Source organism: Oreochromis niloticus, linkage group LG3 (assembly GCF_001858045.2).
Source record: "Oreochromis niloticus isolate F11D_XX linkage group LG3, O_niloticus_UMD_NMBU, whole genome shotgun sequence".
NCBI lineage: Eukaryota > Metazoa > Chordata > Actinopteri > Cichliformes > Cichlidae > Oreochromis > Oreochromis niloticus.
Window position 1 is genome coordinate 67,217,150 of NC_031967.2, and position 133,188 is coordinate 67,350,337.

Below are 133,188 nucleotides of genomic sequence, written 5' to 3' on the forward strand. Positions count from 1 at the left end.
TACAACTATTTATCTAAAAATGCAGCCAATACACCTGTCGTTTTTTTTTTTTCATTTTGTACAACCATTTAAAAATATTACTAAATCTAAAATGAGAGAACAATCAGGTGTTGCAATAAGATGCCCCACAAATGATGTGTGCCAGTAAAAAAAAAAAGTTTGTCCACCAAAAGACAGAGGAGAACAGCACAGGGATAAACCTGCAGGCCTGACAACAGGAGGTGTATCACTCCGCTGGTTTTCTACTTAGTGACAGTGTTTACATTACAAATGTGCCTTTGTGACATTCATTAGTGCCCTCACTGACACACACAAAACAAAACGACTACACAACAGAACAACTACACAAGACAACACAACACACCAAGTATACACTCCACACTAAACGTCACAAATCTCCCACATCTAAAAACTCTCTCTCTCACTCGCTCGCTCTGTCTCGCTGCTGTTACCGTCACTCCCAAAACTCTCCCCTCTTCCTAAACAACCAAATCCCACGTATTGACTTTTTTTTTTAATTAGTCGACATGGTGCATTTTTCCACCGATAGGAAAGAGGTGGCTTTTTTTCCTTTCTTTACTGTTTTCGCGCTGTCCTTAGAAAACGCTTAAAACCCCCACACACAAAAACATGACGACAGTATTTAGTAAAAAGCGTGGCTTATATATATTATCATAACTCTGGATTTACTGGCCTGTAATTAAAATTTAAAAACTTTGAACTCCGAACTTTCAATATGGGCTGAAATAGAGACTCAGCGTGGCTGCAGCTTGTTGCTATGTCAGCTTAAAACAGCCATGTGATTTGGAGGTGCAGCGTGTCAGTGGACCACAGAGGGTTAATAACACTCACCTTCCTTCCATTTCCAGAGTGTAACATCCAACCACCTGTGTAAAATCCGAAATTCCCATGGTGTTGTTCAAAATGTGCTCTGGCACAATCATAAGCATCGCTTGCTACTGAAAACGAGAAAAAAGCCGTCCTGCTATAGGCTGAACCATTTGTTAATGGTGGAGGGGGGGAACACTATGCAATATATTCAGTTTTAGCAATTATATTCACTGTTGACTGTAACTACGCTCAAACTGTTAATGCTATCTTATTTTAATAAACAACACTGTCATATGCAAAACTGGGGTGGCACTTGGGGTGGCAAGGGATCATTTTAGGGTGGCAGTTGCCACCCCATGCCACCCTTCTAGATCCGCCCCTGGGACTGACTGACCTTCAGTTCTTAAAGTAATGATGGACTGTGGTTTCTTTTTACTTAGCTGATTGGTTCTTGCCAATGAATTCTAACAGTTGTCAAATAGGGCTGTCAGCTGTGTACCAACCTTGCTTCAGCACAACACAACTGATGGTTCCAACCCCAATATGAAGGCAAGAAATTCCACAAATGAACCATAACAAGGCACTGGTGTGAAGTGAAAACCATTTCAGGTGACAACATCATGAAGCTCATTGAGAGAAGGCCAAGGGTTTGCAGCACTGTCAACAAAGCAAAAGGTGGCTACTTTGAGGAATCTAAAATATAAAACACATTTGGAGTTATTTATCATTTTTTCTTTGCTACACATTTCCATGTATGTTCTTTCACATATTTGATGTCTTCAGTTTCTATCTACAATGTAGAAAGTAGTAAAAAAATAAAGCCCATCAAATAAGACGGTGTGTCCAAACTTTTGACTGGTAGTGTAAATGAATGTGCTGCTTTTCAGAAGGTTAGAATAACATTGGTAATGATAAAATAACATGAATGTTACTGTTTTTTCAATGCACAGTATTTATGTCCTTGTCAATTCTGTTCATCCCACTTTATTGCTGTTCAGCATTTAAGTAAAATGTAACCTTAACCTACAGCGAATTGCTGATGGTCTACTGGTTGATGTCAACATGTTTAACAGCTACCATGAAGCAGCAGCTCTGGTAATAACCTGTTTGACCACAAGGTGGCAGCAGACTTTAAAATGGGATTCATGGTTGTTTCAAGCTTCTCTGTGCTGGTTCAGGAGATGAACTCTTGGTCACATGTTCATCAGTTTGTCTTTTATCACCAATTACTCAGCTGCCCTTGTCTAATGTTTTTGCTAAAGCACAGCTAAAAAGTATTGCTAACTTTATTAAATTCACATTTTTAGTTGATATTAATTACAAAAATATGGATAGATGCAAGGATTCACATTAAGGAAGCAGCTAGAAAGTTCTCTTCTGATTCTTTTTTCTACCTAAAATTAAGAAAAATTAAATTAATTTTTTACAATGAGAGTTTTTGCCTTATCAGTCAATTTCTGTGTGACTGACGAAATAAAGGCGTGAAATCTCTTCACACAGTCTCAGTACTAACCCTTTCTTTGCAGGTAACATTCACTGAATGTTGCTGCTGTTCCGGTTTAATGCTTGTTCTTTGTTTTCTGCAGAGAAATGAGGCATGCATTGGTTAGCCACAACCAAACTGGAAGAAGACAAATTTTCCAACTGCAACTTGGTGAAACCCACAGAACCACACGAGGAAAAGAAATGAGAACAAAGGTTTATTAATCTGACATAGGAACCAGATCACTACCATGGGAACAATAGCACCATTACTGTAGCTTTAAAACATACGAACCTATTAATATTATTGTTGTTGACTTTAAGTACATAGATAGATAGATAGATAGATAGATAGATAGATAGATAGATAGATAGATAGATAGATAGATAGATGGATAAAAACCCTAGTTAAAATAGGATGTAATTTTTAAATCACATGAGGCTAAATAATTTTTTTAGAAAAATAGAAAATGCATAACACATATACTTCTTTGTAACATTTGGATGTCCTCTAGTCTGAGGTGCTGGGGGGACCAGTTAGAGACCAGCACCTGGACATCAGTGCTTGGACTGGTGGACTACTTCAGTGAAGAGTAGACGATGTCTGGCTCTGGTTTAAAGTCTGAACACAAACAAAAACAGATCAAACAACAGGAAACACTATTATAAGCTATGTAGTTCAATCAAGACCTCCAATCTCCACCTCTCTGCATCACACACAGTCCCAGTTCAGACTTTACTGGGAACCAGCTCACATACAAATCACAGAGCTTCCATTGCATCCAAACTTGAATTGTTTAAATAAATTTCACACTCAACTCAAACCTGAAACAGATAGATCTTTAGCAATAAAAAGAGATATAATTTCTGCTTCTAGCTTCTCTCTCTCTTTTTCTCCCTGCTGTGTTCACTTGGTCAGCAGGTGGTGAGGCTTGAGACTGTAATGGTGAACATTGGTGTAGCAGTGAAATGAGATGTGGGTGTTTAACATTTGACCAAGTGACTTGTAAACAGAAAATAAAAGAGGACCTAAAATTGAACCTTGTGGTACACCACAAGTAATGTGAGCCGCAGATGGTGAGATATTATCTGTGATGACCACAATAGATCCTTGTAGGAGTTGTGCATAAAAAATCCCAACTGCTTTTAAACCCATTTTTTTAAAATCAGTCATTTTGATTGATTGTCTAAAAAGCTGGGTTGTAATAAAAAGAAAATCAAGAAAATGATAGAGAGGAGGAGGGTTATTCAATCAGGAAGAGCAGAGGATCAGTGATGAGGATGTGAGGGCAACTATTAATAACATGAAGAGTGGAAAAGTGGTTGGCACAGAGGAAATACCTATAGCAGTATGGAGGTGCCTATGTCGGTGTATGAACTTTTAACTGATCTAATTTTTTAAAATTAATGTTTGACTTGAACATTCACAAGTATAACAAGTAGTAAGCAGAAGTTGGTGCCCATTTAACAAAAATTAATCATTTGTATTTATTTATTTATTACTCAAACAAACATTTATTTACTAAAGTAAAAATGGACAGCTTTAAGTTACCTTTAAACAAAATGGCAGATATATCTCAAAACAAATGTGAAACTCCTACATTCCTTTTTTTATTAACTTACAAGGAATTTTTTAAAATAGCAAAAAAACGGTCACTTTTCTGAGAGATGAACAGTTTGATATCCTGAATTAAGTTGAGATTAGCTTAGCAAAGATAGCAAAGGTAAAGAGCAGCTGTACCTCTGGTCCTCTTTGGTGTGATGCCCATTTCTCCATAACTGATGGCTTCTGTTCTCTTTGCTGAGTAGACTGCAAGTGAATCTGAAACATACAGAAATAATTGCATGTACAATGGTACTGTTTTAGTATTACACTACAGCTGTGGCAGCACATTGTTATTTTGATTATTCAGATATTAAGTGTTAACCTTTATACACAGGTGTGGGTTTTCACTGTTTTTTTTTTCCACCTCTGCTGAAAAACATTTGACCAGAATGAACCGGTGGGTGTTTCTGTGAACATGGCAGGCAGACGACCACAACACTGCCATCTTCTTTTAATACAGACTGAGACGCTTCACCACAGTGCACAAAGCAAACTTGTTCTCACAACATGAACACTTCTGTTAGCCAAACCAGGACACACTGTGGTAAGAGGTCTCATCATTCTTAGTCTACAGTTAACGGGTGTCAACAACAGGAAGTTGCTTCTGTGGTTTTGCATGCAGAAAGAAGTCAAAATAATTCATTGTATCAAAGTGGGTTAAGTGTCAAGAGTTTGTCTCCTTAAACATCTCAAGATATTGAATTACTCCTGCTAACAAGTTGTTTACTAAGTCACAATCAACACTGGTGTGGCACTTAACACTCAGTTATAGTCCTGCCAAAAAGTCACAAAACGCCTGAAATTTTGTCCAGGTAAGGTGCACTTGAAGCTGAGAGTACACCATTAGTCACTGCAAAATGTGGTCCCAAAACCCGTAGACCTGCCACATGTGAACCAAACAATTCAGAGATATTTGATTTCTCCTAAAACATCACTGACAGCTGAACACATCCTTCATGGTCATGCTGTAATCAGTTTTAATTGTTCACAATCATTGTGGCACAAGTGCTCAGCACAACAATGAATAAATAAATATGGTTATGCATCCAATGCTTGTAGTGCCACAGGGGCAGCTGTGGACTTTATCTTCCACATCTGCTCCAATTGTGTTATTAGCCCTTGGTGTGCATCTATTTTCTCATGGTCCTTCTTCCCGATGTTTCTGTCCACTGGGATTGCCACATTTATCACATCTATGGTCTTCTGATCATTGTCAACCATCACTATGCCTGGTTGGTTGGAATCAGATCTTATAGGATCTTAGCCCTGTTGTTCTCAACCACCTTTAGTGGCGTTCCTTCTAGTTCCTCTATATTGTCCAAGCAAGTTGGTTGTGCCTCTCAGTGTACCATCTCCCAGCTTGCGTTTTACATCCTGCTGCTATGTGCTGGATAATCTCTGGGGCATGTTTGGTAGACTCGCTGGCGGAGACCTCTGTGCAGTTTTTGTGTCTTACATTTGTGGGAACCATCTCCTCTTGTGGACTGCTTGTTATTCCAGCTGGTTTTCTGACGATGAGCAGGACCTATTTAGGACTTATTTCTACCCCTCAGCTTGCTTCTCAATACTTGTCTTATCTTCTGGAAATATTTGGCTCTGGGTGATCTCTTTATCATGGCTCCTGTTGGACAGTGGATATGCATTTAGTTGTAGCTATTCTGTTTTTCTCTTTGTCTGTATGCCTTCTGGCAACTCTACTCTTCAATCCAGATCACCCTCCCTCTCTTGGAAAACATTTGGTAATGGTAAACGGACTGGTTCTTACATAGCACTTTTCTACTCTGAGTATTTTTTCAAAAGTTGCCTCATTCGCCCATTCAAACAAACATATTTTTTCAATGCTTTTCTACATAAATACTTTCTACCCAACATTCACACACATTTATACTCTGATGGATGCGTCAGAGAGCATTCCATATCCACTCTTAGTGGCTAAATTAGGGAGTTGAGGATAATACATGAGCTTGCTGTATTCTGCACTTAATGATGAAATATACAACTGCCCAGGAGTTTCCCAGCGGTTTCTACAGTCACATTCTAAAGTTCCTGTTATGTTATATACGCACATTACACAGTGCCAAACACTCCAGTACCCATGTGTACAGAAGTGTTGAGATTGTTCTGTCTGGTGCTAGAGTCTGCTCTGTCTGGTCTTAGGTGTACAGTTCTGTCTACTGGTAGTTGATGGTTTGACCCTTTAATGCTATCTACATTGAATGTCTGAGGCGTTCATGTGTTTATGTGCCTACTTAGTTTGGTTGCCTTGAAGCCTGAGAGGAGCTTCCATGTTTCTCAAGCTTCTGGATGTTGTTCATCTGTCTCGGTGAACATGCCTCTGCAACATTGCTCAAAAGTCGGACACAATGGCTTTTTGATTAGGGTGGTCCTTCCACGCCCACGGTGTGTTTTAGTTTAACCAGGAACACACTTCTCAGCCTCTAAAAGATGTCTGCAACAGGATCCCTGAAAGTCTACTTATTGATCAAGCCTTGCAATCAGATGTGACAATGTGTTTTTTGTTCAGGTTTTTGAACAATGGACTTCCTCTATCTTCTCAAAAGTAGAATGAACGAAGAGTATCCTAGAGTTAGGATGCAAAGTATGGTTAAATTCCAGTCACCTAAAAGTCTGCGTTATGTAGCCTGTTAATAAAATGAACTCATAATGCAGCTTCTTGCTCTGGGCTATTTGGACTCCCCAATGGCGCACTGTTCCCAGCCACCCACCAATCTGAGCCATGGTCTGAGTAACCCTCACCACTCAGGCCACTCACAAACCAACTCTAGTCAGAACCGGTTCATTGCACTACTTCCAAGCACTTTGCAACCTGTTCTATATTGAATGCCTTTATCTTGGTTTCTATACATTTCTCCTGTGTGTTATTTATTCCTGCTGTCTTACTGTTTAAAGTTAATGTCTGCAGAATTTGTGTGGAGCACCCACAATCTTGTTGACCATATACAGTGACAATAAAGGGCTATTCTTTTTCTTCTATTTAGTCACAGTCACCGCTGTAGGTTGCTGCCTCTGCAACCTGGACCCAGAAATGGTAGGGAATGAATAAATGCACACAAATGGCTGACGATCTTGTCAAAACAAACTCATTATTTGCAAGAACAACTTGTTATTTTTAAGAACAAAATAATTATCTTGTTAATTTCAAGTTCTAAAATTATGGGGACACAGCCAATAAAGTCTAATAACCAATAAACCATTACCATCAGCTTCGTGCTTTTTAGGACATGTTAGCATGCTACCCACATAGTAAACATAATTAACAGACATACTAACCCAGACATAAACCAAAGTTCCGGGCTGCAGAAATAGACCATGATGAAGATGAAGAAAAGCAGCTTTACCTCTTATATTTGAATTTTCTTGTTTCTTGTTGATGATGATTTGCCCATAAGTGACCTCATCTGTTGTCACTGCTGAGTGGTCTTCAGCACTCTCTGCAGAATCAAACAAATATGGAAGACATCACTGTAGGTCATACAGTTGATAGCAGAGCTGATTGGACTTTTGCTGCTGCAGAAAATTTTTAATGAAAAAGCCTTTGGATCCTCAATCAATAACTGATAATAGCATTTATATAAAAAACATGACTACTCATGACAAGGATGCTTGTATTGGATCAACATATCAGAAGGTCACGAACCACAAAATAATTAGCTTTATACAAGTTAGATTCAGAATTTAAATATAGATAGTGAGATCAAGCAAACTGGATTTTATTAAGATTATTAAGATGTGAAATTCTGGAAAATAAATATTCAAAGTTTTAAATGTTTGTTTTACTGTTACAACGACACATATTTTTTAAAACCAAATCTACCACTTATGTGTGTTGCATCTAAGAGATAGATATTTTTGAAATTCCAGTCTAAATGAATGGAATTAGATGAAACTTTTATTCAATAGACCTGACAGAAAGTGGTTGTTTTCGAATTTGTCCCTAACCTTGTTTCAGTCCCTTGCTGTTGATGTGTATTTCTTACCTCTATCACTAAAGTTTATACTGGAACTATTTCGAGTGATTAAAGAGGGTATACATTGTTCTGGGTTGACGGCCAATCTTTCTGTGAAACTCTGACCTAAATTCTTCGTCACTCCTCATGTGAAACATATCTAAACTCAGCTACACTTTCTGGGCAAAAAGTACTGAGGAGCAAGGAGAGACCTGATTTATAAAGCACATCTGTTAAATGCTCCTGTGTCTCCCTATTGAATGTCTGTTGAATCCAACAGATGAGTTTGTTAGAGTTTTAGGTGATCCATCAGTTTTAGATATCTTAATAACTCTGTAGCATCAGGAAACAGAAGGTTATCAAGACCCATCTTAAGTCTGTGACTAAGGATTCAAGCGAGTTTACCAAAGTCTAGTATTCTTAGTGTAGGACACACTTAGATATATTCTTGAACGTGTCTAGACGTGTGTGTGATTGTAACCTAGTAAGGCCTCTAAGAATGAGAATGCTGAGGCATCAGTCATGCCCAGGTATGGGTGATTCAATCTATGGTTGCTGATGCCGGAAGTGGGTGGGTCAGAGAATTCTGAGTCTCACCTTCAGGTTTCCTGTGAACACATCGTCTCACCAGCAGAACCAGTAACACCAGTAGAACCACAACACAGACTGATCCAACACATGACAACACAGAGAGAACAGCAGGAGAGAGTGATGGAGGAAGAGCGATGGAGGTGGAACCAGGAGGAGAGGTGGATGTAGGTGGAGCTGTGGTGGTGTGTTTGTCTAAAATAAAGCAAACACAGTCATTAAGTTGTCGTCACATTGTGAATGTTGAAAGCTGCAGAAACACAGACAGGTGAGTGTGTCACCTGTGACAGTGATCCAGCTGGATGGAGACTCTCCATGACCGCTGATGTCACACTTGTAGAGGCCTTCATCAGACCTGGAAACATGCTGGATGGTCATGTTAACTGAAGACCCATTGCTGATGAGGGAGCCATCTTTATAGAAAGCAGCTGGGAGGTTGGAGGGAGTGGTCTTTGTTTTACAGAGCAGAGTGACGTCATCTCCCTCCATCACAGGGAGGACAGGACTCTGCAGGATCACTGATCCACCTCAACACAGAGACAAACTACAGCATTTCATCCATTTACACACAGCTTCATCAACACTAACTCCACACACTCAGCTTACCAGTGACTGTCAGGTTAACCATGTTACTGATGGGACCCTCTCTGGACTCACACCAGTAAACCCCACTGTCCTGTTTTAAAATGTAGCTCATGTTACACGAAGAATTAGCTGAACTAACTGGATCCCCCCATTCTGCTCCACACTGAGTCCTCTGTAGGTTGGTTGCATTTCTCCTCAGAGTCCATCCAGCAGAGCTGTCGTCCTCCTCACAGCTCAGAGACACAAAGTCTCCTTTAAAGAACTGAGAGCTGCTGGGACTCACAGTCAGACGAGCTGTGAGGGTTAAAATGAAAAACTGATGATTTGTTAGACTTTTTTCTTTTTTCAAAACTGAACTCCATTGTGAAACAATGTGTGACAGAAGAAGGTTACTGACCTTGGTTTGTTGTGCAGCTCAGCAGTGAGATCAGAACTAAAGAGAAATGACACTCAGGTTGATTTGAGGTGAACATAAAGAACAACTCCACACAAACAGCTGACAAACACACAAACTCATCTCTCAATGGTATATCTGCTCATTTTTTAGTTGAAAAAAGCAAACAGCTGGTAGAAGAGCAAGCCTTTAAATAAGTATTATTCCAGAAAGCGGTCATGTGCAAAATATCCACTTCTTTTAAAAGTCATGTGTCCACTGTGCAGCTGTGTTGATATAATGAGTGAATGATTTGAGCTTTTCACTGCCTGCTGTGTTTCCTCGACTCCTGAGCAAAGATAAAGAGTCAGTTCAGACCTGCAGTTGGTCCTCGTGGTGTTTTGAACTTGAATTCAGCCTGATTTGTTTTTCATGTCTTCTCCTCCATCATCAGTTATCAGGAGAGCAGACAGTCAAAGTACAAGAATTCAAACAAACACAGAGATTCTACTTACAGAGCAGACACAGCACAGATGTTTCCTTCATCGTCCTTCTCACTCATTTCAGCTTTTTTCATTTCTCTCACTGACACCAAGTAAAGCCCGCCCTCTTCCTCTGAGTGTGAGCTTTTTTTACTGGTTCGAAGACAGAGGTGGGAAATTGACTTATCACTGCAGACACATATGTATTACATGATGAAAGTATTAAATATATAACTGTAAACACTCTGCAAAACAACAACTTTAAACCACTGTTGCTGAAAAGATGAAGGGATGAAGGTACATAAAGTCTATTGTGACCAATATTCTGAAACATATATGAAAGTACTGTTTTTAAAAAAAGCTGATCATATCTCATATCCTTGATGCCTCAAAAATTCACCCAGATGAAAAGGAAAATCAGACAAATTTAAAGTAAAATCCATGTCCATGTAGTGGACGTCCCCCTCAGTGAGAGAGGCAGATATGAGCTGAAACACAGGAATCAAACCAGGGACGCTGCTGTTATGGAGCTGAACTGGAACCATTCAGACACTGAGGCCCTCTGAACACATTTTAATTACAGCTGTGCAGAGACACACTGATGACTGACTGGAACACTATGATTCACATTTTACATTCACACCATCCTCACACATGGTTTATATACAAGGGGGGATCTAGAAGGGTGGCATGCGGTGGCAAGTGCCACCCTAAAATGACCCCTTGCCACCCCAAGTGCTACCCCAGTTTTGCATATGACAGTGTTGTTTATTAAAATAAGATAGCATTAAGAGTTTGAGGGTAGTTACAGTCAACAGTGAATATAAATACTAAAACTGAATATATTGCAGAGTGTTCCCCCCCTCCACCATTAACAAATGGTTCAGCCCATAGCAGGACCGGCTTTTTTCTTGTTTTCAGTAGCAAGCGATGTTTATGATTGTGCCAGAGCACATTTTGAACAACACCATGGGAATTTCGGATTTTACACATTTGGTTGGATGTTACAGTCTGGAAATGGAAGGAAGGTGAGTGTTATTAACCCTCTGTGGTCCACGGACACGCTGCACCTCCAAATCACATGACTATTTTTAGCTGACATAGCAACAAGCTGCAGCCACGCTGAGTCTCTATTTCAGCCCACACTGAAAGTTCTGACTTCAAAGTTTTAAAATTTTAATTACAGGCCAGTAAATCCAGAGTTATGATAATATATATAAGCCACGCTTTTTTCTAAATACTGTCGTCACGTTTGTGTGTGTGTGTGTTTTAAGCGTTTTCTAAGGACAGCGCGAAAACAGGAAAGAAAGGAAAGAAAGCCACCGCTTTCCTATTGGTGGAAAAATGTACCATGTCGACCAATTTAAAAAAAAAGTCAACATGTGGGATTTGTTTGTTTAGGAAGAGGGGAGAGTTTGGGGAGTGGCGGTAACGGCAGCGAGACAGAGAGAGAGAGAGAGTTTTTAGATGTGGGAGATTTGTGACGTTTAGTGTGGAGTGTATACTTAGTGTGTTGTGTTGTCTTGTGTAGTCGCTGTTTTGTGTGTCAGTGAGGCACTAATGAATGTCACAAAGGCACATTTGCAACGTAAACACTGTCACTAAGTAGAAAACCAGCGGAGTGATACCCCTCCTGTTGTCAGGCCTGCAGGTTTGTCCCTGTGCTGTTCTCCTCTGTCTTTTGGTGGACAAACTTTTGTTTATTGGCACACATCATTTGTGGGGCATCTTATTGCAGCACCTGATTGTTCTCTCATTTTAGTTTTAGTAATATTTTTAAATGGTTGTACAAAATGAAAAAAACGGCAGGTGTATTGGCTGCATTTTTAGATAAATACTTGTGTTTGTTTACAAAATGTACAATTTGTATTTGCATTTCAAGTTATCAAAATTTACTCAACATGTCTGTGTTTTGTTTTTTACAGTAAGAAATACTACTAGGATTTTAAGTTCTTTGTGTGATTTCAGATCAGTATTACTAATGCAGTATGTCAGTGAAAAAAACAACTAAATTCAGTTGAGCTGAAAAGAATGATACCAAACAAGGAAAGGGGGAAAAATAAAATGAAACAACTCGAGGGTGAAATACAAACGTAAACTCAAAAGGAGTCAAAAATGGCCGGTTGTATTTCAGACCTCAGTGGGTGAATCCAACAAATCATGAAAAATTAGGTTTAAATTTTTGTTCATGACAGTGCAGATTACTGACATTTTGTGTAATTTAAGCTGTAACAATGTGATTGTTTTCTAACAAAAAACAGTGAAACTTAAGTTAGACTTGTGTTTGTAAATGAACCGCCCCATGTTGTGTAACTTTCTGGATTTTATACTTATTGGGCTACATATTTATTTATTATACAGGCTATACAGTACATAACATCAAAACTTACATGTTTTATGTAACTAAAGTGTGTAATTATGTGGGCTACAGACAATAATTAAGTTATATACTATATTTATATGAAAAACGTGTATACTTACTGCATTTGAACCATTTTAACCATATGTAACCACCTGCATATGTGTTTGGAAAAAAAAAGGCTTTGATTTTGCCACCCCATTTGATTTCTTTGCCACCCTCATGCCACCCTAAGAAAATTTCTCTAGATCCGCCCCTGTTTATATATGGCCACTAGAGGGAGATGTTGGACTTTAAACACTAATATGGATACAAGCAGTGTTGGGCAAGTTACTTTGAAAAAGTAATTAATTATAGTTACTAGTTACTACTTCAAAAAAGTAACTGAGTTATTAACGGAGTTACAATATTCTAAAAGTAATTAATTACTGGAAAAGTAACTATTGTGTTACTTTAAAAAACGTTTAACCCTCTGGGGTCCAGCATATAATTGGCCATTTTTTACTACTTTTGATTTTCTCTCCACATTTTACCTTTAAAAACTATTTACTTTGCCTTGTTTGGTATCATCCTTTTCAGCACAACCTCATGTATCTGAATTTACAGTTATGTTTTCATTTTGACAAACTGTATTAACACAATTGATCTAAAATCAGACAACAAAACATAAAATCGGAGTAGAAAAGTTATATTTTTTACTGTAACAACCACAAACATGTTTAATGAATCATATTTCATAACTTTAAATGCAAATATAAATTGTCAATTTTAAAATCATATGCACAAGTTTTGCAAACAACAAAGTTATTTGCATCCATTTACCTTTTATCTTGATTTTTTAAATAACAATTTCAAACTATTTACATAACAATCAGCTGTTCTTCAATAAGATGCCACACAAATTATTTGTGCCACTCCAAAAAAATTATTTCTGTCCACTATAAAGGAGAACATCACAGCCTGATACCTGCAGGTCTGACAGCAGCAGGTGTATCACTCCTGTTTCTACCTGGAGACAGCAGTCGCCTCATTGTTCTGACACACAACACAAAACTATCCACAATACTACACACTAACTACACAAGACAACACATTAACTACACACTCCAAACACGCTAAACGTCACAAATCTCTCATGTCTCAAAACTATCTCTCTCTCTTTTCCTGCTCTCCCTCTCTCTCTCGTCACTCCTGTTTTGTTTTTGTTTTGTTTTTTTGGTCATAAGCAGAGAGCGCTTGCTAGCACTGTCCTTAGACAGTAAACGTGATGAAACTATTGAGGAAAAAACGCCGCGTATATATTGTTTATCATGACTCTGGTTTTACGTGGCCTATCAACACAATTTAAAAACTGGCACCTTGTTGCTTTGTCTTTAAGTGGTCATGTGATTGGCTTACCACGACTACTTTATTCTTCCTCAGTCAAACAGCAGCACTCATGCGATTGTTTTGCCCCCTGAGCTCCAGGTGTTGTGCTAGACAGTGATCGTGATTACCGCCCGTGGGAGCACGCAGCTGCTTAAAGCTGTAGCGTCCAGATTTACAAGTAACGTGGACGGCCTTGTCTTGGTAAATGGTAAATGGCCTGTATTTATATAGCGCTTTACTAGTCCCTAAGGACCCCAAAGCGCTTTACATATCCAGACATTCACCCATTCACACACTGGTGATGGCAAGCTACATAGTAGCCACAGCCACCCTGGGGTGCACTGACAGAGGCGAGGCTGCCGGACACTGGCGCCACCGGGCCCCCTGACCACCACCAGTAGGCAACGGGTGAAGTGTCTTGCCCAAGGACACAACGACCGAGACTGTCCAAGCTGGGGCTCGAACCGGCAACCTTCCGATTACAAGGTGAACTCCCAACTCTTGAGCCACGATCGCCCCATAGGTTTACAGTTGTGCCATACTCCTTCATTTCCGAATGAACTCCATTTCTGAATGATTGCTTGAACATTGCTCCGTGGAATGTTCAAGGCTTGGGAAATCTTTTTGTAGCCTAAGCCTGTTGGCCTATTTGAAGCTGACGCTCCGGTGCATGTGTCAAGAAAATTAACACACTGCTTCAGAAGCACTGTGTCGAAGCTTGATTCGTTTGGCCAGATTCACATGATCAGTGACATCCGAAGCTTCATTTAGAACGTACCTGATTCAGTGGTTTATAAGAAAGTGAATCATTTGCAGGATTTGTGGAGTGTTTTGATGGTGAGAGATAGGAAACCACTGATATTGCTGAGAGATATGGAGCCAGCGAGGAATAGAGGAGGTTCTGTTGTGTGGGAGTATTTTGAGTTGATTTTGGTCAGTCGGGTGGTTTTTCAGCTTTGTGTTCTTGTTGTTTGAATTTGTTTTGTTCTTGTTTATTTTATCTGAAAACGGGAAAAATGTAAATTGTCAAAAATCTGCTTTTCATAATATAAATATCATTAAATAACTTTAGGAAGACTTACATTTGATTCTTTACATTTAATGTTATAAAAAGATATATTTTATTTTTTAAATAATCTTAAAATGTTAGTCTGCAAAATGTGCAGCAATTTAATTTATTTATTCTCTTTAGCTGATAGTTTGTGGGGCCCAGGTAGACTGTATAACTGCATCTCTACCAGTTTCTGCACTCCAGCCTCTTCTGTGCCATGTGAAGGGATTTTCCTTAAGGCAGGAGAAATTATCTCCACAAAAAGGAACAGATTCGGCCATCGCACAGTGGAACAAATTCTCTTCTTAACCCTTGTATTATGTTGAAAAAAAATCACATTGATTATGTTGCAGGTCAAAATGACCCGCACTGTGTAAATCCACTCAGAATTGTCAAAAAACTGCAATAAAACAATAGCAACTTTATTTTCCATTAGAAAAACATTTAGAACACAGACATGCAACACAGTTTGAATTACCATAACTCTTTTTAAGAACAATTTAGTAAAAGTTTTCCCTTCTTTACAAACACATTTCTTTTTAACTTGCCTGATTTTCTCAGTTTTTCAGTGTTCAACATTTTCAATTTTGTCCACATGATGGACAGAATGTAACTGTGTGCTTTCTGCAGATGTACCTTTTGCATTTCTCACAAACAGTGCTTGTTTTAATGTCTTCTCGTGAGGGACAGATCTGGCATCTTTTCCGTTTCTTTATACCTGGTTCCACTGAATCCACTGCAGATTGGTTGGATGGTGCACACTTGACCTTTTCAATGACAGCTGCTGCTGCTGGGGATCGAGCTGGTCTGACTCGCATCTGGATCTTGGGAGTGACAAGACTTTTTCCCAGTTCTTCCAGGAAAAGCTGACGTTGATACAATTTGCCCGCATTCCAATGTTGGTTGATTTCAGTCCACAGGACATAGGCATTGTAAGCAGACACATCCAAAATGTTGTAGAAAATTACCAAGAGCCAACGAGCTGTCTTGCGCTGGCAGCTGTATGTCGCTGTGACTTTGTCAAGATTGTCGACTCCTCCTTTGGTGGAGTTGTAGTCTAGGATCATTTGTGGTTTTTTGTCATCTCTTGTGCTCAGAGATGCATCTGTGTGCATTGTGCTCATGACAAGAACATTCTTGTTTTTCTTTGGGCAATATGAAACAACTGTTGCTTTCTCAGTGAAAACAAATAATGAGGAATGCAGAGATCGTCCCTGCATCTTCAAAATTTCACTGGGAAGTTCTGGCTTATTTCTTCTGATTGTTCCCAACATAGTCAGCTTTCTCTTCTGAAGTTCCCCTCCAAGCCAGTAGGATGTAAAGAAATTGTCACAGGTGATGTTATGCCCTTGCAGCCCTTCACTCATCTGCAGCACCACACGCATCCCCTGATTCTTCTCAGATGCTCCTCCAGGTAGCTTTCCAGTGTACACTTGCATATTCCATGCATAGCTAGATTTTGCATTACAGGCTGCCCATATTTTGATGCCATAGTTGGCCGGCTTGTTGGGCATATACTGTCGGAAAGGACAGCAACCCCTGAATGGGACAAGGTGCTCATCAACAGTAACGTGGGGACCAGGGTTGTACAACAAAGGTAGAATTTCCACCCATTTATCCCATACATCTCTGATTGCAGCAAGTTTGTCTCTTTCACGTCGACCAGCTCTGGTTTCATGGTTGTCAAATCTGATCACACGAGATATCTTGAGAAATGTCTCCAAAGACATTGTTGCTCGAAAGATTGGCCTTCCATTCTCTTCATTGCATAGACTTTCAGTTGCTTCTCCCTTGGACCTATGTACTCCAGCTAATATCAGAATTCCAATATAAGCATGCAAGTCAGTCCGATCCAGTGGCTTCCACTTCTCTTGAAATACACGCCTCCCTTCCAGGTTAGTCATGTCCAGTATGATCCTCTCTATTGGAGGGGATATGAAGAGTTGAAATGCTGATTGAATATGGCCTGTATTTATATAGCGCTTTAATAGTCCCTAAGGACCCCAAAGCGCTTTACATATCCAGTCATCCACCCATTCACACACACATTCACACACTGGTGATGGCAAGCTACATTGTAGCCACAGCCACCCTGGGGCACACTGACATCAATATCATCAACTCGTGTGATGGCAAATCTTGTAGGACCAGAAGTCATTTTGATGACATTAGAAGATGACAGCCTGCCTTGACTTCGGTGTGGTGATAATGACCATTTTATATTACCATCTTGAGATGTCCATGTCTCCTCTGTGGATTGTGATTGCTGCATTCCTTGGTTTTCATTTGATGTAGAGATGGCGACACACTCTCCCTCAGAATCCTCCTCCTCGTCTGAAAATTGGCAGTCTGGATCATCAATAACATTGTCCTCGGCCTCTGAAAGATCCTCAGTCTCTGAAACATCTTCTTCTTCATCACTATCCCAGTTGAAAAGCAGTGATAAAGCTTCTTCAGTCGTCAACCTCCTGGAGCTCACTTTTGGTGTGTTGAAATGACATGAGAACAGGGACAAGAATAGGGGAGAGAAAGCTTCTTGCATACACACCTGGGTCTGAATGTATATTCACAAGCAGTCAAAACAAAGTACATCAAAGGGAAATGTTTATTTTGGATCTGAACAACTTTTTACTTACATAAAAGTGTGCGGGTCAAAATGACCCGCAACATCATCTTTGTATACAAAGACTGCAGAGACATTCCAGGACACATCAAAGTGTCCATATTTTACACACCAAATCATGACCCCAGATAAGGAAAAGTCATAAGGTTTCATGAAGAAAAAGAAAGGATGACCAGTACCTTGGTACACACAAAAACTGGAATGGGTCAAATTGACCCTTAACATAATAAGAAGGTTAAATAAAAATGAAAAAGGGTTATTTTAAATGCATCATGTTTTTAATTTGCAAGTTCATAACGGTTTTCCCTTTTCCAGTTCACAATCAATTCTACCCCATGTCAAAAATATGTATAGGAAAATTTCCCTAATATATTATTACATACACCCACAACCACTAGCACTTTATCACTATCACAATTATCCTAACTGCACTACTGTATAGTTCTGTGTGAATATCATTCTGTACATATGATAATTTTTCAATCCTACAACTGTTTATAACTTACATAGTTCACATTTCTGTATAACTGTATATCTCAGATTTCTGTATAGTTTTTATTTCATATTTATATCCTGTTCATAGCCTGTACATAGCTTGTACTCACTACAGCCTGTACATACTTATAGTTATAGAATATTCATAATATAGTTCACACCGTGTACATTATAACATACCATAATAGACCCATTTCTGTAATATACTTACACATCTCTATTATTGCTAATATATATTGTAATATATCTATATCACTAAAGCACTTCTGGATAGATGCAAACTGCATTTCGTTGCCCTGTACCTGTGACATGTGCAATGACAATAAAGTTGAATTCTAATTCTAATTATTTATAAATATACCTGTCCGGCAATTAATTGCATAAGTACATGGAGGCGGGACCTCACAGCTGAAGCATACTCCATAAAGTGGTGTACATTATTACATATGCATTGCATATTATATGTAACATGGTATTTTTCAATTATGTATTTACCAAGATCAAGAAGTCACAAGACAGACCACACTGTGGTGCATGTTTAAACAAGGAAAGTTTACTGGTCAAAGTTATTTATTAAACAAATAAACAACAATCCCCCCCCCCCCAAAAAAAAATACACATTCACACAGAATTCCACTCTGTAGAGTGAGCAATCATAATGAAGCAGTCTGTTTTATTTTGTGGATTCAACTTCATATTTTTGGCCACCAGATGTCACCAGAGAGGACTGTGTTGAAAAGCTTCGAGTAATGAACCCTTTTTCCATTCAAGCTTCAGTGCTTCAGACAAATTCATTTGGCCATCACTACCTAAGCCTGCTTTAAATTTCTCAATAACTTTATCCCTGACCTGTCTGGTGTGTTCTTTGGACTTCATGGTGTTGTTGCTCCCAATATTCTCTTAGACAACCTCTGAGGCCGTCACAGAGCAGATGTATTTGTACTGACATTAGATTACTCACAGGTGCACTCTGTTTAGTCATTAGCACTCATCAGGCAATGTCTATGGGCAACTGACTGCACTCAGACCAAAGGCGGCTGAATAATTACGCACACCCCACTTTGCAGTTATTTATTTGTAAAAAATGTTTGGAATCATGTATGATTTTCGTTCTCACGTGTACACCACTTTGTATTGGTCTGTCGTGTGGAATTACAATAAAATTGATTCATGTTTGTGGCTGTAATGCGACAAAATGTGGAAAAGTTCAAGGGGGCCGAATACTTTTACAAGCCACTGTATTATCAACATCTGGAGCAAAAAATACACTGAACCACATAATCACTAGTTACCTTAACCAGTTTGATAGGAGATCAACACATTGTCTTTAGGAATCTTGATGAGAGGTGAGAATGATGACCTTCATAAAGAACATCTGTTCTTTTTAGCAAAGTGGAACAGTTAGGCATTTTTAAATTTTAGAAGAAAAAGAGCAAGTAGTAGAAAATGTTAATGCTGCGAGGAAGGATACCTGCAAACTCATGGTCTAGAAAACTCCACACTGTTTTAAAGTGTTAACTAAAATCAACATATATAAATCTATCTATATAGATAGATATAAATGTGTGTGTGTGTGTGTGTGTGAGTGTGAGAGAGAGATGAGGTCTGTAAACAACTTGTTCTTTGTATCCTTTCTGATGATTATGTTCAAAGTATGTTTTTCTTTTGGCTTTCTATCAATAATTCCTTCTTAATTATTATTTTTTCAAACTTTAACTAAACTTATTATTTTGATTTTTTTGGTATTTTTTTCCTCCTTTTAGCACCTTCTGCCAGTACCACAGTAAATAGTTTCTTGATATTTGCTCATTTGGCTGTGAGGTGCAGCAGGGTATGTACTGGCTCCTTCATTTAGATCCAGTCAAACTCTGAGTTCATATTGTGAGCTGCTAACCTCCGTGTTAGCTTGCATGTTATCAGACAGAAGATCTTTAATTTTAAAGTTAACAGCAACATTTTCATCCAAAATTACTTGATGGAAAAATTACACTTTTGTAAGTTTTATGTAGTTTTTATTTTTCTAGTTATACAAGTTAAGATCTAATATTTGAGATAATACAGTTCTGGTCTTTTTCATTTGTCTCTTAGATGGCCTCCAACTAAATGCTCAATCCATAATCCGGCCAAGTTTACCCTCCAAATAACCTCTTGTCTTTATTTTGTATTAAACCTCGAAGGCTTGTTTATCTTTTACATTTTCTGTTTATGATGTTGGTAAGAACAGTGTGTGATATGGTCATGCAGGTTGGACCAACTACACAAAAGCACAGCTCACTATAAAGGAGCATGTTATATTGAACCAATACTCTCCTAGATACATGCACAACTGACTGTAATTATGACAAGTGGAAACAAGCATAGTTCACACGGTTACATTTATTTTTAAATGATTCAAGGTGACATAAAACCTGCATCACCAGTTTCAGGAAGTCTGAAGTCACACACACACACACACACACACACACACACACAATCATTCAGTGCAAAAATATGTGAAACTTTGGCAGTGGACAAATTAGCAAAACAAAACCCCGAAAAAATACAAAAAGAAAAGGGGGGAAAAAAGGACCAATATAAAAAAAACCCCTCTAAAATAAAGTAAAAATTGGACAGTAACAGACTAAAGAGGCTCCTTCATGGAAGGTAAAGTTCAATAAAGCTCAATCATTCCAGGTCAAATGGAGGAAATGTCTAACTTTGCAGCTACAACGAAATGTTTTGGTTTCATTTAAATGTAAAAATGTTAAAATTAAAAGAAGGCAAACAAGTTATATGTGATCAATGGATTCTGACTTTCAGACAGACATTAACTGTCTATAATCCAATGACCTTTTTCCTTTCTTCAGATGTAAAATGTAAATTCAAAATAAAATCTGGACGTGTCTGACAGGTACCTAGTAGATGTTTAGTGTTATTGATTTCTGTCTTTTTATATTTTCAGTGACAAGACTGAAAACAAAGGACAGGAATCACAGTTAAGCTGACATTTTAAACAGGCTGAAGTTCAGCAGGAGGCTGGTATGAATCCCGACTATGTGGTTGTTTATGTTTTCTGTAGATCAAGAAACCAACAACAGCAGCAACAAGAAGCACAGCAGAAACTGACAGACCAACGATCAGTCCAACAGATCCATCCTCTGTGTCTCCTCCTGTCTGACCTGCAGGTGAGAAACAGGTGTGAGGTGTCAGCTGTCAGGTAGGTGATGAGTGAAGAACAGAACAGAATCCATTTCCTCTTCAAACTGCTGTCAGACATTATCTACTGCACTCTGATCACATCACTCAGACCAGCTGCTTTCTACAAAGTCTCATCAACAACATCTTTAGAAACAAACATCAACAACCAGGAAGCAGCTTCACCTCTGATCACACACACACTCAACTCTACTCACTCACCTGGAGGATCAACATGAAGGTAGATGATGCTGATGGGCTTATCATCTAAAATTGCTCTCTTCCGGCGCTTTGCTCCTCTCTGGACGACACGACACTCGTATGTTCCAGTGTCATTAACCGTCACATCCTTCAGAATCAAAGACACGTCTCCATCCTTCATCTGTCTGTCCTGCAGATCCACCCGGTTCTTAAAAGATGGATGCTGTTGTTCTGGGTTGAGCCTCTTATCCCGAAACAAAAGCACATATTTCTCTCCCAGGTCAGCTCTGCTCCACTCCACAATAATAATAACGTTGTTGTCTGGAGCTCGACATGGCAGAGTTACGTTCCTCTGTCCAGACTGAGCTGGGATGATTCTCTGGTCTGAAAGAAACCACAAAGAGCAGCGGTTAAAGGTCAAAGTCCAACTGTTCACAGCCACCAATCAGAGTGAAAGTCACTTGTGTCAAACCTCATTTTCACTGACACTGCTTTAAAAGTATGTTCTACTGGATAAGTGTTTCACTTTGTTGCCTAGCTGCAATAAATAAGGAGCTAATTTTGAACTGAGACCACTGTAGTAAAGTGTTTGTAAAACTGGACTTCTCAGAAATGCTTAAAGCACACGATCACAAAGGTTCCACAGTTCCTGCAGCTTCCACAGAACAAAAACATGTGCTGATAATAAGTGAACATAATGTGTGAGAGAAAGCAGCCTCTCATTATAAGACACTGTGAGTCTCTGCATGCTGCCTTTATGGAGCTACAGCTGTTTGTATACACTGAACAAAAAGCTTTGTAGCTGCATACTGACTCCTGACACTACAACACATCACATTGACACACACATAAAGCCTCATTTATGTGTGTGTCTGCTTAAATGTTTCTGTTTGGACAGCAGGGAGAGACGGGTTCTCACTCAGATGTCCTCCTGTGCAGTCCTCCAAAATCCTGACTGTGCATTAGTGGAAGTGGATGACACAGGAATCTGTGACTGCAGAGACACTTTTCATTGTTCTTCACACTTGTTTTTACTTCAGCTCTTTTTATGTTAGATCTGCTCTTTTCCCTCCGGTTGGCTGATGAACCAACAACAACACACGCAGGAACGACCCACAGACCGGTTGTATCACATCTGACAGCAGAGCTCTCTGCATGCATGCAGACAGTCCCTGAACAGTGGATGCACCACCTCTGCTGGACTGTAAACTCCTCTTTAAACTTGTTCTTCTCAGTGGGTGGAGTTTGTGTTAACATCACACAGACTCCACCCAGCCTCATGCTGCAGTAGGTAGAGGTACAGGTCACAGCTGTAGCTGTAGTTGGTACCTAGAGTGGCACCTTCAGATGCCACCAATTTGCTGCAGCAGTTGCCTCTATTTGGAGGTGATGCCACGATCTGCTGAGCAGAAAGTCGTGCTCTGTTTTTAATTGTTTTTCAGGAAATTGCTGTTAGATTGGGGGGTTTTTTATTTCTCTTTTTGTCCAGCAAAATCAGAATGTCAACACTGCAGTTAACTTTAAAAATGCCTCGTACCTCTCACAACTTAAGAAGCAAGCACCTGGGCAAGTCAGTGCACTCATTTATTAATCTACTGATCTGTGTCTCTGATCGTGAACATGTTTCATGAATATTAACATAAATATACACACAGCAGGAAATATTTCTGCTTTACCTGCATTGTTTTGTTTTTTTCTGGACAGATAAATATGTGTTTATTCTGTTTCTAACTGGAAAGCTTTTGCATCCTTTGAAGTATTTAGTAAAGGAGTATTGTGCTGGCTATTTTCCATTTTTCAGGAAGCTACAGCCTCTCCATTTAAAACTATTCTACATCCATGCATGTACATGTTCCTGTGTGTCATGTCTAATTATTTGAGAAAGAACAAAACCTGATCATCTAAACAAGTTTGTTCTTTGAAGTTTCAGTTTGTCTTCAGTTCTCTTGCAATAAATATGTTTTAGTTGAAAAGAAATAACTAAATAAATCAATAACACACAGATCACATGAAATATAATTGTTCTACTTTTACTTGAAAAAGACAGAATGGTTGGCTGCATGACGTTTCATTATCAAAACTGATTTTTCACTCTGTGCAACGTTATCTGCTATACCAAGGATTACACACGACATAATTTCCTTTAGGATTCATAAAGTTTTCTGATTCTCTCCAGTATCATGTCAGTGATTATCAGCTTTCTTTGTTAACTCTTTCTGCTTCAGCCTCAGTGTGCGCTCACAAAAAAGTGGCTGGTTCCCATGTTTCACTCTTCTTTCTTAGAAACCGGAACTATTGACAATCACTTTCTCCAACTGGAGACATTGTCAGAACGACAGGTGATAACATTTTATAAAGAATATAACAATAAAAAGCATTATTATTATGGCTACTGTTTGGCTCTTTTAAGGATATTATTAAGGTAAATATATTAATTTATATTCCTTCAGCAGATAATCAGCGTCACACAAAGTGCTTATGCCAAAGAAAGTCAGAGAAAATAGAGATTTTTGTTCAGAAAGTTACCATGGCGATTAAAAGAGCCACCTTCATGAAACTAAAAACCGACTCCAGTTAACTTGCCAACTTCTTAATCTTGCTTCATAGTTACATCCTTCTCTACAAAACATACCATACTATGTGAGTGTGCAACAGACAGTTTCTGAGTGCTGACTTGAGCTTGTGCTATCCTTTTTTTGGTATCACAGTTGATTCACACCTTCAGGCCAGTGGACACTTTCATTGATGAGGATGTACACATCCTGGACAGGGAGGAACGCTGATTTGAGCGCGGAGTCAAGGAGGCCATTTACGTGAAAAGGGAAAGACCATCTCTGAATCGAGGAGGGGGCCTAAGGGTACAACTGTCACCATCTTACAATGCTGTGATTGCAGCCATTCCCCAAATGGCCATGAATGTTACTCATGACCATTGACCATTGGTCTCTGATCACTGGCTATGACAATTGCATATTAATGTTTAAGAAAGTGACCTCCCAGCCCATTGTTCATTAGTGGGCTGGTTTCTGTGATTGTACAAATGTACTGTTTATAAGATTGGAGAAACCTGCAGTCAGCTGAGACTGAAGAAGTCACTTGGATGAGTAACAACACGTTTCTCCCAATGGAAACTGCTTGGGATTGTAATCTCACCGTGGAACTCTTTGACACTTATGGATGAATAACTAGCAGAGTAGCCCACTATCCCACAGGGTGATAAACTAGCATGGGGCGTTCATGGAGTCCATGGGCGGGACCTCCGCCGTAGCTCAGGAGCAAAACAAATTGTTTTTTCCTTTCTTTACCGACAACTGCTAATTAATAGTGGTTAGTCTGGGCTGCTTCCACCCCAGATTTAAGATTAAGATTACAAATTTTAAACTTTCACTAATGTTTACGAGCACCGCTGCCATCTTGGATCGTGAACTCGGGCTTCTTTCACTTTCTAAAGCTGAACGTGATCATGAAATTTCGCACAGAAAAAATAAACACGCTTACAAACCATCATTCCTTCTGTTTATCTCTGTGGGGGTTTCTTTTAGTTTCCAAAAGTTAAATCTCACCTGCTGAGACAAACACGAAGACGCCGACCAACAGTGAAATGGAGCAAAGCGGAGCAAATGTTCGAGGAGCCATTTCCGTATTTAGCTTCCAAGCTAATACGGAAAGGTGGGTTCTCCAGGTGATGAAGTCATGTGACTTACGTCATTTTTAGTCACATGACTCAGGTACGACCCAATAAACAGTACAAGCGCTAAGACCCAAGTTACACAGTGGGCCACTAACGACCAGCTAACCACGGATCATCAGGCAAAAATCCCCATAGGTTGTGAGGAGCTCCTGCAGGTTGATGGCAGTAACGGGGGAAATGGCTGCTACAGTGGGAGTCACACTGGCTGTTCAGCGACCCCGTGGCAATCACCTGTTGCTAGGGAAAAAATCCCAAGTAACAATTTTCCGACAGGATTACAAAATTCTCCCAGTAATTATTTTGGTTGCTAGCATACTGCTGCAGCTGTGTTTGAAAGTACGTAATGGATTAGTGGACAAACACCGTTTCTCCCCGATCTGTAACGAACATGAAACATGACAGGAGGAGAAAATAGAGTTTCTTAAAAGTTGGACTTACTTAAACACATTAGGTGTAGCGCTGAGGCACAACATTTACCTTTGGTTTGTGGGTCACTTTTTTAGAATTTCATTAAATCCATTAATAAATGAAAAATTACTAACAAATTTGCCCCAAGAGGATTTCTGAACTAGTTCTTATCACAGCGATTTAGGTTAAAGTGGTTATTTAGTTATTAACTTGATGCTGACAAACATCAGTCAGACAGGTTTAATTGACAGTCAGACACACTTGTATATTTCTGTTTGGGACATGCAGATGGATGTAAGCATTATTTTTGGAACATGTTACTGTAATAACAGTATATTACAGTAAAATAGTAATGTAATGGGTTTCTACTTTTTTGCACTGTTTTATTTTGTGTTCTCAGTAGGATTGGGATTTGTGTTAGTGTGTGGGACTGTAGCCCCATCTTTATTTTAACTGGTAATTATATGAAAATGCGTTTCAGCTCACATGACAGAGTAACACCTATCTTACAAATAGTGTAACAAATTAGTTTCTCCAGTGAGTAATTAAGTAACATTACTGCATTAATATCCCCACTAATGGAGATTCTGAAAAGAATAAGCAGAAGAGACTAGATGGATGGATGCATGGATGGATGAATGCCCTCTTATTGGGCATTTGAAACAGAGCAGCATATTTCTGCCTGTCTCCACAACATGTACTTAGCACACAGTGATATAGTAGCACTAACATCTCCAGATCTATAAGTTTGCCTGCTGCTTTAAAAAGTAAACTGGAGATTTCCTGCTGACCCACCTTAGCAACTTTAAGTTTCCTGGTAATTAAAAGTTACTAAGAAACTTTGGAACACTGTACTATAATTAACATATGTGATGACATCAGCCACACATGGGTAAAATCATTTAATCACTTCATTAGTGTGGTTTGCAGTTATTTCAGTAATATAATTCAGTAATGTCTGTACTTAAATCTAACAGTGACATTATGAAGGGCAACCATAATAGCATTGTGTGGTTTTTCTAAAATGTTTCTGTTATATTAATATGTTTCTCTTTCTTTGAGTTACCTGGTTTGGGGAGGTGGCTGTTTCCTGTCTGAGCAAAAGGCGTGGCCAAGTGCTGATGACTTTGAAACCACAATGCCTGCTCAGCAGCACCAATCAAGTGCTTGTCATAAACTCTTTTTTAGGTTTTAGTTGTGTTTTTTGTGCTTGTTTTGTATTGGAGTTTGTTTTTGTTTTGTTTTGTTTATTGTGTGTAAATGGTTTGGGCAAACCACTATAAAGGTTACCCTGCTGTCTCTTTGTATTTAGGTCAGTGTTTGAGTGAAGTTGCATCTACTTTGCTTAGTTACATTTCCAGAAATTACTTTTCAAGTAGAGTTATATTTAGTTTACCTCTTTCGGCCCACTACTTTGTCTTTCTGAATGCTTTTTGTTTTTTTTGTTTGTTTGTTTTTTTGGGGGCGGGAGTAAAATAAAAAAGACATTTGAAGACATTTTTCCTGTGTCCTCTGTGCCTCTATGTCACGTTTGATTTTCTCAGTGCACAATGATCAATGTGACTGAAAAGAGACTAAATAGAAATTGATTACACAGCTGGAGAAAATTGGGTGGTGGAAGACTTACAGACAAGACAGTCTAAGTTATTTATGTATGTATTTAATTATTTACTTTTGTTGATATTATGATGACAATAGCAGTTGTAATCATTTATACACTTTTTTGTATAAGACATGCAGAGAGAAAGGGTGAGATGGAGGCAGATGTGATGACCCCTAAAGGGAATAGCTGTAAGCTCACTTTTACAGTAATGCAAATACAATTTAAAGGATGATGTTTTGTGGTATTAATGTCACTGAATATAAAGAAAATTATTTGTTTATTTCTCTTTGCCATGAAACGACACCTACTCTTGGAAACCGCCTCCAGGTGACAAACCCAGTGAACAGCTAGGGCACACCATTAGTTGCTCAGTGTGTGGAAAAAGAATCAGATTTCCCAATAATTTCATGGTGGGGTTTGGTTTGTGGTCTGGCTACAGAGCAAAGGTGCAGCAGCACGTTCTGGACTTAGGGTAGGTTGTCACAGATGGCAAGCAATCCAAGCACACCTTCGCTACTTTAGTAGCTGCCAGGGCCAGAGCTGATGCAACCTTTAACTATTTGTCAAATGTACAGACTCAATATCTGGTTTAAAAACACAGGGACTTACATGTAGGGTAAAAATTTCCAGTTTATCAAATCACACCAAACAGTCCTTACCTTTAAATCTAAGCTCTCTTCTTCCTCTCCCGTCCTCTTTCTTATCTTCTCCATCTCTAAGTGAAGCTAGCTCTGTCTTTTCTCTCCCTGTGAAATACAGCAGCTCGACCTTTAGCTACAAGACACTGTGAGACAAACTTTTGAAATAATGAGTCTCTTCTGAAAGTATCAGGAGTACAGATATTTGTTTCAAAATGTAGGGAGTAGAAGTAAAAAGTTGTTGAAAAATGAATGCTCAAGTAAAGTACAGATACCTGAAAATTCAAAGTACAGGAACAAAATATTTGTACTTTCTACTTCCTACCTCTGAAAGTAATTGAGTAAAAGCTTAACCACTAAACGCTTTACGTGTTTTTGACATGACATTCATCTGTAACCAGTAAAGTGAAGATTTAATCCTGGTTCAGCTGGACTTACAGATTCATTAACAATCTGTTAATGAATCTGAAGCTCACAGACTTCAGTCGACCTGCTAGATGACCTCTCAAATGTAATTTTAAACACTTACTGTTGTTGTGAGAAATCTCTGAAACCCTCGAACACTCTTCTGATCATCAGTATGGAAATGGAAATATTATCCACTGAGAGCAAATAGAAGAAATAAAGAAAAAAGTGAACAAACAATGATAGTGACCTTGGTTTGGTCAGTGGCTGCACTACAAAGCCACAAACAACAATCAAACCCGTACCTCCCTGTCAGCTGTTTTCTATGACACACCTTAGACCAGTTTGACTTCATAGCATCACCTTAGCAACCACATTCGCTGACTTCTTAAGTGATTGGCTCAGAGCCTGTAGATTTGACAAGCAAATACCACAAACATACCTAAAGTAGCAGAGATCTGACAGTGACAGGAAGTGAATTTGTTTTTCAAACACAGGAGTAATGTGCTGACTTTCCCCTCAACTCTGTCCGTGGATTTAGATGAACTTGGTCTAATAGCAGTAGAAATTATGTATGAATGCTATAATCATAAATTAATAATAATAATGATAAAAGTAAACCAGGTTCATTTTTTAATACTAAACATACACAACATAGAAAAGACTTATGTCGAAGGTTCCCTGACCCCTTGTGAAAGCAGAGCAGCAGAAAGTAACAACTTTTTCCTCTTATACCTTCATCTGTACAAAGTCTCATTACAAAGCAGCTGTTTTTTTGTACTACAAATACTACAAATATTTTTCAGTTAAAAACTGAAATTAAACTATTTTTAATAACTCCAAGTCCAAGAATGATGGATTTTAACTTTTAAAGACTCATATGACCATGTGTGATAGCTGGATGCTCAGAACTAGTTTTAATACATGAAAGTGCCAATTTTAGCTTAATTTCATTAACAGTTTGGTCTCTGTTTCCAATTATTCTGAATACTGACATTTCCTCTAAAAAGATCTGAAGCAATCTATGAAAACAGTTTTGTGGTTGTGGTGAAGTGAGTCACATGAAGAGTGTCACATTTCATTAAGGTCAGATCATGACAGTGATTATCAGCTTTCTTTATTAACTCTTTCAGTTTAACCCCCAGCGTGCGTCATAGTCACATCCCTGTCTACAAATACATTCTGCAGGTTGCTTCTCATGTGTTACTGTTTACACTTAAATAGATTCGATGTTTAAAGGGTTGCAGTGATGTGAAATAATGAGCCTGTTCTGAAAATGTAAGAACTAGAAAGTAAAGATATTTGTTTAAAAATGTAGGAAGTAAAAGTGAAAGGTTGTCAGAAAAAAAAACTACACAAATACAACATAGTACTACATAAGCACGGGTACAGATATCTGAAAATTCTACTTGCACACAGTGACAAAGTACATGTACCAGCCAACAGTAAATCAAATGCTTCACACTAAATCCACATGACATTCATCTGTAACCAGTAAAGTGAAGCTTTAATCCTGGTTCAGATGGATTAACATGAACAATCTGTTAATCCACTGAAGCTCACAGACTTCAGTTATCCTGCCAGATTAGCTAAAAGACTGAAAGACGTCATTTTAAACACTTACTGTTGTTCTGAAGGATCTCTGACATCTTCAAACATTCTTCTCATCATCAGGATGGAAAAAGTATCCACTGAGAGCAAATAGAAAAATAGGAAAGAAAAAGAAAAGAAAATCTTTGAGGACAGTGACCTTGGTTTGGTCTCTGGCCGCACTAAACAGCTACACACAGCAATCTAACCCGTATTTCCCCGTCAGCTGTTTTATATGACACACCTTAGACCTGTTTGACTTCATAGCATCACTAATACAACCAAATTCCTCGACTTCTCAAGTGACAGGATTTGATGCTCTTTATTTGACAAATACCATAAACATACTTAAAGTAGCCCAAATTTATACACAGCTGAGAGGTTTAAATCTGTGTCCTGATTTTTTCAGCATTTTGATTCCTCATAACGGAACGTGCATGATAAAGCCACATAAACGTTTCAGGGCTGAAAATGGAATTTGAGCTGAAACCAAATCAACTCCAAGTGCATGATGGGATATATCATGTTTAAAGAAATTTTACTAATTTAATATCTATGACAAAGACAAACAGAAACACACCCTGTGTGATCTTATGTCTGATAATTCATAGGTGAAAACTTGAAAAAGTGCATTTTGGGAAAATTATGAAGACTCATATCATCATATGAGGTAGCTGGCTGCTCAAAACTAGTTATAATACATGAAAAGTCCCATTTTGACCTTAATTCACTAACATTTCGGTCTCTGTTTCCAATGATTCTCAGCATTGACATTTCCTCTAAAAGGATCTGAAGGAATCTCTAAAAACAGTTTTGTGTTTGTGGTGAAGTGAGTCACATAAAGAGTGTCACATTTCATAAAGGCCTGCTTTAGTTATATTGTGGTCAGATGGGTTCACCAGTCAGTGTTTGTTGTTGGGACAGCTGAAATCTGGGTGTGTCATTTCATATCATGTCAAATGTCCTGCTGTAAAACTACCTTCATCAAGGACTAAATGGTTGAGTGAAAATTAATCAGCAGCTACTCTGATTATGTGAAGATTTTATTCTTTTCCTCTTTATTCTTCTTCCACTGAAACATGTCAGCATGATCAGTTAATGGCAGCAAAACAAATGTGGTAAAACTCAGCAGGAGAGAAGAGAGGAGGAACAAAGTGTGACCAGGAGAGACCAGGTCTGTCTCTGAGCTGGCACTGAGTGAAAAACAGTTTATAGTCAAACAGTAAAAACCTTGAACTAAATACTGAAAATTGAATCTAAGGAGCTTGGAAAGAAAAGCGTCTGGACTTCTTTAAGTTGCTTGAAGACGTTTCACCTCTTATCCGAAAAACTTCTTCAGTTCTAGGGTCAAATGGTGGAGAGTCCCAGATTTAAGCTCTGTGGGAGTGTCCCCCCAAGACAAACGTCTTGAAGCAACTTAAAGAAGTCCAGACGCTTTTCTTTCCAAGCTCCTTAGACTACGATGACCTGGATGACTGAGAACCTTCACAGACATATTGGAAATGAAGAAAATAAGCAAAAACATAGTAAAGGTTGTGAAAAGTAAGGCTATTGAGGGGGCTTCAGCGCCCCCTGGTGGATGAGCAAATATGGCAAATATGTGTGCTTAATTAAAGAAATAAACAAACAGATAAGTGTTTCACTCTCCGATACTCTCTGTGGGGCAGCACAGTGGTTATCACTGATGGTGGAACTGAACCATCAATTCCTTCAAATAGTATTAAATTATTTATTACATGTGCACATTATCATGTTTTTACAGTGACTGATCTGAAGGGTGTGCTATGGAGCTAGTCCAACATGACCAGGTTTTCTTTGTCGCAGGTGATGATCAAACATAACAGCCCAGTTTCAGACAACAGCTACTGACAGTGATGATCAGCCTTCAGCTTTAGCCTCTGTGTGTGCTCTGACATAAAAGTGACCATTTGACATGGTTCACTTTTCTTTTTCAGAAAATCAATGAAAACACAGCCTAACCAATCAAATATATTGTGACAGAAAGAGCTAACAAGGATGTTCAAAGAACATCAATATAATAATAAAATTCAACATCATCAGTGTTATCATAATTTACACTACTATTGTGTATATATTACCTCAGTGTATTGACCAATATCTGCATTTTTTCTATTTTAAGTTTCGTTTTTGCTTTTTTTAATGTCAAGCCCAGAGTTTGTAAACAGTTTTTATCCTTATTGGACAAATTATTTCATCTGTTCAACACTGTTGCTGCAAAAAACAACAAAAAACCCAGCAACTCTGGAGAAAAGCTTGAATTGTGTATATACATATTTTTACGCTTAATGTGTGTTCATCATAAGTTGCCATGATGTTACCATACCAAAGGGACCTTTTACCACTTTAAGCATGACTTAGCTAACCCTTAAATCTAGCGACACAGTTACACTCTTCTATACAACGGTAGCAATATTGTCACTTTCATCTGAGATGGAAAGTTACAAATTTCTACTTTTTCTTATTTCTACTTCAAGTTGGACTTCAATTTTACAGAGTCAGCTCCACCAACACCAGCCTAATAGTCTAAGATGCAGCAGTGTGCATGAACAGTAGGAAACCTTTAATCTTACACTTAGACTGTTGTGGAATTGTGCTAACATCGCGCTGTACTGGTAGTTATTGATAACTGGCAGATTGGTGACCTGTCCAGGGTGTAACCAGCCTTGCTGGGACAGGCTCCAGACTATTCCAGCTAATACAGCATGGACATTCATGACCTCCACCAAAGGTTCAAGGCCATGGTTGGATTTTTTGGTGTTATCAGTGAGTCAATACTGACACCATGGGGTCAAAGTGAAGCATTACATTGGATAATTTTCCACACAAACTTTAGAAAACTGATTTATATTAGAACAGAAAGCTAAAAAGAAAATCACACCATCTGTTGTAATACATCATTACATGTCATTTTAAAGTTTTCAGTTTGTCAAATGCCCTCGAGCACATTTAACCATTAAGTAGTTACGATGGCTCCCTCTCTTTTCCCTTCCTGGTAAAGCAGCTTGCTCCTCTTCAGCTAGTTAGATGCTGCATCCTGCAGGAAGCACTGGGGAGACTGCACTTGCACTTGTTCCTGTGCACTTGCCTCACAAATACAAATGCTATAAATGATACAGCTGAATCAAAGGTATTGAGCCTATTTTGAAAATGTCAGTACAAAGACAGGAAGTGGTCAAATGCTTTTCCACAGCTGTCACAATTCATGAGTTTGAGGTTTATCAGATGCCAAAACCCTTCAGCTCTGTAATAATAAAACTGTTGTGGGTTTTTTGGATGTCAGCTGCTGCTGGTTGGTTTCAAGGTGAGAAAAATTCTCTGGCATCAAACAGACACGTTTACTGCACTGAAGCTGTTATAACCACTGCATGATCCTGCTATTTTTAGTCTGCAGCTGCTGACTGATGTTCGCTGTGCACTAAAGACAGGTGGGTGTCGGTTAGCCACAACAAAACAGCAACAAATCAAATTTTCCACAGGACATATTTTAAAAACCCAGAGACCCACGTGAGAAACACAACTGACACCAAAATTTTATTGATGCTACAGAAATATGACAAAAATATATATATATAGAAAAAAGTTTATATTGTTGATTTTGCACTAAAAGGCTTTTTTTTTAAGCTCAGAAGCATGAGTCATATTAACTAGAAAAAAGACATAAAAATCTCTGCGACGTGCGGATGTCCTCTGGTCTGAGGTGCTGAGACCAGCAGCTGGATGTCAGTGGTTGGACTGGTGGACTACTTCAGTGAAGAGTAGACGACATCTGGCTCTGGTTTAAAGTCTGAACACAAACACACACAGTTCAAACAACAATATTTCCAACAAATGTTCTTAATACGAGTGTAGTTTGGAACAGTTGGGTGTAAAATAGAAATAGTTCCTCTTTTGCATGAAAGAAAACATTTTCCTTTCCAAGCGAGAAGACAATTTGATGTACTGGCTTTAGTCAGGATGTGGTTAGCTCGGCTCTGTCAAAAGCTGGAGATTGAGATCAGCTGTACATCCGGTCGTATCGGTCTGCTGTCTGATTGTCCATAACTGACACTTCCTGTTCTCACTGCTGAATAGACTGCAGGTGGATCACTTTCTCCACAATAAAACACAGAGAAATTACTGCAGTTATAACAACAACAGTACTTTTACATTACCACACTACACATTACAGTTTATGCAGCTGTATGAGATAAATGATAACTTTTTAAAATAACAGCAGGTTTTCGGAGTTTCTTTTTTTTTCTTCACTATTGCAAAACAGGATTTGACGTCAGAGTTGGAAGATGTTTCTATGTAAAAGTAGGTGGATATCTTTTGATCATCCTTTGATACAGACGGGCACATTTTACCACAAACCAAACCTACAACCCGAAAAGGTCCTCACGACATGAACAGCACCATGAGCATGACATGCTGCAGTGAGAGTTTTCATCAGTGTCAGACAACAGTTAATGGGAATAACAGGAAGCAGCTGCTGTGGTTTTAACAACAGAATTTTAAAGAGGCCACAGTTGTTAGCAGGATTGGAAAGAACAATTTATTATCATTTTGAAAATCATAAAGAGACAGACTGTACAGAGCACACACACATCTGAGCCCAACCTGATTTATTGCTTAATTGTGTCACTGAAAGATGGTCTGTGGGCTCCATATAAAGTGTACCTGTGGCTAAATCTGCAACACCAGGCCAAAGGTGGTTGAAAGAAAATGATGCTAAACTGTATTTGAACCAAACAACACTGAGATATACAGTAACATTCATCCAGGGACCTAAACCAGGTTATTATGACTCGGCAACATTAGCTGTGAGAAGTAACTGGATTAAACGCTGACTGGAACAGAACAACTCCTCTAGCAGGATTTTCACGCTCCCAGCAGCTCCTGAAAAATAACCAAAGCAACAATTTACCTTTGTTTTGTGTGACTGGCTGCTGGCGATGTGATATTTGGACGTATGTGATGTCAGTGTTGATGTCATTTCCCATGGTTGCCTCGTGTTCAGCTGCAGTGAATTTTAAATGAAAAAAAAAATGACTAAAACTCTGAAAGAACATTTAATCTAAGAAAGCTGTTTAAAAGAAAAGGAAAAAGAAAAAAACCAACTAACAAAAACACTAAAATTTAGAAGTCTGAGTCTCACCTTCAGGTTTCCTGTGAACACATCGTCTCACCAGCAGAACCAGTAACACCAGTAGAACCACAACACAGACTGATCCAACACATGACAACACAGAGAGAACAGGAGGAGAGAGTGATGGAAGAAGAGTGATGGAAGTGGAATCAGGAGGGGGTGTAGATGTAGGTGGAGGTGTGGATGTAGGTGGAGGTGTGGATGTAGGTGGAGGTGTGGTGGTGTGTTTCCCTAAAACAAAGCAAACACAGTCATTAAGTTGTCGTCACATTGTGAATGTTGAAAGCTGCAGAAACACAGACAGGTGAGTGTGTCACCTGTGACAGTGATCCAGCTGGATGGAGACTCTCCATGACCGCTGATGTCACACTTGTAGAGGCCTTCATCAGACCTGGAAACATGCTGGATGGTCATGTGACCTGTAGGCTGCTTCCTGATGAGGGAGCCATCTTTATAGAAAGCAGCTGGGAGGTTGGAGGGAGTGGTCTTTGTTTTACAGAGCAGAGTGACGTCATCTCCCTCCATCACAGGGAGGACAGGACTCTGCAGGATCACTGATCCACCTCAACACAGAGACAAACTACAGCATTTCATCCATTTACACACAGCTTCATCAACACTAACTCCACACACTCAGCTTACCAGTGACTGTCAGGTTAACCATGTTACTGATGGGACCCTCTCTGGACTCACACCAGTAAACTCCACTGTCTGATGGGATGATGTAGCTAATGTTACAAGAAGAACCAGCTAGTTTTCCCCACCCATCTCCACACTGAGCGCTGTTTCCTATGTTTGTGTTTCTCCTCAGAGTCCATCCAGCAGAGCTGTCGTCCTCCTCACAGCTCAGAGACACAAAGTCTCCTTTAAAGAACTGAGAGCTGCTGGGACTCACAGTCAGACGAGCTGTGAGGGTTAAAATGAAAAACTGATGACCAGTTATACTTTTGTCAAAAACAACAGAATGACGTAAAAGGTGTTTTGTTAAATAAATAATTTCATTCAGTTTTTTATGTGACCTCCATTGTGAACCATGAACCCAATCAGGTCATATCAGTGAGCATTTCTCAGGTTGAAACTGTGACAGAAGAAGGTTACTGACCTTGGTTTGTTGTGCAGCTCAGCAGTGAGATCACAACTAAAGAGAAATGACACTCAGGTTGATTTGAGGTGAACATAAAGACCAACTCCACACAAACAGCTGACAAACACACAAACCCATCTGTGATATATCTGCTCATTTTAGTCTGAAGCCAGTAACATGCTTCAGTAAAGTTCGAGCAACACAAGATTGGAGTGTGTGTAAATTTAAAAAAAAAAAAAAATCTTTTGGAAGATCTCACAAGTATTGATAGAGTTTAGATTCTTCATGACATCAGTTTCTATCTGAAAACCAGTAGTGGGGGCACTGGTTTAGCTCAATGTGTTAGCAGTTGAACACATGGTTTGAAAGCAGCGTCTTCCCCTCTCTTTCTACCTGATTTGCTGTACATCTCTCCTTACTAATATTAATAATAAAAAAACAGCACTGGGCACTGACCTATATTTCAATTAAATATAAAATATCCAATACTTTAAAATAACACAGTAAAGTCATGTGTCCACTGTGCAGCTGTGTTGATATAATGAGTGAGTGATTTGAGCTTTTCACTGCCTGCTGTGTTTCCTCAACTCCTGAGCAAAGATAAAGAGTCAGTTCAGACCTGCAGTTGGTCCTCGTGGTGTTTTGAACTTGAATTCAGCCTGATTTGTTTTTCATGTCTTCTCCTCCATCATCAGTTATCAGGAGAGCAGACAGTCAAAGTACAAGAATTCAAACAAACACAGAGATTCTACTTACAGAGCAGACACAGCACAGATGTTTCCTTCATCGTCCTTCTCACTCATTTGAGCTTTTTTTCATTTCTCTCACTGACACCAAGTAAAGCCCGCCCTCTTCCTCTGAGCACCAGCTTTTCTATTGGTGCAAACACAGAGGTGGGTGATTGTCTTATGATTGTAGTCAAGTATATTACGTTACACAACTATTAAAAAATATAATGGATTGGCTTTTTGTGGAAAAAAAAGCAACCCAAACAAACACTTTAAACCACTTCTGATGAAAAGATAGATTAGAACAAACCTTGATGAGGGAACATATAAAGTCTATTGTGGCCAGTAATCTGAAACATATAAGAAAGCACTGTTTTAAATTAATCGAAATATATCTTATATTTCATTTCATTTCATTTTTTATTTTGCTTCACACATGGTACAGCAGTAATTCATTTCCTATATCTTTGATGTCCCAAAAATTCACACAGATGAAAATAAAAATCTGAAAAAAATGAAAGTAACATCCATGTAGTTACGTCCCCCTCAGTGAGAGAGGCAGATATGAGTTGAAACACAGGAATCAAACCAGGGACGCTGCTGTTATGGAGCTGAACTAGAACCATTCAGACACTGAGGCCCTCTGAACACATTTTAATTACAGCTGTGCAGAGACACACTGATGACTGACTGGAACACTATGATTCACATTTTACATTAACACCATCCTCACACATGGTTTATATATGGCCACTAGAGGGAGATGTTGGACTTTATATACTAGTATGGATACAAGCAGATCATCAGTGATGCTTTCACAGTTTGTTAAAGAGCGAACAAAATCAGCATGCGCAGTTCTAATGAAATGGTTACATTTATATTTACTGTAGATAAAGATTAACTCAGTCCTGTGTTTAGACTGGAGATGAGTGAGACTGTGGAGCTTCCTGTGCTTCCTGATCAACCTGTAAACACTTCTATTTTAAACTAAAGAAGAGCTCATTTATTTCCAGAGTACAGTGAACATATTCAATAAATGCATCGGCTCTGATGTTCAATCTTCTCTCTATCCAGGACCCGTACAAGTCCAGGGTTAGGAAACATCTCTGCTGAGCCCTCACAACCGTTCAAACTGCTGCCTTCAGGATGGTGACACAGAGCACTGTTTACTAAAACCAGCCACCACAGAGACACTTTGCATATCTCAATTTTGTATAATTTAAGAGTTTTTCTAACTCGTGTTTTCTTACTTCTTATCTAAACCAAACCTTTTCACTTTGCATCTTACAAACATTTGTGGGAATGTTTTGAGGAAAACACAAACCAAGTACATGGTAGACATGAAAAGTTAAATTGAGTTTGAACATGTTCACACATTCACACCTGTCAGAGTGAATCATGTCACCTTTTCTAGGAAATCAGTGGGGTGGGGGTGGGGGTGGGGGTGGGGGTTGACTTCAACTGGCTTCAGGCTTTCTGAGGCTCCTGCTCGAAAATGACATGCACAAAATAAATGGAGTATTTCTCTGCAATTAAAAACTCAGTATAAACAGTCTTGGTATCAAAATAAAGCTAACACTTGTGAGACTTCATGAGAGGTATAAATATTACAGCAGACATTACTGTGTTAAAGTAACTGAGCAGGGAACAAGGGAAAAATATGTTTTTTTTCCTTGCCTAAATTTTTTGTTTTTGTATTTTATAGCATTATACCCATTTGAAAACATGCTGTGGTGGACAATAAACTCCAGAAAATCATCACTCAGCATATGGACATTATCTGTGCAAAGACTGATGCTGCTGAAGTTGAACAGAGCAAAGTTACAGAGGTTTTAGTCAAGACAGCCGGGCCTTCTGCAGTTAAGCAGAATCCGTGGGAGTTGAAATGTCTTAGGTATTAAACAGCAGAAATGATTTAACTTATTTTCATGATTCAAATTTTTGTTTTTTAAATATTTTTTTGAAGAATTACCCCCACACATGCATAATGAGACGTGTTTTTGTACAGTGAAATCAGTCCGTGTGATTTTCAGTTTTTTTGTGCAGCAACTTCGGCTTCTTCTGGGCTATTTTCATCATCGACCCTCCTTTTAATCATTTGAGCCAATAGAATCACAGTAACATCACTGCATTAAGGTTAATCCTGCCAATCACAAATTGCAAGGCAGAAACATACATGGAGCAGATGCATGACGCTGGTCATCGTCCAATGAAATCTGTTGTGAAAACAGATGAACACTTAAGAATTAAGAATAATTTAAAAAACGCACAATTAGCACATGTAAGACTTTATTAACAGTGACACAAACAAACTTATATTTATCACCAATACTTAAGTGAAGTAAAAAAAGACCAAAGTGCCTCCTTCATGGAAGGAAAATAACTATTTACACTAAAGCTTCACCAATCAGAGGAAACATTGATCTGACTCTAATATTTTCTCTCTTTGGTTTCAAATCGCTGCAGTAAAACTTTGTATATCTCACCCAGAAGTATTCAATTAACGGATGCTGAACACTATCAGGCAGATTCATTATTGCTATCAGCCACAGTAACCTCCCCCACATTCAGACAGTCACATACAGTGTTGATGTTGTCTGCTGCTCGTGTCTGTGATTATTCTGTAACAGTTTGTCTTTGGGAGCCAAAACACTCAAACTCTACTGGCTGTTACAAGGAAACTATTTGTAACTCACATTTGAGTTGGCTTTTTTTTTTTCAAGAGCAGAAGAAATGTCTGTCATCTAAATCCTTACAGCATAATTAGACTAATGTGAAGTTGCATGAAATTCAGTGTTTGATGCCTCCTTGCTGGATGTTCAGGATCATTAACGTCAGCCTGTACCCACATCATCTGTCTGCCCCTCAATGTTCAATGACAACAGTGAGAAGATAGAGCAGGTCGACTCTGACATCAGATCCTGCTCCAGAACAGCTGAAAAATAACTCTAATAGCTTTCCAAGTCTTTTTTTGTGTAAAGTTTTCTGATTAAAGGCAAAAATATTACAAATGTCTCAGCTTTTACAGATTTTAGATATTTCACTATAGTTTTGGAAGAAGGAGACATTTTAAATAAGAGACACAGATCATATGAGGACAAAATGAATATGAATGGAGTAAAAATGGCTCCAGAGCTGGGACATAACCAAAGCCAAGTTGGCCTGATCCAGTTTAAATCTGTGATCCTTTCAGTTTTAGATCCGTGCAGCTCTGCGAGTGAACTCGGACATGGTTTGTTGAACTGTTACAGAGTAACAACATCCTCAGGCGCTCTAGTTCTGAGTCGACCCACTGAGACATGTTAAGGTGATTTTCTTCTGTTTAGACTCTCAACCTTTGAAATACTGTTTGACATCATTTAATGAGTGAATCTTGTTCTGCAATCTGTCATTTCAACCTCATCTTCTTTTTCAGTTCAATGAAACTGACCGTCTGACAGCTGCATCACTGTCCACAGTTATAAACATGGACACTAACCTGTAACTGGAGTTTAAACCAGCTTCTTCTCATTATTTTGCTCCTTTAAGCTCTTTGACAGCAACTTTATGAAGGAGAAAATGACACCGAGTGTCATTCAGCCAAAGAGAAACTGGTCTGTTGAGTCTGTTAACCCAGAAACTGACTCAGAGTTAAAATAAACTTGAAGGGAAAATCTGAGTCTCCCTCATCACTGTTTAAACAAACTTAGAGATGTAACCCAACCCTTATTCCTGGAACAGGGCCCACGTGTTCTTCCTATGCCAATAATAAATACATAAATAAATAAACACCAGCAACAGGCAGCAGAGGAAACAGAGCCAGACTGTGTTCTCTGTGTGTGAGAGAAAGGTGCGAGGCGTCAGCTGGAACTACCAAACTCTGCAGTTACATGAAACTGATTTCAATCTGTGTTTTTTTCATAATGCTGTAATGACACTGACTGCTGAGTTAGTCATGTGATTGGCAGAAGAGCTTCGAGACTGAGAGGTGGTGTCAGTACTGTACCATGGGAAAAACCTTAGTTTGGTCTATTTGTTTTTTGTGCCAATCCTCTTTCTCAGTTTGCTGTTGGTGCTAGGCACGTTCCTGATTCTTAGTAATGCCAAGATCACTGAGATCTTGCAGTTTCTTGGTTATCTGGGCCTCAATTATAGTTAAATGCTAGCAGAGTACATGGTTAGCTCTGGTGGGGGATTGATGGATGGAGAAGTTAATGTGACTGCCACTTTGTTTTATACGTGTGGTGCTAACTAATCCAGTATAATCAAATCAAATTCTCAACATGCTTGATGTCTGCCAGAAGTTCAGCATCACCAGCTTCTATGTAGTGTAGATCCTCTCTGTTTCTACACTAATATCAGCAGCAGGAGAATCACTCACACCAGGAGGCTTCTGTGAGCCGTGAGTCTGTTGTTGTTTTCGTCTTCTGTGGATGAAAAAAACAACTCCAAGAAGAAGCATTGACGAATTGAAAAGTAAAAGGGCAGCGATCAGTCCAATATGTCTAAACCTCTCTCGTCCTCCTGGTGGTCCTGCAGGTGAGAAACAGGCGTGAGTGTCAGCTGTCAGGTGGGTGATCACAGACACACTGAACTCTAATGACTCACCTGAAGGGTCAGAGACACTCAGTTTGATGATGCAGATGGGCTCAGTCTCCAAAATGGCTCTCTTCCTGCGGTTTGTCCCTCTAATGAAAACACGACACTGGTATGTTCCGGTGTCGTTAATCGTCACATACTTCAGGATGAGAGACACGTCTCCATCCTTCATCTGTCTGTCCTTCAGAGCCACCCGCTGCTTAAAAGATGGATGCTGGCTGTCTGTATCAAACTGCTCATCCCGGTAAAAAAGGACATGCTTATTCTTGAGGTCAGGTCTGCTCCACTCCACCACTATGACGGATTTGTTTTGAGTTCGACACGACAGAATGGCACTTTGTCCAGATACAGCTGGGATGTTTATCACAACTGAAAGAGAGGAAACAACAGCAGCTGGTTAGTGTGAGGAGCTACAGTGAGACCACTGAGCTCTGCTGAACACACACGGTTTATTTTACATCACTGGAAATGAGTTAGTGATCAGTGGTGAAATATACGTGTGTGTCTTACTATAAAAATATTAACAACATTTCTTACATTTCAGAAAATACTACACCCACTAATAAAAGCATTTCTTAACATTAGTGAAAAAATATGTTGTTGCTTTTTTTTTCTTTTTTTAATGGATTGTTTATTGAACGCTGAGAATTTATTTAATTTTATTTAATTGACATTTATGAGTTGTAATTTGTATCACATTTGCTACATCTGACATTTATTTTGGCTTAAAATTGTGTTTTGCAATTTATTTATGTTTTTATGGGGGAAAATCTTGAGGAATGAATCATGTAAAAGTCTCAAAACCCCACAAAAAGGGGTTAAACTTACCTACGATAAACATGTACCTTCTTATGTTATATGTTATTATTATAATTGCAATTATTATTTTGCACCGTGTCGCACAGGTCAAGAAAGCAGCTGCACATCCAAAATATCTCAGAAATGCCACAAATACAAAATCCATGACAAAAACACAAAACAAAAATAACCATAAAACAAAAACATGAAAACATTTAGGCTTATCTTTCTTAGCTCTCCCCCATCATCTAGAAATAATTGAATTAAATACTCAGGTCTCGATGCTCATGGCAGTCAGAATAAGTCATTAAAAAAAAGCTACTCCTGAAACTTCAACACATCGCACTGACACACCTGGACACATACAGTGACAAGTCCTAACAGACTCCATCCAGCATCGTGTCACCTTCACACACACACAGACAAGCCGAATCGATATGAAAATAATTATTAATATGCCAAAAAGACCGAAGCATTTAAAAAGCAAAAAGAAACAGAGCTAAATCTCACCTGTAGAGTCAACAACAACGAGGCCGACAAACAGCAAAGTGGAGCAGAGCGACGCAGTTACAGCAGACATTTCTGATGGATTTCAATAACATAACCCAAGTTCAATAAAACCTGACTGCATTACTCTTCACTGACTGAAATCCAACCATCCAATGGAGTCATGTCACAGCTGTGCAATGGGTGTGTTAATAACAGAGCAGACTTTATCGCACCTGAGTTTTTAACGGTTTCAGTTCCTGAATAATTTTCACATGTGACTTATCTCCATATTTAACTGCAGCCTCCAAGAAACAAGCTGTGTTGGAGCCACGGAGAGCAAATCTTTTGTTTGTTATGGAGCACCAGGGAGGAGTCTCTGTGTACATCTGATTACAGAGGGAAAGAATGAACCAGTGGAAACGCCCACATAAACGCGTACAGACAAGCTACATACCACCGCAGTGAGGGTGTGAATGCAAATGACTGAGGTGGTTTTCTTCTTTATACTGAGCCAGATAAAGTCTGACAGCTTTAGCTTCTTCAGATGATAAAAGACATTGAACTCATTTATCATGATGTGCTTCACAGATGGAGCAGCACTTATCACACACAGCTCCTGAACTGTGGATTTTGATCAATAAAACAAGTCACTGTAACGTGTCGTTTGTTGTAGTTCATCTCAGGTTGCATTTACCTCATTTTTAGACTTGCTGAGGCCTGACGACTTTTGGTTTTTTGGTACGTAAAACATGAGAATTAAAACAGGCTGTGGTTTCTTTTGCTTGTGCCTGCATAATGGGCGGCAGCCAACTTTGATGAAGGGCATTTGGCTGAAATCACTGTTATTATTTAAAAAAAAATAAAAAATAAAAAATTGTTGGAAAAAAAAGAAAAAAAGAGAGAGTGTTCAGCTAAACCACAACTGTAAACTGATATTAGAATTATTTCCTGAAGTCAACATGAGTGCAGAATATCTTCAGTGCATGCTTTAAAACTGCATTATATGGAGAAACACACTGGGCCAGCTTCTCTTTACACCTACAGCAGCTGCTCAGACATAGAAATCCAACCTAGTGAGGTCCCAGCACAAGCTTTTGTGTTGGTGTTTTGCTGGAGGAGGGTTTGAGCTCTGCAGCTACTCATTCAACAGTGCAATGCTGCCTCAACATGCAACAACCCTGTAAATTTCCAGATTGTTTTATTTTATTTTATTTCTGTTTATAAAATGTACATAACCCACCCACTTGCTGCACATAATGTCCTCTTTGTATACACTCATTCCCTGTATATAAAGTTCTGTCTGTCTCTCTCTTTTTTCTTTACACAATCGAGAAGCGTATCAGGTCACATTTCACTGCGTGTTATAACTGTGTAACCATGCACGTGACAAATAACGAATCTTGAATCTTGAATGACCCTCTGTAACTTATTTCTGTTGTTCCCACTTTGCGAAAACAAAACTTACAATTTATCTTGGAATAATAAACTTGGGCTGAGCTGCAGCAACTAATCCATGGTTTTTAAAGTTGTTACCAAAAAGAACATAATTCAAAGCATATTCGTTGAAGGGTGTCAGTAGCATTCAGCTGCGGGGACACTGTGAGCTTTTTAAATGTGCATGGACTCCTAAAGCTCATTCTCCTGTCTGTCTTTGTGGTGTTATTATTATAGAGCACAATAACAGTAACAATAAGTCCAGTGGTGGCATCCTTTACACCACCGCATATGATCCATTCACTGAGTTTGGTGAGGCTTGCATGCAGCTGCTCGAGCATGGAAACCTATTCCATGAAGCTCTCTACACACTGTCTCTAGCTAATCTGAAGATCACATGAAGCTTGGTGCTGTGTAGCAACTGACTCTGCAGAAAGTTTGTGCTGACAAACTTCATCATGGCTAAGTTGCTGTCATTTCCAGAATCTTCCACTTTGTTATAACACCACTAACAGCTGACTGCGGAATATTTAGTAGAGAGGAAGTTTTACACTCCTGTCACTATGGAAGTGATTGGAACACTTGAATTCAATGACTTGGATGAATAAGTGAATACTTGGGGCTGTGCAGTGCACTTCTAAAACACTGTTCTACCTCTGCAGTCCTGCAGTTTTAACAATGAAACAACAGTGCCATCATGAGGACAGAATCAAACATTGCGCTGGATAATTTTGAAGAAAGAACAGAGATGAGATGAGGAAACAATAAACATCATGCAAACACTTCCACCATGAGAGCAAAATTACACGTCCTGTTATTCAGAAATAAAAACTATTCATTGTCAGACACACACTTCCTGTTCTCAAGCATCTCAGTGCACTTTGTTTATTATTTGTTTTCTGCATTCAAAAAATGTGTATTAGGTAGCCACAGCCAAATAAGTCAAATTTTCCATCTCACACTTCAGAAGTGTATGAGACAGAACCTGTCCACTGAAAAGGCCAGGAATGAAGAGCCCCTCTGGAGGGGAGGAGTCCAGTGGTGAGTTAACAGGGCTGAAAGACGGGAGACAGAGTCCCTAACCAGCAGTCAGATGGGGTGATCCAGCGCCTAAACACTGGGGCGGCTCAGGTCGTCCCTGGCCTCCTAAGTCCTATTGAAGCCTGGGGCTGGGCAGAGATTTACCTGCTGGTGTGCTTCAGATCACAATCCAAGCGTGTTTAAGATTTGGGGTACAAACAGATGATGGGACATTTTCCTTCAGGATTAAAAAAAACATTGTTCATAATTTTCAAAAATGATAAAAATGGCACAAATGAAAACACACACTGGTATTTCATTTCTGTCTTTCTTTTTCTTTTTTAAATTTGTCAGAAGGTTAACAAACACTCCAGGTTTGGGTTATCTTTGTTCAATATTAAAATGAGTTTAAAATACATGTGTGACAAAAGTCAGGATGTCGTCAGAGTCACAAATTCATGAGTTTCAAGTTTATCAGATGCCCAAACTCTTCAGCTCTGTAAAATGAAACTGCTGCCAGTTTTTTGTATGTTGGTTGGTTTCAAGGTGAGAAAAAAAGTCTTCGACATCAAACAGACACGTTTACTGTACTGAAGTTGTTCTAACCAAAGCATGATGATCCTGCTATTTTCTGTTTGCAGCTGCTCTTTGGTGTTGTCTGTATTCTGCAGACAGGTGGGTGTCGGTTAGCCACAACAAAACAGCAACAAATCAAACTTTCCACAGGACATATTTTAGAAACCCAGAGACCCACGTGAGAAATGAAAGTGAGAGCGAAAATTTGTTGATGTTGCAGAAATATTTATTTCGTAACACCAGCGAACACAAAAAAGTTTAGTTTGGTGATTTTTAGCTTTTTCAACCAAGATGAAAATACTTATAAAAATCTCTGTAACATGTGGATGTTCTCTAGTCTGAGGTGCTGTGATGAACCAGTTAGAGACCAGCAACTGGACGTCAGTGGTTGGACTGGTGGACTACTTCAGTGAAGAGTAGATGACGTCTGGCTCTGGTTTAAAGTCTGAACACAAACACAAACAGTTCAAACAACAGGAAACATGATTACAAGCTTTGTAGTTTAATCAAGACCTCCAATCTTCACCTCTCTGCATCACACACAGTCCCAGTTCAGACTGAAGTGTGAACTGGGACGCGGTTTGAGGTTGAGCCAGGATGTGGTTAGCTTAGCATGGCAACAGGATGAGCAGCTAGCTTGTTTCTGTCCTAAAAAGAGCGGCTGTACCTGGGACTCTTTGTTCTGATGGTTGTCTGTCCATAACTGACGTCTTCAATTCTCCCTCCTGAGTAGACTACGACTGAATCCGTCTCTGCAGAATGAAACACATCTAAATTACTGCACGTACAACAACTGTATTGATTTTATGTTATTGCACTAAAGCTATTGCAAAACATTCTTCTTTTTGGTAAAGTGGCACAATAAAGAGATTAAGCGATAACAACTATGGCAGTTTTCTTATCTGAACTCATCTGCTGTGAAACAGTTCTATACATGGAAGTTTTCTTTGACACAGAACGACCATAAAGCTGCCATCCGCTGTAAATGCTGACTGATGTATTTCACCATGGAGCACAAAGCAAACATCACAGCATGAAGGCTGCTATTCTCCAAATCACGTACAGAGAAGTATCATGTTAATTAGAATCTTCAACAAGATGAATGTGTTCAACATGTCAGAGTGTAATGAAAACTATTACATTATTAACTTTATAAAAGTAAGAATCTGAATTTAAGTGTAGATCAAAGGTGGGACGTATTGAAGTACAAATACTTCCACTTTGCTACTTTATATCTGTACTTTACTTGAGTAGTTCTTTTTTCTGACAACATTTTACTTTTACTCGCTACATTTTTAAACAAATATCTGTACTTTCCACTCTTTACATTTTTGAAACAGAGTCATTACTTTTGGTTTCAAACATTTCCAATCGCTGTGCGCCTTCAAACATCAAAATGATTTGAGCCTAAATAGAGAGACATTAGTATTTTGGTATGTGGCATAAAACATAAGAAAGAGGCAAAACTGTGTGTCATAGTCAGGGATTAAAGATGGTGTTTTTCGTTTTTTTTGCACAGCACTAAAATGAGTGCTAATGTTCATAGGTTCTGGTTGCTTTAGTATCTAGCTAGCCCTCGAAAAGAGGAAAGAGCATAAAGGGAGTAACGTTGTTTAAGAAGCAGGTAATTTCAAATGCAACATGTCTATCAACTTAATAAACATCAGCAAACACACAAACTGTTTGTGTGCAGTTTGTCTCACAGTGTGTTGCTAGCTAAAGGTCCAGCTGCGGGACCGTTAGCAGCTCACAGGGACTGAAAAGAAAGAGAGCTAACTTCACTCAGAGATGGAGAAAGATAAGAATAGAGGAAAGGAGAGGAAGAAGAGAGCTTAGAGTTAAAAATATGTGTTACGTGTTATTCAAAAACTTCCTTGAAAACAATCTGCAGTTTCGGTTTGTCACACTGTGATGGATTTAGTGTGTGACTGCTGCACAGTGGCTGTGGTTTCATGGTCAGAGTTAGCTTGGAACACTTTATTATATGTTAGGTCTTGTCTTGTTATTTCCTGTATGTTACCTAAATGTTGTGCATCTGCACTTTATTGTTGTCAATGTCTACGCATGGGACAGAGTGAAACGTAATTTCAATTCCTTTGTATGGCAAGTACATTTGAAGAAATTGACAAATAAAACTGACTTTGACTTTGACTTACATCAAATGTAGCAGAGATACATTTGAAACTAAGCTGATGACGCTGAGATTCCTTTACTAAATTTCACCTTCACACTAACTTTATCCAGTCTAGTATAAGGACAGTGTACACAGTGTACTGTAAGTGTATTGGACGGAAATCAGTCAAGATAGCTTGTGAAACATCTGCTCACAACTTGTTGAATTCAATTTACAAAGAACAGGAAACCTCAGAGCAGCAGATCACAGCCTACTGATGGGATTTTCCCCACACTGAACCACTGTGTGAGGTTCAGTGTACAGATATTTTCTACTTAAATAAAAAATATCTGTACTTTTGCCACCTCTGGTATTGAAACAGAGATTGAACTGATTTTTTTCAGATAAACAATAAACAGCTCTGTGTTGAAACACCTGCAGCTGAAGTGTTTTCTTTCTATCAGAAACAGGATGCTGGACGACTGCAGAGCTGTTAGCTTCAGTTAACCACGGTTAAAAACATGATTACATAAAATCAGAAGAATTTTTGTTGCACATTTACAACCATCCATATTTAAACACTTCTGATCATCCCTCACATGTTGCATATTGTCCCCATCCATTATATAACTCAAGCAAAATAAACTTCATGCTAACTCAGTCTGAGACCGGAAAAAGGAGAGAAAATGTTCTCGTACCCATTTCATACCAAACACATTTGCAGGTCCATTAAATTCTTCAATTTCCTAATTTCTGTAAATGTCCCCAAACTGTAAAGCTACACAAAAACACTTTTAGAAGCAGATCTGACCACTCAGCAGAACTTTTGAAAACATCCTCCTCGACATGATATTACCTCTCTGCTGTCTGATTGGCTGCTGCTGCTGATTTAATATCTTGATGGCGTTGTACATGACATGAGTGATGATTTCATCTTCTAAAACATCTTTATGATATTCTGAAATTTTCCAAAATGAAAAATAATCTAAATTAAATATTTAAACAGAGATTAAACTTAAGTTGTTACTGTGGTCATAATAAATGTGAACTTTATTCTATTAAACAAACTCGGGCATGAAAGATCAGGACGTCTGAGTCTCACCTTCAGGGTTCCTGTGAACACATCGTCTCACCAGCAGAACCAGTAACACCAGTAGAACCACAACAAAGACTGATCCAACACATGATAACACAGAGAGAACAGGAGGAGAGAGTGATGGAGGAAGAGGGATGGAGGTGGAACCAGGAGGAGGTGTGGATGTAGGTGGAGGTGTGGTGGTGTGTTTGTCTAAAATAAAGCAAACACAGTCATTAAGTTGTCGTCACATTGTGAATGTTGAAAGCTGCAGAAACACAGACAGGTGAGTGTGTCACCTGTGACAGTGATCCAGCTGGATGGAGACTCTCCATGACCGCTGATGTCACACTTGTAGAGGCCTTCATCAGACCTGGAAACATGCTGGATGGTCATGTGACCTGTAGGCTGCTTCCTGATGAGGGAGCCATCTTTATAGAAAGCAGCTGGGAGGTTGGAGGGAGTGGTCTTTGTTTTACAGAGCAGAGTGACGTCATCTCCCTCCATCACAGGGAGGACAGGACTCTGCAGGATCACTGATCCACCTCAACACAGAGACAAACTACAGCATTTCATCCATTTACACACAGCTTCATCAACACTAACTCCACACACTCAGCTTACCAGTGACTGTCAGGTTAACCATGTTACTGATGGGACCCTCTCTGGACTCACACCAGTAAACTCCACTCTCCAATGGGAATACAACAATGTCACAAGTGGAACCACCTGGTTTCCCCCACCCATCTCCACACTGAGTCCTCTGTTGTTTGCTTGTGTTTCTCCTCAGAGTCCATCCAGCAGAGCTGTCGTCCTCCTCACAGCTCAGAGACACAAAGTCTCCTTCAAACAACTGAGAGCTGCTGGGACTCACAGTCAGACGAGCTGTGAGGGTTAAAATGAAAAACTGATGATCTGTTAGACTTTTATCAACATCACCATAATGACATAAAAGGTGTTTTGTTAAATAAATATTTTGATCAGTTTTATATGTGAGCTCCATTGTGAAACATGACCCCAATCAGGTCATATCAGTGAGCATTTATCAGGTTTAAACTGTGACAGAAGAAGGTTACTGACCTTGGTTTGTTGTGCAGCTCAGCAGTGAGATCAGAACTAAAGAGAAATGACACTCAGGTTGATTTGAGGTGAACATAAAGAACAACTCCACTGCACCACCTTTATCTTAAAACGCAGCTCTTTTTGAGAACTGACTACACTGTTGGTATGCACCAAATATTTATTATTAAAGTGATATATTTGTGTCCACTGTGCAGCTGTGTTGATATAATGAGTGAATGATTTGAGCTTTTCACTGTCTGCTGTGTTTCCTCGACTCCTGAGCAAAGATAAAGAGTCAGTTCAGACCTGCAGTTGGTCCTCGTGGTGTTTTGAACTTGAATTCAGCCTGATTTGTTTTTCATGTCTTCTCCTCCATCATCAGTTATCAGGAGAGCAGACAGTCAAAGTACAAGAATTCAAACAAACACAGAGATTCTACTTACAGAGCAGACACAGCACAGATGTTTCCTTCATCGTCCTTCTCACTCATTTGAGCTTTTTTCATTTCTCTCACTGACACCAAGTAAAGCCCGCCCTCTTCCTCTGAGCACCAGCTTTCTATTGGTTCAAAGACAGGCGTGGTGGAGGACTGACTATTCTTCATGGAAAGACACAATTTATCCAACTATCCAAAACAAATTTAACTATTAACAAACAGCTTTTTTTCAATTTTGTATTATTTTTGTTTTTGTTCTTTTTAAAAAATCTTGATCCAAAAACTTGTTGATGAAAACTTTAAATTGAAAGCTAAGATACGAATCAAACCAGGGATGCAGTAATGTGTTACACGTTACACGATGAGCTGTCTTACTGCTCATCATGGTATCATTCGTATGCTGAGACATCAGTGCCAAAGAAACAATGTTCCTGCCTGATCTTAAAATCTAGTTTTCAGTGACTAAACCTAATTAAGTGGATTTAGATCAGATCTTTGCCCACAAGCAAAAATGGAAAAATTACACGATGCATGTGTTTGATGAACTGCAGTGACTCTGTTCTTTCACTGCAATCCCGTGTAAAAGAACAGAGTCACCCCCTACTGGTCATTAGAAAGAATGCAGGTTTAACATCAGCTTTAGCTTCTCCTTCCAAACCTGTGTTAAGCACACAGGTCTATGTGTAATTCAGGTTAAGAAAAAATGCAGAAATAGTAAAACATGAGGAGTGAACATATAAGTCTGCTATAATAAATAGCAAAAAAGGAGAAAAAAGAGAAAAAGGCCTCAAAGAGTTCGGGGTGGTATCGACGATACTGATTTTATACTCTGTACAAAAATGTATTTTATTCATTGTATCTTTTATTTTGTCTCAAATTATGGCGTCATAATGATTACAGGACAACCTATTACTTGTTCTTATCACTTAATAATGCAGAATTATCATATAGAAATAAAAAAAAGCTGAAGCTATGTGCCATTTGAACACCTTGCCTGCCTGCAGCACTAAAGGACTCCTGAGAGACGTCTGTCTCGCCCCAGCAGCACCTGCCCCTGTCCTCTCCTCCTCCTCAGAGGAAAAATACGTCCACACATGACTCCATTTACGCTCAACCATTGTTGTGAGTGTGCACGCCAACGGGCTGCGACACATTTATACAGCCGTATTTCACTCATGATTATGAAAGGTGTAAGGGGAAGTAGGTCCCTCCAGTGTAGACAGTCCGAATGATAATTTCTTTCCACTGTCTTCCTGTTACTGATAAACTACATTACAAACTAAATTACTAAAATATTGATATTTTAATATGAGAATCGATTCTAGAACATAAATGACTGGAGGAGGAATCGATATTTCAGTATCACTACTTCTCAAGGAGCTGGGGACAACCTGTTGCCTGTGCTAATCTGGTGGGAGTTGCACTTTTTTACAAAGTACTGAATTTAAATTTAATTTTGTACATAAGTGAAGAAACTGTGGTTTGAAGATCTCATTAGATTGCTACATTCTTGAGCATCAACACAGGCCTGCAAAGTAGGGCGTATTTGTGCCGGAGTTCCAGATTAACTGGAAAAATAATTTTCACAGGACATCAAGAGTAAACGATCCGGAGAATCTTGTCTTCGTTATCGTTCCCCTCACATGTTTTATTACTCGGATTTCAGCGTTTTCTTCATGACTGAAGCATGCAGTTTACTATGTGTGCACTTAAATGGAATCGAGTCAACTAGCGCCACCTGTGGCCAAGTGCCATAGCCTATAGGCAGATTAACTAGTGACACACATCTGCAACTGGCTATGCACTATGGGATTGTGTCCATACCATTAAACAAAAATAGGTCCAAACACACAAACAGCCCCACGCTTGCCTGTTGTGCTCAGGCCTGCTAATCTTTCCATTGCTGACTGATAAAATACTTTTGTAAATATTTTTTTAAAGATGTGAAGAATTTAAATATCAGTGTAAAGATGGCTGCAGTGTGAAGAAAGCAGCATGCAGGTGAGAAAGAGTCCTAAAAAACTGAATGCTGGTTGGAGTTAAACAAAGGAACAGCTGGAGAAAGAGAGGTGTCAGAAATTTTTTTTTTACGAACCTATTTTCTATTCCTGAAACTGCCCTTGTGTGGGTGGGGTGTTCTCTCTCCACCTCCTCTTTTGCTCCACCCCTTTGTCTCTCTCTCACTCTTCTCTCTCCCCAGGACACAGGTGCTGTTCATTGGCCTCCTGGGTCTGAGGTTATATAAGCTCGGGATGAACTGGATGTAGGAGGGTGGTTTCTCTGGTGTCTCCACGTTGTGTTCTTGGTGTCAAAAGACATCATCCTATTCTGTGATTGTCCTGCATGTGGAGCAGTGGGGAGAGGAGCTGCTTCATGGGAGTAGTTTGGGCTTGTGGGCCAAAACAGCAGCAGTGGAGCTGCTAGTGACAGGGTGGGCCTGTGGGCGCCTGGAAGTGTATCTTTCTTTAGTTGATTGGTTGTTTCCTTTGTTGTTGTGATCGCTTCCTTCTTTTGGTTTTATTGATAAAGCGGCGTTGTCATCTCCTTATGTCAGATTATTTAAACTAGAAAACCATTATTTGCTAAACACCTCTGTCTGTTTTCCTTTCATTCTATTCTGGACCCATTTGCTTGCAGTCCACACACACACACCTAAACCTCCTTCATCGGGACATAGCAACCAGACAAACTCATTTAAATGAACAGATTATACAGAATCAGGACATTTCAACAATTTTAAATCTTATCTTACAGCACAGTGTTGATCTAAGTTTGTTTGGGGTGAAGACTTATTCATGTAAACATTGCACTGAGAGAAAAAACACCTTTATTTTCTTTTATTGCTCATTATAGACTTTATTGTTTCTTGTTACAGGAACAGACTCAGATGTCAGTTTGATCTTTTAGTGAGCAGCTTTACACTAAGGTTTCATCTGAGACTGATTGTTGCTTCCATCTGTTCTGCATGCCGGAGGTTGGATCAATTTACAGACCTGCTCAGTGGTTTGTTTGCACTGATTCCAGATCAGATCAATTCTGCATCACCTGGTTCAACAAGTAGGAAAACTTAAGATGTAAATAAACTTCCCCAGACACGGAAAACAAACAAAAAAAACAAAAATCAGAATTGAAGTTGAAGTTGAACTTTATTAGGAACTAACAAGCACATTAATCACAGAACGCGAGCGGCTCTTTATAAGAGCCTCTAACCAAAAGCACATAAAAAGAATAAATGGTCAGCTGAATAGAAAACAGCAAATAATTAACCTCCAGTAACAAACAGGCTGAAGCGTCTTTCTCATGGAAAGAACGGTTAAATAAAGCTTCACAGATCAGAGGAAGGAAACATGTGACTCGTGCAGTGAGGCATTTCTAAATTGGTGTCAAGTACAAAAATATTGATGAATATCAGATTTGTGTGAAACATCCGTACACACAGTTTATGAATGAGGCCCAGTGATTCTGTCATTAGTCATTATTCTAATATTAACACTCAGGCTAATGAACCAATGACATTCTGTAAATGTGTTTTTCTTATCGTCCACAAATCCCATAAAAACTGTGAAGATGAACAAACACTGTAGTTCACAGAGTCTCTGACAGACAGCACAGAGACAAACTGACACAGTCTGAACAGGTTTGATGATAATCAGAGAAATTTAACATCAAACCAACTCTGGAAATGTTTGATGTCTGTCTGCTGGATGATCAGATCATCTGTCTGTACCTGAATGTTCACTGACAACACTGAGAGTCTGAACAATAGCAGGAGAAAAACTCTGAGACATTTGAAACAGGCTGTAGTCCAACAGCAGGCTGGAATGAATCCTGACTCTGCTGTTGTTTATTTTTTATTGTAGATCAAAAAACAACCAACAGCAAGAGTAACAAACACAGCAGAAACTGAAAGACCAACAGTGAGTCCAACAGATCCATCCTCCTTCCCTCCATCCTCCTTCCCTCCAGCCTCCTTCCCTCCATCCTCTGTGTGTCCTCCTGTGTGACCTGCAGGTGAGAAACAGGTGTGAGGTGTCAGCTGTCAGGTAGGTGATGAGTGAAGAACAGAACAGAATCCATTTCCTCTTCAAACTGCTGTCAGACATTATCTACTGCACTCTGATCACATCACTCAGACCAGCTGCTTTCTACAAAGTCTCATCAACAACATCTTTAGAAACAAACATCAACAACCAGGAAGCAGCTTCACCTCTGATCACACACACACTCAACTCTACTCACTCACCTGGAGGATCAACAACACTCAGGTAGATGATGCTGACGGGCCGAGTCTTCAAAAGGGCTCTTTTCCTGCGGTTTGCTCCTCTCATGAAGACACGACACTCGTATGTTCCAGCATCATTAATCGTCACATTCTTCAGAATCAAAGACACGTCTCCATCCTTCATCTGTCTGTCCTGCAGATCCACCCGGTTCTTAAAAGATGGATGCTGCTCATCTGGAACAAACTGATCATCCCGGTACAAAAGCACATATTCATCTCCCAGGTCAGCTCGGCTCCACTTTACAACTATGATGTTGTTGTTTGGAGCTCGACATGTCAGAGTGACGTCTTCTCCAGACTCAGCTGTGATGGTTTTCTGGTCTGAAAGAGGAAACAGCACAGAGCAGAGAGGTTAAAGTTCAAAGTACAACTGTTGATTTCTACAGCAGTCAATCAGAAACATACGCAATATATTCACTGTTAATATTTATAAAAGTACAGTATGTTACAAAATTTACTGGAGCTAACTATGTAAAAATTATTTATTTTAATGGTGCAGAGTGTGTGTTGAGCAAAACATTAGCTTCAGGAAGCAGAAGAGAAAAATAAAGAAAGTGCTCTTTGGACTGTACCAAGTGATGGTGGAATTATTCATAAATGATTGGAGTATTATTGTTTTTAAGTAGCAGCTCATTTTAAATTAAACATTTCAAACAGCTTAACAAATACAAGCAAACACAAAGTATTTGTGGGCAGTTGGATCAAAGTGTGTGTGTGTGTGTGTGTTGGTATGTGTGCGTGCAAATCAAAACATAAACATTTCTTTATTCAAATGTCCTACGACACAGGACAGAATTATTTAAACTCAAAAGCAAAGCTTAAATGTGGTTGGAGTCAAAAAACTTGCAGTGATTTAATCAGATTTAACTAAATATTCTGTACATGCAGTTCTTTATGTCTCACTTCATACTGGCTACAGTTCAAAGAGCTGCCATGTTGGCTTGTGTAACTCCTGCTTATATTTTGTAGATTGTAGCTGCTGAAGTCTACAAAGAACAGAAAAGCATGAGAAGCAGCAGCAGGTCAGCTGATCACACAGAAAACTAATCTACTGGAGCTCACAATACTGATTAATATGGGAATCATTTCTAAGACACTCTTTCCCCTCACTGCACAGCTACACCTGAAATTCAGTTTCCTCCACCTAAAACTCCAAATTTAACCCTTATTATTCATAAACAAACATAATGTGTGAGAGAAAGCAGCCTCTCATTATAAGACACTGTGAGTCTCTGCATGCTGCCTTTATGGAGCTACAGCTGTTTGTATACACTGAACTAAAAGCTTTGTATCTGTATACTGACTCCTGACACTACAACACATCACACTGACACACACATTACACTTCTTTGTCTCTGTGCTGGAAACTGCACCGCTGACCAAGACACACAGCCTCATGTCTCCTTCACACACAAAAATACTGAATTATTATGAAAATGATTTGAAAAATATTATTAACCAACAAAACAGTAAAGATTGAACTATTAAACCAGGCTGATATTCTTGATCTCAGATTGAAACACTGTTTGGGTTCTAGCTGTTACACCTCGAGCAGAGCGACGCAGTTACAGAACACATTTCTGTGTTCCCAAGTTCTGCTAAGCTGACACTTATATCGTTATATAAAACCTTTTTTTTTGGTATTTTCAGTGGATAATAGAATCTGAGTTTTAAACCTGAGTCCTTTAGTTTTAATTTAAGGTTTAAATAAAGCCAAGAGTTGCCAGTGGTGCTAACAGATCCACCATTTTGTGTCTTACAGACACATAGATAAATAGAACAGCAGGCAGCCAGAGAAAAAGTGTGAAGCACCAAAAACAGGTGATTACAAATGAGTATGAATGAAATAATGTCTTTAAAACTGAATCTAATATATATAATACAAGCGGTCTTCCTCCATTTTATATTAGACTCTTAGCAACTCCAGTCTCTTCACACACAGACACTCATGAAAATGACTCTACTGCAAATTATTTATCTGTCAAGAATGAGAGATGTAAGATGTTGTTTGGTTTATAATAGTTAAATTATAAAACTTACCTGCTGAAACAAACACAAAAACAACGACAAACAGCAAAGTGGAGCAGAGTGACGCAGTTACAGCAGACATGTCCGTGTTTTCTGTTTCTGCTGATCTGACTCTTAGTTTCTTCTAAATGTCTGAGTCTGTTGGTATTTTCACTCAATAACTGAACCTGAGTTTAAACCTGATTACACAATATTAAATTTAAGGTTTAAATAAAGCTGAAGCTGCTGATTCAAACTCTTCCGTGTCTCGTCAGGACGTCGCGTTAGGGTGACGTTTGGTAGGTTGGACTGAGGATGAGCAGAAATAAGTGCGTCGTGACAAACGAGGCGAAGTGAAAAAGTTTTAGTGTTCAGTCGCTGATCGATCTCCACAGAACAAAATCAGAAGCTCTCATGTGTCGGTCGTCATGTATGAACAGTTTGTGTTACAGTCGTTGAAGCAGTACAGTACATTTTGTACATTTTGTTTCTGACGGCAGTTTGATTCTCGTTTCATCGTCACAAACTGTAAAATACTGAATCAATTTGACAATAAGTTTCAGGGAAATATTTTACTATGTAGCCAATACTTCCTATTTTATGTCAAAGTTAAATCTCACCTGACGAGACGAACACGACAAACATCAGCAGACATGTCGGCGTTCTCTGTTTCTGCTGATCTGACTCTTAGATTGTTAAGCTATATAGTTTATGTCTTGTATATTTCCACAACCATATCCATAATCACATACTGTGTATGCTAATGTTGTATATTGTGTATTATCTTATTTATTATTTTATTTTTTTCCTTCTGATATCTGTACCCGAGCTGAGGTAATGGAAAAATGTCCCCATCTAGGGATCAATAAAGTCTTATCTTATCTTAAATGTCTGAGTCTGTTGGTATTTTCACTGAATAACTAAAGTTTAAACCTGACTATATCAGATTAAATTTAAGGTTTAAATTGTCCGCTCATTCAAAGTATACATTTCAAATTCAACTTCTCCAAAGGAAATTGCATTTTCCAAACATTTGAAAATGAAAAAAGCAAAATAATTTTGTAGCAATGATTTCATGGTTCAAGCTTTAAATTATTTTTGTGGGTGGGTGTTAGCTGAACTGTAACCATGACAAGAGAAACTTTTTACTAAAAGACTGAAAATGGTTTTAGACCACAAACACTTACTTTTGTCCTTAAGAGATCTGTTAAATCCTCAAACACTCTTCTGATCTTCAGGATGGTGAGGTGGTATAATCACCTTGGTATAATCCATCTGCTCTTTCTGTGGGTCAAAAGGAATCTGATTAAGTCCCAAAAAGTTGATTCTGTTCATCTGGGCGTAGTTTTTTCAGTTGGAGAAACGTTTCATCACTCATCCAAGTGACTTCTTCAGGCCACTGAAGACTAAAGAAGTCCATTTTGGGGGGATTTCCTTAGCTGGATGATTGAGCATGTATCAGGACACTTTGTCGAACCAACTTAAGGTTTATTCAACATGAGTAATTTAAAAAAGTAAACAATACATTTTTTTTTTAAAAATTAAGAAATCTAACAAGTTTGTCAACTGTGTGTCAACTGACCTTGTACCAAAGCCGAACTGACTCTTGTTTCACTTTGACATCCTGTTTTTACAGAAATGTCCTAGATATGTACTCAACCACATATGCAATGGTATTGCAGTAATACTATGGTGACAGAGGTATTACAGTAACAGGAAATTAACTTGAACTAGTTTAAAAGACCACAAGTCAGGTTATAGAGACACTGTAGAGAAGCAGTAGAAATGGTAGCCTAAAGCAGATGACTCATAAGCTGGAGAGGAAATGGCGTGTCACAAATTTAGAGGATCATCATTTAGCCTGGAGAAATAGTTTGTTGCTTTATAAGAAAGCCCTCTGCAAAGCCAGAACATCTTACTATTCGTCGAAGAGAAATAAAACAACCCTAGGTTTCTCTTCAGCACTTACATGCTTCCCTTAGGCAGCATCATTAGAAGACATAGCATAAATTTTCACTGCTATGCAGATGATACTAAGCTTTATCTATCCATGAAGCCAGGTAACACACACCAATTAGTTAAACTGCAGGAATGCCTTAAAGACATAAAGACCTGGATGGCCGCTAACTTTCTGCTTCTTAATTCAGATAAAACTGAGGTTATTGTACTCGGCCCTGAAAATCTTAGAAATATGGTATCTAACCAGATTCTTACTCTGGATGGCATTACCTTGGCCTCCAGTAAGGCTGTGAGGAACCTTGGAGTCATTTTTGACCAGGACATGTCCTTCAATGCACATATTAAACAAATATGTAAGACTGCTTTCATCCATTTGCACAACATCTCTAAAATGAGAAACATACTGTCTCTTAGTGACGCTGAAAAACTAGTTCATGCATTTATTACTTCCAGGCTGGACTACTGTAATTCATTATTATCAGGATGTCCTAAAAACTCACTGAAAAGTCTTCAGCTAATCCAAAATGCTGCAGCAAGAGTCCTGACAGGGACTAGAAAGAGAGAGCATATTTCTCCTGTTTTGGCTTCCCTTCATTGGCTTCCTGTTAAATCCAGAATTGAATTCAAAATCCTGCTCCTCACATACAAGGTCTTAAATAATCAGGCCCCATCTTATCTTAATGACCTTGTAGTACCATATCACCCTATTAGAGCACTTCGCTCTCGCTCTGCAGGCCTACTTGTTGTTCCTAGAGTATTTAAAAGTAGAATGGGAGGGAGAGCCTTCAGTTTTCAGGCCCCTCTTCTGTGGAACCAGCTTCCAGTTTGGATTCGGGAGACAGACACTATCTCTACTTTCAAGATTAGGCTTAAAACTTTCCTTTTTGTTAAAGCATATAGTTAGGGCTGGACCAGGTGACCCTGTTAAAAGGGAGTTTTTCCTTCCCACTGTTGCCAAAGTGCTTGCTCATAGGGGGTCATATGATTGTTGGGTTTTTCTCTGTATTTATTATTGTGCGATCTACTGTACAATATAAAGCGCCTTGAGGCGACTGCTGTTGTATATAAATAAAATTGAATTGAACTGAACTGAACTGAACTGAAGAACAGAGGGAACAGAGAAACATGAAGGCAAGGGATCAAAACCTGGGAACCATAGAATAAATCACAAATGAACTTGATATAATACAAAAATCACAAAGAATTGAAAACGTTGGGTCAGGACACCCAGGACCCTGACAATTTCAAGATATCAGCTGATTGTGTGTCAGTGAGCAGATCACTACTCAGTAATTTTGGAGACTATATCTGCCTATTCTTTCTTTTATCAAGAAGATTGTAACTGAGACCTGTTAAATGAGCAGACAAGCATACATAAAATAGCAGGAAACATAAAGACTGTGTGGGGTTCCTGATCAAGTTGCATGATAAAAGCACACTGTGTGTTTCATTTTGTCAAAATGTTGCAGTGAGTAGTTACAGTAAACCGACATCCTGGGAGCATCACCCTCAGCCGTGTGGTCTCATTGAGTGTGGTGTATACACCACGCTGTAGTTACTGATGTAGTTAATGATGTATACATGTGGTGAGCACACATTTATTCACATTCCTCATGGATGCATTCAGCTAGCAATACACGTTTATAAATGCACAGATTTTCATTTCCACAATCAATGGTGAGCATAATAATATTTCACATACATTTTTTTTCCTTTTAATGTAATTTTGTCCAAACTTTTACTGTTAAAATAATTAATAAAAAACAAAAAAAACAAGACAGCTGACAAAAAAAAATCCCCAAACAATATTGCTTGAGATGATTGAAAGCCTTATTAATTATTTTTAGTTTTATTTTACGTTCTATTTTTTGTTTCACTTTTTTAAGTCCTATGTGAGCTGCTTTTTGTGAGGCCCTGTAATGGACTCAGAAAAGAAACTCAAATGCCGACAGCAGTTTTTAGACTTTTTAAAAAATAATAATAAAATAAGAGTATGTAGAGAGGGTAAGTGGGTCAAGGAAGATGTCTCACAAAAGGAAAGTGATCAGGTGGCCAAGTTGAGTATGAACCTTTATTCTGAGACTTGTTTGTTTGCTGGTCAGGGGATCCAGACAGGTTTTTAGCAGGCATTGTTTCAAAGTGAACAGGAGAACAATGATGGCATTTGGGCACGCCAGTGTGTTATAGGTAAGTACTTTCCTTTACAGATATTGAGAGGAGACTCAGGTAAGAGTGGTTGGTAGTGTCTGTAAAGCTCCTCAAAAAAACTGGGATCCAAGAGAACTGGTGTGACAAACAGGCTTTGGATGGAAATCTGGGAAAGTCAGGTCAATGAAGACCGCTATCCCACAACTACACCTGAGGCTTACAGAGACAGGTTTTCAAAGAGAAAGTGGAATTGAGAGAGAGAAAAGACAAAACCCCAAATCTGCAGCATCATAAAAGGATCAGGTTTACTACCAAAACCACTGAACTCATGTGCTCAGATTTCAGATAGGAGCTTGTAAGACTGTACCTCAGAACAGTTTCTATTGTAAGGACTAGACAGACATCAAAAAACGAATCATTTCAAAAAACAATTCCTACCATTGCTTAACGACTTTGACCGAGAAAAAGAAATAAATAAAAGCTTTCTGTAATCATTGTTCTGACCATCTTTTGAGCACATTTTACTCTGCCGTATGAAGGAATTTTAATACTCTAAAGGCAGACTTTAAATGTGATCCTGTTCGCTGTGTTGAACCTTTGCTGCCCTGATGTAATACCCAGTTTGACCAGTGGATGGTAGCAGACTTTGAATGTTTGCGTGCTGGTTCAGAAGCTATGAGTCAGTAAGAGCTACGTGTCGATAAGTTTGGAGTTTATAATACACTGAAAAACTTAAACTCTCTGTTTTCATCATAACTTACTAAGTGTTACACTCTAAACATTATCCAGAGAGCAGAAAATTAATATCCTTTCATCAGTCAAAGAGTAACAATCTGCTAACAGCAATATGGTTACTCTCCTCTGTCTACATATTTGATTAAACACATTTGAAAATGTTTATGGCAATTTGCTGAAGTTAAATTAATAAATTTTAATTATGTTGGTTTTGCCTACAGCAGTTACACTTTTCAGCTTGTAATTACAAAAGATTATTCCCTCCCCCACCTCCCCATATATGTGTGCGCATATCTCTCTCTCTCTCTCTCTCTCTCTCTCTATATATATATATATATATATGTATACATACACACACACACACACACACACACATATATATATGTGTGTGTGTGTGTGTGTGTGTACATGTATGTATATATTATTGAACCGTTCAATACAGTGTTTTCAGTTCGGCACGCATATGTATCCAACAATACGAAATTTTTTATTTATTTTATCAACTTTTCTTCTGACGATGCTGCCCGTGTTGAGAGCTCAGTGGATCTGTGTATCGGGGAGTCCTAATCCATAGCTATCTTTTTATTTTTTTGTTTTTGTCTACATTATATTAAACGTTTCATTATCGGAAACATTTTAAGAGACACTTATTATTCTTAACATCTTAACAGATACTCTGACCTGTAACTATCGTAAAACGCTTCGACCGGAAGTAGACACCTTTCGCGCATGCGGGGTACCGATTGGGTTTCCGGTACGGATCGGGTAGTGACATCGACAGAAGTTAAGCTCGTTGCAACATGGTAAATTGAACCTCCCCCACCCTCATTCAGATCTGGCGTTTGTAACAATCTTGGGTTTCATGTGAAGCATGATCCTGATGGTAAGCGTGTCATGGACAAAAGTAAAACAGTATGTCGGATGTGCCAAGCAATGCTCAATTGGTGGGAACTAGTGTGTTAGTGCAGTTAACTTGTTAACGTGTTGATGCCATCCAGCCCCACACACGGGGTGATCCGTGGCAACTCGTTAACGGAGATTTGTGGCGTTAACTTCATTTCAACGAGAGTAACGCTGAAACGCTGAAGTGGGAATGTAGCCGCTAAGATTGGTGGACCTAAATCTTCACCTCCTGCACCCCTGCCCTGCTGTGAATTGCGTCCATCCCCACCCACTGTTGCTGTTCCTGCCGTTGGGACTGGATCGCCAAACGACTCATGGCACCCCACAGTCAGGCAGCAGTTCCTCCAACACATGTGCGGGCTTACACGCGTTTCTTTTTCTCCTGCTCACCTTTCATGCGTCGCTCTTTTGTCTCTGCGCTCACTATCCCCTTTAACAGGTCAGCCTGGCTGCTGATGGGCCACCTCGGGAAACGCCCCAACTCACAGGTGCCTACAATTGTCTGCTTAGTCCACAGTGGATTAGAAGAATATTGTGCAACAACACTAAAATACATAATATAAATATGAGGATAAAACCATGCAATATAAATATCAGTAAACAAACATGCAATATAAATATCACAATAAAAGCATGCAAATAAAATAAACACTATGTACCAATACACAGATTGATAAAACATAAAAACACAAATTTCCACTGTGTGACATCTCCCCATATTTTAACTGTGACAGTCCCTGTCACAACATTCAGGTGTTCTATCCGGAAGAGTGGCTGGCCAACATTTGAACCTGCTGGGTACTGTGGCTTTGCTAGTCCCTTCTGTACACAAAACACATAAAACATCAGCAATAATCTGCTACCAATCGCTCAGTTCTTTCGAATGCATCCTAGAAACGTTACAGCACTGTTGTGAGATACAGTCCAGTTACCACATCCAGGTAACCTGCTTTTCTTCAATTTCGTGAACGCATAGCATAGCTAATGTATGGGATTATCAGACCATTGGCTCCTCTCAGCTGGGCACTGCTGGTATCCTTCCAGGCATAACCTGGTCTTCGTGCTTCTCCTAAGTACTACTGCATAGCAGCAACCCACAATCCCACAGCTAGCAACTCTTGAAGCTCAACTCATTTAATATTCCCTGTGGTGGAACACTACTCATGACCAGTGTTGGGCAAGTTACTTTGAAAAAGTAATTCAATTATAGTTACTAGTTACTTCTTCAAAAAAGTAACTGAGTTAGTAACTGAGTTACAATCAATGTTCCCTCTACGCTGCGCACGGTCTCTGCGCAAAGAAAACCTGTGTTGCGCACAAAAAAAAATCTAACCTGAATTGAAATTAAAATTAAAACTTTAACAATTCTGTTTTGCAGTGTTAGTCAGTAAGTGACTGGCTGCTCCCGTATGGGATTAGAACAATGCCACCTTATCCCATAGTCCAGCCAATGATGCGATTCGTATATACGCAGCCAATCAATGTGGTTGACAGGCTATAACAGCGTCCTTATGTGCTGACACCGGTGTTTTAGCTGGCAAAGCGGCGTGGCTAATGTGGAGTGAAGCCACGTTAATGAAAACGTGTACAACCATTGGAGAGGTGAGCAGGACAGACGGAACAATTGACGGAAAAATTGTGGACTTTATACTAGTTTTTAAATTGTGTTGATAGGCCAGTAAAACCAGAGTTATGATAAAAATATCTGCAATGTTTGGTTTTCTTCCTGAATACTGTCGTTGTTTATATTTACTGTGGGAAGAAACGGCGTTTTATAAGGAAAACGCTCGAAAGCACTCTCCACCTGTGAACAAAACCAAAAAACCCCCACCCTTTCCTATTGGTCGAAAAAAGTACCATGTCGACCAATCAAAAAATGATATGGCAACGCGGCATCTAGTTGTTAAGAAACGGAGGGAAGTTTTAGGAGTGACGGCGGTGTTCTGAGATGTGAGAGATTTGAGACGTTTAGCGCAAATCTTGTGTAGTTAGTGTGTAGTTAGTGTGTAGTTAGTGTGTAGTGTAGTCAATAGTTTTGTTGTGTGTGTCAGAACAATGAGGCGACTGCTGAATGTTACAGGTGTTACAGGAGTGATACATCTCCTATTGTCAGGCCTGCAGGTATCAGGCTGTTGTTCTCCTTTATCTCATAGTGGACAGAAATTATTTTTTGGAGTGGCACAAATAATTTGTGTGGCATCAGATTTGATGCAGAACAGCTGATTGTTGTGTAAATAGTTTGAAATATTTATTTAAAAATGCATTAGCTGCATTAAAAAAATAGCTGCAAAAAACTTTGTTGTTTGCCAAACTGAGTAACTTTTTTGAAGAAGTAACTATATAATTAATTGCCCAACATTGGTCATTATATACTGTATTTGGCAGACAGAGAGTTACAGGACTCTCTCCCAGACCACAGACTCATAATGGAAGTCAGAGCTTTATAAAAAAAAAAGGAAAAAAAAAGTGTGTTTTCAAAATTGGAGTTCAAGTTATTTTTACTTCCAATAGTGTTAACATACTACACAGGTCATGAACAAGATTTTTAAAATTTTCATTTATAAGTGGGCTAAAGCAGTTAATTAAAAGTAGTCTAACATAAATGTAAATGCTGTAATTTGATTATTTTAATAAACCGTGTAACTTGGATGGATTAGATGCCGGTGTGACCACAGTGCACACGTCTGATGTCGCTCACAGTGGTCCAAGGGATCGCTCAGGGGAGTTTGTGTGTTCGCTCAGACACATGAAAAATTAGAGGGAACATTGGTTACAATATTCTAAAAGTAATTAATTAAAAAGTAACTATTTCGTTAAATATGAGGATAAAACCATGCAATATAAATATCAATAAACAAGCATGCAATATAAATATCACAATAAAAACATGCAAATAAATACTATGTACCAATACACAGATTGATAAAACATAAAAACACAAATTTCCATTGTGTGACAGGAACACAATGAATATGACTGCACATTTACATCATCCTAGTGCAAAGACAAGTGGAAGCAGACAAAAACAACAAGCAGGCATGCTACAAACTTTACCCGAGTCATTTAGACAGCCGTTAGCACATGATTCTCCTTATGGGGACCTGATATGTTTAATATGCTGCTGAGAATATAGCCCAGAAGAAGCGTATAATATAGCTTTTATTTTGGAAAGAGCCATTTGATAAGGTTTCCAAAAGAGACTCAGGCGCAGGCCAGGGTATTCCTTTAAGCGAAGAACAGTGCGTTTATTTACAGTGAACACAATCACCAAGTGGCTATATACAACGTGCAGGGGGGAAAGGGGTCCGGGTTGCCAGGGTCCGTGGGAAACAGGGTTAGGGGAAATGGTGCTCCACACTTTCTGTACAAAAGCTCCTCCTCCACGTCACTCCTCTCAGAATCCGGTTCCAAAAATGATCTAAACACAAAAGGTCAGGTTAGCGGGATAATAACAAAGGGCTTTCAAGATTCAGGTTGGCAGATACACAAGTTGGACTGACGCTGATAGCTCAACGATCCAGCGAAGACTAGCGCAGACTCGCCATCTTAAGTAGTCCGGTAATCAGCTGGGATCAGCGGCCGGTGCGGTGTGTGGGCCAGCAGCGGGAGCTCGCAATGAGCGTCGCCAGGCGAGAGAGAGAGAGAGCGAGAAGGTGAGAGAGCAAAAAACCACAAACATATTGCCTAATAGAGGGTCGACCAGCAAGGCACAGGGACCACGGGCAAACAGTTCTGGAGGCCGACCGTGATTCCAGCAGCGGCGACGATCCCTCTCAAGAGGCCAGCCTCGACGGCCATGATGCCCAATTAGAGGCCTGGAAAGCGGCCGGCAGAGGCGTGGCGGAACAGGACGGGTCGGGTTCCATGACGGCGTGGCAACCGCAGGGCCAGACAATGGCGGAGCAGAGGCCGGGCCAGGCGTGGACGAAGACACAGAGGCCGGGCCAGGCGTGGACGAAGACACAGAGGCCGGGCCAGGCGAAGGCGGAGCAGAAGCCGGACCAGGCGAAGGCGGAGCAGAAGCTGAACCTGACGGCAGCGAGACGGCTGCAGGCGTGGATGAAGCTGCGGCTGCAGGCGTGGATGAAGCTGCGGCTGGCTGGACGGGCTCCTCGGGCCCTCCAGCTGACGAGGCCGGAAACTGGCTAGGTTCTCCTGAACCTCCAGCTGACGAGTCTTGGGGCTGGACGGGCTCCTCGGGCCCTCCAGCCGACGACACCCGAGGCTGGCTGGGTTCTCCCGAACCCCCAGCAGACGACACTTGAGGCTGGACGGGCGACTTGGGCCCTCCAGCAGACGTGACTTGAGGCCGGACGGGCGACTCGGGCCCTCCAGCAGACGTGACTTGAGGCTGGCTGGGTTCACCTGAACCCCCAGCTGACGAGACCTGGGGCTGGCTGGCTTCTCCCGACCCCCCAGCTGACGTGGCTTGAGGCTGGACGGGCTCCTTGGGCCCTCCAGCTAAGGTAGGCGGCTGAACGGGTCCTTCTGACCCTCCAGCAGAGGAAGGCGGCAGAAGGGCGAACTCACTGGAGCTCTCAGCAAGGGATGACGGCTGAGACTGCTCAGTAAAGTTCTCCAGTGAAGCTGCTGGTGCTGGCATCTTGACCTCTAGGGGTCCAGAGTTGGCTGGTGACTGACACCCAGCCTCTGGGGAGGCCCTAGAGGGAGCAACTGTCTCTGAGGTGACCAGCTTAAGAGAACCAGCAGATGTTGTGGTGAAGTGTGTTCCCTGCTTGTAACGAGACGGTGAGGATGGTGACTGAATGAACGAGTGGGTAGGCTGCTGAACTAGTGGCAACTGAACTACAGGTAACGAAGATGATGGCAGTGGAGGTGTAACAGGTGGTGGAGTGGCTGACTGAACTGAGGGCAGCTGGGCTGCTGACTGAACTGCTAACTGTACTGCTGACTGTGTTACAGACCGCACATTGAATTGTGGTGAAGGTGTGGATGGGGGGATATGGTCAGGAAAAACTGTTTCAGTGAGGTTTACAGCTTCCCCTGAATGAACTGATGGAGACGAAAAAACTTCCCTGACACTTAAATTCCCTATGTTCATAGTGCTAGACTCAGGTACTCCAGGCTTGGAAACAACAGCATGAACACAGTCATTAACACAAAATGTAGGCTCAGACAAGGCAGTCTTTGGGGCAGTGGCCATGGGTGAGACGGAAAAACTATTGTCATTTACAGAAGACACACAAAAGATAGCTCCAGAAAACACAGTCACAGAGTCTGATGCAACAGAAAAAGTGTCCCTTTCACTCACCACAGCCGACTGCTTACATGTCCCTACATCCGGCTGTGGGGTGCCGCGCCAGCGGCGCGAACGTCGCTTTCGTCTCGGAGACGGCTCCGATGGACCAGGTAATTCCTCGTCCGGCCGGTCGGACGGCACGTCCTCCATTGAAGCGAGTGGGCGAGCAGCAGCGGCAGGAGGGTGAAGGTGAAGCTCGTGAAGAACAAAATTCTGTACGAGCGGGTGCAGTGAGTCCAACAACCAGGGGTAACTGGAAATAAGGTGTTGTAGGTTGGCTTCCACAGCATAAAGAGATGCCTCTCCCTCATGCTCTAACCACTGGTTGATTAGTTTAGAAGCAGAGTTGACAACGGCCTCCTGAAGCTCCCTGGGTGGGCTGAATGCTGCTGGATCCATATCTGGCTGGTCCGTACTGTCACGGCGAGTGAGATGAGCCGTGTAGAAAATAAAGGAGGATCCAAACGCAGGCACTTGTACAGGTGTGAGGGTGGTTTATTAAACACAAAATGAAAAGGACAAAAGGAGAACAGAGCAAAGACTAAACTACACTGGGAGCAAACTGACTACAGAACACGAACGAGAGCAGGCGGAAACAGATGACGGTTGACAGCAGGGAAACACACAGAATGAAGCAGGGTGGAAACACAGACGGACCAGCAACTACAAACACAGAAGACGCGACTTAAATACACACAGAGAAACACAGGGAGATTACACACAGGTGGGGAGCACAGCTGGGAATAATCAACAAGACGAGACAGGGGTAAAACTGAACACACTCACATGAGACGCAGACCTTCACAATAAAACAGGAAACGAGAACACTGCACCAAGACCCAGACCTGACACTGAGAGACAGACAGAAAATGACACATGGAACTAAACCCACACAAAACATGAGAACACAAATCCTAAACACAAATAAACAGAAACATAGAACTCCAATAACAATAATCATCATCACCACAAAATGAGAAAACAATCCAACACACCAAGATAACTGAAACATAAAGTGCCAGAGAAACATAAAGAACAATCCATAATGCAAAAGTAAACCAAAATATAATAAACTCAAAATACTGGGTCCAACGGACCCAGAACCGTGACAGAGCCAGTGGAGGTGGAACGGAGACCGGAAAGAGAGTTGTTGACCCGTTGGTCAAAAAGTCCAATATCCACAGGATTAGCTGATCATCCAGGTGAAATCGGGAGGAAAGTTTAGTGACCAGGATATGAGGCTACAGAGTATTGAACTAATCATAATAACTAATAATCCGGGTTAGTTCTCTCAAACTCCGAAGTTGCTCAGCCTTTACTTCTCTGTTGATTAGATCCCTTTGTGTTTCAATCCCTGTGTTAAGTCTCCCTCGCCCTTCATGTGTTTTAGGTCTGCATTTCTTGTTTTGTCAAGCTCTTGTTGTCTGTTCTCTGTCTCTTGATGTTTCCAGTTTTATTTTGAATGGGTCTCGTGGTTTCTGTGGTAATTGTTTTAGTTGGTAAGTGTTTTAGTTTTACTTGCCCTGTGGTGTCATCATCATCATGATCCATTTGTGCCAGCAGTGTCCTCATGTATCTCCACTTTCCCTGATTGCCTCGTGTGTATTTTAGTCCTCGGTCTTCCTGTGTTCATTGTCCTGTTGTCTGTGTTACCACTCCCATGTCTTCATACCTATAGTCGTCTCAGTCATAGTCACAGTTGTCACAGTCTTAGCCTTTGTGTGCACAGTCATAGTTTTCTTCGTCCTAGTCTTGAGGTTTCATGGTTGAATCTCAGTATTTATTATTTCCCAGTTTAGTTCTAGTTTTGTTTTGGCGCTGTGCTTATTGCCTTATTTAGACTCGCTGTCATCAGCCATAATAAAGACTCGCTTTTGGTTAAAGACCAGTTCTATCTCCTCGCCTGTGTCTGCTCACACATCTACACATGGTTTGCCCCCCAAAACTGTGACACCTATATGTATGTGTTATGAAAATGTGAGGAATGTGGATGTTTAGGTTGTGGAATAAAAATGAGGGCAGAAGGAGACAGAGGGGGGATGCCTCCCCTGCACCCTGGTGACACACCTGCACCCCAAGGCCCTACATGTGTGCGTCGTTGTGGTAGAACGGGCAGAGGGAGGCAGTTGAAGATGGGGAGAGAAGTTGCTTGAATATACACCAGACTCACACAAAATCTCCTTGTGCATTCCCAGAATCTGATCCCCTTGGTGATTTCAGTTGAGCTCAATAATCCAGTATTATGCACATTTATTTGAGTTAAGTGTGCCATGTAGAGGTCCAGAGATGGATTGGCATGGGTCGGCGGTCCCGGCTACTTTCCTGCACCTCATAGATTGGGTTCTGCATTCGCATGCTGCATATACCACCGCATACCTGGATTTTCCCATCATCCACAGTCACACCTGGGCATGTACAACAGACCACAGTGCTGGAGTCCCTGAGGTAGATGGGGCTCATGGTCAACACAAAGAAATGTGCAGTTGAGCGGAGACAGGTACAGTATCTGAGGTACAGAGATGGGAATCAAGAAACAGTTCTTGTAGAGAACCAGTAAGTTGTCCAGTTCCTTTGTGTTCATACCTAAATGCTAACAAAAACATCATATTTGTGTCTTTAATAAGATTTGTGTGGGTATGTGGGACTAGCCTTAGGTTTATATAGTTAAATGCTAATTATATGATATGCATTTCAGGACATTTTACAGAGTAACAGTAATGTAACATGTAGTGTAACAAATTACTTCCTCTTGGGAGTAATCAAGTAAATGTTTTTTTTAATATGATAATCAGAAATATCCTTATAGAAATATTAAATTTAATCTGTCATTTAGCAGTCGTACTGAAGAGTTAGACACTCACACCATCAAATTAAGAAACATGTCTCTTACAAACCCATTTCCTACTAAATAAACAGGAAATAAGCTTTTGTGGCTGTCTTATCTTTGGTTGGACTATTTCTTGAAGTGTAGTTTAAACAGGAAGTAACATAAACTCAAATATGTATTACCACATCAGATAAAGAATGCTACTTAGCAAAAAGTGGATAAAAGTTTGTGGGAACAAGCAAAATAAGAAGAAAGAGGAATGGCACAGAGCAAGTTTCACAATCATTTAGACTGATTATGTTGAAAGACTTTCGCTGGCTTTTTAAGGCAGGTATCTGCTCTAAACCTTCTTCTTGCTGCAAAAAAATGAGATGATGGGAAAGAAAGCAATACAACTACCAGGGCAACTGCACCCCAGGAAATGTGACTTTAAACAACCTCTAATTACTCCAGTGAATAAAAAGCCACAACAATTTGTATGAAGTAGTAATAGATGAGGTAATCACACAAAGATTCACTTAATTACCAGTTAACAATATAAACCTAACTTAGGCTACCGTTCCACACACCAGCTCCAATCCCTACCCTGATGAGGACTCACATAATATTGTTTGGTTTTGGTTATAAACACAAAGCTGACAACAAAAAATAAAGTTAAGTTACTTCTAGGACTATGAACAGGCAGAACCCAAGGCTGCACAACTGACTGTTCATCACTGCTTCTGTTACCTGTTGAAGATCAGCAGCTAGCATGCTCTGAACTTCTTAGCTAGCTTTGTGTTAGCATAAAGTTATGTGAGCAATATAATGCAGTTTTTCTCTCTTTTCCATCATACTCATGTGCTTTTGTGTGATAAAAATAAAAGTAATGTCCATGTCTGTATTCTTCAAAAGCTGTATCACTGTATTGCAACACCATGTTCCTCCTCCCACACACAAACTGAAATCAGATGATTGTAGAGCAAGTGAACAGCAAGAAAAAAGCATTTTGTATGCTGATAGTGCATTATAAATCAATATAATTCTAACTGTTCTAACATTGATGGGTTACATTACTGCATTATTGAAAAAATGCAAAACAGTAATGAGGTGTAACATGTTATTTTACAGGCATCTAAAAAACATGTTGAAGAATGTCATATGGACAGATGAGACCAAAGTGGGGATGTTTGGTGATAATACTCAACACCACACTTGGTGAAAACCAATTACAGCATATGGGCACAAACACCTCAACTGAGAAATTATCAGTGCATATCCAACTTTTTCTTTGGGTATTTAGTCTGTGTTAGAAATGTTTGATCTTTGCATGTGTGTATTGGAAGATTAAACAGTTAACACAATTACATTTGTATAAAACAGTTCCTCCAGAGCAGAGTGTGAACGTTACCATCTGCCAAAAATACACCTAAATGAAATAAACAATGAGAGCGGCTCACTGCTTTAGTTTTCAGTGAGAGTTTAATGGCTTAAATTACAAACAAAAGTTTAAGTTGTGGGGATTTATGGATGAAAAATAAGCAGCCAAGCATCAACAAATGATGCAAATGTGAATGGATGTGCATCAGGATCGTTAAGAGGCATCATGAGTCACTATTGTTTTTCACTTGAGGCCTGATGCACAACTGCAAGAGATAAACAGCCACAGTTAGTCAAAATGGAAAAATAATAATCGACGTGTGATTTAGATCCATCATTTGTGACAATACATAAACTGTTTTGTAAACTATATTCAAGTGTCTGCAAACTTTGTGTATGTGTTTCTTTGGAAGTTCTCAGTGAGCTCATCAGATCTCCCTGATAAGGGGTGGAGGTCTGATATACCACACCATGCACACACAAAGACCTATTAAAACATTCACTGCCTGTGAATGTTCCTGCACTTACCAATAAATAACCAAACCTGAATCATATATAGTTTCAACTAGAGATGGACCGATCCGATATTAAGAATCGGCATCGGTCCGATACTGACGTAAATTACTGGATTGGATATCGGAGAGAAATAAAAATGTAATCCGATCCATTAAATATTAAAAAAGCAGCTCACAAAACTTGCGACACGGCGTAACTCAGCTCATAACCGTAGCGCGTCGGAGCAGTGTGCATCACGTGATAGAGCGGCTGTGGCGTGCAAGATCTGTTGTCTGGTTCAGCATTTGGAGCCTCGCTACCAAACTGGCATTTCATCTCCAAGGAAGTGATCCCAACAGGCCAAAATCCTGAAGTAAAGCAAGTATGTAAGTTCATCCCTGAATGTTTGTAAAGCATTCCAGCGTTAAGCTTAACAACCGATATATGGAGCGACTGCCTCTTCTCTCCTGCTGCTACTTCAGTTGTGAAACTGATCAATGATTAGCTGATCGGCTTTTCTCTTGCGAGTCCGTCTCACTTGTTTGTTTATCGCCCACTTCGCGCCAGAAAGAGGAAACCAGCGGCTGAACAACAGTTTGATAATCTGTTGTTAGAATTTATTTAATATTACTTTCTACACCAGGATCCTTTTCTACGTAGCTGACAGGTGGTAACTGTGCAGGGGCGGATCTAGCAAAGTTTAGCCAGGGGGGCCGATAGGGCATGAACAGGGAAAAGGGGGCACAAAGACACACTTTTCTTTCTTATTCTCATTTAAAATGTCTAGCTTTTAATAAATAATTATCTGAATCTTACACCCAAAGTTTTAATCTGATGTAAAATGTATAGAAGTCAATTACTGTATATAGTAACTGTTAAGTCTAATATACCCTAGTAAGCTATAGTACTTTTTCCTTTGGGAAGGTACCATCTGTGCAGTCTGCAATTCTGTTGAAGAAAGATGTTGAATCTATTTAATTATTCTTGAAAAATAATTGATTTCTGTGCATTTTTTTTTCACACTGCATCAAATTAAAGTTGATTACGTCGATTAAGCATCATGAGGTGGAGGGTGGGGGGTGGTTCCCTATTTTCTTTTGCTGGGAGTTTGCAACCCTATTAGTTAGGTTGCTTACTCTTTAAAATACCAGAATAAGGAGGATGGTGCAGGTTATCTTATCTTATCTTAAGTTTATTAGATTGATCAGTGTTGCTGAACTATGAAATATTTTGGGTGCAGTGTATTTTTTGCATACAGGTATAACAGAATAGCTTTAGTGTTTGTTTGTTTTTTTAAACTTGAATTTGAACTTATACAAAATGCAGCAAGATATTAAAAAAACAGTTTTAATTAAAAAACACACTATATCGGATTCATATCAGTATCGGCCGATATCCAAATTTATGATATCAGTATCGGACATAAAAAAGTGGTATCGTGCCATCTCTAGTTTCAACCTGATCAGCGAGCCAGACCATCAGTGAAAATGTCTGTGAAGATCCTCTCCATCACTCTCCTCCTGCTCTCCTCCTGCTGCCACTCCTCTGCAGGTAAATATGCTCTCACTTTTCTTAAGCAAAAAAAAAAAAAAAGAACAAAATACATAAAATTAATCAATGCATTACTTTTTCAAACAATGGCATCTAGCTATTTGTGATGGGGGGGGGCCCTACACTTCTGACTTTTTGGGGGTTTTATTGGGTATGACTGCTTGCATGCTCGGCATCATTTGCATCACCCTTTTGACCGTCATGATAGCACAGGGGTGCAATGGTTTCTTTCAAGCTAATTCACTCTGTAGCCAGATCTTGATGCTGTTTAGTTTTTATGTTTTTTTTTCTGTGAGGGGTGCATACATTGTGACTCATTGGTTAAGTGTGACGATATCATCTACAAGCAGGAAATGAGAGTGATACAGAATCACAAAGAGTATAACATGATATGTTGCAGCTGTGGGATATTTCTGTTCAACGTTCAGCTCCCTGCACATCTTTAGAATAAGTTTTTCCACGGTTGCACTGGTGCGCCTAACCTTTTTTGCTTAGGTGCACCAGCACAAAAGTTAGGTGCACCCACATTTTTCAACTGCATCGCTTAACACCGCACCTTTACATGATCACTTTTTAAAAAAAAAAAAATTGCTGCCTATACAGACAATATTGATTTGTAAATGATTAACTAACAATCTTGTCAACACAAATTTCTTTATTTAGAGTACATTTCTACAAGAAAGATAAGTTACCATATTTTTTGGACCATAAGGCACACCAGATTATAAGGCCCATTAAGCAAAACCAAACAGTCAGCTAAGTCAAACTTTACTCCACTCATCCTTCTTGCTTCCTCCACTTCCGTACCATTGATTCATTAATGCTGAATTCTCTCGCAGCTGTTCTATTCCCATGTTCTACTGCGTGACTGATAGAGTTTGAAATCCGCTTCTTAAGCATGTCTCTTAACAGGAGCAATTTTGGAGTCGTTATACCCACATAATACGGTAATATTATGTTGAAGCACGGTAAGTATTACTCTGTGAGGCTGCAATGCTCCAACAATCCATCAAGCAGTGCTGCTTCGTAGCTTACCACAGTCATACTAAAACATTTTGACAGATTTTTGAGCGTCGAGTACCACATAAAATTGTTTTGTGGTCAGTAAGCACAACCAGGATTCATAAATAAGGCACGCTTTTGAAGAAATGAAAGGATTTTAAGTGTGCCTTATTATACGGAAAATGCAGTATTGAAAAAGTTCTTGTACTTAAAGTGCCTCACTGAGCTGAAATTTAAACTTAAAATATCTCAATATCTGAACATCTTACCTTGGGCATGGGCATCAGAGAGGTCCCGCCCTTGACTATCTCTGATTGGTTTAGACCACGATATGAGCATAATGTGTTATTGTTATTGACTTTTGTTTTTACTCAAATGGCTGGTCTCACCGGTGTGACCTAGGATTTTTTTTAGTTTCACCATTGAGAAATAAGGTTGCATAAGGTTGCATTTGGGACCAAAACTGGTCGCACTCTAGAGCCCTTAAACATTGTTAACTTTCAATATAATCTAGTTTTATTTATATAATATCAAATCACAGCAGAAGTGACCTAAAGATGTTTTGACTCTTATAATTAAAGATACAATAATACGGATAAAATCATATGACTCCCCATGAGTAAGCAACAATGGGAAGGGAGAAACCTCCTACACAACCAGGTTCAGGGAGGGGCCACCATCTGTAGGGACCGAATGGGCTGAGGGGTAGAAGACAGAGATTGATAAAAACACGTTAAACAGAGAGTGATGTTTAAACACATAATAAGTGAAAAAAAAGTGCATCATGGGAAGACGGAAGACACGCTTTACTGGAAAAAAATAACAGCCAGAACAAGCTGAGACCTCTGTTAAAAAGTGTTTATGGAAACTTTCTCTGTGATCCAGGTAACAAACACAAAGCAAATGATCACACACCCTCTATTATAGAAATAATACAAATATATATATGAAGAGAGTATTGAGAATATGTGATTCACAACCTCAAAAAAATGTGCTCATGCACTTTTTTTCTTATCAGAGACATTAGAAGACAGAAACATGGCACTCAGCCTGCCTTCATCTAGAAAAAACATACTGTGTAATATCTGAAAACATTGTTACTTGTTGATTGCTTTACGCACTTTGATCACTAAAAGTATTTTTTTTTTCATTATCTGTCAAAGTGTAACATTTTTACAGAGTGAGGCACAAAAAAGGCTCACTCACAGTGACATAATTTCAGGTAACATTTGTTTTGTTTTGTGATGTAAGGAGTTTCATCACATTTTAAACCTGGAGTTAACTTTTGGTTTTCCTTCTAATCAGACTTTCTCAGGTCAGATAAATTAGTTTTTAACCACCTACCTCTCAAATTCAGCTCCTGGACGTCCACGCATGTGCTGCGTTGACGTCATCAAAAACGATATGAGCCCTGTGGTGGTGGGGGAAACATACCACGAGCAGGCTGCAAGACCACCCTGTGTGAAGGCTATAATGTAAGTCAGCACACGTTGTCCTACATACAAACAAATGCAATCTCTATAATCTTCTTTTTTCATTTACAGTTTCAACACAAAAAATGGACAACTTTGTGCTGATCCAGACGCTCAGTGGGTCAAGGATCGTAAGTTACGCAAACACAGATGCACATATAAAAAAAAATACTTGCGGAGATGAACTGAAGCTCCTCTTCGTCTCTTTCCTCTACAGTCATTGGTAAGATGAGGGGAGTGTCTCCCACAAAGGCTCCAGTCCGTGATGAAACATTGCACCTCTTCTGCCACACCAGGATCTGCCCATACCCACAAGGCAATCCCTCGGGTGGGTTCCTCCGGGAAATTCAGTTTCCAGTAGCACAGCACCAACAGAAGTTGCATGTTACAGATACAATAAGGGGAATGAGAGTAAGGATATAAGCACAAATATACAATATATACACATATATAAATACAGAATATATAATAGAGATAAATAGGAATACCAGTGGATTGCACATTTGAGTGAGTATATTGCACACTGATTATTGCACAGTCGAATATAGGAAAAAAAATTGCAAATATTGCACAGTGTAAAAAAGCACTACAGCTTAGTTGTTGCCCCCTCTGTCCCCCTGTTTCCCCTCCCTCTCCCCTCCAGTGAGGAGTTAAACAGCTTGATGGCATGTGGGACAAAGGAGTTTTTAAGTCTGTTGGTTTTTCAGAAGCAACCTGTCGCTAAATAGGCTCCTCTGATTGTTTACCATCGTGTGCAGAGGATGCCCAGCGTTGTCCATAATGTCCAGCAGTTTTTTTTAGTGTTCTTTTCTCTGCCACTGTCACCAGAGTGTCCAGCTTCATGCCGACCACAGAGCCAGCCTTCCTGATTAGTTTCTGGGCCAGGCCTGGCATAGATGGCACTGTTTATGTGACGGCATGCCACATCTGGCCCATTGTGGTTTGGTTTATGTGGCCCAGCCTCATAGAAAACAGTGTGAATGTGAGTGTACACTTTATCCAAAACCTAGTGAGGGTTTAGTCATGTTTACCACTGGGTAGCTGTAGCTCAGGAGGTCCAGCAGGTAAACTGTTGATCGGAAGGTTAGTGGTTTGATCCCTGGCTCCTCCAGTTTTCATGTCAAGCATGTGAATGTGTACGAATGTAGTTAGGAAGTGCTCAGTTTAGAGAAAGTGTGTGATTGGGTGAATGTGCAATTTTGTATAGAGAACTTTGAGTAATCCGGGAGAGTAGAAAAGCGGTATATAAGAATCAGTCCATTCTCTCTCTGAAAAGAGATTTGTCATGTTGCTTTTGCACTATTATGTTCCAGCACATGTTGTTATTACATGGCTTGATTAAGGTACACATTACATCTGGGGCCAAAGCTGAAACTGTTCTGGGGCAGCACAGGGCAACCAGTGTGTCTGCATTTAACCAGGAAGATCCCATTTAGATTAAAAACCTATTTTTCAAGGGAGACCTGGCCAAGATCCACCTTCAACAAAGGTACCTTGACTTTCTGCAATAAACACTTCTGGAACAATGTCCTTTGAACCAATGAGATAAAGAAGAAGATTTTTAGCTATAATGCACAGCATCACATTTATTGAAACTAAACACAGCGTGTGAGCACAAATAGAGCATTACAACCACAGGAACAGTATTTGTGAGTCAAATATGAGGCCATATGTCTGAAAGTTTATGCTTGCCCTGTTGGTTCATGCAACAGGGTTCATGATCCCAGGCACCCCAAACAGTCATGCCCCCATGTTTAAGTCTGAATGAAAGAAATGGGATAGCTAATGCAGCTATGAGGGGGGGAAGTAGCAGTGCATACCCAAAACATTTTTTCATGTGGGGTATTTAGTCTGTGTTCTTTGCATGTGTGTTGGAAGATAAAGACAGTCGACATGATTACATTTCTGTCACACATTTTCCTCCAGAGCAGAGTGTGAAACTTATCTGATCATTTGCCAGAAGTACACCTAAATAAAATAAACAGTAAGAGTGAGTTCTTTTGAGTTTCCAGTGGTAAAACAGCTTGATGCAAACATGAAACCTTAAACAATTGAATTACAAGCAAAAGTTTAAGTTATGGGAATTTATAAGAAAAAATAAGCAGCATAAAAGTCAGCCAGTCATGCAAATGTTTAGATGTACATCTAGGCTGTTAAGGGGCATCATGAGTCACTGAAAAACAGAAGTCAGTGGGTGATTCAGATTCATTACTCATGACTGTTGATATCAATCATCAGGCTTTACACCATATTTGAGTGACTTTTAGTTTTCTAGCAAAGTCATCATTTCAATGGGTTTTTGGGTGGTAGCATACAATGTGACTCCTGCATAAGGCATGAAAGCAGGAAATGAGAAAGACGCAGAGAGAGTATAACATAATATCTTGCAGCTACAGGACAACATTTTGCACCTTTCAGTTATCAGCACATCTGAACTTTAAAATCTATGATTAAACAGTTGATATATTAATCATTTCTAATAAATGCAGCTTAATGTTGGTTACTTTTCTCATCCTCTGGAAAAGAAATCAGCATGCTTTGTTTGCAAATAATAACAAAAAAAGCAATTTAAGACAATCAGTTTGGATTAGTTTGGTACAGCTGATTTCTTCTTCAGAACATGAAGACAATGTTTCCCAACCGTTCATATTTCTATTTGATTCAATTTGGTTAAGAAAATAAATAAATATAAGTAAAAATTCATCCCTGCAAATTCCAGGAACCAGATGATATCTCCAAATGTTGGATCAAGTCTCGCCTCTGTTAAAATATATTTATGGAAACTTTCTGAGTGATCCTGATAACAAACACAAAGCAAACAGTGACGTACCATCTATTATAAACATAAGAACATTGAGAATATGTTCTCTACCATACCAAGACTATGTCTCCACTCAGTTACATATTCCATATATATGGGGTATGACTCCCCTTTGGTCACGGCGGGTGGACATTTCAAAGTAACCCACCTTTCTCTATCATCTGTCCAGCTTCAGGCTGCTTGGAGACAAGTTCTGATCAAACCATCACTGATTTCATGTCTATGCAGCTATTTCATAGGTATCCTGTAGAGCATGGCCAGGCTAGCCGGAGTTTCTTTAAGAAATATCCATGTGCTGCACAAATGGGAGCATGTAATATGCTTTTTTAATCAGAGACATTTGAAGATAGAAACATAGTTGGATTGATTTTCATTCATTTTTTCTTTGAATCCCAATGACTATAAAAATCAAAGTTAATTAACATAATATCAAAACTGCCCAAAAAGTACTTGAGGGCCCCAAAGGCGTGAGAACATTGATTTGTTGCACTTACTTGTCGATTGATTTGCACAAAAAATGCCTGTTCACTGTAACATAATTTCAGGTCACATATTAAAAGTCATCTTCTGTTTAGTGAGGTAAGACAAGTCAATTGTTAACCTTCTATCTCTCAGGTACTCATGGTCGTAGACCTGGAAGTAAACCACCGTGCTGCACTGGCGTCGCCAAACCCAATATGAGTGCTGACGTGGTGGGACAAATATATCGTGAGCTGGCTGCAAGACAACACTGTGTGAAGGCTATAATGTAAGTCAGCACTCGTTGTCCTACATACAAACACATACAATCTCTATAATTTTCTATCTTTTATTTCCAGTTTTGACACAAAAGATGGAAAACAACTTTGTGCTGATCCAGACGCTCAGTGGGTCAAAGATCGTAAGTCGTGCTAAAAAGAAACACACACAAAAATAAATGCAAAGTATTTACAGAGAAAAACTGAAGCTCCTGCTTGTCTGTTTTTCCTCTCTAGTCACTGCCAAAATGACGAAGGTGTGAAGCCTGTCTGCTAAATCAGTATTTCCAGTATTTCCATCACCTTTAACCTCCTTAAAGACCTGAACTCTTTCATAGCATACATTTTTAATTTCTTTTTCATATTTGGACATATTAGGACCCGATAAATGTAAAAACATAGATTACCAGATATTTTATTTTACCTGATTTTTATTTCTAAGAAAAATGAGAGCCGCATATTAGGATATTCGTTTAAAATTTTGATCGAACAGTTGAGTGCAATGTCCTCGTAAGTGGATATCAGTAGAGTAAAATTGAGCATTTTGGTCAAGATAATGCAAAATGTGATGTCCACATATGTGGACACCAGGAGGCTAAAGGCACATTCAAACCAGAGCGCTTTCTCAGCCTAGCTGTCTTAAAACTCTTTTTTTTTATTTTGCATTTGTAAATTTTTAGTCTTACCTGTGGAGTAACCCTGTATTTTATCCATGCTGTTGACTTCATTGTTTTTTTAATTGATCATTGGAGTTCAGGTTTTATTTGTCTTTTGTTTTTTGTGTTTTTTGCTTATTTGTGAATCTTTTTCTGTGCATTATGTGTTTATGTGACACCAAATGTGGCTGTGAAAACAATATAACAACAAACTTTTGTATTATTGAGCGAATATTTTCCTGCTGTTGTTTGAATCGCCTGTTGCATTCCACTAGTGTTTTCAGTGAGGATGATCGCTAAGTAGACTGTCCAGGTTTTTTATAAAACTTTATCTTCTACCCAAGTTCATGCAGCCAACGATGAACATAAGTGGGTCGGACCAGTGAAACTCCCTTTTCAGTCGGTCTAAAGACATTTAAAGACAAATTAATAACCAAGAAATCTTATTATATGAAAAAAAGCACAATGTAAAACTTCATCTCAGTTTGCCAGTATGTTAAAGAAATACTCATTTAGTTAATCAATAGAATGTATCAGCACAACTCTCCAGACAGAAAATTTTGTTAATTCACAGAAAATATCTTATTCTTTTTCTCTTTTTTTATTCCTCTGGACCCATTGTGAAAAAGAAATGTCTATAGTAGTCTTTTCTTTAAATGTTTGTCTGTTTCTTAACTAGTTTGATGTAGCATGAACGGCCATGGGCAGGTCTGTGTCAAGACCTGGAATTTGTGTTGTGCAGATTTGGCCTCCAGCCCTCATGTTGAAGATCAGGGGGTCGAACATTTAAATTGAGGGGTGTTACAGCCCAAAGCTGCTGGGCTCCTTCCTTTGGTTAACTGTTTTTGTTAATTAGCTTGTGCAGCCCCCTGCTGGAGATGGCTGCACCTTCTCAGGCTGCCTTCCTAACCCAAGTGCAACCACAGCAGAGCTACATATAGAAGCTGTTTGAGTTTGAATTTTATTGGAAACAGTTCAGATTTCATACATCTTTCGTTTGTTGCTAGTGCAAAGCTAATTGGTATTTTTTAACAGCATTAACAGAACCTGGAAAGGCTTAATGCATGCAAAATCACCATCTCACACGTGCATATCACCTCAACACACACTCACACTAAGGAGTGTGAGTGTATGGCACCACTAAAGGCACCCAGCCACCTCCACCTTAGGTCTCAGTTTGTGAATAAAGAAGGTTGGGGGTGATATCATCTGCTTACTGCTGAGTGATAATCAAAACTGCATCAAAAAAAAAACAAAAACTAAATGACATGCCAGCAAACCAAGGATGGAAGGCTTCTGAGAAAGTAAGAATGCACAGGTGATTTCTAGAAAAAGTTGTTGCATCGGTAACAGTGTAACCCAGAGGTGTCAAAGTCATTTTAAATTTGGGGCACATTTTGTCCACTTTGATGTGAAGTGGGCCGGGCCAGTGAAACTCTCCTTTCTGTCAGTGTAAACTGGTTTAACTGCATATTTTATCCCTGAGATATTTCTATATAAGAAAAAGAAGCAGAATTTTAGAATTTTAGCAAACAGTAGGACATAACATGGAGTGAGGGACAGACAGAGACAGAGAGAGAGATACATTTCCTCAGCTTGCCACAAAAAAGTGTTGCATAACTTTAATTTCCTCATCATTTCCCCCATGTTAAACTCTTACAATCGTTGAATGCAGAATGCAGTGTACTGTGTTTTTCTGCTAATATATCAGGCTTATCTCTTTCCTGTCTGTGTCGTTCAGTGGTGCTTTTCGGTACTCTCAGTCTCTCACTGAACGTGCTCCTGTGACTGACCAGCATGTGATGGAGTGGGTGGGAGGTGTTATCCAACATCCGCCTCTGCGACACCACCTTGAGGGAGTCCAGCTCCATCCCCACAACATTACTGGCCTTACGGATCAGTTTATCGAGTCTGTTGGCATCTGCGACCCTCAGCCTGCTCCCCCAGCATGCAACAGCATAGAGGATCACACTGGCCACAACAGACTCGTAGAAAATCCTCAGCATTTTCTGGCAGATGTTGAAGGACCTCAGTCGCCTCAAAAAATAGAGACGACTCTGGCCCTTTCTGTAAAGTGCTGTGGTGTTTTTAGCCCAGTCCAGTTTATTGTCAATGTGTACTTCAAGGTATTTATAGTCCTCCACAATGTCAACACTGACCCCCTGGATTGAAACAGGGGTCAAGTGTTTCCTGGTCTTCCTGAAGTCCACTATCAATTCCTTTGTCTTTCCCACGTTGAGCTGCAGATGATTCTGATCACACCACGTGACAAAGGAGTCGACCACAGCCTCTGTCTCATCATCCCTGCTGATGCATCCAACCACCACAGAGTCATCAGAAAACGTCTGAAGATGGCAGGTCTCTGTGCAGTGGCTGAAGTCTGTGGTGTAGACAGGGCTGCCAGTCTTGACGTGTGAGAAGCACAAGCAACACACAGCTGCGTGACCTGGGTCATAACAGATGACATAACAGGTAAACTACAGCACTGATTCCTTTCCACACAGGGGAGAGTTTAGCTCTTAGCTTTCAATAACTGCAAAGCGTCAGCCCTTCCGGTGGTATGGTTAACAAACCAGTCCTTGTGGTAAGGGCTACTGCCTTGTGTCACATCATAGATGTTGTACCAGCTGAAGCCAAGCAGTCCCGACCTTGCCCATTCCTATAAAAACAGGTTCCTTGGATAGTATTTAGCATTTGGAGGGGTTTGTGGTTATTTATTGGTAAGTGCAGGAACATCCGCAGGCAGAGCTAATGATATTTTTTATAGGTCTATGTAGATCAGTGTGCATCCACCCCTTATCAGTGAGACTTTAATATTTCAAACCACCAACATCATACTGAGCGTTTTTTTTTTTTTTTTGAAGTAAGATGTTTGTATATTATTCATATTGCCATACAGCCCAATTCACCTGTGCAGGGGCTCAGCTGGATTGGTGGACGGAAGGATCGGCCTGGTGTAACTGGCTCCCGATGTGGACGTAAACAATAAAGGACGACGGAAGAGCCGCAGCGTTTGTGTGGTGATGAAAACGTTCTGTGCCACTTGCCCCAGGTCCAAGTGAAGCAGCCGCAGCCATAGCCAGTTAGTTATTCAGGCATGTGTGTGAAGCGCCAAGTGAGTAGGGGTGAGCTGCTGATTATTTTTGGGAAGTTTTGTTTTCTCCTGTGTTGTTAGACCAGGGAGGTCAGACTCTGTCATTTCTTTTGTTGTTTTCTTGAAGAGCTCAGAGGAGGACCGAAGTTTAGGTTGTCTTTTGTTTGTTGTGTTGGCCTTGGCTCATCCTGAAGCTGTACACTCCCGCTATCCTTTAGTTACCATTTATGTAAATAAATCATTGTTAAAAGCCCGATGCTGTGGCTGTGTCTGTTTGGGCGTGGGAGGTCAATATTGAGGAAAAAACGCCGCGTATATATTGTTTATCATGACTCTAGTTTTACGTGGCCTATCAACACAATTTATAAACTGGTATATATCACCTTGTTGCTTTGTCTTTAGGGTTAGGTATAGAATAAGATATAGAATAAGTGAAAACTTGGGGCTGTGCAGTGCACTTCTAAAACACTGTTATACCTCTGCAGTCCTACAATTTTAATAATGAAACAACAGTGCCATCATGAATCAAACATTGCGCTGGATAATTTTGAAGAAAGAACAGAGATGAGATGAGGAAACAATAAATATCGTGCAAAAACTTCCACCATGAGAGCAAAATTACACGTCCTGTTATTCAGAAATAAAAACTATTCATTCTCAAACACACACTTCCTGTTCTCAAGCATCTCAGTGCACTTTTATTCTTTGTTTTCTGCGTACAAAAAGGTCTATTAGGTAGCCACAGCCAAACAAGTCAAATGTTCCATCTCACACTTCAGAAGTGTATGAGACAGAACCTGTCCACTGAAAAGGCCAGGAATGAAGAGCCCCTCTGGAGGGCAGGAGTCCAGTGATGAGTTAACAGGGCTGAAAGACGGAAGACAGTGTCCCAAACCAGCAGTCAGAAGCCTGAGGCAGAGATTTACCTGCTGGTTTGTTTCAGATCGTATGTTCTGCTGCACAATCCAAGCGTGTTTCAGCTTGGTACAAACAGATGATGGGACATTTTCCTTCAGGATTAAAAAAACCGTTGTTCAGAAATTTCAAAAATAGTAAAAATGGAACAAACGAAAACACACACTGGTATTTCATTTCTGTCTTTCTTTTTCTTTGTTTAAATTTGTCAAGAAGTCAAGAAGTCGTCAGAGTCACAAATTCATGAGTTTCAAGTTTAGCAGAAACCAAAACCATTCAGCTCTGTAAAAAAAATTTGTGTGTCAGCTGCTGCTGGTTGGTTTCAAGGTGAGAAAAAAAAGTCTTTGACATCAAACAGACACCTTTATTGAACTGAAGCTGCTCTAACCACTGCATGATGATCCTGCTATTTTCTGTTTGCAGCTGCTCTTTGGTGTTTGCTGTATTCTGCAGACAGGTGGGTGTCGGTTAGCCACAACAAAACAGCAACAAATCAAACTTTCCACAGGACATATTTTAGAAACCCAGAGACCCACGTGAGAAATGCGAAAATTTGTTGATGTTGCAGAAATCCAGGAAACACAAAAAAGTTTCGTTTGGTGATTTTTAGCTTTTTCAACCAAGATGAAAATACTTATAAAAATCTCTGTAACATGTGAATGTTCTCTAGTCTGAGGTGCTGGGATGAACCAGTTAGAGACCAGCAGCTGGACGTCAGTGGTTGGACTGGTGGACTACTTCAGTGAAGAGTAGATGATGTCTGGCTCTGGTTTAAAGTCTGAAGACAAACACACACAGTTCAAACAACAGGAAACATGATTACAAGCTTTGCAGTTTAATCAAGACCTCCAATCTCCACCTCTCTGCATCACACACAGTCCCAGTTCAGACTGAAGTGTGAACTGAGACGAGGTCTGAGCTTGAGCCAGGATGTGGTTAGCTTAGCATGGTTAGCAGTTAGCAACAGGATGAGCAGCTAGCTTGTTTCTGTCCTAAGTTAAAGATAAAGAGCAGCTGTACCTGGGACTCTTTGTTCTGATGGTTGTCTGTCCATAACTGATGTCTTCAGTTCTCCCTCCTGGGTAGACTACAACTGAATCCGTCTCTGTAGAATGAAACACATCCAAATTACTACACGCATAACAACTGCATTGCTTTTCTGCATTCTTCTTTTTGGTAAAGTGGCACAATAAAGAGATTAAGCGATAACAACTATGGCTGTTTTCTTATCTGAACTCATCTGCTGTGAAACAGTTGTACACATGGAAGTTTTCTTTGACACAGGACGACCACAAAGCTGCCATCCGCTGTAAATGCTGACTGATGCATTTCACCATGGAGCACAAAGCAAACATCACAGCATGAAGGCTGCTCTTGTCCAAATCATATACAGAGATGTATCATGTTAATTAGAATCTTCAGCAAGATTGATGTGGTCAACATGTCAGAGTGTCATGGAAAGGTGGGACGTACAAATACTTCCATTTTGCTACTTTATTCGAATTTTCAGATATCTGTACTTTACTTGAGTAGTTCTTTTTTCTGACAACATTTTACTTTTACTCTCTACATTTTTAAACAAATATCTGTACTTTCCACTCTTTACATTTTTGAAACAGAGTCATTACTTTTGGTTTCAATCATTTCCAATCGCTGTGAGCCTTCAAACATCAAAATGATTTGAGCCTAAAAACAATAGTATTTTGGTACGTGGTATAAAATATAAGAAATAGGCAAAACTGTGTGTCATAGTCAGGGATTAAAGATGGTGTTTTTCGTGTCTTTTGCACAGCGCTAAAATGAATGCTAATGTTCATAGGTTCTGGTTGCTTTAGTATCTAGCTAGCCCTCGAAAAGGGGAAGGAGCATAAAGGGAGTAACGTTGTTTAAGAAGCAGGTAATTTCAAATGCAACATGTCTATCAACTTAATAAACATCAGCAAACACACAAACTGTTTGTGTGCAGTTTGTCTCACAGTGTGTTGCTAGCTGAAGGTCCGGCTTTGGGACCGTTAGCAGCTCACAGGGACTGAAAAGAAAGAGAGCTAACTTCACTCAGAGATGGAGAAAGATAAGAATAGAGGAAAGGAGAGGAAGAAGAGAGCTTAGAGTTAAAAATATGTGTTACGTGTTATTCAAAAACTTCCTTGAAAACAATCTGCAGTTTCGGTTTGTCACACTGTGATGGATTTAGTGTGTGACTGCTGCAAAGTGGCTGTGGTTTCATGGTCAGAGTTTGCTTACATCAAATGTAGCAGAGATAAATTTGAAACTAAGCTGATGACACTGACATTCATTTACTAAATTTCACCTTCACACTAACTTTATCCAGTCTAGTATAAGGACAGTGTACACAGTGTACTGTAAGTGTATTGTACGGAAATCAGTCAAGATAGCTTGTGAACTATCTGCTCACAACTTGTTGAATTCAGCTTACAAACAGCTGGATGGAGACTCTTCATGACCGCTGATGTCACACTTGTAGAGGCCTTCATCAGACCTGGAAACATGCTGGATGGTCATGTGACCTGTAGGCTGCTTCCTGATGAGGGAGCCATCTTTATAGAAAGCAGCTGGGAGGTTGGAGGGAGTGGTCTTTGTTTTACAGAGCAGAGTGACGTCATCTCCCTCCATCACAGGGAGGACAGGACTCTGCAGGATCACTGATCCACCTCAACACAGAGACAAACTACAGCATTTCATCCATTTACACACAGCTTCATCAACACTAACTCCACACACTCAGCTTACCAGTGACTGTCATGTTAACCATGTTACTGATGGGACCCTCTCTGGACTCACACCAGTAAACTCCACTGTCTCGTTCAACGGTGTAAGGGATGTCACAGGAAAACTTAACTGATGTTCCCCACCCATCTCCACACTGAGTGCTCTGTCCTTTGCTTGTGTTTCTCCTCAGAGTCCATCCAGCAGAGCTGTCGTCCTCCTCACAGCTCAGAGACACAAAGTCTCCTTCAAAGAACTGAGAGCTGCTGGGACTCACAGTCAGACGAGCTGTGAGGGTTAAAATGAAAAACTGATGATCTGTTACACTTTTGTCAAAAACAACAGAATGACGTAAAAGGTGTTTTGTTAAATAAATAATTTCATTCAGTTTTTTATGTGAGCTCCATTGTGAACCATGAACCCAATCAGGTCACATCAGTGAGCATTTCTCAGGTTTAAACTGTGACAGAAGAAGGTTACTGACCTTGGTTTGTTGTGCAGCTCAGCAGTGAGATCAGAACTAAAGAGAAATGACACTCAGGTTGATTTGAGGTGAACATAAAGAACAACTCCACACAAACAGCTGACAAACACACAAACTTGTCTCTCTGATATATCTGCTCATTTTCAGTTTGATGCCAGCAACATGTTTCAATAAAGTTTGGACAACAAGCGCCTGAAAAAGTAAATCCCTAATCCCTAAAAACAACCCAGTACAGTCATGTGTCCACTGTGCAGCTGTGTTGATATAATGAGTGAATGATTTGATCTTTTCACTGCCTGCTGTGTTTCCTCGACTCCTGAGCAAAGATAAAGAGTCAGTTCAGACCTGCAGTTGGTCCTCGTGGTGTTTTGAACTTGAATTCAGCCTGATTTGTTTTTCATGTCTTCTCCTCCATCATCAGTTATCAGGAGAGCAGACAGTCAAAGTACAAGAATTCAAACAAACACAGAGATTCTACTTACAGAGCAGACACAGCACAGATGTTTCCTTCATCGTCCTTCTCACTCATTTCAGCTTTTTTTCATTTCTCTCACTGACACCAAGTAAAGCCCGCCCTCTTCCTCTGACTCTGTGGTTTACTTTTCATATAATTACCCAGACAGTGGTTTAAATTTTTTTCATTGGATAAAAATACAAGTGAATATCTTTTGTAAAAATATAATCATAAAGACACTGTATCACTGTTAATAACATCACTGAAATAAAATTACATGTAAATACACTTTTATGTAATGTGAGTTTAACCTAGATGATTTTTCTTGGGATTTTTTTAACACAACAAAATCTCCTCTGCTCTCAGTGATCTGTAGTTTGGTTGATGAACAAATCCATGTCCATGTAGTTACGTCCCCCTCAGTGAGAGAGGCAGATATGAGCTGAAACACAGGAATCAAACCAGGGACGCTGCTGTTATGGAGCTGAACTGGAACCATTCAGACACTGAGGCCCTCTGAACACATTTTAATTACAGCTGTGCAGAGACACACTGATGACTGACTGGAACACTATGATTCACATTTTACATTCACACCATCCTCACACATGGTTTATATATGGCCACTAGAGGGAGATGTTGGACTTTATGTACTAACATGGAGACAAGAAGATTAGCACATCGAGCACAGCCGAGTTTTGAGGTGTGTGTGATTTTCTTTGCACAAGTATGTGATCAGCACAATTATAAAACAAAAACTTGTCTGCTGGAACATATGTTCTGACTTTTGTTTGTCAAATTCATCTTAAATTGAAGAGTATTGCTTAAAGCAGGGGTGGGCAACTCCAGGTCTTGAGGGCCAGTGTCCTGCAGGTTTTCGATCTCACCCTGGGTCACCACACCTGAATCAAATGATTAGGCCATTACCAGGCCTCTGGAGAATTTCAAGACATGTTGAGGAGGTCGTTTAGCCATTTAAATCAGCTGTGGTGGCTCAAGGACACATCTAAAACCTGCAGGACACCGGCCCCTGAGACCTGGGCTTGCCTACTGCTGGTTTACAGCGACACGTTTTTCTATTACTTTTTCTAATATTTTTCTAAACATACAGTATTATCAACAACTGAAGCTAAAAATACACTGAACCCCATCATCACTATTTACCATTTGACAGGAGAGCGAAACTATGTCTTTATGAATCTTGATGAGAGATCAGAATGATGACCTTTATAAAGGACATCTGTTCTTTTAAGCAAAGTAGAGCAGTTACGACTTTTTAAATATTAGAAGAAAAATAGCAAGAAGCAGAAAATATTTGTGATGTAAAGAGGGAAATCTGCAAATTCATGGTCTTTACCACTCCACATTGTTTTGAAGTCTTAACTAAGATCAATGTTTTAAATAGATAAAACCATACCTAACTTAGACAGATGTTAGAATTGTTCAATTAAATTTTTCTAATGTGTGTGAGATCTCTTTAATCCGCTTGGCTTCAGTCTGAACACCCCATGTTAAAGGATTTTTCAGTTTCTAAAATTAATCTAGAAGTCAGGAGCGCAGGAGGAGATAATGGAGGAGATATAGTTGGAACATTTAGAAATATATACAGAAAAGCATTAATGGGGCATAGCTACAGCTGGAATGGTCAAACCATGGAGAATGAGGACTCTGTAAACAACTTGTTCTTTGTATCCTGTCAGATAATTATCTTTAAAGTATTTTTTGGCTTCCTATCAATAATTCTTTTTTTCATTATTATTTATTTTAAAACTAGCATTATGGTGATCCTCTCCTCTTTTTCCTCCTTGTAGCTCCTCCTCACAGTACCATGGTACCAGTGTAGAAACAATAATGAAGTAGACCTCAAAGAGCTTTCATCAGGAAAATCACTTTTCGGATCCATCCATTTAGAAAAAAACCTTTTCTTATTTGTTAAAATAAAAATTAAAGAAATAAAATAAGAATGCAGGTAAAACAGAAATAGTTTCTGGATATTTGTTTATTTGGCTGTTAGGTGCAGCAGGGTATTTACTGGCTCCTTCATTTAGATCCAGTCAAACTCTGAGGCCATATTGTGAGCTGCTAACCTCTGTGTTAGCTTGCATGTTATCAGACTGAACATCTTTTAAAGTTAACAGCAACATTTTCATCCAAAATTAGCTGATCAAAAAATTGCACTTTTATAAGTTTAATGCAGTTTTGATTGTGTGGTATATGATTTCAAGTTCTAATATTTGAGATAATACAGTTCTGGTGTTTTCGATTTGTCTCTTGGATGGCCTCCAACTAAATGCCCAATGCATAATCTGGCCCAGTTTATGCTCAAATAACCTCTTGACTTTATTTTGTTTTAAACGTTGAAGGATTGTTCATCTTTTACAGTTTCTGTTTATTATGTGGGAAAGAACAGTGTGTAAATAAATCTACAGCCACAGAAACTATTGGAACAACTGAATGCTATAAGACAGATATTATTTGAATATACTTTGTACATTCTACCAAAATAAAATGTAAATTCAAAATATGATCTGAGAATGTTTGACATGTACCTGCTAGATGTTTAGTTTTACTGATTTCTGTCTTTCAACATTTTCAGTGACACGACTGAAAGCAAAGCACAAGAATCACAGTTAAGCTGACATTTCAAACAGGCTGAAGTTCAACAGGAGGCTGGTATGAATCCTGACTCTGTTGTTCTTTATGTTTTCTGTAGATCAAGAAACCAACAACACCAGTAAAAAGAAGAAGAGCAGGAACTGTCAGGCCAACGATCAGTCCAACAGATCCATCCTCTGTGTCTCCTCCTGTCTGACCTGCAGGTGAGAAACAGGTGTGAGGTGTCAGCTGTCAGGTAGGTGATGAGTGAAGAACAGAACAGAATCCATTTCCTCTTCAAACTGCTGTCAGACATTATCTACTGCACTCTGATCACATCACTCAGACCAGCTGCTTTCTACAAAGTCTCATCAACAACATCTTTAGAAACAAACATCAACAACCAGGAAGCAGCTTCACCTCTGATCACACACACACTCAACTCTACTCACTCACCTGGAGGAACAACTCTCAGGGTGATGCTGGTGATGGGGTCAGTCTTCAGATGAGCTCTCTTCCTGCGGTTTGTTCGTCTGTGGACGACACGGCACTCATATTTTCCAGCATCATTAATCCTCACATTCTTCAGAATCAGAGACACGTCTCCATCCTTCATCTGTCTGTCCTGGAGATCCACCCGGTTCTTAAAAGATGGATGCTGGTCATCTGGAACAAACTGATCATCCCGGTACAGCAAAACGTACTGTCCCTTTTGGTCACACCTGCTCCACTCTACAACTATGATGTTGTTGTTTGGAGCTCGACATGTCAAAGTGACGTCCTGTCCAGACTCAGCTGTGATGTTTTTCTGGTCTGAAAGAGGAAACAACACAGAGCAGAGAGGTTAAAGGTTAGCTGGTGACTTCTACAACAGCCAATCAGAGTGAAGGTCTGTGTCAAACCTCATCTTCTTCTGAAATTAATTTAAAAGTCTGTTCAAGTGTTTCACTTTGTTACCTACCTACAATAAATAAGGAGCTAGTTTTGAACTGAGACTGCTGTTATAAAGTTTTTAGTACACTGGAGTTCTCAGAAATGCTTTAAGCACAAAATCACAAATACTCTACAGTTCCTGCAGCTTCCACAAAAAACATGTGCTGATAATAAGTGAACATAATGTGTGAGAGAAAGCAGCCTCTCATTATAAGACACTGTGAGTCTCTGCATGCTGCCTTTATGGAGCTACAGCTGTTTGTATACACTGAACTAAAAGCTTTGTAGCTGTATACTGACTCCTGACACTACAACACATCACACTGACACACATAAAGCCTCATTTATGCATCTGTCTGCTTAAACGTTTGTTTAGACAGCAGGGAGAGACGGGTTTTCACTAAGATGTCCTCCTGTGCAGTCCTCCAAAATCCAGACTGTGCATTACTGAAAGTGGATGACACAGAGATCTGTGACTGCAGAGACATTTTCATTGTTCTTCACACTCGTTTTCACTTCAGCTCATCTGCTCTCTTCTCTGTGGCTGGCTGACGAACCAACAACAACACAAGCAACAACGACCCACAGACCGGTTGTATCACATACTTTGTACACTGACTCCATCTGACAGTATGTGAGGAGCATTTTACCTCCTCACTACGTACGACTCTGGATACTGTAGCTCCTGTGAAAACTAAGGTCTCAAATCCGAAGTACCTGACTCCGTGGTATAATTCTCAAACACGTAGCCTAAAGCAGATTACTCGTAAGCTGGAGAGGAAATGGCGTGTCACAAATTTAGAGGATCATCATTTAGCCTGGAGAAATAGTTTGCTGCTTTATAAGAAAGCCCTCCGCAAAGCCAGAACATCTTACTATTCGTCACTGATTGAAGAAAATAAGAACAACCCCAGGTTTCTCTTCAGCACTGTAGCCAGGCTGACAAAAAGTCAGAGCTCTACTGAGCCAACCATCCCTTTAACGTTAACTAGTAATGACTCCATGAATTTCTTCACAAATAAAATTCTTATCATTAGAGAAAAAATTACCAATAATCATCCCACAGATGTAATATTATCTACAGCTACTTTTAGTACCATTGATGTTAAGTTAGACTCTTTTTCTCCAATTGATCTTTCTGAGTTAACTTCAATAATTACTTCCTCCAAACCATCAACGTGTCTTTTAGACCCCATTCCTACAAAACTGCTCAAAGAAGTCCTGCCATTAATTAATTCTTCGATCTTAAATATGATCAACCTATCTCTAATAATCGGCTATGTACCACAGGCCTTCAAGGTGGCTGTAGTTAAACCTTTACTCAAAAAGCCATCTCTAGACCCAGCTGTCTTAGCTAATTATAGGCCAATCTCCAACCTTCCTTTCATATCAAAAATCCTTGAAAGAGTAGTTGTCAAACAGCTAACAGATCATCTGCAGAGGAATGGCTTATTTGAAGAGTTTCAGTCAGGTTTCAGAGCTCATCACAGCACAGAAACAGCTTTAGTGAAGGTTACAAATGATCTTCTTATGGCCTCTGACAGTGGACTCGTCTCTGTGCTTGTCCTGCTAGACCTCAGTGCTGCGTTTGATACTGTTGATCATAATATCCTATTAGAGCGATTAGAACATGCTGTAGGTATTAAAGGTACTGTGCTGCAGTGGTTTGTATCATATCTATCTAATAGACTCCAATTTGTACATGTAAATGGAGAGTCCTCTTCAGACACTAAGGTCAATTATGGTGTTCCACAGGGTTCAGTGCTAGGACCAATTCTGTTTACATTATACATGCTTCCCTTAGGCAGCATCATTAGAAGACAGCATAAATTTTCACTGCTATGCAGATGACACGCAGCTCTATCTATCCATGAAGCCAGGTAACACACACCAATTAGTTAAACTGCAGGAATGTCTTAAAGACATAAAGACCTGGATGGCCGCTAACTTTCTGCTTCTTAATTCAGATAAAACTGAGGTTATTGTACTCGGCCCTGAAAATCTTAGAAATATGGTATCTAAGCAGATTCTTACTCTGGATGGCATTACCTTGGCCTCCAGTAATGCTGTGAGAAACCTTGGAGTCATTTTTGACCAGGACATGTCCTTCAATGCACATATTAAACAAATATGTAAGACTGCTTTCTTCCATTTGCGCAACATCTCTAAAATTAGAAATATCCTGTCTCAGAGTGATGCTGAAAAACTAGTTCATGCATTTATTACTTCCAGGCTGGACTACTGTAATTCTTTATTATCAGGATGTCCTAAAAACTCCCTGAAAAGCCTTCAGCTAATCCAAAATGCTGCAGCAAGAGTCCTGACAGGGACTAGAAAGAGAGAGCATATTTCTCCTGTTTTGGCTTCCCTTCATTGGCTTCCTGTTAAATCCAGAATATAAATCAAAATCCTGCTCCTCACATACAAGGTCTTAAATAATCAGGCCCCATCTTATCTTAATGACCTTGTAGTACCATATCACCCTATTAGAGCACTTCGCTCTCGCTCTGCAGGCCTACTTGTTGTTCCTAGAGTATTTAAAAGTAGAATGGGAGGCAGAGCCTTCAGTTTTCAGGCCCCTCTTCTGTGGAACCAGCTTCCAGTTTGGATTCGGGAGACAGACGCTATCTCTACTTTCAAGATTAGGCTTAAAACTTTCCTTTTTGCTAAAGCATATAGTTAGGGCTGGACCAGGTGACCCTGAATCCTCCCTTAGTTATGCTGCAATAGACGTAGGCTGCCGGGGATTCCCATGATGCATTGAGTTTTTCCTTTCCAGTCACCTTTCTCACTCACTATGTGTTAATAGACCTCTCTGCATTGAATCATATCTGTTATTAATCTCTGTCTCTCTTCCACAGCATGTCTTTATCCTGTTTTCCTTCTCTCACCCCAACCGGTCACAGCAGATGGCCCCGCCCCTCCCTGAGCCTGGTTCTGCCGGAGGTTTCTTCCTGTTAAAAGGGAGTTTTTCCTTCCCACTGTCGCCAAAGTGCTTGCTCATAGGGGGTCATATGATTGTTGGGTTTTCTCTGTATTTATTATTGTGCGATCTACTGTACAATATAAAGCGCCTTGAGGCGACTTTTGTTGTGATTTGGCGCTAAATAAATAAAATTGAATTGAATTGAATTGAATTGAATTGAATTGAATTGACAGCAGAGCTCTCTGCATGCAGACAGACAGTCCCTGAACAGTGGATGCACCACGTCTGCTGGACTGTAAACTCCTCTTTACACTGGTTCTTCTCACACAGAGAATGGGTGGAGTCTTTGTCAACATCACACAGACTCCACCCAACCTCATGCTGCAGTAGGTAGAAGTACAGGTCACAGCTGTAGCTGTAGTTGGTACCTAGAGTGGCACCTTCAGATGCCACTGATTTACTGCAGCAGTTGCCTCTATTTGGAGGTGATGCCACAACCTGTGGAGTAGAAAGTTGCGCTGATTAAGCATTTTTATTAAGGAAACTGCTGATAGCTTTTTTTCTTTCTCCTTTTCTCCAACAGTGTCAACATGGGTTAACTTTAAAGTTGCCTCCTGCCCCTCACAACTTAAGAAGCAACCACCTGGGCAGGTAAGTGCACTTATTTATTAATCTACTGATCTGTGTCCCAGATTGTGAACAAGTTTCATGAAAATGTACATAAATGAGATGACAGACCTTGCTGACCATAAATACAATACACAAACGTCACATTTGGGGGACGGGTCAGGCTAGATAGCAAAAAGAAAAACAGTGAAATGTGTAAGAAGAGCAATTCAGGAGAATTGCTCTTCTGTTTTGCTTCTGACATAGCTCAGAAGCAAAACAAATTGTGTTTTCCTTTCTTTTCCCACAAATGCTAATTGACAGTGGTTAGCTCAGGGGCTACTGTCCAACCCACAATTGAGATTAAGATTAAAAATTTTACATTTTCAATAATATTTACGAGCACTGCTGCCATCTTGGATTGTGAACTCAGGTGTCTTTCACTTTCTAAAGTTCAACGTAATCATGAAATTTCCCACAGAAAAATTAAACACAATTACAAACCATCATTCCTTCTGTTTATCTCTGTGGGGGATTTCTTTTAGTTTCCAAAAGTTAAATCTCACCTGCTGAGACAAACACGAAGACACGACCAACAGTGAAATGGAGCAAAGCGGAGCATATGTTCGAGGATATATTTCCGTATTTAGCTTCCAAGCTAAATAAGGAAATGTGGGATCTCGATGTCATGATGTCACATGACCTAAATAAAATTAATTCACATGACTTGCGTCCAACCTAATAAAAAGTACAAGCTCTAAGACCCAAGTTACACAGTCCTAGAAAGTGGTCCCATAACAACCAGCTAACTGCCGATCATGAGAAACCAACCCACTTTAATCTCTGACATGGTACATGATTTTGCCTCTTTCACATCTTTTTATGCGACATGCCCTGGTAATTAATACATGAATAGGATTGCCTTTTATGTGGTACTGTTTAGGCTCAAAAAGGTTTGATTTTTTAAGGCCTGGAGTGACATGAAACAACGAGTCTGTTCTGAAAGTGTTAGGAGTACAGATATTTGTTTCAAAATGTAGGGAGTAGAAGTAAAAAGTTGTTGGAAAATAAATACTCAAGTACAGATAACTGAAAATTCCACTTAAGTACTTGAACGAAATCTTTGTACTTCCTACCTTTAAGAGTAACTGCGTAAAAGCTATTAAACACTAAATGCTTTACACATTTTCAACATGATATTAATCTGTAACCAGCAATGTTCCCTCTAAGCTGCGCACATGCGCAATTGCGCACTGCTGGCACGGTCTCTGCGCACAGAAAATCTGCATTGCGCACAAACAAAATCTAACCTGAATTGAAATTAAAATTAATACTTTAACAATTCTTTTTTGCAGTGTTAGTCAGTAAGTGACTGGCTGCTCCTGTATGGGATTAGAACGATGCCACCTTATCCCATAGTCCAGCCAATAATGCGATTCACATTCGTATATACGCAGCTAATCAACATTGTTGACAGGCTATGACAGCGTCCTTATGTGCCGACACCGGTGTTTTAGCTAGCAAAGCGGCGTGGCTGATGTGGAGTGAAGCCACGTTAATGACAACGTGTACAACCATCGGAGATGTGAGCAGGACAGACGAACAATTGACGGATAAAGTGTGGACTTTATACCAGTTTTTAAATTGTGTTGATAGGCCACGTAAAACCAGAGTTGTGATAAAAAAAAAATGCAATGTTTGGTTTTCTTCCTGAATACTGTCGTTGTTTATATTTACTGCGGGAAGAAACGGTAAAAACGGCGTTTTATAAGAAAAAAGTATTTTCAGTGGATAATGAAATCTGAGTTTTAACCCTGACTCCTTTAGTTTTAATTTAAGGTTTAAATAAAGCCAAAAGTTGCAGATCTCAACTGCTCGATCCACCATTTTGTGTCTTACAGACACATAGATAGAACAGAAAAAAGTGTGCAGCACCAAAAAGAGGCGATCACAAATGGGTATAAATGAAATAATGTCTTTAAAACTGAATTTAATATGCATAATATACAAGAAAAAGACTTTATTAGACTCTGAGTGACTCCACCCAATCTCTTCACATACGAACAAACTGATCTCATATGAAAATGACTCGACTGCAAACTGTTTATCACACAAGAAAATATTGTTTGGTTTATAACAGTAAATTATAAAACCTCACCTGCAGAGACGAACATTAAAACAACAACCAACAGCAAAGTCGAGAACAGCAACGCAGTCACAGCAAACATTTCCGTGTTGTTATCGCTGATCTGATTTTGTTCTAAGTGTCTGAGTCTGTTGGTATTTTCACTGAATAGCAGAACCTGGGTTTAAAATCTAACTATATTAGTTTAAATTTAAGTTTAAAATGTAAAGAAATTTGTTTTCTTTCAACCATCTATCGACACGCCCCACTTCTAAAAACAGAAGCCGCGTCAGAGCGACAGAATGACGGCGCGCACTGTAGGACATTTAGAAATAAGCGATATAGTTGAAAGAAGATTTTAGTGTTCAGATCTTGAACAAACTAATCAGAACCTCTCATGTGTCAGTCGTCACGTATGAACAGTTTGTGTTCCAGTCTTTGAAGCAGATGTTTGTTTCTGACAGTAAGTTTCAGGCTCACAGCTTTCCTGCTTCAGTCTCCAACCAGCTTTGTAGTTGTATACTGACATCACACTGACACACACAGTACACTTCTTTGTCTCTGTCACAGCTGGATTACACCAACACACATTAGGTCCACACAGACTCCACCCAGCCTTGTGTCTCCTTCACACACAGACAAACTGAATCAACATGAAAATAGGTCTTTGAGGAATATTATTCATTATTTAATCAGAGTGACACATCTCAGCTGCACAGACAAACATGACAAACATCAAAGTGGAGCAGAGTGACGAAGTTACAGCAGACATTTCCATTTTCTACATTTCTGCTGATCTGACTCTTAGTTTCATCTAAATGTCTGACTCAGGTTTAGTTATTCAGTGAAACAAAGTTTAAGCCAGACTAGGTGAGATTAAATTTAAGGTTTAAATAAAGCTGAAAGATTTGTCTTTCAGCCGCTCATTCAAAGTCAACACTTCCAATTCAACTTCATGAAAGGAAATTGCATTTTACCAACATTTGAAAATTTAAAAAGCAAATGAATTTTGTAGCAATGATTTCATGGTTCAGGATTTACAAGAAATGACATTTTAAATGAAGTCTCACTCTTTGTTTAAACAGTTTTCTATTAAAACATTTTTATGGGTGATGTTAACTGAACTGTAACCATGACAACTGAAACTTTTTACCTAAAAGACTGAAAATGATTTTAGAAAAACACAGCAAACACTTACTGTTGTTGTATGGCGATCTGTTAAATCCTCAAACTCTCTTCTGATCATCAGGATGGAAAAAACAAATCCATACAAAGATAAAAAGTGTGAGGTTGGTATAATCCATCTGCTCTTTCTGTAGGTCAAGAAAAACCTGATAAAGTCCCAGAAAGTTGATTCTGTTCATGTGGACGTAGAGTTTTCATCTGGAAAAAAATATCATCACTCATCCAAGTGACTTCTTCAGGCCACTGACGACTAAAGTCAACTTTTTTGGATTTCCTTACCTGGCTGATTGAGCATGTATCAGGACATTATGATGAACCTACCCCTTAATGTTTATTCAACATGAGCAGTTAAAAAAGTAAACAATAAAAAATAATAGAATGTAACAAGTTAATCTGTGGGAGAACTCTGAGCCACAAAGCTGATCTAACTGACTGATTTCACTTTGACATCCTGTTTAAACAGACACATCCTAGTATTCAGAACAGAACCGCTCCACCTACATTTAACCACATATGCAATCTTGTTGCAGTTACAGGAAACAAACTTCAACTGCTTTCAAAGAAAAAGGGTGGATCCGTAGAGACAAACTTCCACTCTGTCAGTGATTTATCTTTAAGTTGTGTTGGAGCCACAGAGAGCAAATCTTCTTCATGGAGAACCAGTGAGGCTGTTTGGACTTTCCTATGAAACATCAGTGCAGGAGTCTCTCAGTACATCTGTTTACAGTGAGGGACAAAGAAGCAGCAGAAACAACCACAGAGAAAACATGGAAAAAACAAGCGTCAGCAAATTTTCTGCAATGCATGCAGCTCCTGCAACACTTCCTGTAAATCACATGACTATACTCACCTAAAAGGCTGAAAGCTCATTTTAAATACTTGATGTTGTTCTTGAGGATTTCTGAAACCCTTGAACACTCCACTGATCATCAGGACTGAACAACAGAGACACTTTAGATCTGTGTGACATCAGTGCCGATAGCACTTATTCCTGATTGCTCCAGTTGTAGGCTCAGATATTTGACAAGCAAATCCCATGTATGCTAGTTGTTGTTTCAAAGACACATAGGTAGATGTGTAGAGACGACCTCACACTCCACTCTGTCTGTGTGTGAATGTAGATTTGATCCCAAAGCTGTTTATTAAACCACTCTTAAAGCTCTGCTGGTCAGGGCTCTTGGCTGAAGAAGAAGAATTATAAATAAATAATGTAAGAAAACGCACAAAATATTTACTGACTGCAGCTGCTGAATAAAAGGAAAGTGAGATGTATGTCATAAACTGTGATACTAAGAAACTGTGATTTTGGATTTTTAAAGTGGTGCTCTTATTTGTAGAGCAGCTGCCATGCTGTAATACCCAGTTTGACCGTTAGATGGCAGCAGGCTTTAAATGCCATTCATTCACTGAGAGGTTCAACAGAGTTTCTTCTGCAGTGCCTCATGGTGACTTCATGATCTCTCTTGACACTTCCATCGTGGCATATGTCTTTGCTAAATTTTTCTTTCCATCTCGTGAGTTTCGTGTCACAGAGCGTCATTCTGCTGACTAACAGCCTCTCTCTGCTTTGGCGACAGCAAAAGATTCTTCCAGAGCTTTGATGTGTTTGTATTTCTTCTTCAGTCCCTGGATTTCATGTTGTATAGCTGTGTTCTGCTTCCTCATTTCTTCTGTGTCATGTTTGATTTTATTAACCAAAACTATTTTCTTTCGGACTTCTTCTTCCAGAGCTTGAACTTTTTCCTGGAGTTGGTTGCACTCTTGCTTCACAGCTTCACATTCTGCTTCCATCCAGTGAAAGCTGTCTGGTGCAGAGTGTCCATACAGGCTTTTCTGCAGATCTTCAATTTGTTGCCGCAGAGTGAGATTTTCATGATCGCAGTTCATGTGATGCTTTCATGTCTGCTCAAAATATCTTTGACTTTGAGCCTCCTGTTGATGTTTGGCTTATTCATTTGGTGCTCTACTTTTACCTTATTGTAATTTTTCTCCAAATATTCAGAGCTCTGACACTGTTTGTTTATTCTGGGTTTCAAAGCATCAAGCGGTTGGTTGATGGACTTGATAGTTTCGTGTATGGCGTTGCAGTTCACCACAGTGTCTCAATGTTCCTGGTGAATTTTGTGAGACTGGATGGTTTGTTTGTTAAACTGCACCTATTTAGATTATGTTGAGGCATAAAGTGGGGCTCATAATTGCTGTGACATTCTGGTGAGCCACTCGAGATATTTATGCTTCACATTTGCTTGTTAAAATATAGTACTTTATTATTCTCTCTGCACTCAGTAGCAGGTATTGGCCAGGCCAGGTCTTTATTGAAGTTTAGTTATTTTTTCCCCAAATCTCAATTAAACTGAAACACAGCACACAACATAAAATAGCACATTAACATAACACAGAAGCTAGAATAGTCTGGCAGTGAATTGTTTATTTATTTAGAATGTTTTAGAACTTTAGAAATAGAGCAAAAGATACAGTATACTTAATATAGTGATCTTATAGATATTTATACAGTATCACTGTAGGCAGGACTGTGCACAATAACGCTCCTCATGACTAGGGAGGGGTACCGGTATCCGGTGCCATTATACAGGGAGTGCAGAATTATTAGGCAAGTTGTATTTTTGAGGAATAATTTTATTATTGAACAACAACCATGTTCTCAATGAACCCAAAAAACTCATTAATATCAAAGCTGAATGTTTTTGGAAGTAGTTTTTAGTTTGTTTTTAGTTTTAGCTATTTTAGGGGGATATCTGTGTGTGCAGGTGACTATTACTGTGCATAATTATTAGGCAACTTAACAAAAAACAAATATATACCCATTTCAATTATTTATTTTTACCAGTGAAACCAATATAACATCTCCACATTCACAAATATACATTTCTGACATTCAAAACCAAAACCAAAACAAATCAGCGACCAATATAGCCACCTTTCTTTGCAAGGACACTCAAAAGCCTGCAATCCATGGATTCTGTCAGTGTTTTGTATGGGCAGAAATCTGTGCCATCAGAAACTGAATTTGAATAAGTTAAATTTGAATTTGAATTACTCGGATTTAATCTGAATTGTAACTTGAATGAAAGCTTTTGAAAACTGAATTTGAATTAGTCTAATTTGAAATTGAATTTATGGTTTGAAAATGAATTGATTTGCTTTGAAACTGCATTTTATCGTTTAAAAATTCAGCTCTCGAATAATTTCAGATTCACTTCTCACCATTCAGTTTCAGTTCTACAATTCAATTTCAGTTCCAAAATTCAGTTTTTTGGAACTTACATCCGGTTCCGGTTCAAGCGCAGATTAATAGAACTACGGACTGATAGTGTTACTGAGGAATCTACAGCGTCTTGAGCTGAATTAAGACTTCAGAAGTCATTCGTCATGTCGAATGACCAGCGGATAAACTCTCAGGTTGGTAATAAATGTATTACATGTATAAGAACAAGCGTCATGTTAACAATTGATAGCCGTACAGTAACTTTTATGCTTATTGTAGCTGCTAGCTAAAAACGCTAATTTAGCGTAGTTTGCCCTGAATTCAGCTTTGACAAACAAATATGATCGACTGTTTCTAGTAGAATTCCAAAGTTGTCATCTTGTACCCTGTCAGAGCCCTGTATGCTTGCAGAGACCCCTACAGTAGGGAAACATGCAAAACAGTGTCCAAACCTTTGTATTTGAGCTTTATTTATGTCTTACACAGCATCCCAACTCTTTAGCTAACTTAATAACTTTAGCTAAAGTGAATAGTTCGTCTAAATCATTAGTGCAGCATTACTGGATCACCTCTGTTTGAAGTGATATAATATGATATACAACTATCACTGAAACAGCAAACTTTATAAATAAACAAACAACACTTCTCATTCTCTACATGTTTGGCCACAGCTGTAGATTACACTATCAGTGCTTGTTCACTCTTGACAATAATTACATTTCTAAATTCTCTTTGTGCATTTACAGGTAAACAATATCTAATATTTTATCTAAATGACTGCTTTGTCTTTGAAAAGGTGAAGAGCCTGAGGCCGGTGACACTCCAGTTCTAGTACATCCTTACGGTGACTCACAGGACAAAGCGACATTCCTGTCATGCCAGAAGAGAAGAGAAACTTCAGAGTCTTCATGAAGTTCAACCACCCCTGTCATATGGAATATGACAGGGGTCTCAAACTCCAGTCCTCGAGGGCCGGTTTCATGCAACTTTTCCATGCCCTCGAGGACTGGAGTTTGAGACCCCTGCCGTATGGTGTTTATGCAGTTTTCTACCCCACAGTTACAGCATGTCTGACTGCCTGTTCAGCATATGCAAAAATATATGATGAGTTTAAGCATGTGATGACAAAGGCCTTCCATTATGGTGTTTGTCATCACATGTCACAGACATCTGGATGATCATTTGGAATAAACAAAAAAACAAAAAACTTGTTACTTCATCTTTTATCTTTATTATTATTATTGTTCTTATTTTACATTTTTCATTGTTAGGCATTAGGTTTATTTATAGTAGTCCTTTCCAGCTTCTTTCCCTCTTCCATGTTACTGTGTCAGCATCTATTTGGGGTTGGGAGTGGAACAGAAAGTAAGGAAATCCAAAGTGCCATTTAAACCAGGAGAGGTTGTTATATTTCAGAAGAAGGGATTAATTCAAAAAAAATGACCTCAATGCCATATTTTATTTAGGAACCCTAGAGAGCACTTTGCAAAATAACACATTCTTACAATTTCACCCTCAGATGAGCCAAGCTACGACTGTCAGGGAACGTGATGTAGGTACAGAGCATGTGAGAGTGGTTAAGTTGATGTCTCTTGTCTAGATGAAGGCACAGGAGGGATCAATGGCACGGCGTAGAGATTCAGTATCTTCAGTCTTCAGTGGACACTCCATTTCTGGCACAAAACACCTGTAAAAGATGGTCGATTTAGGAGGTGACCCGACAACTTCAGCCTGTCAAACATAGCAATGGAGCAGTATGTTCAAAAAAAACCAACTAATTAAGCATGCACTCAGTACCCTAAGAATTATTATGGTAGTTAAACACAGTGATAGTTGTATATCATATTATATCACTTCAAACAGAGGTGATCCAGTAATGCTGCACTAATGAATTAGACTAACTATTCACTTTAGCTAAAGTTATTAAGTTAGCTAAAGAGTTGGGATGCTGTGTAAGACATAAATAAAGCTCAAATACAAAGGTTTGGACAGCGTTTTGCATGTTTCCCTACTGTAGAGGTCTCTGCAAGCATACAGGGTACAAGATGACAACTTTGGAATTCTACTAGAAACAGTCGATCATATTTGTTTGTCAAAGCTGAATTCAGGGCAAACTACGCTAAATTAGCGTTTTTAGCTAACAGCTACAATAAGCATAAAAGTTACTGTACGGCTATCAATTGTTAACATGACGCTTGTTCTTATACATGTAATACATTTATTACCAACCTGAGAGTTTATCCGCTGGTCATTCGACATGACGAATGACTTCTGAAGTCTTAATTCAGCTCAAGACGCTGTAGATTCCGTCAGTAACGCTATCAGTCTGTAGTTCTATTAATCTGCGCTTGAACCGGAACCGGATGTAAGTTCCAAAAAACTGAATTTTGGAACTGAAATTGAATGGTGAGAAGTGAATCTGAAATTATTCGAGAGCTGAATTTTTAAAGGATAAAATACAGTTTCAAAGCAAATCAATTCATTTTCAAACCATAAATTCAATTTCAAATTAGACTAATTCAAATTCAGTTTTCAAAAGCTTTCATTCAAGTTACAATTCAGATTCAATCCGAGTAATTCAAATTCAAATTTAACTTATTCAAATTCAGTTTCTGATGGCACAGATTTCTGCCCATAGTTTTGATCTGTTCACCATCAACATTGCGTGCAGCAGCAACCACAGCCTCCCAGACACTGTTCAGAGAGGTGTACTGTTTTCCCTCCTTGTAAATCTCACATTTGATGATGGACCACAGGTTCTCAATGGGGTTCAGATCAGGTGAACAAGGAGGCCATGTCATTAGTTTTTCTTCTTTTATACCCTTTCTTGCCAGCCACGCTGTGGAGTACTTGGACGCGTGTGATGGAGCATTGTCCTGCATGAAAATCATGTTTTTCTTGAAGGATGCAGACTTCTTCCTGTACCAGTGCTTGAAGAAGGTGTCTTCCAGAAACTGGCAGTAGGACTGGGAGTTGAGCTTGACTCCATCCTCAACCCGAAAAGGCCCCACAAGCTCATCTTTGATGATACCAGTCCAAACCAGTACTCCACCTCCACCTTGCTGGCGTCTGAGTCGGACTGGAGCTCTCTGCCCTTTACCAATCCAGCCACGGGCCCATCCATCTGGCCCATCAAGACTCACTCTCATTTCATCAGTCCATAAAACCTTAGAAAAATCAGTCTTGAGATATTTCTTGGCCCAGTCTTGACGTTTCAGCTTGTGTGTCTTGTTCAGTGGTGGTCGTCTTTCAGCCTTTCTTACCTTGGCCATGTCTCTGAGTATTGCACACCTTGTGCTTTTGGGCACTCCAGTGATGTTGCAGCTCTGAAATATGGCCAAACTGGTGGCAAGTGGCATCTTGGCAGCTGCACGCTTGACTTTTCTCAGTTCATGGGCAGTTATTTTGCGCCTTGGTTTTTCCACACGCTTCTTGCGACCCTGTTGACTATTTTGAATGAAACGCTTGATTGTTCGATGATCACGCTTCAGAAGCTTTGCAATTTTAAGACTGCTGCATCCCTCTGCAAGATATCTCACTATTTTTGACTTTTCTGAGCCTGTCAAGTCCTTCTTTTGACCCATTTTGCCAAAGGAAAGGAAGTTGCCTAATAATTATGCACACCTGATATAGGGTGTTGATGTCATTAGACCACACCCCTTCTCATTACAGAGATGCACATCACCTAATATGCTTAATTGGTAGTAGGCTTTCGAGCCTATACAGCTTGGAGTAAGACAACATGCATGAAGAGGATGATGTGGACAAAATACTCATTTGCCTAATAATTCTGCACTCCCTGTAGTAACCAGGCCGAAAAGCAGCGCACATTTCGGTGCTTTATTTTTTCCTGAGCTGTGATACACTTTGGATTCTAGCCAATCATTTTACGTTTCCGAGGATAGTAGGCGGGGCCAGGTACCTACGTTCTTTTAGAGCAGAGCTACAGATTAAAAATGCCCAAGGCTAAGCGGTCAAAAGTCTGGCTGTACTTCACAGCAAAAGATGCAAACTCAGCAGCCTGCAACAAGTGCTTTAAGCTGATACTGTGATACTGTCAAAGGAGGTAACACCTCGAATCTGATGAAACACCTGGCGACGCATAGCGGGTTTTTTTTTAGAAGCCGAGAAATGCGCCGTATTTGATAGCTTGGTGCGAGACCTCACACCGAGCTCTTGGGGGATGTTGCTAACTCCGGGTCCGATAACAGGCACCACACCCGCAGTAGATGTAGAGTCCTGTCCCCTAGCCCTGTCAGTGTAGCAGAAATGATGACGGATGATGATGGCAGCAGCAGCCGTTCTTCTCTGCGTGAGTAGCTTCATGTTGTTCGTGTGTAATTAACGTTGAGTAGGCTAACCACGTTATTACATTAATGCATGTAAGGTGAACTAGCAAACACCGTCGTAGTTACATGTGGCTGTCTTCTTGTTTGACGGCAGATACTCCCTTCACCCTGGCCAAAAAGGCTAAAATGACCAAAGAAAAAGTGGAAAACAGTTAAACATGAGAGGTTTTTGGACAAAGTTTGTGTTTTTTCCATTGTTTGAGCACTGCTTCCAGCCAAGAGTGAGACCATATATGCCCTATAGCTGCAGAAAAGGCTAACATTGTTATCTTTGTACAAAAAACAGCTAAACATGAGAGGTTTGTGTTCTCCATTCTTTAAGCACCGATTCGAGCACCGTTTAAGCACCGGCACCGTTTCAAAAGTACCGGTTTGACGATACCCATCCCTACTCATGACCTTCAGTCTCTCATGAAAAGTTTAAACAGTGCGAGCAGCATTTATCCACTGTTTCTGTGAGAGTGTGGCTGACCCAACAACTACTGTCTTCTGTCTGTTCAGTGTGTCTTGTTCAGACTGTCAGACTGTCTTCTACAGTGTTTATGCTAACACAGTGTGAACAGGTTTGATGATAATCAAAGAAATATGTTGTAACCAGTGGCACCTGGAAGATTTCTGCTCTCTGTCGTGTGATTGGCAGAGAATTCTTGTGATGAAGTTAGGTGTGGAGGGTGGTGTCGGTTCTCTTCAGTGGAGGTTTCAGGAAGTATAACACATCATTCCCTCTTTGTGTAATGAGCCCAACACTGGTTACAGCTTGGATATCAGCAGACTAAATGCTTAGTCCTTGTAGGGGGGATTAATGTAGATGTTAATGCATCTGCTATTCTTTGAAATATATGTTATAAATGTGTTCTCTTTTTAAGTATTATTTTATTGATATTTTGCTAACAAATGCAGTAAAATTAAATCAGCGTTCAGTGTGTTTCTACCTGTCAAATGACAATCAAACCACCAACAAAAGAATCACTCACATTTCAAACTGCTGCTAAAGATCAACAGTAAGCTAGTCTGAGCCCTGACTGTTGTTGTTTACATCTTCTCTATGATTGCCTAAAAACAATCAGTAAGCAAAGACAACAGGGAACAATTTTTTCTGGTCATTATCCAGCCAGATATACTTGTGACACACATCTGCAGCTGGTCCTATCACCACGTTTGAATTCATTTCCTGCACAATACATTTGTGATTGTCAATGTTGTCTTTTCTTTCCCATAAACCATGCAACCACATGAAACACAACTGTGTATTAATTTACATCTCATCATACACATGAAGTTTTAGACATCACAACTCCTTTTGTTTATGTTATTACACAACAAAAATATGTACTTCACACATAGATTACATAGAAATATGTCACTGGTGTGCTCACAACACACTGTGTCAGAATAGTCTGCCTGTTTCTTTTCTGTGATTCTGTATATTTCAATTGTGCAACTGGAGTCACTTGAGGCAATCATGTGGTGTTTGGTAGGAACACTGGTAGCCAATATAGGTAATTAAGCAGCACAGCTGGAGAGAATTGGTAGTTATATGCAGTCTATATAAGCATAGTGAGTACAAGCAACATTTGTGGGTTTTGTGAGGCGATATCAGTTAGTGAATTTACAGCAGTTAGACAGTGATTAGAAGGCAACTATAGCCAGTGTGGTTGAGCAGAGCTTGTGAGAGAGTGGACTTCTGAAAGTGAGTGACTGAGGTGTGCTAGTTGGTTTGTGTGGTGTGTCTTTGAGTCTGTGTGTTTGTGGTACAGTGGAGTAGGTAGATAGGTGGACAGGTGTAGGTGAGGGAAATGGATCCCAAAATTGTGAGGGAGCTTCTGGAGTTCAAACTCCACAATCGCTATCCTGAAGGATCAACCAGCAGGGAAAGGTTTACAATCAAGAGAAGAGCTGAGACCTTCAGGATAAATGCTGAGTACAATGGATAATGTCATGTAAACCATCAGAGTGTAGTATTGTGCTTTAATGTGACCATTTCTTTTTTTTCTCTTTTTTCTTGTCTTGCCTTACATGCTTAATGTAGATGGAGACCTGTATTATGTATGCAGGCGGAAGAAGAACAAAACTGAGCACCTGGCAAAAGTGGTCTGCTCTGCCAAAGAGGCAAATGACATTTTTGAGGAATTTCATTCCTGCCACTTTGGTGGACACTGTGGATGGGAGAAGACCCACAGTGCTGTCATGGCACGCTATTACTGACCTGGCATGGAGGGAGACATTAAAAAATGGGGGAGCACATTTTGTCTGAATGAGCCTCAAACTCATTTTGAAAATCCCCCTTTTGTGTTTGTTTGTTTTTCTGTTGTTTGTTTTTTGTCTTTTGTTTGTACTTTGTTGCTCCTGTCTAACCCATATTACCTACAGCTCTAAGGCATTTTACTGATTATTAGCATATAATATTACTTCATTTGTCAATAGGTTGCTCAGTGCCCACAATGCCAGTGTAAGTGGGCCAATATTAAGGAAAAGAAAGGATACATTCCAATCAAGGTACAGCACCACGGACAGAATATTAGATACTGTCCAAATACATCAAATGTAACATTCCCCCCCCCCCCCCCCCCCCCCCCCCCCCCCTCACAGGTCACGGAGCCCTTTGAGCTCGTTGGAATGGATCTTGTGGGTAAACTGACCTTAATGGATGGTGGTAATCAGTATATTTGTGTAATGGTTGACTATTTCACCAAATGGGCAGAGACCTACCACTGAAAAACAAAACTGCAGATGAGGTCGCCAGCTGTAGTCTGGATTTTTTTTTTTTTTACAAATTTTGTGCACCTAAAACTGCTAACAGACCAGGGCTCAGAGTTTTGCAACAAGGTAAGGTATTAATAAATCAAGCAGATATGTAATGTAAGCTTGGATGACTAATGTGATCACCTTTTCAAGGTCAACTATGGCTTGTGTAAAACCCTGGGCATCCAAAGAAGCCTCTGCTCACCATTCCATCCCCAAACCAATGGCTTGGCGAAAAGATTAAATGGAACAATCCAGAGGTACAATACTGTCATTTATATTTTGTGCTGTAACTATGTCTCAACGCTGGTTATTTAGTATTTTGTTCTTTTGCATTCAAATTTCAGATCCCTCAATAAACTGGTGAGTGAAGAGCCCAAGAACTGGGACAAATGTCTGCAGTCCACTATGTTTGGACTGAGGACAAAAAAGCAGCTGACTACAAAATACAGCCCATATTTCCTCATGTTCGGCAGAGAGGCAAGGTATCCATCGGAGATCCCAAAGGAATACAAGGTAAAATGGTGTAATTTACAAGAAAGAAAATGTCTGAATCCTAATCCAGTTACTCAGTCATTCTATTTTGGCAGATTACAGAAGACATGGTCAATAAAATCATTTGAAATGAAGACGTGTGTGAGGGCCTACAAACCCTGGAGGTGGTATACGCTGAAGTAATCAAAAATGTTAAAACCATCCAAGACAAAATCTGCAGGGGAAAGGCAAAAAGGGGAGAGGAGGATGGCTTTCAGGTGGGAGACCTGGTTTTGTGCAAAAATGTGAGGCAAGAGCAGAGAAAAGGCCATCACTGGTGCAGTCTTGCTGTGACCCCATAAATGGTGAGTAAGCAGACAATGAACAAATGATATGTCTGACAAGTGCCTGACAATATTGTCTACACAGTAATAACCAAAATCTGGGCTGGAGAAAGGGGAAAGGTGCTGTGGTCCAAAATTGGGCCATACAAGTTATTTTCGGAAAACATTGCTGACTTGGCCCCTGGGAAAGAGTTGGAAAGTGAGGTGTGTAAATGTTTTCCAAATGACTGGTCACCTTATTGGAAGGAAATGACAATGTACCGTTTGTGCTCCTAGATCATAAATGCCTATTTGACACTGGTGAGGCAACAACACGCTGCATTGATTATGGACTCCTATTTCATTACATCAGTTTGGCAGGGGTCCACAAAAGGTTTCAGAAAGGTGAGTTGGCTTTGACATTTAAACATTCTCATTTAAGACTATTCATGATTTAATTCCAAGATCTTCACTTTGTAGCTGGATCTGCTAAATTCTGATGTGGCAGCTGGGGCAGACATTATACAACCATGAGAATTTGAAGTGAAATTACTAGGTTTAACATGATTTCCATTTGGTTTTCAAGATAATTTATCTAAAAGAGATGCGGGTTGTCTTTGTTGACCCATTTGGGGCAACACAAGCACAAATGGATAAGTGCAGGGATGTAACAAGGTAAGCAAAAAGGCTAATGTTAACCACAGTAGTCATTTTTATAACTTGGACATGTGAATTACATAAGGCTGCTGCACTGAGTAACATTCAGTACCTGTTGTGTGTTTTGTTTTTTTTTTGTTTTTTTTTTGTTTTTTACAGAGCTCTGGTTAGGAGAAAATGTCCAGCCATTGGCAAATGGACGTGCTCAACTGTTGCCCATCCAAAACAGCAGGACCTAACATCCTGTGGCGTCTTTGTATGCAATGTAAGTAAAATGCTCATGGTGTATTGTACCTGAATGAACAGATTCTAATGAGTAGAAAATGTTCAGCTTGCAGAACAAATTCTTTCGGGGACCAATATACTCTACCCTGTTGACGAGGAGGGGGTTGAAAGGCTCAGACTGGACATAGTACTCTCTCTGATCCAAAACTCAGGTATACCCGAGAAACGGCATTTGGACCTCCATTTAAAATATTTCTGTGTATATCGTCATTGTGCCATATGTATTTTTAGATGACATTTCCCAGCTATGTCATGCCTGTGGTGAGAGAAGCTCAGGTGCAGAAACCAATGACTGGGTAAGATAACGAAATCAATACCTCAGATGGAAGCACCTTGACTGGGTTACTTCAACATCACTGGGTGACATGTCACTTTGATGCACCAACAGAGAAATTATAGTTCACATAATCTGCATGCCTTTGCACTTTAAAGACACTAGAGCACCTAAAGGACGCATGGAAACATCAAGTGATACACAGATAAGACTGTTGCACAGAAATATGCAGTATCTGCACACTGTAACATGTTTAGTTGCTTTACTCAACAGCCTGACTTCAGATGAATGACTCTGACAATCTAATTTTTCTTGCAGATTGAATGCACCTTCTGCGGAAAGTGGTACCACACAGTGTGTGTGGACTTCCCCTGTGCAGAATGCGACTACAAATGTTGTGGGTGCTAAATAAACAGAAACAATTGATCCCTGTGGTCTTTGCTTACTGATTGTTTTTAGTGTTAACAATCCACATTGCTGACATTGCATCTTTCAACATGTTTGTGGGTAGATTTGGATGCACCAGGTGTAAGTGCAGCCACTCAGCCTCTACTCAATGTGATCATAGCAGCAGGTGCAGATGTGTCACAAGTTAATCTACAGGGTGGGCCATTTATATGGATACACCGTAATAAAATGGGAATGGTTGGTGATATTAAAGTCCTGTTTGTGGCACATTAGTATATGTGAGGGGGCAAACTCCTCAAGATGGGTGGTGACCATGGTGGCCATTTAGAAGTCGGCCATCTTGGATACAACTTTTGTTTTTTCAATAGGAAGAGGGTCATGTGACTAGGGATGGGTATCGAAACCCGGTTCTTGTTGAGAACCGGTTCCCACTGTTTCAATTCCTTGGAATTGTTTGCCATTTTTGCAAACGATTCCCTTATCGATTCCAGTCGCCCCGAATGACGTCACCATGTTGCGGAGCGTCATTTACCTGGCAGGAAACATGGTACCTAAGCAGCTCAAATGCTCAAAAGTTTGGTTATACTTTACGAGAACGGATGACAACAGGGCAACTTGCAATACTTGCAAAGTAGATATTTCATTTAAGGGAGGAAACCCTACGAATATGCAAAAGCATTTGCTCACAAAACACGTGATAACCTTAAATTAATGTCATGTTTTTAATTCCGCTCCGGACTCGTGAATCTCAACCCAACAGCAGCGGTAAGGTTTGCACGTCCTCTCCCGTTAATGCGGCAGGTAAATAATCAACTAACAGTGCATATTATGTTAGCACGATCTGCCTTATTACAAAACCTGCCATTACTGTGCGTTGCATTTAGGTGACCATGATGAGAGAGACAGAGTCTGGCTGGCTCAGATGCTGGCAGTTCTCGCTGCAGTCTACCGGTAGTGTCTCCTTTCAGGCCAGGATAGACAAATGTCCCCGAGCAGTGATTAAGTTTGTGGTCAAACGCTTGCATCTATTTGCCACAGCAGATGCCCCCGATTTTTGGTAAGTGAATGTGTTTAATTTTAGGCAGGGGCATTACTGAATATTCTTGTGTAATTGCTACAGAATAATTTATGTTATACTTTGTTATTGCTACAGAAGAATATTTATTTTATTATTTTACATTTACAGTTTTTTTTTTTCCTGGGGACCCTGTGACACCCCATTGAAGAGCCATAGGCTGGATCTCTTAAGATCTCACTGTTGGGTTTGTAAGGCCATGTTACTCCTAAATTTCTATCTTGTTCAAAGAGAAGATATAAAACAAAGTTCTAGTGTTCTCCTTTTTTAAAAAGAATCGATAAAGAATCGAATCGTTAAACAGAATCGAAAATGGAATCGGAATCGTGAAAATCTTATCAATACCCATCCCTACATGTGACACATCAAACTTATTGGTAATGTAACAAGAAAAACAATGGTGTGCTTGGTTTCAACTTAACTTTATTCTTTCGTGAGTTATTTACAAGTTTCTGACCACTTATAAAATGTGTTCAATGTGATGCCCATTGTGTTGGATTGTCAATGCAACCCTCTTCCCCCACTCTTCACACACTGATAGCAACACCGCAGGAGAAATGCCAGCACAGGCATCCAGTATCCGTAGTTTCAGGTGCTGCACATCTCGTATCTTCACACCATAGACAATTGCCTTTAGATGACCCCAAAGATAAAAGTCTAAGAGGGTCAGATCGGGAGACTTTGGGGTCCATTCAACTGGCCCACGACAACCAATCCACTTTCCAGGAAACGGTTCACCTAGGAATGCTCGGACCTGGCACCCATAATGTGGTGGTGCACCATCTTGCTGGAAAAACTGAGGGAACATGCCAGCTTCAGTGCATAAAGAGGGAAACACATCATCATGTAGCAATTTCAAATATCCACCTTGAGGTTCCCATTGATGAAGAATGGACCCACTATCGTTGTACCCCATATACCACACCAAACCATCACTTTTGTTGTTCCAACAGTCTTGGAGGGATCCATCCAATGTGGGTTAGTGTCAGACCAATAGCGGTGGTTTTGTTTGTTAACTTCACCATTCACATAAAAGTTTGCCTCATCACTGAACAAAATCTGCGTGAACTGAGGGTCCTGTTCCAACTTTTGTTTTGCCCATTCTGCAAATTCTCTGCGCTGATCTGGGTCATCCTCATTGAGATGCTGCAGTAGCTGGAGTTTGTAAGGGTGCCATTTGTGAGTAGCTAATGTCCGCCGAAGGGATGTTCGACTAATGCCGCTCTCCAGTGACATGCGGCAAGTGCTACGCTGTGGGCTCTTGCTGAATGAAGCTAGGACAGCCACTGATGTTTCTTCATTAGTGACAGTTTTCTTGCATCCACATTTTGGCAAATCCAACACTGAACCAGTTTCACGAAACTTAGCAAGCAGTTTGCTGACTGTAGCATGGGAGATGGGTGGTCTCGTAGGGTGTCTTGCATTGAAATCTGCTGCAATGGCCCAGTTACTGCGTTCACCAGATATCAACACGATTTCGATCCGCTCCTCACGTGTTAACCTCTTCGACATGTCAATGGCTGTGAACAAAGAGAAACTTGTAAATAACTCATGAAAGAATAAAGTTACGTTGAAACCAAGCACACCATTGTTTTTCTTGTGACATTACCAATAAGTTTGATGGCCCTCTTCCTATTGAAAAAACAAAAGTTGTATCAGATGGCCAACTTCTAAATGGCCACCATGGTCACCACCCATCTTGAGGAGTTTGCCCCCTCACATATACTAATGTGCCACAAACAGGACTTTAATATCACCAACCATTCCCATTTTATTATGGTGTATCCATATAAATGGCCCACCCTGTAGTAGTAGGCTGTGGCACTTGGCCACAAGTGGCAGCAGTGGACTGACCTGCATTGGAGATTGGTCCAGCTGCTATGTGGTAGTCAGTAGATGGGTTCCAAATTGAAGATCATATGCAAGTTTTGGAGACTTTTTATAACTAATCACTTTGTAGCTGCTGTACATTCAGCGTAAATGCCATCTCCTTACAGATCTTTATTAGATTGACCACGCTTATACAGACTGTATATAACAACCAACTCTAAAATGTTCGTTTGCAGAGAAAAGACACACGCAGTCTATGCTAACAACATGTGTTGTTACAACACTGGTGAAATATTAGTGTGTCATATATTTGTTCAAGACGTTTTTCTTATGGGCAAAAATATTGAAATCATGATGAACAGGGGTGGTGATTCTTATGACTTTCTGTATATAATTTGGCATTTTGTACAAATGTAGGCTAATAATAAATACATGATATCATTTCACCCATTTCAAAGGTTTATTTGCATAACACACAAACAGACACAATTGAAAGGTACAAATGTATTGTGCATGAAACGAATTCAAATGTGGTGCAGATGTGTGTCACAAGTTAATCTGGCTGTAGGCAATGGTACTTGGCCAGAGGTGGCGCTGGTTGATTCAAGTCCATGTTAGTGCACACAAAGTAAACTGCACGCTTTAGTTGTGAAGCAAAAACGCTGAAATCGGAGAAATAAAACGTGCAAGGGGGACGATAACGACGACAAGATTCTCCCGATCGTTTACTCTTGCTGTCCTGTGAACAACACCGGCGTGGTGTTGTTTGCTGTTTTCGCGATGCCGTCGTGCATGAGGATATCACCAGGTAAACCCGCCACATTTTTAAACATTTTGTTGTTCAACGGCATCAAGACTGACGGAGTGTGTTTGAGATAACCTCACAAGTGTCACAGATGACACATTTGGCGGTTTTTTTGCTGGTTTGTCGGTAGCAGCTCCTGAAAGTCCTGCCACACATCTGTTCGACCAACGCCAGTTAATCTGCGACGCCAGTTAATCTGCGACGCCAGTTAATCTGGAACACTGGCCAATAATATCGGTGACATTTATCTGATAAATAAACACTGTAAAATGTATTTATCACCATCCCCCCCAACAGCCCTTTTGAATTTCTCCCTAATTCTGAGGTCTCAAGGTTGGCAAGTATGACCACAACACCTCACTTTTTTGCCACATGTATCGCAAACCACGTCTCAGCTGTTTGTAGAGGTAAAATACGTCCGCACAATTACGCTCAGCCATTGTTGTGAGTGCGCACGGGGCTGCGAAACATTTATACAGCCATATTTTGCACATGACTATGAAAGGCGGAAGAGGAAGTAGTTCCTTTGAATGTAGACAATCCGAATGTTATAGTTTCTTTCCACTGTGTTCCTGTTAATGATAAACTACAAATTTACCCTAAATTCCTAAAATATCGATATTTTAATGTCAGAATCGATTCTAGAACATAAATGATTGGTATCGGAGGAATCGATATTTCAGGTTCGATCCGCACATCACTACCCTCCACACAAACAAACATACAATAACATTAGAGCACATAAAAGACATATACATATTTCCAAAACGTAGTATAAGCGAATAAGCTTCAACCATTATTATCTAAATTAAAACCCTTCTTAACCATACTCCCCTAACCTAAAATTTCAGGCGATGTTCCTTAGTCTAGTTTTCCATTTTGTATTTCAGGCTGATTGTCCATGCTTAATAGCTGGTGACTGAGCCTTGCTCCTTTAAGCATGGATACTTTGTTATCACTGCCTCAGCTACATTATCGAAATTTTGCTCTGTAAGGATACATTTTGTATTCGGCCATTTCTGATTAAAAAAAAACTGCAATATATCAGATTTGAGTTTGGTACTCGGATGCAGAACAGTACCATTGTTGAGAAAGGCTTGGTTTCCTTGTTCTAACAGCACCTGGCAACTTTCACACACTATTTGCGTCAGTGTTTGGCAAACCTACTGTGAAACTTTATGTGGTTTTTGTTGCTGTGGCTCCTCTACTTCCACTTTGCAGTAATCATGGACTTGGGTAAACTATGAAAGTACCACACTCAAATTCAGTGAGAAGCCTATAGATACGGTCACTAAGGCTACGTTCACACTGCAGGCGAAAGTGCATCAAATCCGATTTTTTCGCCCCTATGCGACCCGTATCCGATCTTGGTATGACAGTGTGAACGGCACAAATCCGATATTTTCAAATCCGATCTGGGTCACTTTCGTATGTGGTACTGAATCCGATACGTATCCAATGTTTTAGAAAGCGACTGCTGTGTGAACGGTCAAGTCGCATTAAATCCGTCTTTTACGTCACTGACACAAGACAGACGCCAATTATCAGCGCCGGAGAAGCGCCCGATAGGACATCGCGAACGATTTCCTACCATCCGGTGAAACTGTTGGGAAGACAACGTTGGAGAAATGTGAACATTTTATTTTTACTGTATTTTCTGCAGATTCTGACAGAAATCTGCAACTATCCTTTGAAGCACCGCTCCTCTAAAACAGCAAAAAGGATCATTATTAGGTCATCTACATTATTATGTAAATAACAAAATAACTTAAAGCAAAAATCTGGAAACATAAAGTCCGAAGTCTTTATATTAAGGGCAATCAGTCAAACAATATTGTTTGCTCTGGGTCTAAACAGAGCGAGTTGTGTGTGACATCTTCTTTTGCGCATGCGGGCCGCTTTGAGCGTTCACACTGGAGAGCGTTTGATGTTGCATTTTATTTGTAGTGTGAACAAGCAGACAAAAAAAATCGGATTTGATCAAAAAATCGGAATTGAGCATTAAGACCTGCAGTGTGAACGTAGCCTTAGAATTGCTGCTTCCAGCTTTCTGGTGGTTTCCAGCTGCTGGGAGTCCCCCCTCCAATCGTAGTGTCACCAGGAGATTTTCTTCAAAATGTCCCGAAGAAAGCTGTTGTTTCATGTTTCATTTGACACGGAGTGACTAAAACAGAGCTGAGAATATCCACGTTTCCATACATCCTGAAGAACACGTTATTCACATCTCCTTTTGTGCATGACTGCTAGAGATCATTTGATTTTAAAACATAGGTTTTGTTATGAAAATGTGTTTGCACAGGTAGTTTCAAGATTAAAAAAAAAAACAAGAAAAAAAGCTTAAAAGAAAAAGCAGGAGTGCACAGAGCAAGAGGGCGGGGATTCATTTTCCGTAAATGAAGAAGACATCACATGACTGAGAGGAACGATGAAGGAAACATCTCTGCAATGTCTGCTGAGTAAGTAAAGACCTCTTAAGGTTGCCTAAAGTTTATTTTCACAGATTTTGTGATTGTTGATTGATGACAGATGAAAGAAAATGACATAAACAAGAAGTGAAACAGAATTTAAAGCAAGTTTAAAACACAAAGAAGACCCATTTCAGCTGTGAAGAGGAAGTTTGAGCATCTTACACAAAAAAAGGTTGTGAAAAACTGAATTTAGCAATTTAGTGATTTTAGAAACAGAACTGTACTGTGGACATACATTTACTATTACTTGTGATGTCTTTTACTCAATGCATACAAAAGGTCTATAGCTCGAAAAAGTAAAAATCTTGCCTATTTAACGATAATACAAAAATTCCTCCATCCTCAGATGAAGATCAAGACTGCTTCTTTCTGCTCAGGAGCAGAAAAATTAAAATGTCTACATACAACATAAGCAGCATTCATTAACAAAACATAAAAATCTAAAAATAATATGTACCACAAAGGTAGATGTTAGACTACAATGACTGATCTCTGACACATTGTTATAAAAGTACATTAATTTAAAGACTTTGTCTGATCTCGAAAATAGTGTTTTATGTTGAGTTAATTCCTATCAGTGTTCTGTTTTTTGGGTCTATGGATGTGATTCATGTCTGACTGCAGTCATGAGATTTGACAAGTTTCACATTTTGACATGAAGCATTAATTAGACTTTAAAGGAACATTTTAATCAACACTGACACCACAGAATCTCTTCTCTTTATCGGACACAACAGTACCGAAGAAAATATGACTCATCACTTGACTGACTGATGAAATATTGATTTTTTTGTGAAAACTAAAACCAACCTTTCCTCTTTAGATCTGATCTCACTGCTGAGCTGCACAACAAACCAAGGTCAGTAACCTTCTTCTGTCACAGTTTAAACCTGAGAAATGCTCAATGATATGACCTGATTGTGTTCATGTTTCACAATGGAAAGTCTAACAGATCATCAGTTTTTCATTGTAACCCTCACAGCTCGTCTGACTGTGAGTCCCAGCAGCTCTCAATTCTTTGAATATGACTCTGTGTCTCTGAGCTGTGAGGAGGACGACAGCTCTGCTGGATGGACTCTGAGGAGAAACACAAGCAAACAACAGAGGACTCAGTGTGGAACAGATGGGTGGGGAAAACCAGTTGGTTCCACTTGTGACATTGTTGCATTCCATTTGGACAGTGGAGTTTACTGGTGTGAGTCCAGAGAGGGTCCCATCAGTAACATGGTTAACCTGACAGTCACTGGTAAGCTGAGTGTGTGGAGTTAGTGTTGATGAAGCTGTGTGTAAATGGATGAAATGCTGTAGTTTGTCTCTGTGTTGAGGTGGATCAGTGATCCTGCAGAGTCCTGTCCTCCCTGTGATGGAGGGAGATGACGTCACTCTGCTCTGTAAAACAATGACCACCTTCTCCAACCTCCCAGCTGCTTTCTATAAAGATGGCTCCCTCATCAGGAAGCAGCCTGCAGGTCACATGACCATCCAGCATGTTTCCAGGTCTGATGAAGGCCTCTACAAGTGTGACATCAGCGGTCATGGAGAGTCTCCATCCAGCTGGATCACTGTCACAGGTGACACACTCACCTGTCTGTGTTTCTGCAGCTTTCAACATTCACAATGTGACGACAACTTAATGACTGTGTTTGCTTTATTTTAGACAAACACACCACCACACCTCCACCTACATCCACACCTCCTCCTGGTTCCACCTGTGTCTCTCCATCACTCTTCTCTCTTGTTCTCACTGTGTCATTTCTTAAATCAGTCTGTGTTTTGGTTCTACTGGTGTTACTGGTTCTGCTGGTGAGACGGCAAGTTCAAAGGAAATCTGAAAGTGAGACTGAGCAGTGTCTCTTTAAGGTTTTGTTTCCCAGAATGAAATTATGTGAATTATTTTAATGTGTTATTCATAAATCATTTAAACACATTCTCACAGTATGATTATAAAACAGTAAATTATTCTGCTGTTCATTCTGGTTCTTTTTGTCTGACAGGGGAGGAGTTGGAGATGATGACATCACATACAGTGACAGAAAAAGTTGAAGTCAACAACAGCCAATGAGAAGAAGCAGAGATAATTTTTAATGTGACGTGTGTTGAGGGTTCATGTTGATATTCAGAGGAAATACAAAACAGAACTCACCGAGCTTAAACTAATGTATTAAAGACAATTAAAATTCCTTAAAGATTCCTTGTATAATATGTATTGTCCACTTTCACGTTTGTTAAAGATTGAGGAATAACTCTGAGTCGGTTTACCTTTAACCCAAAACACTTTCCCTTATACACAGCTTTTTATAACCCCCCCTACCCACTGAAAAACAAAACTAGTAACGTGATGTTACAACACTAGTTGTAACTACACAAGTTACAACTAGTGTTGTAACATGTGATGTTACAACATCACATGTTAAAAAATATTAAAATCATGATGAACAGGGGTGGTGATTCTTATGACTTTGTGTATGTAATTTGACTTTTTTTTTTTTTTTACAAATGTAGGCCAATGCGGGGGAGCTGGCCCCAGGGAGGGGTCACTTGCCCCTCCCTTCCTTCCCTCCCCATCTCCAGCTGCCTCCCTCTTCTCGCTCCACCACAATCACCCACACATGCAGGGCCTTGGGGTAAAGCTGTGTCACCAGGGTGCAGGGGAGGCATCCCCCCCCTCTGTCCCCTTCTGGCTGCCTCTGCCTCAATTTTATCTCACAACTTAGACATGCACATTACTCACACTCTCACTACACATACATATAGGATCTTGGGGGTGGGCACGCCACACAGAATCCAAATTACCATCAGGGTGTACACCTCACCCCTGGCGTCGTTGCCCACCTCTCAATTTTAAATACACGTAGACATTGAGGGCTAGCAGGAGGGGCTATGCGCTTACCTGCTGCTCTGGCAGGTAGCTCCATGCCCTCCTGGGTTTTAAATGCACCTTAGAACACACATACATCAACACTACATATGAGCGGGTGGAGGGAGGTTTGGAGTCTTCACACACCCCCGTTCTCTGCGGCCTGCTGGAGCGGGGGGCTAGGAGGAGGAGTTGGCCGTCCGACTGGGGTCTGGAATGTGGGGCCTCCCTGCTGCTGCGGAGTCGGGGCGGTCTGCTTCTCCCCACCGCAGGGAAAAGGGTAACACCACCTGGGTCTGGGTGCAGTTTCCCCCTCCAGGGGCAAGGGTACCCAGACCCGATTCTTAGAGTACGCTTGGGGAGAGTGATTGTGTGTACAGCGTCTCTTTATGTCTGTCTCCACGTTGGTTGAGTGTGGAATAATTGCCTATGAGAGCATGAGGGTGGGAATGGATGTTTGTATCTGTGTGTGCCTGTTTGTCTGTGTCTATATGTCAGGTTGGGTATCAGACGCCACCTCTCTGGGGACATCTCAGGCCCTCCAAGGTTTGGAGGCCTCTCTCCCCCCACCACTTCCCCTGCTGGTGGTGGACGCCCTCAGACATCGGTGCGTTTGTGGTTCTCTGTGTCCGGGGGTGGGCGCCCAGGTACACACCGGCTCACTCCTTGGCGGCTGCTTATCGGGGCATGGAGCCTGGGGCTCATTCGGGCCACTTCGGAGGTGGGGTGCCCTCGGCCTCTCGGCCCGGGGCTCGGTCACTCAGGCACAGCTGGCTGCCGGCGGAGCTCACGGGCACGTCACTGCAACCCCCCTGGCTTCTGCTCCGCGGCTGCTGAGTGACCCCTCATCTGGGACTCTCCTCAGCTCTTTCTGGGATAGTGGCGCGGCTGCCCCTCTGTTGGTCTTCCTTGGTCTCTTGTGTTCTGGGGCCTCTGGATGTCTGGAGTTTTGATCTCCTCCATACCTGCTTCATGCCCTGGAGGACGGGGCAGTGGCCCCCCACACCCTCTAGCAGATCATTACATGAAGGAACCTTTTAAAAACAAAAAAACAAAAAAAACAAGCGCGTTCATGCTCACAGGTGCACACACAGGTGATCACACACAAACTACACCCTTTTTGGCTCCTACCTCAAAGCACACTGTGCGCTGTCGATCTTACGTGCTGCACAATAATGTCTAACATTTAGTATTTACTGTTACATTCACATAGATCATTGTGATGTTGTTTATTACTCTCGTTTTCTTCTGCTTGCTTTCTCTTTCTTTCTCAACAGGTGATCCAGGTGATCGATATATGTATTTTTTTGTCTGCTTATTCTGTTGGTTTTTGGTTTTTTGCCCTTTTTCCCCGTCCCTCTTCCCCGCTGTTTTTCTTTCCCTCTTTCTTTCTTCCCTGTCTTTCCCCCAGTTAAGTCTGTCCCGTATTCAGCAAGTGAAAATAAAATAAACAATAAAAGGTGAATCAGATGGACCATTACGGCAAGGCTGGGATGGTCAATTTGGTAAAGTAAATCCGTTGGGCATCTTTCTTCGCCTTTAGACAATAATTCTGATGGCAAAAGAACCAAACGGGACAGGTTAAAAAAAACAAAAAAACAAAAAAACAAAAATCATGATATCATTTCATTCATTTCAAAGGTTTATTTGCATGACACACAAACAGACACAATTGAAAGGTACAAATGTATTGTGCATGAAACGAATTCAAACGTGGTGCAGATGTGTGTCACAAGTTGATCTGGCTGTAGGCTGTGGCACTTGGCCACAGGTGGCGCTGGTTGGCTGGAGTCCATGTTAGTGCACACAAAGTAAACTGCACGCTTTAGTTGTGAAGCAAAAACGCTGAAACTGGAGAAATAAAACGATAACGACGACAAGATTCTCCCTATCATTTACTCTTGCTGTCCTGTGAACAACATTGGCGTGGTGTTAATTGTTTGCTGTTTTTGCAATATCAGTAGGTAAACTTGTGGCATTTTTAAACATTTTGTTGTTCGAAAGCATCAAGACTGATGGAGTGTGTTTGAGATAATCTCAAAAGTGTCACAGATGACACATTTGGCGTTTTTTAATTTTTTTGCTGGTTTGTCGGTAGCAGCTCCTGAACCGCAAGTCTGCCACATATCTGTTCGGCCAAATCCAGTTAATCTGCGAACACCATGCCCGGTGGGCCGATGATGATTTTTCATTTTTATGTTTGCTTGTTTGTTTTTGTAATGGTATAAACAATGAAAGGTGGTGGATTAGCCAGTTGGTCATGATCAACTCTGGGCTGGACCAATTACAATACATCCGTATTGAGGGGAAAAGGAACGCGATTGGTCCTGTACTTCAGCTAGAATGAAAAAAAAAAGACACAAAGCTGGAGTTATTCTGTGTCTTTGCTGCACAGCTGCCTCTTCTTCTCTCATTCTCTCCCCTCTCTCTCCTGATGCTACTTCAATCATGAAACTGATCAATGATCAGCTGATCGGCTTTTCTCTCTTGTTTGTTTATCGCCCACTTTGCGCCAGAAACAGGAAACCAGCGGATGTTGTGCTAAACAACAGCAGCACGTTTAAGCTTGATCAACTGTTGTTAGAATTTATTTACAGAGATGGGCAGTAACGCGTTACTTGTAACGCGTTACTGTAATCTGATTACTTTTTTCAAGTAACGAGTAATGTAAGGGATTACTATTGCAAAAACGGTAATTAGATTACCGTTACTTTCACGTAGGAACGCTGCGTTACTGCGTTACTAAAACCGTGATTTTTTGCGAGAACGTCTCATGACAGTGACGTAAGCGAGTGCGACGTTCGTGACAACAGCTGTGTGCAGATCATAATATATCGAGTTCGGGACAGAGTGTAGCATGCAGCGTTTAAAGCGTGAAAGTACTGACCTTATTTTGAGTTTGATTCCATAAAAAGTGACAAAAACATTAGTGTCCGTTGTGCGTGGGAAGAAAACTTCTTTTTACAGCGAAAAAACCCCCTAAACGTCCAAGCAAGCAGCGAGTGTACTACGACGTAATGTGAAATTCACAGAGAAACTCGCGGATTCTTCCACTGACCGCTGCAGCACACCTGCACCAGGGTAAACCTCCTCCGCCTACCCCAGTCCTGCTATACAGGTGAAAATAGAGCAACAGGACCGCTAGTCTTTGATTTTATTTATTTTCTGCTGTGTTTTACTTGCATCTATTTGAAAGAGTGAGTGTAAACACAAAAAAATATTTTATTTTATGTGCTGGAATGTGCAGAAAATAGGTTTAAATGTTAAACAAATTTCTTCCAGTCAGAGAATGTTGCATATAATTTAATTTTTGCTTGATGCATAAAGTTAAAAGATTAAAACTAATAAAACAAGTTTTAAAAAGAGACGTTTCCATTTGATTACATTTTGTATGATGGATTATGCAGAAAAAAGTAGAATTGGGCTGAAAGATCTATCGCTTTATCACCTATTCAGGTTGTAAATCGTGTTTTTAAAAAGTAACTAACTAAGTAATTGATTACTTTTGAAAATAAGTAATCAGTAAAGTAACGGGATTACTTTTTGGGGGAAGTAATCAGTAATTAGTAACTGATTACTTTTTTCAAGTAACTTGACCAACACTGTTTATTTAATATTAATTTATAGTATCAGCTGATGTTTGCTGGAGCCACAGCTGTAAAAGCTGCTGGTCATGATATCGGTTTGAAAACATGAAGGTGATACAAATCATACATATATACCAACAAGACAGTGTACATCACTGTCACAACAGCGTTTGTTTTAGTTCAAAGGCTTTATGGTTTTTCCCATAATACCTGGTCGTGCAGTTTTTTTGTCAGTTCAGCCTTATACATTATGTTTAACCCGAGTGACCACCCGGTCAGCTGGTGGGTAACAGGCATTTCCGAAAACATTAGAGCACTTATGCAAATATGTGATGTCTTGATGAATCGAGCAGATATTTAAAGTTTACACAGCACCATTCTCACATGAAAATATCTTAAAAGTTTATTTTGTGACCCAGAAAGATTCATATTTCAAACTCCACCACTCCGTGTTCCTCCGCCACTGCCTCGTTTGAGTTTTGAACGAAATGCATTCTGGGATATTGCATTTCGTCATTTCGAGCTGATTGGAGACCAGAACACCCAATCAGATTTTTTGCATCCAAGTCTGTGATTGGCTGGTTTTGTGGCACAAATATAACGGTGTATAGAAAGAGTTGAGCGTGCACGGGCAGAAATGTTGAGAGCGCAAGCAACACATTGCGAGTGAGCGCAAATGCAAAAACTGAGCGAGAGGGGCTGCTATTGTGTGTGTATGGATAATAGCAAACAGTGAAATACAGTTTTTGCACACAGCAATGAATTTTCTTCACTCAAATTTAGCTTTTCTTTGCTCAAAATAAATTTCTCCTCAAAATGCAACACTTGGACCTGCAAATTGTTTTTACGTGCGCTCAAATTTTTTTTACGTGCGTCAGAATAGTGGCACAAAAATAACGCCATATAAGTTTACGTGGTTCAAGTATCTGACCATGATACCTAATTGGCGCCTCCTGGGTGAGATGTTCTGGCCATGTTCCACCAGGAGGAGGCCCCAGGGCAGACCCAGGCCACGCGGGAGAGATTAAATCTCTTGGCTGACCTTGAAACGACAAGCTGGAGGAGGTGGTCGAGTAGAGCTTCTCTCATAGGCTGCTGCCCCCGTGACCCGACCCCAGAAAAGCCGAAGAAGATGGATGGATGAATTTTGAACTTTCTCTTCCAGATGTGCTGTAATACATGAGTATTGCCCCTAGATGGAAGCAAACTTTAAATATAAATCAAGGAATTGAGATTAAAAAGTCTTTAGGTCCAACTGATAGATGAATAGGAACGTTTATTTTATTTTATATTTAAATTCACCTCCCGGAAGAGTTCACTATTCACTGATAGAGCACTTCCTACTCAAATTTATTAATTAATTCATTTATTTATAAAGCACATTTAATAACAACAGGGAGTTGACCAAAGTGCTGTACAATATAACAATTAAACAATGAAATTAACAACAACAACAGGTAAGAAAATTTAAAGAAAATTAGGATAAAAGAATTGGTAACTCTCATACAGTTTCAAAAGCCAAAGTTTAAAAAAAAAAGTGTTTTAAGATGCGATTTAAAAAGAGTAACAGTTGGGGCCTTTCTAATGTGGAGAGGTAGATCATTCCACATTTTCGGTGCCACAACTGCAAATGCCCGAGCTCGTCTATGAACCATCCTAGACTTATGTAAGGTGAGGAGTAGATGATCGCTTGATTGAAGGGCTCTAGAGGGCGTATAACGCTGCAAAAGGTCAGACTAATAGTCCGGTGCCTTAGCGCTTTTTAAGTTATTTATTTAGCACTTTATAAGTCAAAAGTAAAATTTTGAATTTAATTCTAAAACACACTATATACTATACTATCTAAAACGCATTTAAGGATGTGCCTTTAATGTGAAAGGAGCCTAGAAGGAAGTTTGGGCAGAGTGTTAGTACAGCGGTGACTGTGAAGCTGTACTGTTGTAACTCTCAGCCTCTGTGTGTGACTGTGTCCCTGTTTTAGAGAGGAAATCCTCAGATGTTGATCCCAGCTGTTATTCAGCTGCTACATGTGGAAACAATCTTCTTCATATTAATTTGGTCAGGATTGGCTAATTATGTAACATTCCCACCGTTTTTTCTTGCTCCACACTCAGACAGCAGTTCACAGCTTGTGCTTACACCTGCTTAAAGTGAATATTAGGTGATCATGTTGCTGGTACACTTCACGGTCATGATCAAAATCTAGGTTAGCCACAACCAAATGCAAGCAAGTCAAATTTTCCATCTGACACTTTAGTGAAACCCACAGAACCACATGAGAAAAACTTTATGAATCCTACAGAGAAATAAGATCCAGGAAACATAAAAAATGAAGAAAATTATTAAAGTTACTGAGGTCATTAAATAAAACATTGAAACTATTTGTATTTTATTCACAGATAAATTCCACCGTGAAACTTAAATATAACATCTTCTTTATTTAGTTCAAATTATTGAAAAAAAAAAAAGCAAACAAACAAAAATTTTTGACCATGTGGATGTCCTCTTGTCTGAGGGACCAGTTAGAGACCAGCAGCTGGATGTCAGTGGTTGGACTGGTGGACTACTTCAGTGAAGAGTAGACGACGTCTGGCTCTGGTTTAAAGTCTGAACACAAACACACACAGTTCAAACAACAGGAAACGTGATTACAAGCTTTGTAGTTTAATCAAGACCTCCAATCTCCACCTCTCTGCATCACACACAGTCCCAGTGAGCTCTGAGCTACAGTGATGATGTAGTTTGGTTAGCTTAGCTTAGCATGATGGCAGTAATCAGGGTGAACAGTTAGCTTGTCTCTGTTCACAGTTAAAGATAAAGAGCAGCTGTACCTGGGCCTCCTTGTTCTGATGGCTGTTTGTCCATAACTGACGTCTTCAGTTCTCACTGTGGAGTCAACTGCAGATGAATCCTCCTCTGTAAATTAAAACATATTGAAATTAACTCAGGAGACGATATTTTTCAGCATTAAAAAGACATTAAGTAATAATGTTAACAGCAGCTTTTCACAGTTTTCTCATCTTAACACCTTCCGTGAAGTATAGATTTACCACAAACTGGGGGGTTTCTGTAAATAAGAGGATGATGTAACACCACAAATTATTCACCACAGAGCAAAAGACAAACTATTTTTAGCCAAACCACCACACACTGAAGGTGGGTCTTATCAGCTTCAGACTACAGTCAAACTAACATGATCAACAGGATGAATGTGTGTCAGCATGTCACAGAAACTACTAATTTATTACGTTTTTTATGGGTAGTTCTAGATTTTCAGTATAGAGACTGACGTTACTGGATTTAAAATACTGGAGTCAATTAAATATTAACAAATCAAATGGGTAAATTTAAAGACAAACAGTAAATAACAAAGGAATTATTTCTTGATGTAATTTGTCATTAACTTTGAATTAATTGATGGTCTATGTTTAGAGTTTATTGAAATGCTTTTCCAGATTATGTCTCCATGTTCCTTCCTGTGTTTAAATTGAACAGCTCTGTGTTGAAACACCTGCAGCTGAAGTGTTTTCTTTCTATCAGAAACAGGATGCTGGACGACTGCAGAGCTGTTAGCTTCAGTTACCCACAGACCACAAACACACAGTCCAGCTCACAGTGAACAACACTCAGTAAGTACAGAGTTAAACACACATGACTAAAGGAAACACATGTGAAACTAAATTATAAAGTTAAAAATCGCTATTTCATGTTTTGATTAAATAAAGTCAGGAAAATATTTTTGTGTTATAACAGTCCATATTTCTGATCATTCCTCACATGATCCATAATGTCCTCATAATCCATCTCATTGGAGTTACATTTAGCTTCATGAAGACTGTTCTAATTCTACCTTCACACTAAACTTTGTCTGAGGCATTTGAAGAGGAAAACTATGTCCAAACTATGATGATGATCTACATGCTGTGATTCCAGTTTCGCTTCCTGCATTTTGTAAATGATCCAAGATTGAAAATGTACACAAAAAAAGTCCTTCTATGAGCAAATCCAAGTCATGGTGCAGGAAACATGCTTCAGCTACTGACTGTTTTTTTAGGGATTTGAAAATGATCATTTTTATCCAGGGTTCATTTCATCTTACACATGTCCTCACATCATAAACTATAAATTATGTAATTTTTAAAAACTTTGTAAACACTATATGATATATTGTTACCTCTGCTTCTTCTGTTTGGCTGCTGTTGATGATTACATGTTTTAACGTAGATGTACATGACATGAGTGATGATGTCATCGTCTCCAAATTCTTCTTGATCCAAAACAAACAGTAATATAAATCAAATATCTAAACAGAGATTACATTTAAGAAAGTATTTACTGTGATCATAATGAATGTGAAGATTATTCTTCACCTTCAGGTTTCCTGTGAAAACATTGTCTCACCAGCAGAACCAGTAACACCAGCAGAACCAGTAACAGAACCAAACAGAACAGAATCTCTACACACTCTGTTCCATCACATGACAACACAGAGAGAACAGGAGGAGAGGTTGATGAAGGAAGAGTGATGAAGGGGGAACCAGGTGGAGGTGTGGATGTAGGTGGAGGTGTGGTGGTGTGTTTGTCTAAAATAAAGCAAACACAGTCATTAAGTTGTCGTCACATTGTGAATGTTGAAAGCTGCAGAAACACAGACAGGTGAGTGTGTCACCTGTGACAGTGATCCAGCTGGATGGAGACTCTCCATGACCGCTGATGTCACACTTGTAGAGGCCTTCATCAGACCTGGAAACATGCTGCATGGTCATGTGACCTGTAGGCTGCTTCCTGATGAGGGAGCCATCTTTATAGAAAGCAGCTGGGAGGTTGGAGGGAGTGGTCTTTGTTTTACAGAGCAGAGTGACGTCATCTCCCTCCATCACAGGGAGGACAGGACTCTGCAGGATCACTGATCCACCTCAACACAGAGACAAACTACAGCATTTCATCCATTTACACACAGCTTCATCAACACTAACTCCACACACTCAGCTTACCAGTGACTGTCAGGTTAACCATGTTACTGATGGGACCCTCTCTGGACTCACACCAGTAAACTCCACCGTCCAACAGGAGGATACTGCTTGTACAAGAAGAGCCAGTTAATTGTCCCCACTCCTCACATTCAGCTCTGGTGTCTGTGCTTGTGTTTCTCCTCAGAGTCCATCCAGCAGAGCTGTCGTCCTCCTCACAGCTCAGAGACACAACGTCTCCTTCAAAGAACTGAGAGCTGCTGGGACTCACAGTCAGACGAGCTGTGAGGGTTAAAATGAAAAAGCTGATCATCTGTTAGACTTTTGTAGTTATATTTCAGTAATAAATCCTTCAGTTTTATATGTGAGGTCATATCAGTGGGGCGATCGTGGCTCGAGAGTTGGGAGTTCGCCTTGTAATCGGAAGGTTACCGGTTCGAGCCCCGGCTTGGACAGTCTCGGTTGTTGTGTCCTTGGGCAAGACACTTCACCCGTTGCCTACTGGTGGTGGTCAGAGGTGGCGCCAGTGTCTGGCAGCCTCGCCTCTGTCAGTGCGCCCAGGGCGGCTGTGGCTACAATGTAGCTGCCATCACCTGTGTGTGTGAATGGGTGGATGACAGGTTGTGTAAAGCGCTTTGGGGTCCTTAGGGACGAGAAAGCACTATACAAATACAGGCCATTTACCATCAGTGAGCACTTATCAGGTTTAAACTGTGACAGAAGAAGGTTACTGACCTTGGTTTGTTGTGCAGCTCAGCAGTGAGATCAGAACTAAAGAGAAATGACACTCAGGTTGATTTGAGGTGAACTTAAAGAAAAACTTCACACAAACAGCTGACAAACACAGAAACTAGTCTCTCTGATGTATCTACTCATTTTGAGTTTGATGCCAGCAACATGTTTCAATAAAGTTTGGACAACAAGTGACTGAAAAAGTAAATCCCACAAAGTCACATGTCCACTGTGCAGCTGTGTTGATATAATGAGTGAATGATTTGAGCTTTTCACTGCCTGCTGTGTTTCCTCGACTCCTGAGCAAAGATAAAGAGTCAGTTCAGACCTGCAGTTGGTCCTCGTGGTGTTTTGAACTTGAATTCAGCCTGATTTGTTTTTCATGTCTTCTCCTCCATCATCAGTTATCAGGAGAGCAGACAGTCAAAGTACAAGAATTCAAACAAACACAGAGATTCTACTTACAGAGCAGACACAGCACAGATGTTTCCTTCATCGTCCTTCTCACTCATTTCAGCTTTTTTTCATTTCTGTCACTGACACCAAGTAAAGCCCGCCCTCTTCCTCTGAGTACCAGCTTTCTATTGGTTCATATACAGGCGTGGTGGAGGACTGATTATTCTTTATGGAAAGATACAATTTATCCAATTATCCAAAACAAATTTAACTATTAACAAACAGCTTTTTTTCAATTTTATTATTTTTGTTTTTGTTCTTTTTAGAAAACCTTGATCCAAAAACTTGTTGATGAAAGCTTTAAATTGAAAGCTAAGATACGAATCAAACCAGGGATGCAGTAATGTGTTACACGTTACACAAAGGCTGCTGTCTGACTGCTCATCATGGTATCATTCGTATGCTGAGACATCAGTGCCAAAGAAACAATGTTCCTGCCTGATCTTAAAATCTAGTTTTCAATGACTAAACCTAAATAAGTGGATTTAGCTCAGATCTTTGCCCACAAGCAAATATGGAAACGATTGCACGATGCATGTGTTTGATGAACTGCATTGACTCTGTTCTTTCACTGCAATCCCGTGTAAAAGAACAGAGTCACCCCCTACTGGTCATTAGAAAGAATGCAGGTTTAACATTAGGTTTAGCTTCTCCTTCCAAACCTGTGTTAAACACACAGGTCTATGTGTAACCTCCAGTAACAAACAGGCTGAAGCGTCTCTCTCATGGAAAGAACAGTTAAATAAAGCTTCACAGATCAGAGGAAGGAAACATGTGACTCGTGCATCATGTGTGTTAGTAGATCAGGTTTGTGCCCCCTCATTTTTCTGTATGAGGAAACACTTTGACCTTCTTGCTCCACAGGCTGAAGTGGAGAAAGTGGTGATGATGCTGTGAGAGAAGAGTCTGCACCTCCGAGGTAAAAAAACAAAACTAAAGTGTCTGAGGGGGAAGGTACAGCTTTCCAAAATGTTTCCACAGAAGTGGTGACTGATGTCACTGCTGCAGTGAACATCATCCATCCTGTGAGACACTCAGAGTTAGAAGGAAACAGCAGGAGAGCAAGCTAAACCTGATCTGCAAACCAACATGAGGAACATCCAAGATAAGGCTTAATGTTTGAAATAAAGTATTAAAGTCTTCATCTTTTAAGTTAGTATTTTGTGTTTGTTACATTTAATTTGTATATATTATTGTTATGTATTGATTTTAGATCTCCCTCACAGGTTCTGTGAATAATAACAATAATAATAATCAGACTGAAGTAATGTGTTTAGAGTATCATCTTTGTGTGTTTTGTTTGTGCGGCATGAGGATTTCTAAATTGGTGTCAAGTACAAAAATATTGCTGAATATCAGATTTGTGTGAAACATCCAAGCACACAGTTTATGAATGAGGCCCAGTGATTCTGTCATTAGTCATTATTCTAATATTAACACTCAGTCGAATGAACCAATGACATTCTGTAAACGTGTTTTTCTCTTTGTCAACAAATCCCATAAAAACTGTGAAGATGAACAAACACTGTAGTTCACAGAGTCTCTGACAGACAGCACAGAGACACACTGACACAGTCTGAAAAGGTTTGATGATAATCAGAGAAATTTATCATCAAACCAACTCTGGACGTGCTTGATGTCTGTCTGCTGGATGATCAGATCATCTGTCTGTACCTGAATGTTCACTGACAACACTGAGAGTCTGAACAGCAGCAGGAAAGTCAGAGTTCATCTGGAAAAAACTGAGACATTTCAAACAGGCTACAGTCCAACAGCAGGCTGGAATGAATCCTGACTCTGCTTTTGTTTATTTTTAATGTAGATCAAACCACAACCAACAGCAAGAGTAACAAACACAGCAGAAACTGAAAGACCAACAATCAGTGCAAGAGGTCCAGCCTCCTTCCCTCCTGCCTCCTTCCCTCCATCCTCTGTGTGTCCTCCTGTCTGACCTGCAGGTGAGAAACAGGTGTGAGGTGTCAGCTGTCAGGTAGGTGATGAGTGAAGAACAGAACAGAATCCATTTCCTCTTCAAACTGCTGTCAGACATTATCTACTGCACTCTGATCACATCACTCAGACCAGCTGCTTTCTACAAAGTCTCATCAACAACATCTTTAGAAACAAACATCAACAACCAGGAAGCAGCTTCACCTCTGATCACACACACACTCAACTCTACTCACTCACCTGGAGGAACAACAACCAGGTCGGTGCTGTTGATGAGAGTCATAGGTCCTCTCACTTGCTGGACGACACGACATTCGTATGTTCCAGCGTCATTAATCGTCACATCCTTCAGAATCAAAGACACGTCTCCATCCTTCATCTGTCTGTCCTGCAGATCCACCCGGTTCTTAAAAGATGGATGATGGTGATCTGGGACAAATTGCTCATCCCGGTACATCAAGACATACTGTCCATTAAGGTCAGGTCTGCTCCACTTCACCACTATGATGGATTTGTTATTGTTTGCAGCTCGACATGACAGAGTGACGTTCTGTCCAGACTCAGATGTGATGATCTTCTGGTCTGAAAGAGAAAACAAAGAGCAGAGAGGCAGGAGTGATTCTAGGTTCAGACTCTTAGAAAAAGAACAATTTCATGGATACAGTCTCTTTAAAAGAGCTGCTGTAACAGGCTGCCGCACATGGGGGGCGCTGGAAGTGATCAAATTAGTGATTCAAATTAGTAATTACAGTTTATAATTGCAAAGGTTGTCAATTCTTCACAGTTCCTTAAGCCGTATTTCAACTGGGTCCATTACCGTGTTGCCTTCAAAAGCAAGTCATTAAATTGGATGACCAACTGTAGTGTCTCTGATAATGACAGAAAATAATACTAAAAGGCATTTGTAGTGCTACTAGTGCTACGAGTCAAAACTCGCCTATACAGAACGGTTAAAAGTTTCAGATTATGATTGTTCACTTCTACAGCAGCCAATCAGAGTGGAGAGAACCCCCCAAAACACCACTGAACTCTGCAAAAGTGGACCACACACACACACACACACACACACACACACACACACACAGACAGGCAATTGCGTTCAGTATTGTTTAAAAGAAAGAATATGTATGAATGAATATGAAATGCTGTGTTACACATGTCATGTTTCCCAGATATAATATACAAGAATAAGCAAAGTGAATATATAATATAAAATCAATGCTAAAGTGATGAAATCATAATCACAAAACAAAATTTTTAATCATTAACAAATATTAAATACATTATAAATTGTTACATGATGATTGCTGTAGAATGTAACTGTCATTTCTTGTCAGCTGACACGTGACGAGACAAAGACAGACCAAACATGAAAAACGGAGAAACATGCAAAGCAAAC

The 133,188-nt window shown here is 39.9% G+C and overlaps 3 protein-coding genes and 7 long non-coding RNA genes across 15 annotated transcripts; 3 read left to right on the forward strand and 7 right to left on the reverse strand.

Annotated features, from left to right (window-relative positions):
* Nucleotides 1-15,242: 15,242 nt before the first annotated feature.
* On the reverse strand, nt 15,243-17,235 carry LOC112846005 (piggyBac transposable element-derived protein 4-like). The gene is made up of 2 exons (XM_025905201.1): nt 16,797-17,235; nt 15,243-16,644 (listed from the first exon to the last, which is right to left on the reverse strand). The coding sequence occupies exons 1-2, from the start codon at nt 17,233-17,235 to the stop codon at nt 15,275-15,277; spliced, it is 1,809 nt and encodes a 602-aa protein (XP_025760986.1). The 3' UTR covers nt 15,243-15,274.
* Nucleotides 17,236-20,441: 3,206 nt separating this feature from the next.
* LOC102080215 (programmed cell death 1 ligand 1) lies at nt 20,442-28,224 on the reverse strand. Of its 2 annotated transcripts, none has more exons than XM_025905337.1 (3): nt 24,750-25,246; nt 21,208-21,570; nt 20,442-20,969 (listed from the first exon to the last, which is right to left on the reverse strand). In XM_025905337.1, exons 1-3 carry the CDS (start codon nt 24,820-24,822, stop codon nt 20,800-20,802), a joined length of 606 nt encoding a protein of 201 aa, XP_025761122.1. In that variant the 5' UTR covers nt 24,823-25,246; the 3' UTR covers nt 20,442-20,799. The 2 variants fall into 2 exon arrangements, 1 of the variants encoding a protein (XP_025761122.1); XR_003218861.1 differs by lacking the exons at nt 20,442-20,969; nt 24,750-25,246 and adding exons at nt 27,548-27,634; nt 28,056-28,224 and having other exon boundaries at nt 21,413-21,570.
* Nucleotides 28,225-37,917: 9,693 nt separating this feature from the next.
* Nucleotides 37,918-42,650, reverse strand: LOC109199422 (uncharacterized). Of its 4 annotated transcripts, none has more exons than XM_019354767.1 (4): nt 42,369-42,650; nt 40,843-41,429; nt 38,659-38,698; nt 37,918-37,967 (listed from the first exon to the last, which is right to left on the reverse strand). In XM_019354767.1, coding segments are annotated over exons 1-4 (699 nt in total). In that variant the 5' UTR covers nt 42,439-42,650; the 3' UTR covers nt 37,918-37,965. The 4 variants fall into 4 exon arrangements, with proteins under 4 accessions (XP_019210312.1, XP_019210313.1, XP_019210314.1 ...); XM_019354769.1 differs by lacking the exon at nt 37,918-37,967 and having other exon boundaries at nt 38,532-38,698; nt 40,843-40,994; nt 41,070-41,429; XM_019354768.1 differs by lacking the exon at nt 38,659-38,698 and having other exon boundaries at nt 37,920-37,967.
* Nucleotides 42,651-45,481: 2,831 nt separating this feature from the next.
* LOC109199429 (uncharacterized) lies at nt 45,482-48,651 on the reverse strand. Its single transcript, XR_002059838.2, has 4 exons — nt 48,593-48,651; nt 48,347-48,448; nt 46,045-46,129; nt 45,482-45,822 (listed from the first exon to the last, which is right to left on the reverse strand). It is a non-coding gene; the product is annotated as an uncharacterized LOC109199429 (long non-coding RNA).
* A 5,359-nt stretch (nt 48,652-54,010) lies between these two features.
* Nucleotides 54,011-57,922, reverse strand: LOC112846078 (uncharacterized). Of its 2 annotated transcripts, XR_003218895.1 has the most exons (3): nt 57,540-57,883; nt 54,307-54,666; nt 54,011-54,068 (listed from the first exon to the last, which is right to left on the reverse strand). It is a non-coding gene; the product is annotated as an uncharacterized LOC112846078 (long non-coding RNA). The 2 variants fall into 2 exon arrangements; XR_003218896.1 differs by lacking the exon at nt 54,011-54,068 and having other exon boundaries at nt 54,347-54,666; nt 57,540-57,922.
* A 32,633-nt stretch (nt 57,923-90,555) lies between these two features.
* LOC109199418 (uncharacterized) lies at nt 90,556-98,862 on the reverse strand. Its single transcript, XR_003218898.1, has 3 exons — nt 98,335-98,862; nt 91,003-91,359; nt 90,556-90,764 (listed from the first exon to the last, which is right to left on the reverse strand). It is a non-coding gene; the product is annotated as an uncharacterized LOC109199418 (long non-coding RNA).
* Nucleotides 98,863-107,314: 8,452 nt separating this feature from the next.
* Nucleotides 107,315-108,970, forward strand: LOC112846096 (uncharacterized). The gene is made up of 3 exons (XR_003218923.1): nt 107,315-108,392; nt 108,486-108,722; nt 108,792-108,970. It is a non-coding gene; the product is annotated as an uncharacterized LOC112846096 (long non-coding RNA).
* Nucleotides 108,971-109,330: 360 nt separating this feature from the next.
* LOC106097123 (uncharacterized) lies at nt 109,331-111,151 on the forward strand. The gene is made up of 8 exons (XR_002059833.2): nt 109,331-109,477; nt 109,542-109,660; nt 109,733-109,840; nt 110,022-110,110; nt 110,252-110,357; nt 110,424-110,529; nt 110,609-110,673; nt 110,970-111,151. It is a non-coding gene; the product is annotated as an uncharacterized LOC106097123 (long non-coding RNA).
* A 5,950-nt stretch (nt 111,152-117,101) lies between these two features.
* Nucleotides 117,102-118,624, forward strand: LOC112846073 (uncharacterized). Its single transcript, XR_003218890.1, has 3 exons — nt 117,102-117,225; nt 118,061-118,483; nt 118,563-118,624. It is a non-coding gene; the product is annotated as an uncharacterized LOC112846073 (long non-coding RNA).
* Nucleotides 118,625-125,096: 6,472 nt separating this feature from the next.
* On the reverse strand, nt 125,097-127,960 carry LOC102079318 (uncharacterized). Its single transcript, XR_267990.4, has 3 exons — nt 127,856-127,960; nt 126,513-126,597; nt 125,097-126,288 (listed from the first exon to the last, which is right to left on the reverse strand). It is a non-coding gene; the product is annotated as an uncharacterized LOC102079318 (long non-coding RNA).
* Between the last annotated feature and the right edge of the window lie 5,228 nt (nt 127,961-133,188).

Coding starts and splice junctions, on each gene's coding strand:
- LOC112846005 (XM_025905201.1), bottom strand. CDS start 17,235: ATGCAAGAAGCTTTCTCTCCCCTATTCTTGTCCCTGTTCTCATGTCAT. Junction 16,645..16,796: donor AGTTGATGATATTGATGTCA/GTGTGCCCCAGG, acceptor ATATTCAATCAG/CATTTCAACTCTTCATATCC.
- LOC102080215 (XM_025905337.1), bottom strand. CDS start 24,822: ATGGCTCCTCGAACATTTGCTCCGCTTTGCTCCATTTCACTGTTGGTC. Junction 21,571..24,749: donor CTTCGTGTTTGTCTCAGCAG/GTGAGATTTAAC, acceptor GGTTTCTTTCAG/ACCAGAGAATCATCCCAGCT. Junction 20,970..21,207: donor CCTTCATGTTGATCCTCCAG/GTGAGTGAGTAG, acceptor TCTCACCTGCAG/GTCAGACAGGAGGAGACACA.
- LOC109199422 (XM_019354766.1), bottom strand. CDS start 42,438: ATGTCTGCTGTAACTGCGTCGCTCTGCTCCACTTTGCTGTTTGTCGGC. Junction 41,430..42,368: donor CGTTGTTGTTGACTCTACAG/GTGAGATTTAGC, acceptor CCTCTCTTTCAG/TTGTGATAAACATCCCAGCT. Junction 38,699..40,842: donor GCTCACAGAAGCCTCCTGGT/GTGAGTGATTCT, acceptor TTTTCACAACAG/ATTTCATTGGACGATGACCA.